Source organism: Gracilinanus agilis, chromosome 1, assembly GCF_016433145.1.
Source record: "Gracilinanus agilis isolate LMUSP501 chromosome 1, AgileGrace, whole genome shotgun sequence".
NCBI lineage: Eukaryota > Metazoa > Chordata > Mammalia > Didelphimorphia > Didelphidae > Gracilinanus > Gracilinanus agilis.
The window spans coordinates 559,032,796-559,149,711 of NC_058130.1; the positions used below are offsets into that span (position 1 = coordinate 559,032,796).

The following is a 116,916-nucleotide window of genomic DNA, read 5'->3' on the forward strand; positions in this document are numbered from 1 at the left end:
AGAGTCAGGCAGGAGAATTTTACCCATGTATTTTTTACTTAGGCTTTCTAATTTTGTTCTCTTATTTCTTCTACTTCAAGTGATTATTAATAAACTTTATCAAATATAATACTTGGAATTACTGGATATTAATTTAAATTTAACACTACTACTATGATTTCATAAAATTATTAAGCTACTAGCAGGCTTGTAATTTTAATTATTACACAAATAGCATACAAATTAAAGGAGGTGGAAGAAGATGCCTCATGACAGGGAAAAGGAAGTCCTAGGGAAGTTAGATTGATAAATATAATCAATTGATTAGCATTTATTAAGTACACACTATATGGCAAATACCAGGCAAGGCAGTTGGGATGCAAAAAGAAATAAAAGAACCCTGCCCTCAAGTTTACAGTCTAGTGGGAGAGAAAATATTCAAACAAATGTATTAAAAAGCAAGTCATATACAGAATAAGTCAGAAATTAACTAAGAGAAGGCACTAAAATTCAAAGGACTTGAAGAAGCTTCCTGTGGAAGGTAGGATTTTATTGAGTATTAAAGGATGCTAGGAAAGCCTGTAGGCAGAGTGGAGCAGGGAAAACATTCCAGGTATAGGGGTCAGCCAGATAGAATGACCACAGCTCAGAGATGGAAGATCTTATCTTTTTTAAATCCATTCTCTTCTGTCTTAGAATCAATATTAAGTATTAGTACCAAGGCAGAAGAGAGATAAGGGCTATGCAATTGCATTTAAGTGACTTGGGTTTAAGTGACTTGCTCAGGGCTACAAAGCTAGGAAGTATCTGAGGTCATATTTGAATCCAGGACCTCTTGTCTCCTAGCCTGGCTCTCTGTCCACTGAGCCACCTACTTTGCCTTCAGATGGACTGTCTTATTTGTGGAACAGACAGGAGGCCAACGTTACTGGACTATATTGGTGAGTAAGTAAAGTGTGAGAAGCCTAGAAATATAGAAGGGGGCTAGGTTACAAAGAGCTTTGGATGCTTTTGCTTTGATGCTTCTGACTATGGAAAGGAAGAGATGGAATCCCAAACAAGGATATCTATCAAGGCATGAGGGAAAGCAGTCATAATAAAGAACCCTTGGAGGAGGAGAATGAAGGCAAAGGCATTTCAGACAGTAAGGACCTATGTATAAAAGGAAGGAAGCTTTCTCTGCCCCCAAAGCATTATAGAACAGAGTAGTAAACATTTTCCCTCTAAAGCTATATATGTATAAGATGGAAAGGCTTAAGATTCATAATTGACAAGGATCAATCAGAAAAGTACCCAAGCATGCCTAGGCAATCTCTCTTTAAGCTTTGCTCTAAACGGAATCTTTATTTCAAATCAACATTATTCTAGTATTCATAAATTCCTTACTAGAAACATTCTTTTTTGAGGTAGATAGGTGGTATAGTATCTAGAGAACTAAACTTGCATTTGGAAGAGACTTGGAGTTCAGATCTGATCTCAGACCCTACAGATGTGTAACTCTGGACAAGTTAATCTGTCTACCTCAGTCTTCTCATCTGTAAAATGGGTTAATAATAGCAACTTGTGAGGATAAAATGGAATAATATTTGTAGATTGTATTGCAAGCCTTAAAGTGCTATGTAAATGTTAGCTATTTATTGGGATAGGAAAAACATAATTAATAGACCAGCTTTATTAGGAGGCATCTGGGTGGTAAAGTAGATGGAACTCTGGGGGGAGTCAAGAAGACTCATCTTCCTGAGTTCCAATCCAGCCTCAGACACCTACTTACTATGTGACCTTGGACAAGTTATTTAACCCTGTTTGCCTCAGGGATTTGAACTCAAAGTCTCTCTCAGTTACAAGTCTAGATCTCTAAACACTATGATTCCAGCTGCCTCAAAACTGAATGTTTCACAATACGGAAATGTGTTTTGCATGATAATACATGTATAACCTGGATGGAATTGTCTACTAGCACCAGAATGGGGAAGAGAAGGGAGGGAAAAAAGTTCATTCATATAACTTAGGCAAACTTCTGTAAATAACATGTAATTAGTAATAAATGAATAAATAAATATGTTTTAAAATGGAATATTTCTGGAAAGACCTCCATGAACTGATGCAGAGTGAAATAAGCAGAACCAAGCACAGAAACTGAAATATTGTGGGACAATCAAATGTAAGGACAAATACTGCAGCTGAAGCTTAAATTCTTTGGCCCCTATAATAAGAAGACAGGACTCCCTAGAAAAGACCCAGATGTTGGAAAAGATTGGAGACAAAAAAAGAAGGGGGCAACAGAGGAATGAGATGGATAGACAGTGTCATGGAAACGACTTCGGGAGATAATGGAGGACAGAAGAGCCTCATGTGCAATGGTCCATGGGGTCACTTGGACAGAGTTGGACGCGACTCAACAAATGGACGATCTCATTTTCTTAAATGCAAAAAGGGTTTTCCTCAGATATAAATATAAAGGAAGAACACTAGGGGGCAGCAAGTGTCCGTTAGGAAAACCCCCTGAAGCAAAATTCAAAGTCAAGAGCTGCCATAGTGATGAGGTTTTATTTTTGTCTCATGAACTTTAGCCCACTTCAAGCTGAGCCACACTTACATGGCTTGGGGGAAGGGCTGAAGAGCCTTAATCCTCTCTACACTTAGGAACTAAACTACGGAGAGAAAAATAGATGAATGGCTTCCCGAGAGGTAGCACCATTAAACCAGGAGACTTTTGCCCATTTCTCTTTGGAGCCTTTGCCCCTAGAGAAATTCCAAACAGTGGGGCATTTAGGATGGTCTGAAAGCCTTCTTATTTAAAACTGTGGGTAAAGAAAAAAGGCAGAGTCAGCCATAGTTCCCACAAAGGAGGACACGAAGTACCTTTGCGTACAACTTGGCTTTCTCTGTGTCCCCATGAAAATAACAGGGCGTCTGTTTTCTGCTCCCCCTTCCCTGTGATTTCCATCCCCTTCCTTTTTGGGGGGAACTCAGTACCTTCTTGAATTCTTTTAAACAATTTTAAGGTCGGCTCACGAAGGACAATTGAGTTCTGGGCTTACACTTTTCTTTATCCCACCCCCCTTCCATGAACCCCAAGGCTTGAAAATTTCAGAAATTCAAAGCTCATTTCCTCTCAGCTCTCTTTTCACCCCTCAGTTACCACTTCAGACCCAGGTCTACCTTCCTCTGACTCCAGTATGATGATTCTGTGGTCACCCACCCAGGCGAGGTAATTGTGTCTGCTTCTTGTTACAAGGAGGACACCTCACATCTGGAAGAGGGAGACAATAATAAGGAGAGGCTACAGAAGGACCCAGGAGTGTAGTTGGAAGGATTTTAAGAGAGGTATGAAAGAGTGGGAGAATGAGGAAGCTCAGCCCTGGACCCTGGGGGTAAGGAGGCTACCGGAAGACAGACAAAGCTATTGTGGAGTAAGCCCCTTTTCTCTGGGTGAATGTTTGTATCAACTCCTAATGAAGATGTTTAAATGAATGGTGGATAATATCAGGGAAAACTCCACAGCAATAACAAAGAAAGTGGGAAAAGTATATAGCACCTGACTTCCTCTCTTTCCCTGGATTCTCCTTGCAAATGGGGACCTCCGGAAAGTTAGCCGAGGTTCTCTTTGGTTTGAATTTACTAAACAAATTGTAGCTCACAAACCATGACCAATGTGTAGCCTTTTATAACAGTCAGAGGATAGAATTCATTCAAAATAGCTGTTGATAAACATTTATTCGGTATCCGATATCCTCTATGTGCCAAGCACTGTGCTAATCCTAGAGGATACAAAAAGAGTGAAGGTCCTCTACCGGGAAGGTAATAAATATAAACAAACAAGTCACATGAAGGATAAATAGGAAATAATTAACAGAAAAAATAGCATTCAAATTAAGAGGGACTGAGAAAAGCTTCAAGAAAAAGAATGAGATTTTGTTAGGAATTAAAGGAGACCAGGGAATCCAGTAAATACAGGGGAGAAGGCAAAACATTCTGGAATGGAAATAGGATATTTTGTTCAAGGAATAGCAAGGAAGGCAGGGTCAGTGGATCAAGAGTACTTGTTGGGGAGTAAGAGGTAAGAAAGTGCAACAAATATATTCAATGAATAAGCACAGTAAGAAATGTAGCAATAGAACACTTCCCTATCAGTGGGAAGAGTTGACACACAGAGCTCACATATAGAAGAACATACATGGGGGAATTCATGGCCAGGGTGAATGTGTGAAAGAACACATGTATGGAAGTCAGACAAGATTACATGCATAGAGGGGTAAACCTCTGACACTGCTGTGCCATTGGTAACTTCTATGAAATTTCTCATACTCCTATGGAACCTGTTCCCTTTTGGTCTCCTCTATAGTGTCCACCAGACAATTGCTGATAAGTGTTACTCAGCTGAGCATATGATTCTGGACATTCTCTATACTTGAGCTGAGGAGCTACCTTTTCCTCATAAAAGGAAAAATAGTCTCTGCCATATCTCTTTCATCTTAGATCCCAGAAGCTAAAACTTCAGTTCTTTCAGTAAGGATCATCAGACTAAGGAGAAATCTTTACCTTCTCTTTCTCTAAAAGTGGGATAAAAATGAGCCCCCAACCCACATAAATTAAAAAATCTTGAGTCAGAAAGCGAGAATAGAAGAGACAGAAGCTTGTTTCTTTTCCTCATGAGGAAGGCAAATGTCCTAGTGGCAAATGCATTGTCTGGGCACAAATACAAATATTAGATAGGTTTCTCTAGGGAGACTTCCCCACTTCCTCCTCTGTCCAACCTCCCTTGTCTGGGGCCCAGGACTTACAATCTAGGCTTGAAGTCTACCCCAATCAGAAAATAGAAAGATGCAAGACCTTATCACTTGGGAGGGTGTAAGGGTAAAAAGTATCACCTTAAATTTTCAAGGGTAAAGAGAGATAAGGAGGCAACTGGGCTGGCCTTGGATAAGGGGGCCTCTTATGGTCTCTCATCCTCCCAAGATGCCAGGCTTCTGCCCCCTAAATCTTCTAGGCAAAAACATCATAAAATCCTTGAAACTAAGAGAGACTGGTTTGACACATTCCATTCTTAATTGGGTATGTAAGCTGAGTGTTTTACATTGAGAATATTGGGGTGTAAGCTGGATGCTTTACTTTGAGAATAACACATTTTATTTTATTTCATTCATCTATAAGAAAAATAGTCTTTCAGTTCCAAGAGACTTAACTATATGTACTTTTTGCTCTGGGAGAATAGTCTTGACTCCAGGTACCAAGCTTTTTTGAAAACAGAATAACCTAAATAAAATTTAGAGGTATTTAATCAGTGTTTTAATCTATTTACAATTGCTCATCAGAAACAATGGGTCAGTCCCAAGCTTCTATCTGATTTAGGGTAAGAAAGTCTCCTCTGACTCCTCTCATTTCCTGATTACCAATCTAAAATAGTTTGGCTCATGGATTGCCAGAGCTAGCTGATCATTTGCCTGGCTCAGAAGGAAAGTGTGAGAAAGAAGAGATAAAGGGCTGCCTACCAAACTGAAGATCTACAGAGCCATTGATATATGTTTTCAAAACCTAGATAGTACATTCCATGCCAGAAAACTGAATTGCTTCCATTTGAATTGTCTTAGTAAGAGCTGAAGATCATCAGGCAAGATAAGGTACCAGAAACTGAGATTCTTTCTCAAAGTGAACTGCCAAACATTCAAAATCTTGCAGAGAACCCAATTATGTAGTTCAGATGCCAAGCACACATTGTTCAAATGCCAAACACACTTTTGCTATTTTACAGAGAACTCACACAAAGTAAGTGCTCACATGGAGGTCAAAAGAATTGAGAGAAGGACACTCTAAAGGTCTTTCTAAAAAACTTTGGTATTGATTGTGAGACATGAGAGACACTGGCACAGAAACATCCAGCATGGTATGCCCATATCAAAGGAAACAATGTGTTCTATGAGTAAAGCCAAATTGTATTAGCTCAGAAAATATGAGATGAACAAATCTAGAGACTTTTCCATCCCAAATATTCATATAGGTTTTCTGTGCCCAACCTGTGGCAAAACCTTCCAAGCTCTCATTGGTCTAATAAGTCACAGTGGGACATACTGTATGTTGACCCCAACATAGTGATGCCATTTTGGTCCTCTTTGAGTATGAAGGACAATAACCAAAAACCAACCTAAAAACATTTAAACATCATTTACAGCTTTTGATAGGTAGATGAGGAAAAGCTACCTTTCATCAAATTGCCAAAGACTGTCCAATTCTAAAACCCAATGGTTAATTCTCTCATCACACAATGCTCATGATCTTTTCATCTCCCATGCAAACAAAAAAGAGGGAGAAATGCATTTATTTTTTTTAAGTGATCAAGAAAATAGTGACCCTTTATGTTTATGCTTATGGATTTAGTTTCAAAAGTTAGAGAGCTAATCAGACTTTTGCCTGTTCCCTAGATCTTAACATTAAGTGGTTTCCAGAATGAAAAAATGAAAAACTTATGTGATAAATCTACCACTATATCATCAAAAAGGTAAAAGTAAAATCAAACACACAACTCATATTTATTCCTGGGGGAATTTGTTATAGGGTTTTAAAAAGAACTGTTTGAATATCTGACAAAAAGCAAGTACAGGAAAAAGAATGCTGCCACAAGCCCCCTTGGTAGGAATTTCATTTCCAGATGATGGAAATATTCCTCCAGCTATAGTTTCTGTTTCTCAGTCAGCCTTCTCCACACTGATATATGAACCAGTAGCTATGTTCATATCCCAGCCATCATCCCCATATTCCCTATCCCCACCAAAACCTTTGACTGCCCCTTGGAGATGCTAGGTTCCAATATATGTCACTTTATTTTGCTGCCAGCCAGCCCACCCTCCATACTACTTCTCATATATCTTCTTACCACATCACTTCCCTACAACCTTCTCTAGGTCTCCCTTTTATATGTTGTCTTTCTCATGTAGTATTTAAAATCATATAGCCATGTTTCATGGGGCAAGCTGGCAGTTCCTCAGTTAGAATATAGAACCTGGAATGAGACAGGGGCTTATGCCAGCCTAACAATTTGAAGGCAAGAGCTCTCAGACCCCTGACTTGGTCACTTTTCCTTCTACCCCTTTGGGTTTGGGACCTGGGTTGGAGGGAGGTAAAAAGTGGATTTAGCTTACTTAGGCAGGTAGACTTAAACTAACACTGCAGGCCAACTATTAACAACACATCTGGCAAATAAATCAGTCCATCCTTTAGAGAGAAGAATATTTATATATATCAACAAACAAGACACCATCATACTGACCCAGGGCCTACCAGCCCTGGGTCAGCAGAGAAGCACATTAGAGTTTAATCTGCTTAGGCAATTTATCCTCAGCTTCACAAGAATACTGTCAGCATCTCAAACCTAGTTTAGTGATGTTAGCTGTTTTAAAGTTCTTAGAATAACCTCACCCTCTTACCAAATCCCTTTCACCTAATATTTCATCACCAAATAAATTCATCAATCTTTTAAACCTAAGAACTTGTAGTCATTGCCTACCTTCATCTAGGGCCAAGTAAGGACATCTGTCTGGACATTCTAAAGGCTACAGCTATCAGCACCATTAACAGTTGGATCAGGAAGTGCCATGTTCCTTCCTGTTTGACTCCATCATTTATCCATTAGGAAATTACTTCCTTCTCAGGGCAGGGCTATAGAATCTTGAAATTAAAGGAGCTTGAGTATATTAGCAGGGAGAGTATTACAGCTATCTGGCAAGCTGGGTGAAGAATCCTTGGTGTTTCCACACCCATACCCTAGTTCTATAGCTTCAAGACTGGTCTGATTCCATCCTCCTTACTCCTCCCACTCGTATAGCCACTTCCCTTTTATTACACTCATTAGAACTGTAAGCTCCTTGAAGGCAGGCACTGATTTGCATGATTGTATTTGTAACTCCGCCAACACAGTGTCTAGCACCATGTAGGTGAACTTATGGCATGTGAGCTGGAGGGGGCTGCTCCCTTCCCCCTCTCTGCCTCACCAAAGGATGTTTTTTCAGATCACCCACTCCTCTACTTAGCAGCCCAATGGGAGTGCTTTCTCCCTCCCTTGTCTTGGGTAAGAGGGCAGCTCACATGTGTGAGGGTATAGTTTGGGCACTCAATCTCTAAAAAGTTTGCCATCACTGATTTAGTACATAGTAAACATTAAATGAGGGCTCTGCCTCTCTACCTGTTCATCTATCATAAGATTAGCCTAGATATCATCTGAGGTTGTATTATTCCTGTTTATGTAGAGAAAATGTTCTACATTTGACTTTGCTCGTCATCTGTTTTATTCAAGTATTCATGAAGATATACAAGTACTAACTGTCCAGGGCATATACCTAGTTGTGGATTGTCTTTTCTGCACTCACAGATGGTTGGGGTTGGGAAAATAGATTTGAAATAAATTTGATCCTCAGCATCCAGATCCCTATTGTCTAGGGGAAATTTTATTCTAGGCTGATTCCCATAATTAGCCTAAGGCTGATCTATAGACAATTATATTGGGAGTGGGGAGCATTATCTCTGGATGGGCAATCTCCTCCGTTTAAGGACTAATAAATATTCTAAGAATGACTTCAATGGAAGCTAATTTTAAAGTGTGCATTTAGGAATTCTTTGGCAAAAGTTAGAGAAAAATTGTAGTATTTTTGACGAGCAAATTTATAAAAAACAAACAAATAAGTGGCTGTGCTTCAAAGAAAACTATTCCAAGTATGTCTGCAAAAAGGATAGTTTCTTCTATTTTGGAGACAGTTTGGCATAGTACAATGATGACAGACTTAAATAGAAATATTAGAAAACCACATGTTCACATTATATTCTATAGTATTTTTCTTCATTTTCTTAAGTATTTTCCAATTAATCTGGTTCTGATCTCATGAGAAATGCCTCTCCAGAAAGTTTAGTGGAGAGAGACCTGAATTTGAAGTCAGAATGGCCTGAAGTCATATTCCACTTCAGACACTTACTAGTTGGATAATTCTGGGTAAATCATTTCATATCTCTCAGCTTCAGTTTCCCCATCTTTAAGTGGGGTAATAATAGTACCTACCTCACAGGAGTGTTAGGAGGTAAAAAATGAGATGATATGTGTAAAGTGCTTTGTAAATCTTAAAGTGGTATGCGAATGTTAGCTATTCCTATTATTTATACTCATTATAAATAATATTTGTATTATTAATTATCTTTATTATAAATAATATTCCTATTATTTATGAAAGAATTTCCCAAAATGAGAGCTATACATTCAGTTTGAATAGGCAACAATGACAATGATGATAGTAACATCGGTAATAATATTGACTTGATTTATCACTTCAGTTCTGCAGGTAGCCAGCCATAAATTAGTTACTCTTCAACAAAGGACCTTAATGAAAAGAGGCTACCCAGCATAATCCTCCTCCCAACTCATTTGGTCCAAATTCCTGCCTTTATTATAGATAGATAGATAGATAGATAGATAGATAGATAGATACATACATACATACATACATACATACATACATACATACATACATAGAGATATAAGCTTCCCAGACTATATAAAAATAATGAGAATTATACTTATATACATGAACTCCTTACCTAATTGATCATGCAACACAACAATGGTGAAATTTTTATTAATTTAATACACACATACCCCCAATACCTTTCATGTGCTCATTAGCTATATTGCCTTTCTTTGAGAAAAGTATTGCCTCTTTTCTGGTAGACTTCACTATGTTATGGCCTGTATTCACTTGGTGGGCAGTTTGAAACTTAATAAACCATTTATCTCTTTATTTTCTAGAATTTTCCAGTTTTTTCATTTTTTTTCCTAGCTGGTAACTAAATGAGTGGATATCAAATCAGCAGATATTGGGGCACAAATATAACTCAAATTTAAAACAGTTTCTCCAATATTGTCCTTGCTAGATTGTGTTCTCTTCTGTTGTATTTGGGAAGCTGTAAGATGAAAGAGGTCTATAGGATCAAATCTCTCTGATCCTTTGGCCTATGGAGAGACACACACACAGGCTTGACTGATGGGAGGGGCAGGATCTTTCTGAGAGCTCCTTCACTTCCCCCCTCCCACTAGGCAGTTGGGAAGTCTGTTACAATATGGAGGTTGATCTGTTATCTTCTGGGCTCAGTCAGTAGACTAGGAAAGACTAAACTTCTAAAGATGATAACTTTCTCTAAACTATTTCCCCATAGGATTGAATAGGAGAAAATAGGAGAAGCTTGATGTCTTTGAAGTTCACGGGCTTTACTTAAAGCAGGAGGAACTCAGCTTGAGGAGGTTGTGAGTATATCCCAAATATGTAACTAGGCACTGCTCCTAATTGATAACAGGTTTAATAACGAGGTGGGAATGGGAAGGAAAGGAGAAGGAAATAAGGATTGACAAGGTTTGGGAAGCCCTCAAACTGTTATGTCCAAGCAGCCCCTCCCCCCAAAGGGGAAAGGTAACTTGAATAGCTAATCTGCTCTCTATCCCTATAAATATTCTTCCTCTATATCTAAATAACTAAACAGAGGTAACCAGTGATGTAGATTGAATGTCAAATCAAGGTAAAGCAGGTTGGCAACTAGGAACTAAAATGGCTTTGCTCAGATTCAAGCCTCAAGCCCCAAGAGCAACCCAGGATCCAAGACCCAGCAAACAGTGAGTGGCTTGCTTACTCTAAATCCAGGACCCAACTGCCTTTAACTTCCCCCTCTCTCAGAGTTCTGGGGGGAGGGCCTATGGAATTCTGAGCTGTGCCCTGTGTTATAATTATAGGGAGTCTCTTGATCTATTTGAGATGGTAAATTGATGTACAGAGAGAAATAAGATGACCCTTCTCCCTTATAACAGTTGCCCAGGCAGGATCCTTCTGGTCTAAGAGGTATATCCCTTCAGGACCCACCTGGGGTTAATTGATATGTTCATTTGGGCTCTTTATCTAGGATAATGCCTTGTATTCTGACTTCGATTTCGCCCTTCCCAAAACAAGCTTGGAAACTGCTTTAGGAAGGTACTTTAAACTTTATATTAAACAAGTAGGATATGGGTAAAGGACTGTGGTATAGGAGACCCTATTCTAATGATTACTAATGAAATCTCAACTGCTAGCAGATGAAGAATCAATGTAGCTTTCCTCTGGTTCAGCCTGGCCAGGACTAAACCAGAGTAGGTAAACTGCTGGGATATCTTTGACTTCTTCTTCAATAGATCTTCAGCCTTACAGTTGAGTTATTTCCACCCTTTCCACCCTCTTCTTCATCTCCTGCCCACTTCCCGGATCCCTCCTGGGCCCTGGGAAACCTAGATATCTAGATGATGAAACTCCTAATATCTAGGGGCAGTAGACACCAAGGTGGTGGTTAGGTATAGGGTGGAATGGTATCTCCAGTACAGGAAGAATTTGCAGAGAGATGTTTGCACCCTCTCACTCCAAGACCAGGATCCACCTATCTCCAGCCTCAGCACAGGTCAAAAACCCAGAACTTCTGCTCAGGATTCTCAACTGCCCCTCCTCCTGCCTTTCGCATGACCTCCCTGGGAACATTCCATCCAACTGACTTATTTGTCAATCAAAGGTGATCTTCAAGCTCCCAGAGATTCAATATAACACCTGAACCCCTCTCTGCAGCTAGAATTCCACTCTGCAATATGAATCTCACACTTCTCGACTTTCTTCTATCTCCTGTTAAATTTTGATGATTTTTATGGTATTTTTTACTTTTTAAAAATATAATTATCATTACTTTCATTACTTCTCTTATCTTACCTTCCCCAAGAAAGAATAAGAAAAACTCTCCTTTGTAACAAATAGGTATAGTTATACAAAACCAACTCCCACACTGGTTATATCTAAAAATGTTTGTCTCATTTTACATCTCTAATTCATCATCTCTCTGCCATGAGATAGGTAGAATTATCTATCCATCAATCTTCTGGAGTTATTCAATATATCAATCATAGTTCTTGAATCTTTATAGGTTGTCTTCCTTCAGAAAAGAATAGTCATAGTATAAATTGTTCTTTTGGTTCTGTTCATTTCATTCTGTTTCAGCTCATATTAGTCTTCTCAAGCTTCTCTGAATCTGCTCCATTCATGATTTCTTATGGCATCATAATATTCTATTATATTCATATAACATAGTTTGTTTAGTCATTCCCAATTCATGAGCACCTGCTTTGTGTCTAGTTCTTTGCTAAAATGAAGCATTTATATACATATTTCTTTTTTTACATATGGGTCCCTTCTCTTTTTCTTAATCTTTTCATAATGGTATCATTGGGTCAAAGGTAGGCACAGTTTAGTGCTTTTGGAATATAGTTCCAATTGCTTTCCAGAATGGTTGGGTTACTTCACAACTCCACCAAAAGTGTATTTGTGTGCCTGTACTCCCACAGTCCCTCCAATAATTGTCATTTTCCATTTTTATGATCTTCACCAATTTGAAGGTTGTCAGGTAAAACCTCAGAGCCTTTTAAATACATAATTTTCTTATTATTAGTGATTTGGAGGAATTTTTTAAAATGTGGCTTTTGATCATTTGCTGATCTTTTGAGAACTTTGTATTCATATCCTTTGACCATTTATCTGATGGGGAATGGCTTTTGTTCTTTTATATTTGCAACAATTCCCAATATTTCTGCAATATCTGATATTTTAATATCAAAGGATATCAGAGAATCAGAGATGACCTGAGTATAAGTCCAGACTTGGACACATACTGTCTGCATGACCCTGAGCAAAATCACTGACTTCTCAGTGTTGTAGGTAACTCTCTAAGTGTAAATTGCAATGAAGGTACAGATCCACATTTGTAGAGGGAGTTCCCTTTACCAATTAAATCACAAGTCTGGTCCCTATCTTTCTCAGACCTCTCTCTGAGAAAATAACTATAAATACTTTATCAATTAACTACTTACCTTCTAATTCTAACTAAGTTAATTTTTTTTTGTGCAGGAAATTTTCAATTTGATATAACAAAAATTATCCATTTGCTTTATCTATATCTTGTTTGTATAAGATCTTTTTATCTACAGCTCTGAAAGCTATCTCCCTTCTACAGTCTTTAATTTGTTTATGATCTGACCTTTTATATTTGGGTCCTGTGTTTATTTGTGTGAACTTGGGCAAGTCATTTAACCTCTTTGCTTAATCAGCTGAAGAGAGAAATGGAAGACAACACCAGTCTCTTTGTAAAGAAAATCCCATAGGATATTAAATTCTTTGGCTATATTAAATACTATTCTACTATGTTTATTTGCTTCTAGTTCTTGTGAACCTAATCTCTTCTGCTGATGTTGTTTTCTTTTTATCAGCTGGAAAGTATTGATATGGAATTGTTTTAGAATAGTGATGGGCAACCTTTTGAGCTTTGTGTGTCAAAATTCGCAAAAAAACCAAGCATAACTTGAGTGGCATGTCACTTTGAGGAAAAAAAACCATAATTTCATGATATTTATAGTTTAAATAACATACTTCTCTGTATACAGCCACATGAGGCCACATGTCATCTGTAATGTAGAAAATAATACTGCCATATTTCTTGGGGCAACCTGTCAGTTGCCCTGGTTGGAATGTTGACCAAGGCATGAGCTATAGGGCAGATACTAACTGGCAGTTGGACCCAGAGTATATAAAGGCCTGGAGACCCAGGGCTGGGCTTCTTTTCCTACTTCACTCCTTCCCTTCCCTTCTACCCCTTGGGTGTAGAAACCAGATGGATTGAGGGAGGTAGAAAGTGGGATATCTTAGTTTCCTAGGCCATGCAGGGCTAAAGATCATTGTTGACCAGATAGGAACATCAATCTGATATACCAATTATTCCTTATCAAGAGAATACTTTATATTTACCATCAAAGAGACATTTTATTTCTGTTCCAGGGCTGGTCCCTTGGGTCAGCTGAAGATCATAGCAAGGAGTTTATCAGCATCCTGAATTTAGATCTAGAAGGCAGTAATGAACTAGTTTCATAGTTTTCCTAACCCACTCTCCAATCCCTTTTCCCAAACCAATTTATTAAAAAAAATCCTTAATTTAATTTAAGAACTAGTATGTCCTACCTTCATCTTAGATCTAAATAGTGATTGCTATTCAAGATTCTAAGTGAGAGACAGTGACTCCCTTACTGTTTAGACAGGAAGCACCATACTTCCCTTCCTGTCTAATCTCTCTACCAACCAATAGGAGTTACTTCCTCAGCCAGATCAGAGGCTGAAGGAAATCATCTTAAAGGGGTTTAGTCCTTACCAAGGGAAATTACACCAATCCCTTGGCTAAATTAGGCACTGGGTATTTGACATTCTTACATTCAATACCTCCAGTCTACAACTTGTGACTAGTACATATTAATTTCCTGACTGCTTTACAGCTTTACCAACCACCATCACAGATTTAGTTATAAAACCCTCATTATACATCAAAAATGGCTACATGTGTCAGTGCTGATACGCATGTCATAGGTTCGCCATTGGGGTTTTAGAATATAGTTGGAGATCTGATATTGCCTCCTTTTCCTACTATTATTTATTCTGAGGTTCTTGATTTTTTTCCTCCAGATGAATTTTATTATTTTTTTCCAGTTTGGCAATCTGGCAAGGCAAGGGATCTATAAATTTATTTGGTTGATATCATTTTCATTATATTGTCACATCTCAACCATGAGTTATTTTTCTCTAGTTATTTAAGTCTATATTTCTGTAGAGTACTTGTAGTTATATTCAAGTAATTCCTATGTGTGTCTTGTTAATTGGATTCTCAGCTATTTTATTCATTCTTTAATTATTTTTAACAGATTTTCTTTTTTCTGTCTTTTCCTCCTGGAATTGTTAGTAATATATAGCTAGACTGAATATTTGTGCCTTTATTTTATGTCCTGTTCTTTATAAAAGTTATTGTTTCAATTAATTTAGTTTACTCTCTAGAATAATTTTTTAAACTTTTACCTTTTCTTAGAATTACTACTAAGTATCAGTTCTAAGGCAGAAGAACAGTAAGGGCGAGGCAATGGGGGTTAAGTGACTTGCCCACGGTCACACAGTTAAGAAGTATCTGAGTTCATGTCTGAACCCAACCTCTGGTCTCTAAGCCTGGTTCTCTCTCCATCTAGCTCCTACTACTAGAATTCTTTAATAAAACATCATGTCATCTGCAAAGAAAAGTTAATTTTCTTTTCACCTTTACTTAGTCTCTCCAGTCTTTTTCTTGTCCTATTGCTATAGCTGGCATTTCTAGAACTATGTAAAATATTAGTGGTAATGCTGGATATCCTTGATTTACTCCTGATCATATTGGAAAGGCGTCTGGCATTTCTCTGTCACAAATAATGCTAGCTCTAAATCTTAGAGACATACTATTTACTACATTAAGGAATAAATCATTTCTTCCTACACTTTTAAAATTCATTGAACCAAAAAAGACCTTTTGGCTTTTTTTTCTTTTAGTCCATAACATTTTTATTTTTATATTTTTTGACTTTTACATTGAGCTGTTCTTTAAATTACCAAATTTTTTGAGTAACTTAAATTTTTGTTTCTTTTTTCCTTTTTGTTTTTGAGGCGACTTCAGGAAGGAGGTTTCCTTTTTATTTTAAAGATGTGTTTGAATGTATGCATTGAGTTCAGGCCAACAGAATTTCTTACTGAAGAAAATGTCATTTCTTCTTGGATTCTCAGTGATATAGACGAAAATCTATTTGTCAACGGTGTGTGAGATTTAGCACAAAGTTGATTTTTACTGAAATGTATTTATTAAGAGGCCATTCACCTCTTAATGGTTATTATTTTTTCTGTGATGAGGCACTGATATATATAGGTGTAAGTCACTCTTAAAGTCATCCTCTAAAAATCCTGAGGGGGTGGTAGTAGAGAGCCAAAAGACCTTCAGAAACTAGTCTTGCAAACCATAGCAATTACCATTAAGGTAGAAGTCCATAGGGCATCCTTTGGCTCTTCTCCCCATCTTAACTGCTACTGTTCATAGAAAAGCCAGGAATTACATAGCAACAGAGATTAGCATTTGTGCCAAAGGAATTATGGTCCCAGGCTCATTCGGTGATCCACTTGTATATACTAAAGTATGCTACGTTTGAATTCAGCCCACATATGTCACCTTGACATTTAATAACTCTGTAACATAAGACAAGTCATTTAACCTTAAGTCTCTGTTTCCATGTCTTAAAAAAAAATAAGAAAATTGTATTCACATACTTTAAGGTCCCTTCAGCTTTAAATCAATGATCCTGTGACTCTTTCCTTCCCTCAACTCCCTGATATTCATTCTGATAGAAATGGTCTACACCAACTCCCCTAGATAACAGATAAGGACATTGTAGTGATAGACCCTGGGACCAAGGTTCCCCCTCTGCCCAATCCCTGCTTGAGACCAAAGGCACCCTCCTTCCCTCTTCCCCCAGTACCTGCCTGAGCCTGGGACAGAAACTGCCACAACAGTAAAACCTGGTAGGACTCCAAGAATTCTCTGTCACGCCCAGACAAATGACTTCCTGCATCACTGACAATCAGGTCTAAGAACTTCCCACCCCCTCAGAGAGCAAGGTTCCACAGCCCCTTAGGGCCATTCAATCATCTGGACACAAGGTCCCCAATTTTGCCCAACGGAGACAATCCAGATTACCTCATCCCAGACCACCACTCTGTAAAAGATTGTCCCCTTCTCTACCCCAGTGGAGACCCCTAGCTTTCTATAGACTGTGGGCTCCTCCCATGCTCCCCTTTCCTCCTCCTTTCCCCACAATAAAGCCTTGCTGCATTACTCAATCTCTCTATTTCATTAGTCTTGGGTCAGACCCCATCAACCAGATATGACAGACATATCCTGTAGGAGAATTTAAATTCATGTTCCTAGAAAGTAGGGATTTTTTAAAAAATTCTTACTTTTTCATGTCATTGGCTTTTGAGAAGCTTCTTATATATAATTCTATATGGGCTGACCACAATATGATAATCAATAAATGCCATTTTTCACATTAGTGTCATTCTGAGTTTGCATCTCTTTTATTATTATATTTTAAAACATCTAATCTTCAATAGCAATTGAACTGTAAGAAATTATAGTTGTAAATCATATCATGGAATTTGGTAAGATGGTTGATGGTCACAGATCTGATTTCTTTCCCATAGTTAATATTTAATGTTAGTAATAATTTAAATATGGATTGTTAGAAATATTGATTATGTATTCACTAGTGCCAGGCTCTGTCCTAAATGTTTGGAATACAAATATAATTATAAAGAAAGATAGCCCTGCTCTCAGAGAGCTTATATTCTAATTCTGGAAGATAACCAGAAAGTTGACAAGGAAGTTGACAAGTGGAGTTGGGAGAGGGATGGTACCTAGAAGTGAGATGGTACCTAGAAGAGGGAGAGTCAGGAGTGTAGTTTGGAGAGGAATGAAGGCATTGCTGACTTGGACATCCTCCTTAAAATGGAAGTGCTGGGAGGAATTAACCAATTAGATATGTGGCTACAGGGGAAGATGGTACTTCCATTGAGGGAAGTCCAAGAGTAGAGTAAATTTCCAGGGTTAAGAGATTTATGTGGCATGGCAGAGAAAACCCAGAAAGTCAGGAATAAGGGGCCTAGAAAGTAATAAATTTTCTGGAATTTCCAAAGGTAACGTAGAAATTATAACTTAATAAGTCACAGATCTATATTTTAATCAGTATGGAAATCCCTCCCACCTCTTCTAACAAGAGAAGTGACTTACCCATGGCCACGAAGAAAATAAGGACTGTGCTGCCCCATCTAGAAATAATATTGGCCTGAATTTCTTTGGCCTTGGATATACAAGCTATATAGTGTAACTATATAGTTTAAAAGATGCAACACTTCTGGAACAAAAATATTTTATTTTATTTAATAATATTTAAACTCAAGAGGGAAACTAGGTTTATATCCAAAAGTGATTTTTTTTTTAATGGGAAAGGACCTACTTACACAAAAATATTTATAGCTGCTCTTTTTGTGGTGGTAAAGAATTCGAAACTAAAGAGATGTCCTTCAATTGGGGAATGGCTGAATAAACTGGTATATGATGGTGGTGGAATACTATTGTGCTGTAAGGAATTATGAGCAGAATGATTTCAGAAAGAGCTGGAAAGACCTATGTGAACTGATGCAGAGTGAAATTAGCAGAACCAGAATATTGTAAATAGTAACAATGGAAATATCGTAGAATGATCCACTGTGAAAGACTTAGCTACTCTCAGCAATACAATGATCCAGGACAATTATGAGGGGTTTATGACAAAGAATGATGTCCACCTCCAAGGAAAGAACTGCTGGAAGTAGGAATGCAGATGAAAGCATATGATTTTCATTTGCTTATTTGCACATATGTTTGGGGTTTGGGCTTTATAAGATTATTCACTTACGAAAATGTACAATATGGAAATATATTTTGCACGATAATATATGTATAACCCAGATTGGATTGTTTGCCAGCTCTGGGAGGGAGGAGGGAAGAAAGGAAATTTGTTAATAAGTGCAATTAGCAAAAATAAAAAATAAATTACTCGGTCGGCTCTCCCTCCTCCGGCTTCCCTGGCTGCCGCTTTGGCTTCTCCTGTTCCCTGGCTTTCTCTTCCTCCTCCCCTTTTTCTCTCCCCTCCCCCACCCTGCCGCCCAGGCTCTGGGGACCCTGAGATGCCTGTCCGCACCGAGTGCCCCTCACCCACGCCGGCTGGAGCTTCGACCGCCCCTACCCGGTCCCTTCTCCCGCCGCCCCCCATCAGCACCCAGCAGCCCGTCGTGACCACCAGCCTCCTCTACAGCGGCTCCAAGTTCCGCGGCCACCAGAAGAGTAAGGGGAACGCGAACGAGGAGGTGGTGCTGCCGCGTGTGGATATGGAGCACTATTCCCTTTGTGGATACTTGAAGATTAAAGGCCTTACTGAGGAATACCCAACTCTTACTACCTTCTTGGAAGGGGAAGTAATCAGCGAAAAGCATCCATTCTTTACCGGGAAGTGGGATGCCAATGAGGATGGTAAACACTGGGGCAAGTTCCAGACTTTTTATCAGTATGCAAAATCATTTAACTCATGACTTTGGTTATGAAGAACTGAAGAATGGGAATGATGTCTTCATGAGGCGGAAAGAACAGTCCCTAGTCCCAGCTCCCACAATCAAAGACATCAGGGGTGCTTCCTTTGCTGCGTTTGATTATATCTGCTTCCAGAAATCCGCAGCCTCTGTAAGGGCTATGACTACGGCAGGAGTTCAGAATGGTATCAGTCCTTAAATCTGACTCGTGTTCCTGAACACAGTGTCTCCATCTATGAATTCCGGTGGCCACTGACTGTGCAGAACAATAAACGAGGAAAACTGAACTTGGCAGAAAAGATTCCAGTCGATCGGGAGAATTGTATACCTGCCAGAAGCAGGAGATAATGTGTGAGGATGCACCAGTGGCAACCCATGGAACTCAAGAGATGCGGCTGACCAGGGAGGGGGCAGGGGAAGAAGCAAAAGGAATTCTTCCGGCTTCTGAGGGGCAATTTAATTTTAATCTGGTTTTAAAGCTACCTTTAAATGCACTTTTCCTTATTGCACAGCCATCTTCTGAATTATGGAAATGGCCCTTTCCTCCTTCTAAATCTGAACAGAGTTGATTGTTTCCAGGGTGAGACGTTAGCATTGGCTTGGTGTGCGGTGTATTGAACTAACTCTCATCACAGATTTATGGTTACACCCCCAGTCTTAATACCTTGGCTGGTAGCTCAGAAGGAACCACAGCCTTGATACATCTGTGTATCAGCAAAGCTTTGGGCAGGGATTGGAGAGCCACCACATCTGCTCATGAAGCACATGGCTGGGGCCGGACTGATTCTTGAAGGACCTACACAATCTTTAGTTCTGACTGGTTAATGGGGTCAACCCAAGCTGCAAAGTACTGGAATATTAACAACTCAATGCTAAGTAAACAGATGCTAGGTTCCCTCCACCTGCCATTGGGAATAACTAAATTCAAGACCCTCAGTTAGGAATGGATCAGAATTCTGCTTACTCAGTACATTTGCTCTGAATTTAACAGATTGGAAGGTAAAACCAAACTCAGTAAAAATGAGTTTTTTTAATTACAAAAAGTATTTTTATGATCCCTTTAACAAGGACGCTATGACAAATGCACAATTACTCAGGATTACATTTTAGTGATTTCACATTGAAAACAGCGAATGTTGACTTATTAATTTTTATACCATATATATGTATATTTAATCAACCAGCAGTTTTTGAAACTAGTCATCCTGGTACAAAAGTTTGTGACATTGCATAAATTAGTGCTAAATAAGAGAACTGTTTTTTTGGTCATTTTAACATTTGTACCTCCTTTTGCTACACAAAACAATGCTTGACAAACCTTTTTAACAGGCATAAAGAGCAATTGTTCTTCCATAACAATGACTTTGAGATGTTAGGAAATGAGGGGAAACATTAACCATGTTCAAAAAATAACTTGAGGCTCGCGTGCATGGCAAAAAATAAAAAAAAATTAAGTTAAAAAATAAATTTGAGAGGGGAGTATAATGAATAGAGTGCTAAATTTGGATTCAAAAAGTCCTAGGTCCAAATTCCTATGTGACACTAGCTGTGTGATCATTGACAAGCCCCTTAACCTACCTAGTTTCTTCATTTGTAAGATGAGAATAATAATATCTATAGTATCTACCTCACAAGATTCTTAGGAGGTCAAGTGAAGTGATGTATATAAAGCACTTAGCCAGCTGTTTTTGTTATGATCCTAAGGACATAAAAGCCAAATTCAGCTCCTTCACCATTCTAGTGGTTTATTCTGTCACCGAGCTGCTGGTTTGGTGTATATATTATAGTCAACTGACTATTCTGAATCATTTCATGTAGTTATAGGCAGTGTTTGCTGTGTGCTAAAAAATCTACATGGCTTCTTTGCATGTTATATCTACATAGAAGTCAGCAAAGATTAACCAATAAACATTTATAAAGGTCTACACCATGCCAAGCAACATCCTAATTACTGGGGATATAAAGACAAAAATAAAACTTCCTTTGCCCTCAAAGGTCTACCGGGGGGAAGACAGGTACATATATACAAGCATGTACAGATTATATACAAAATAAATACAAAGTAGTCCTGGGAAGGAGGGCACTAAGCAAGTCCTGATGGTCTCCTCCACTGGAAACTGTCCAAGGATCTAAGGACAATGATTTAAAGTCATGAATTAGATTTAGGTGGCTTGTCTGAACCACACTGCAATCAACTTGCTATTAGTATAATTGTTTCTAATGCCCCATGTGATGTTATTACTCTTAAAGTCTCCAGGAATTGCCCAAGCTTTATGATCTACATTTTCTAAACTCATAAAAACAAAATACTTCCCCTTTTACAAGGGACTGAAGAACCAGTGGTTTGGGGACATCATTTTTGTCAGAATTGCATCTTGTTTTGCTAACAACAAATTGTATTAGCACTGCTTTAGTTTTCATGTTTTCATCTGATAGCTAATTTCTTCCAGGAATCTGTAGCCCATTGTTCTTTGATCTCTTGGAAACAGAGCACATGACATTTACAGTGGGTGTATAGCCTAGCAAAGGTGACCCTTTTGATTTGACTGTATTTTATTATTAGCATATAGTAAATGGGGATTCGCATCTATTTTGATAAAGGACTCACACTGTCATTTTTAATGGTTAGTTGATTAGAGTTATTTTGGTATTGGGAGCTGGGTGCCTTTTGTAAATGTTTCTAAGTTCCTTAGACTTAGCTTAGTTTGTGATCTAATTATATCCAACTAAGTGAGGTGTGAAGAGCCAGTCATGTGACATCTGCAGTACAATGCTCCATTCTGGGAACCACATTTTAGGAGAAGAAATTGAAGTTATAAAGTATCTAAAGGAGAGAAGTTACGGGTTATGAGTATATACTATTTAATGATTACTTAAAGCAGGGGTTCTTAACATTATTTTTTAATTCATAGAGCCTGTTAGCAGTCTGGTGTCATATATTCCTTCTCATGATAATATTTTTAATCAGATATGTAGCTGGGTTTTCATGAATCCCCAGATCACCCAAGATGGGGGCATACATGTCAGAGATAGCAGTGAAATGCTTCTTGGAGAAGACATTCTATGTTCTCCTGCCACAAAAATGGAAGCAGCATCTTTCTATCTCCTACATAGCCAGGACAGGGTAGTGTTTCTTTAAAGCTAACAAACAGGGACAGTTTTTCTTTTTGGTAGCATCCAAGGGGTGAAAATCCTCTTCACCCAAACCATGGGCCCCAGATATTACTCTGGGTATATGGGGGAGGTCTACTTCCTTTTCCCCAAATTCTGTGGCCCCAAAAATTGAGTTTGGGGGGGGCAGCTTGGTAGCTGAGTGAATAAAGAGCCAAGCCAGGAGTCAGGTGGACCTGGATTCAAATCTGACCTTAGACATTTCCTGTGTGACCTAGGGCAAGTCATTTTAACCCCAACTGCCTAGCCTTTACTGCTCTTCTGTCTTCGAATTTATACTAAGACAGAAGGTAAAGGTTTAAAAAAAGTGAATTATGTTTTGTTTATCCATTTAATTTCTAGGTACAGGAGGTAGAGTTCCCAGAGTTCAATTCATAATGACCTCAGAGCCAAGATTTCTGGTCAGATGTGGCTGCCAGTTCAGCAAGAAAATCCTAAGAAACCAGTATGCCAGGATACAAATCCAGGAGGTGCTTTGGACTTGGAACTTGATGGCACTACACTATATAGAAACTGAGTTAAACTATGAGCACAATCTTCCCTCCCTTCCCAGAGACTGAGAAGATGAAGGGGAGATTATATCCTCTCAGGTGTAACAATTGAATTCTCAAGAATTTCTTAATTTTCAAGTTAGTTTATTAATCAAGAAAATCTAAACTAACCAATTTATTTTCTCCATAATCCAGTGTCAAGATATTAGAGGATGGAAGAATGTGAAACAGAAAAGGTGGAAGGACTTCTGAACATTTGGATCTATATAATGAACATTTTTTCTTGGAGGGGAAGAACTGGATTCTCCTAGGTTGAAGAATCTTTTTGTGTTCCATGGGATGATAACAAAGCAAACTATATACAGGATAACCAGGAAGTAATTAACAGCAGGAAGGCACTGGAATTAAGAGGGGTTGGCCAAGACTTCTTATAGAAGGTAGGATTTTAGTTAAGATTTAAAGGAAGCTAGAGACGTCAGTAGTCAGAGGAAGGGGTGTTCCAGGCTTGGGGGCCAGCCAGCCAGAGGACATCAATAAAATCTTTCATAAAGTAGTGGGTAGGTATTGGTGACTCCTAATTGAAGAGTAAAGAGGTAGCCATTTATCAAACTGACATAAACAACAGAAAAAGGAATTGTTGTTTTCCTAGGACACATATTTAGGACACAGAAAACCTCTTGAGAAATGTCATATCTGAATACTACTACCCACTGGTGATTTATTTGTGCACAAATGATAGCACCTTATAATAGTTGCCAGGAAAACAGAAATCCCAAGGTACAAGCTGAATGCCTTAAATATCCAGGCGACTTTCATCACTGCTGCCATTTGAAGTCTGGGCTTCAGAAGAAAATTGTTCCTAGGGAAGGGAATGTCTGACTAAGAAGATCATGTCCAAGAATAGAATTTGAGATTCAGGGCCATAGCTTAAAATGTAGAATTTTTTTTTCCTGGCCAAGGATGGAGTGCTGGTAAAATAGATGTCATGGGATTTTACTAAGAATTACCTGGAGAAAAGGGAAATATAGATAAGAAGTCTGGGGAAAAGATCACCAATCTGGCAAAACATATACATATATACATATATATATACATAATACAATATGTAATGGCAGGTGGGGTCTACTATTTTCTAATTAAAGAATGGCTAGAACTGCTGCTTTGTGTAAATGAAACTTTCAGTCAGATAATGGAGAGAAGGTAGCACTAATAAACTTATATGTTGTTTCTGTTCTCTCTGCCAAGGTTAGTGGTCTTTGGACCAGGGAACATAGAAAAAAAAATGCTTAAGAAGGATTTGAAGTCCAAGATAGATATTAAGTTGATAAAATCTTACCTAACTGCTTTCAGTGATTATAAATCAAAGGATCTAAATACAAACTGAGGAATGGAATGCTGAAGGTCACAGATAAAATTGCAGAGGTGCGGTCAGAGACTTTAAAAATTCATGTAGATAGATGAGATGATGCAGAAATGAACAAATGTTCTCATTTTCAAAAAGGGAAAGGAAATAGGAGTTTGAAAGTATAAATCAGTCAAACTTAGGTTTTCCCAAAATTCTGAAACATTTTATTTAAAGGCTAACTTGGGAACTTAGAAGTAGAAGGTGGGTTGACCAAAAATCAACATGATTTCATCAGGACAATGTCATGTCAGACTGACTTTATTACCTTTCTTTCTAGCCTGGAAGATCAGGGGGTACTATTATATATTTGATATTTACATGAATGGTTGGATGAAAAAGCATTTATTAAGTGCTGATTTTGGTCTAAGTCCTGTGCTATGCCCTGGGGATACAGATTCAAAGAAGCAAGATAGTACCTTTCCTCAAAAAAACTTACATTCTAATGGGGAAGACTGAACTCATACAAGGGAGCTAGAAGGTGTGCCGTGTAGACCTAGAAATATGATTTCCAATTGACTAAGAAGGAGCAGGAAGGCCTGGCTCTGAGCAAAATCAAACGAAAGTGTATCTATCAGAATCCAGGGTCCCAGGTGTTATGTTAAATGAATAAATAACTCAGTGGGTTAACTAAGAGAATAACAAAACCAGTGACAACTCCAGGGTGGTTTGGTAAGGAGAGGAATGGGAAAAGAGAGGGAAACCACCAGGAGAAGCTGCTAGGGTTACCTTAGAGGGTTCTTTTGTCAGATGCCAGGTTTGTTTGGGAAAGGAGAAGAACAAGGAAGGTCTGTATAAAAGGTTTTAATAACAAATTAGGATGGGGAGTGGAGGGACATAGGGACAACTGCCACTTAAGTCTAAAGGTAACTGTCAGGGAATGGAGGCATCGTGATGACTACTCTGTACACTAAATCTACCAGCAGATTGCCTATGGCAAGACTGGCTTGTCAGGGGTAAGGGTATCTCAAGAAGCTGTTCTTGGCTGTTCTCTAGATGTTTCTGGTCTCAGGAAACTCTGATTAAACAGCAAGAGATAATCCAAGTGGGAAGTCAGGGAGATGGGATTATCTGTGTGTGTCCACCAGTAACACAGATAAAATCCTGTCTCAACCTGCACTTCACAGTTCTTGATTGAAGATCTTGTATTCAGGTTCAAGGAACAACTCCAAAGTACTGAGATCCAAAACACCACACAGGCTCATCCAAGACAGCTGTTTACCAAGCCAACAACTGCCAACTCCAGAGTCACTGTGTGCAAGTCCCCTCTGTGGCAGGATTCCAAGTTTGGAATTCCAAGCTCTTGCCAGCTTGCCAGCCAAAACTACTGTCTGCTAACTAAATCTATAATCTATATTTTCTCTATAACACAGGAACAGAGCTGATGTTCCCATGTGAGAGAAATGAAGAGTATGGCCAGAGTTTAGCCCATTCTCTCATTCTAAATTGTAGTCAAAATGGAGCTGTTTGGGTTGAAAAATAATATAGATACCTGGACTAGGGTTTTTTTTTTTTTTAATTGAATGACTGAATGACTCAATTCAAAGAGGGTTTTTTTTTAAGATGATGCCAAGTTCCGAGGAAGTTTCCAGTGTACTATTCCAAGGATTTCTCTTTTCTATGTTATTCAACATTTTTTTCAAAGATTAGAACAAAAGTGTAGATAGCATATTTATGAAATTTTCAGACTACAAAAAGCTACAAGACACACATAGTTCATTCATAGTATAACTATTCTATTCAGAGTCCAGAGAGATCTTTTCAGGCTAGTTGAATATAATATGATGAAATTTAGATGGGATAATGGTGAAATACCAAATGGTTTCTAGAGCTCCAATGACCAAGAACCAAATGGAGAAAATGTAGGCTAAAAAACTGTACATGTGAAACTGATTTAGGGTTTTCAGTGAACTATGTTCTCAATATGGGTCAACAATGTGTCATAGAAGTTCAAAGAGTTCAAGTGATCTTGGCTTCCATGAGAGAAACTTGATGTCCTAAGTAAGGGAGGCAATAGTCCTGTTGGACTCCACCAACCATATCTGGATTCTTGTGCTCATGCTGTTCACCCTGTCTTAGAAAAGACATTAGTAAGATTGAGGTGACCCAGATGATGAAGTGACTAGAGTTATGTCCTGTAAGGATTAGTTGAGAGAACTCTCTATTGTGTTTAGTCTAAGTAAGAGCAGATCTAGAACAGACATGATAGTTATGTCCTCTAATATCTGAAAGACTATCAGGTGGGAAAGAGATTAAAATAATTCCGCATATCCCCAGAGGACAGAATTAAGAGGCTATGGGTGGAAGTGGCAAAGAGGCAGATTTAGATTTGATTTGTAGAACATTTCCCTACCAGTTGAGCAGTCCAAAAGTGGAATGGGAAGTAGAGAATTTTCTACCAGTGGCCATACATACAAACAGATGCTGGATGGAAATTTGGCCAAGATACTGTAGAGGGAATTCTTATTCAGATATTAATTAGATAAATGACCTCTCAAGGGCCTTTCAAAGAATGTCAAAATAAAACTGAAAGCTGGAAGGGATTTCAGCCCAATTGTTCATTCACACATTCATCTATTCATCCATAAAAGGAATCTTTGAATCTTGTGATTTTATGGCTATATATGTCTCTTATTACATATTGGATCTAGTTTGTTAGGTTTTATTTAATTAGATCATCAAATCTAATTCTTTGGAGATTGTCCAATTCTAGGACATTCCATTACATAGCTTTACTAGAGGAACATTGTTTCCAAAAAGGGCCTTCATTTCAGGGAGAAGTATAACACTAAACAATCTCCCAAAGGAAGCCCAGCCACTGATCTCCAACCTGGGCTCAGCTCATTGTTGATTCAAAATGACTGTCTAAGATATATGTCTTTAAAAAAACAACAAATCTTTACCTACTGTCTTAGAAGCAATACTAAGTTATTGAGGCCAAGACATAAGAGTGTTAAGGTCTGGCATTCTGTCCACTCTGCTACCCAGCAGTCCCTCAACATATGTCTTGATGTGCCGTCCATAACCGGTATATATCCTGATCTGGATAACAAGTATGTAGGACAGAATTCAGTGTGCTTTTCTCAGAATGAGTATTTAGCTCATAAAAGCTAGTTTGTTACCTTTTGATTGGTTGAGGACTCTGGGACAGACTTGGAAGGGAGTCTGATGAAGGACAGGAGGGGCAACGAACAGCTCCATTGCTTCCCTTGCCTCACTTGAGTTAGGTTGGAAGCACAGGTGTTGTGATTTGTAAGTCAACACCTGGTTGGGGTTGGGGGTTGGAGAACGCGCATGCCTAACAGACCGACACATACAGAAAAAGAGAACATTTTTCACCAATAGATTTGTAATGAGAGGAGAGTTGTTGATGCAATCTTCCACATGAAAGAAGCTAAAAAATCCAGATCTAGAAAGTCAAGATCATATAGAAAATACAAGCATATTGTTCCCCAGTTTGGAGCATTCATAAAGGTCCTTTAGTTATTTCTGGACTGCGAAACTGTGGTGAAATGGATTATTGACTGACTGCACGGCTAGAATGGAGGTACATTCAGAAGGCAGTAGTCATTCCACATTAATCTCTTGGCTCTGACTTTTTCCTGGCTGGCATGTTCAGGTGAGAAGGAAAGACAAGAATACAGTATTCATTACCTGAAGAATATAATAGCAGGATACCAGATAAGACGGGGCAGGACTATAAAGGACATAATGGCCCCTGAAAGTTTGCAGAGCATGACCTTAATGCAAAGTCCCAAAACTGGAAGTCAAGCTGGAAGAATGAGTAGACCAAAAAAAATTTTATATATAGAAATATGCATATATATGAAGAAATACTGTGATTCCAGGGATGCCAGTGCACCAACTCAAAAGAAAATCACTCCAAAACACCTACAAGCAAAGCTTCAAAGAAAAATACAACTTGGCCACAAGATCTTTTGGAATTGAAAGGAATAAAACAAGAGGGTTTTTTTTTTTAGAAGCACTCAAATGATACAAATAAAATGAGAGCATTAAAAGAAAAAAGTGGAAAATAAATGAATTTTGCATGAAAATTTTGGAAAAAGAATTAAGGGCTTAGTTCAGGAGTTACAAAACTTTTCCCAAGTAACAGACTCCTTGGAAAGTAGAATGGAAATGAACTTGGTGTGGTAAATGTTATGTAGAAACTGCATTATATGAGCTCATCCTCCCCAGGGTCCAAGGTAGAAAAGGGGAGAACATACCCTCAAGTATTGGGAGAAAATATTTGTATTCTCTTTCTTGTTTTATATATGAAGTAATTATCCCTTTTGTAAAAACTAACCAATGTCAATTGATTAACTGGAACTGGATCATTAATTACTGGCAGCTGAAGAGCAGAGGGAATATATAGGACTGGGAACACACCAGAATGGGAACTCAAGCCAATAGCATTAGAGAAAGATACCCTGTAATACCTTTGGAGTACATTAGAACCCTGAAGGGGAAAAGTAACTTTCCTTGCTCTTCAAGAGTGAATCCAAAGTCATTGCTACACATCAAAAATTGTAGATGAATTGAAATAATATTGGATGGAAGGGAGGGCAAAGGAAGAATGAAGGGGACATAATTTCTAAGATAACCTAAAAATGACAAAAGTCTTGAAAGATATCATCTAGAAAAATTTATTAGAAAAGGAAGAGGGATGTCCATGTAGAAAAATTAAGGGATAATAGATGATGAATTGTATCATAGTCAATTGGGAAAATAGAGACAATAATTTTATAGAATGAGAAAGTATGGGTGGATTATGTCTTCTGATGGAGAGAATTTCCATATTGATAAAACCACAGATTCATTCAAGTTTTTATTTTATCTATTTTAAAAATATTTTCTTCGTACTTTTGTTTTTATAGCACTTCCATTTCCAAATATGTCCATTTTACCCCTTCCAAAGACATGAAGCCTATCCAAGAGTAACCTGGAATAAAAAGGAAAGAGGAAGGAATTACACAAAATCAAGCAACATCACCTATAATTGAAAGCATGTTCCATGTTCTGCAAAGAAGAGAGGGAACTATATTTTCTCAATTCATCTCCAGGGTCAAACTTAGTTATTTTGATTATATAGAATTCAGGGATTTTTGTCTTTTAACATATATTGTTCTAGTGAAGGCATATATTTTGTTTTAGGTCTGCTTACTTCATTCCATACCAATTCATGTAAGTCTTTCCATGCTTTTCTGAATTCGTTGTTTGTGTGTTTTTTTGTTTACTCATTTCCCAAACCATGGGCATTTATCTTCATACCATTTCTTCACTACCACAAAAATATTTCTATAAATATTTTGGTGTGTATAGAACTTTTACCCCCTAGATTATATGTCAATACAATTTTCAATAATTGTTTTCTGACATTTTGTGATTCATGTTTTCTCTCTTTCTCCCACTTCTTTCCCCTCTACCAAGAGAGCAGGTAATATGAAATAGGTTTATATATACATGCATATATATACACATATATATGCACACATACATATATATTATCATATAATACACATTTCCATGTTCATTATGTAAGACACGTATCACTTAAACTAGAGAAAAATTCATGGAGGAAATAAAGTGAAGAATGCCATGCTTCAATTTGTGTTCAGACTCCATCAGTTCATTTCATAGTGGTGGGTAGTCCTTTCCATCATAAGTCCCTTGGAGCTGTCCTAGATCCTTGCATTGCTGATAACGGTTAAATCATCCACAATTGATCATTGTCCATTATTGCTTTACCAGGTACAATGTTCTCCTGGTTCTGTTTGCTTCACTTTGCATGACTTCATATAAGTCATTCCAGAATTTTTTGTGACTATCTTGTTCATTACTTCTTATGGTACAACAGTATTCCAATGCAATCATATACCACAATTTGTTTAGCCACTCCCTAATTAATGGACATCCCTCCAGTTTCCAGTTCTTGGCCACCACAAAAACAGCTACTATAAATGTTTTTTGTGTAAATAGGTCCTTTTTCTCTATCTTTGATCTCTTTGGGATACAGATCTGGTAATGGTATTGCTGAGTCAAAAGGTATGTCTAGTTTAAGGTCCTTTGGGCATGGTTCCAAATTGCTCTCCAGAATTATTGGGTAAGTTCACAGCTCCAACAAAAGTGTATTAGTGTTTTAATTTTTCTACATTCCCTCCAACATTGATCATATTCCCTTTTTGTCATATTGGCCAGTCTGATAGGTATGAGGTGTGAGATGTTTCAATTTAATTTCTCTAAACAATAGAGATTTGGAGCATTTTTTCATATGACTAAAGATAGTTCTAATTTCTTCATCTGAGAATTGTCAGTTCATATACTTTAACTGTTTATCAATAATGCTTTTGAGAAATGAGGTCTTTTTCAAAGACACTTGCTATAAAAATTTCCCCCCAGTTTGTTGTTTTCCTTCTAATCTTAGTTGCATTGGTTTTGTTTATGCAAAACCCTTTTAATTTAATATATGCTTATGGAACTTCTAACCTCTGCCTTAGACTTCCTTGAGGTCTAGTACTGGGATCTGTTATTCAAGTGAAATATTCATTTTGATCACTTTTTTAAAATTCCAAATACCTTTCCAGAATGGTTGGACTGATTCATGTCTCCAACAATGATGTTTTAATATACCTGCCTTCAGTCTTGCCATCTGAAGTGTCTTAAATGAAATATAATTCATTGTTTTTGAATGTTTAGTGGCTTAAACTGTGCTGAAAAATTACAATCTAGTAGAGATCCCTAAAGGATCTACATAAAAAGAAAACTATTTTTATCTGTGTGATCCTGGGCAACTCACTTAATCCCCATTGCCTAGCTCTTACCACTCTTCTGCCTTAGAACCAATACATAGTGTTGATTCCAGGACAGAAGGTAAGAGTTTAAAAAAAAAAAAAAAAAAAAGAAGAGGAAAATCATTTTGAGCAAGCTGGGTGGCTTAATGGATAGAGTACCAGGGGCATGGAGATGGGTTCAAATCTGACCTCATATACGTCTTGGCTGTGTGACCCTGGGCAAGTCACTTAACCTAATTGCTTAGCTCTTACTACTCTTCTGCTTTGGAACCAGTGCTTAGTATCAGTTCTAAAACAGAAGGTAAGAGTTTAAATAAAAGTAACTATTTGAAATTTAGGAGGCAGCTGGAGGGTGGCTCAGAGGATTGAGAGCCAGGCCTAGAGATGGGAGGTTTTAGGTTCAGATCTGGCCTCAGACACTTCCAAGCTGTGTGACCCTGAGCAAGTTACTTGACCCCCATTTCCTAGCCCTTACCTCTCTTCTGCCTTACAGCAAATACACAGTATTGGTTCCAAGACAGAAGGTAAGGGTTTAAAAAAAAATATACATATATATATATATATGCACATGTATTTCTAAAACATCTGTATATCTTACTATGTGCTATTAAAGTGCTTTATTTGTCTTTAAATTTTAAAGTAATTCTGGCAAAGTCTATAAAAGATAATAAAAGTCAATGCTAGCATATCTGTGGTTAAAAAACTGGCATGCTAACATAATGTTCTTGCAGATGCAAATTGGTTCATACTTTTGGAAAGCAATATAAAGTTATATGGAACAATCTTAAAATACATTCACCACTAAGATTATATTCCTTTTTATTTAAATTTTATTTTTTTAAATTGATGAAAATCTTTCTCTCCTTCCCATCTCCTGCCTCCCTACTGAGAAAGAAAGAAAAATAAAATCTTTGTGTAGTCAAGCAAAAAAAATTCCTGTATTGACCACATCCAAAAAATTGAGAATAAAAAATCTCAATCTGCAGTGTTCATCCATCACCTTTCTGTTGGAAAGTAGGTAATATGGGTTTATATTTTAAGGAGGTTATTTGTACAAAAAGAATTCTAGAAGCACTATTTAGTATAGCAAATAACCAGAAACAAACTAGAGATCCAATGACTGAAAAAATAATTGTGTAAAAGCATAATTGAATGTTATTGCATTGCAATTTTTAAAAAATTTATTTTAAAGTATTTTTCCATGATTACATGATTCATGTCTTTTCCCTTTCCTTTTTCCTCCTCCTTCCCATAGTCAGCAAGCAATTCTACTGGGTTATACATGTATTACTACTCAATATCTATTTCCATATCATTCATTTAAACTCCTACGTCCTATAGCCATATAAACAAATGATAAATCATATGGTTTTTCTTCTGCGTTTCTACTCCCACAGTTCTTTCTCTCAATGTGGATAGCATTGTTTCTCTTAAGTCCCTCAGGATTGTCCTGGATCATTGCATTGCTATTAGTAGCAAAGTCGATTATATTTGATCATTTCACAATGTTTCACTTTCAGTGTACTATGTTCTCCTGGTTCTGCTAATTTTCACTTCAAATCAGTTTGTGGGGGTCTTTCTAGTTCATATAGAAATCCCCTAGTTCATCATTCCTTACATCACAATAGTATTCCATCACTATCATATACCACAATTTGTTTAGCCATTCCCCAATTGAGAGACACCCCCTCATTTTCTAATTTTTCTGCCATCACAAAGAGTGCAGCTATAAATATTTTCACACAAACATTTTTCATTATTATCTCTTTGGGGTACAAACCCTGTAGTAGTATTGCTGGATCAAAAAGCCTGCATTCTTTTAAAGCCCTTTAGGTATAATTACAAATTACCTTCCAGAATGGTTGGATCAATTCACAACTCCACCAGTGATTCATTAGCTTCCTAATTTTGCCACATCCCCTCCAACACTTACTGTTTTCCTTTACTGTCATATTGGCCAATCTGCTAGGTGTGAGGTGGTACCTCAGAGTTGTTTTGATTTGCATTTCTCTAATCAGGAAGGATTTAGAACACTCTTTCATGTGGTTATTGGCAGTTTTGATTTCTACATCTGAAAACTGCTACATTGCAGTTTTAATTTATTTTATCTCATCTACTTAAGAAATATTTTATTTGTAACTTTTGCTTTTATATCACCTCCATTTCCAAATAAAACCATCCCACTTCCCAAGACATGAAGCTATCTCACATTGCTAGGAATAAAAAAGAAAGAAGAAGAAAGAAGTAATTACAGAAAAGGAAGCAGCACATCACCTAAATCTGAGACTATGCCTCCCACTCTGCAAAGAAGGGAGGGAATTGTATTTTCCCAACTTATCTCCAGGGTCAGACTTGGCCAAGATGACAGAATACAGGCATGAAGAGCTCAGACCTCTCTGAGAATCTTCTCCAACTAAAAAATAAAAAATCATCAAAATGGAGTGATAGAACCAACAAGGGAACATAGAGAAGCAATTTTCCTGCAGAAAACAACTTGGAAGGTAGGCAAAGAGAGTCTGTTTTACTTGGGTGAGAGGGTAGAACCACCTGCAGCAAGGCCCACCCTTACTGGTCAAAGTTGTAAACCTAGGCCCAAGTCAACAACAAGAACCTGAGACCCTGCCTAAGCTAAAAGCAGAGCAACCCCACACCCAAACCTGGAAGTTCCAAGCTCTAGTACAAGCCTGCAGTGAGGCACCAAGCCCTGGCAGAAGCAGTTCACTCTGTACTTGACCAGTGCAAGCCAAGGGAAGGTCCAGAGCCCCTGTCCAAGCCTGCAGTCAGGACCTGAACCCCAGTACGAGGCAGTCTTCAATGCACCTGACTAGTGTAAGCCCAGAGTTAAGATCAAGAGCCCCTATCTAAGCCTGAGGTGAGATCCTGGACCTCAGCCCAAGGAAGCTCACAGTGCTCAGAGCCCTTAGAGCCATCAGTGGACCTTTGTTATAAGGAAACTGAATCAGTAGTGGGAGGTGGCTTTCAGAGCTCCCATCCTACAGACCATCATACTACCTTGGAAGAAATTAAACTAGCAAAAACCCAGAACTAGAGCTGAGGATATTAGCAAGGAAAAACTGAAGTTTAAGAGACTATATTCTCTACTCTGAGAATAGAGCCCACCTTTAAGATAAAAATAAAGGTCTAGAAAAAGGCTAGGAAAATGAGCAAACATAAAAAATAAACATCTACCTACAGAAAATTATTATGGGGACAAATAATAATAAGGTATAAACTCAGAAGGAGACAGTGAGATCAAAGCAGCCACATGCAAAACTTCAAAGAATAGAAAATGGTCTCAGGTTCTGGAAGAGTTAAAAAAAAAAGATTTTGAAAATCAGATAATAGAAGCAGAGGAAAAAATGGGGAATAAGAAAATAACACCTCTAAAAGCAGAATTGGCCAAATGGAAAAAAGATGTCATCATAATTACATAGTTGAAGGATTTTTGTCCTTTCACAAGCATTATTCTAGTCAAGCATATATTTTGGGACAGCTAAGTGTCACAGAGGATAAAGTGCTGAGCCTGGAGTGCAGAAGAATCATCTCCCTGACTTCAAATCTGGCTTCAGATACTTATTAGCTGTGTGAACCTGGGCAAGTTTCTTAACCCTGTTTGCCTCAATTTCTTATCTGTAAAATGAGTTGGAAAAGGAAATGGCAAACCACTCTAGTATCTTTGCCAAGAAAACCCCAAATGGGGCTGCAAAGAGTCAGACACAACTAGAAAATGACTGAACAACAATGTTATTTCATCATAAAATGATAAATATGAAGAATTCAAAGATATATAAGAAAATGTATACAAAGACTCACAATGAAGATAGGAGAGAAAAAATATACAAGCAAAAACTATCGAGACAAAATACATATCTACTGCTGATACAATCAAAGAAAATAATAATAACAATAAGTCCATGGTGATTTTTCATACAAAATATCATGGAATCAAATAGAATGATGCTGTTAAAATCTTATTAGTCATCATATGCAGCTTTCACTGTGCTAATAACAAATTTATGAGCATATGCACAATCATTTTTTGCTTTTTATTTTGTTCATTTGTATTTCTTGATTGATTTTGTTTTTGCTTATGTAATTGAGTAATTGTACATATAAATGGAAATTAAATAAGCTTTTTCCTATTAAACATCTTAATTTCTCCTAAAATTATTTATATTGTTTATATAATATGCTAATTAATTTATATGAAAAAAGATTTTGCCAAGACAAGGAAAACCTCACCCTGGTCCCTGCCCAATTTGTCATGAATTGTAAATTAATGATGTCAGCAAAATTGCTAGGTGAATTCATTTTATTAATGATAAAACTGTTATCCAACTTTCTGAGTCGTCATATGGTTAAAAGATTTCAACTTTTAAAACTCTAAAGGTGTTATGGTCATTTCCTCCTCTTTTGACAGTCATGGGATATCTTGTTTTTCTCCAAACTATGAAAAGAGTATGAAGTAGTAGAAATAAAACTGAATTTGGAGCAGATGGGTGGGGTTCAAATCCCAGCTCTTGGAGCCTCAGTTTCTTTTTTAAGTAACATTGCTGTTGGAAAGGGTTTCATAAACTGTCAGGTGCTATATAAATGAGGACTGTCACTGTTATTTCATTTCTTATACTACTCAGAATACAGAACAGTCTCACTTCATTGCTACTACTGTCTTTTCTTTGCTAGTAAATTTTCCTATCACAACACCAATGTTTTCCATGGAGAACATTTTTGTACCTGAAAAGGAAGGAAAATTCCCTGAGTATGAGTAAGGGAATGATTAAGTTCATAAAGTATTGTATCCAGAATAATTGAAATCCTTCATGCTATTAAAAAAATAGTATCTGAATGAGGCTAAATGATCTTAAAAAAGCATTTGAGAGACTCATCATGGAAAAGGCAATCCACCATCATAAAAGGAATGGATGGGATCTGAATGCAAATGTGTTGAAGTATACCATTTTTCACTTTATGTTCTTTTTAAAATTTAAATTCTTGTGTCTTCTTTCTCAATATAACAAATATAGATCAATATTACATGATATCACATGTATAGCCTGTATCATATTTCCTGCCATCTGGGGGAGGAGAAAAGGGTAGGAAGTTAGGAGAGAAAATGGATTGCAAAATGTCAAAAATAATTATTAAAAAATTATATCTATGTGTAAAAAAAAGAAACATTAAAAGGTAGGGAGATATACTCCAGATATACGAAGACTTCCCCTGGTAAAATGAGTGGATGAGAACAATTTGTTTTAATGGCCATGAAGGCAACTGAAACAGGTTCTGGGGAGGGCTTAGCATTTAGTCAGACATCAAAGATGGCAAGGTCATCCATTACATCCCAGGCCATCACTAGTTATCCTTACTTTTATCTTGCCACTAGACTTCAATGACTGAAAGAGTAAGTCTGAAGATTTTATGCAACTATGCTCCATTTAAACTCAATTCACATGTAAGTCAAGACATCTCCCCATGATGCAATTGGTCCTCTTTGAAAATGAAGGGCAAACAACATGTATATATGTGTGCAAAGATGTAATTATTAACAGATATCAATATAACTCCTTGAGGATTAAGAACTCTGCCTTCATTTTAGCATATGTTCTCATCCATCTTATACTTTATGCACAGAAAAGTAATTTAATAACTATTTTTGATATTTATTATCTGAAACCAAAATAAAAATGGAAACATACATATATTATAATGAAAAATAGAGTTTGATTTCCTCTATGACCTCAGAATATACCCAGGGACACAATGTGGTAGACACTGATGAGGTAAGTTGATGTGAATGTGAAGTTTTGTGTTGGACTTTGTAAAAATAATATAAGACAAACCCACAAATAAAGGACAAAGAACTAGAAAATAAAGGTTCAAAATTGTTTCTAGATACTTTTGATAGATGTTATCAAAGTATCTTCAGTGGTAAGTGAAGTAAAGCTCAAAGATGAACTTCCCTTCAGGGCCAGGCACAAGGAACACTAAAGAGACTCTTGTTATAGAAAATAACTTTTTATTTAAAATATATAAGGGTAAAAGGATTTCTAATTCTAAGGGATTCTAACTCCACCCAAATAAACTCCCAGGTCCCACAAGGAACAGCTTTTTCTGTGGTTTATAGGCTACGATAATCCTCCCTGATCTAACTAATCAAATTTATACTATTCTAAATAAACCTAACCATTATAACTCTTAATTTTGCCTTTAAGTTATAAAGATAACCATGGCTAGTTGGTTGAGTCTCCATAAGAATCAAGTTAGGACTCTGAGCCTTAACAGACTCAGAGTCCAAACCAAAGATCAGGTTTTCTTTGGTCTTTTCACAGTTTAACCAATCTATAAACAGTAAGATAAATGAACAGTGTTTCCCAAGTTGGAATAGAAAACACTCCACTCCAAGTTTTTCCCTCAGACTGAGATGGAGAGAGGCAAAGATGTTACCTTCTCTAGCCCTGAGAGAGAAAACATCTGCGTGTGGCACTGTCAACTGCCAGAAGCCCCCTCCTGGAATGCCACACCCAGAGAGTGTAACTGTCATAGAAATAATGGTTATAATTGCCAACAGTTGGAATGAACACTCTCTCTCAGCTCTATTTGGAACTCCAATTCTTCCTTAAGCCAGGTTCTCTACTTCTTATCTTTAAACTAATAAAACAATACTTATTTTCTAATATCCTTATAACTTTTAATTGCATCTCCCTATAGCAGGGCATCTGGTACCTCCTGAAAGATGGGTTCCATGGCAGCTACACTCAAGATGAATATTTTGACTAGGACACTTGGGAGATAGATTGCACTGGAGAGAGATGCCCTTTTATGCTGGAATGGACAGATTTAGCACTCCCTTTTTTAAAGTATTTTATATGGAGAAATTACAGATTAGAAAGAAATGTAAAGGCCATTTAGTCTAATCCCAATTTTTTACAGAGCAGGAAATAGAGATTAAAACAAGTTAAGTGACTTGCCCAGTAAGCAAACAGCCAATTAACGCCAAAGATGGAATTTAAATCAGTACTCTATTCATAATACAACACTCAAGGACTGGAAAGAGAGGTAATTGGAAGCTGAGGGAATAAATGATACCCACATTATAATTTCATCATGTGTCACTCATTGTGGGACTTCCAATAGGAGGCATGGCTGCCCAGTGCACAGGCTCTTTTGTTTAGGGGGTGGGGTAAGAGGGAGAGAGAGACAAGTAAATACAATGTGGGGGAATAAAGAGAGTGCAAATGCCAGATAATTATTCTATAGGTGCTGACTGAGAAAGAACTCAGAACCCTCAGAATCACTCTGCTGAACATCTTAATAATAATCTTAATACTCATAATTTGTCTTCTCCAACACATAAAGTTTGAGTAACTGATTTACAGATTCAATATTAAGTACAGTATTTACAACATAAAAATAGTTTAATGTTATTACCTGATCAACACTTTAAAAAAATATAGCTATGCTGTTAGGGTTCACTAGGGTTCATACAAGCAATCGTAATAGCTTGCATTTATTATTTATTTATATGTTTTTATACTTATGGTTACAACAACCACATAAGGTAGGGAGAGTTAAATGTATAATTATTCCCAATTTACTGATGTGGAAACTGAGGCTCAGAGTGATTATTAGAATATTAGTTCCTTGAGGGCAGCAGGTACTGTGATTTTCCCCCTTCTTTGTGTCCCAGTGCCTAGAACAGTGCCTGACCCATAATAAATGATAAATACTTATTGACTGACTAAATAAACTAAGGAACTAATTAAGTGGCAGAGCTGAGATTTAAATCTAGGCTGACCATCTAGCTACACATCCAGTGTTCCTTTCAGGTTTCTTTTGGAAAGCAATACTGTTGTTTTCTCAAACTATGAAAACTAACACCATGGTATAATTTTTATGTGGCTCAGCATCTTTCATAAAAAAGGGCAGCTGATTAAATTAAAGTATTAGAGGCCATGAAGTCAGGTTCTCCAGGGGGGAAGGGCCTTGTGTTTATGCTTAGATAGTGGTAACAGCATTTACTAGTGTTAAAGAATTCAAGGTTGAAAAGGCCACTCACTGAATATGACAGAGTTCCAGCACATATTTTTAGGTTCCAAATTTGAGCTTGAGTGATTACATGTATAACCCTGATTAGATTGTTTGTCAGCTCCATGATGGGGGAGGGAACGGGAAGAAGACAATATGGGTCCTATGACTTTGGAAAAGTTATGTGGAAATTTATTAAAAATATTTAAAATTAATAAAGGAAAATCTGGGCTTGTTTTAAAAGTTAATACAGGCCAATATTGGCTCTTATCTTTATTTTAAGGTCACAAGGGGGGAAAGCGTCCCTTTTTTTGTTTAGATTTAAGCATCTAAACAAAAAAGGTGTTTTTGTCCCTACCCCACCCCACCCCACCCCCAACCTCTCTTCCTCAGCCGGAACATAGGAGCATTGTGCTGGCACTGTGGATGCCTGAGAAGCTAAAGGAAAAAAAACGATTGGACTGTTTGTATTGTTCAAATGGAGGGCTTCTAGAAAACAAATGGAATACACTGAGGAAAACAGATGAGATAAAGAATTTAATTGAAAAGAAAAGGGGCACAACATCAGGATTCGCTTCAAGATGAAACTCATTATTTTAACTGCTAACACCCATGCTAATTTTGTCTAGCAAAGCTGCAGCCAGCAGCTAGACTCCAACAAGTGGGGAGATGAAAGAATGTGTCCAGGCAGAAACGTGGGCCAGCCTCCCACCCTAGGCTCTTCTCCCCCCACCCCGCCCCCAGCCCCGGCCTTCTGCAGCCTGGAAGCTGCCAAAGAACGGTAGCAGCTAAGCAGGTATTGGACGAAGCAGAGAAAAGCAGCAATAAGTCAAGTTAGTCACTTCCCGCCGCCACGTCCGGTATCACTACCTGAGTCCTCTTTGCCTCTAAACCACTCAACAATTCTGGCTGTCGGACTGCCCACCCCAATCTCCCAAGAGCTGCAGCACTTAATAAGTAGAGAGTGTTGTGTGTGTCTGAGCTACGTGAGTTCCCCAGTTCTCCTTCGCCCTAAGAAGAGACTCTGGACAACCGCCGCCCCTCAGGCACCCTAGGACTTAATCAAGTTCCCTCCCACCCCGCCCCACTCCACCCCACCCCACCCCCTCTAGTTCTTTAAGCTGGAAGGCAGAAGCAGCTGTGGGCCGCCGAAGGGGAAAGGGGCTCCCCTTAGGGTGAGAGAGCGGCAAGAGGCGGGGCTTTGGGAGACGGGGGAGTCCCTCCCTGAGCTGTGCACCGAGGGGGAGGGAAGGAAGGAGGAGAGGTAGAGGAGTGGGAACTGGACGAGGCAGCAGCAGCCACAGCAGCTGCAGACACTCCTTCTCCAGCTGCGAACTGGGTAGCCCTGGTCCTGCTTCCCATACCTCCCCTCAGCACCAGCACCAGCACCAGCTGCACCGGCAAGCGAGGCCCAGATCTCCCGCCCGAGGAAAAAGAGAAGTTTCTGACTCTTCAGGGCAGTTAGAGACTGGAGCAAGCCGGGGTCTGTCGGCCCCCTCCCTCGTGGCTCTACTCTCCGCCCCCACGCCCGCGGGCTTCTTGGCTAGCCAAGCCGGGGCACCCAGGAGTAGGAGGAAGCCTGGAGGGAAGGATAGTTTGGGGCCAGGGAGGAACAGCAATCGATGAAACCCAGCAAAGAAGAGGAGGCTGTGGCGGCACAAGCCGCCGTGGAGGATGGCAGCGGTGGCGGCGCCGACCCCTGGAAGGAGTGTGCGGAGGTGGCGGTGCAGCTGGCGCTCCGGGCCGGACAGGTCAGCAGCCTTCTTGTTCCCCAGGCTCTCGCCGCGCGTGCGACCTCCCCTCCATCTCCCCCCCCCTCCCCAAGCGCGTTCACCTTCTTCCCCAGCCACGGAATTGACTGAGGCTCTGGTATTCAACCTCACCCCACTCCCATTCTCGAACCCCCCCCTCTCCCGTCCCCTCCCCCTCAGCTTTCGGAGCTGACCCGCGTGATACTCCCCAGGGCAGCCGGAGATGGAGCGAGCGAGGGAGGAGCTGGCCCGGTGAGTTCAGGCACCCAGGACACCTGGTTCCCAAACGCGGGAGTACACTTTTTCCCGATATCCTCTCTCCATGGAGCTGGAAACAGACTGGTTCAAACCAGATCACTAGAGTGCCTTTTAACTTTAAAAAAATAATTACGAAAACAAACAAACTTAAAACTGCATCTGTCGCTTAGCTTGGATCGAAAGGGGAAGATGTAGATTGTTTTAGGCTGGAGATGATGAAGTGCTTTGAGTGGCTAACACAGCTTGTGGGAAGGTGTTTGGGATAGGTTGGAGCCATCTGGTTTTACCTCCTATCTGGTGCTCTCATCGCTCCCTCCCCCACCTCGCGCCCTTGCGCACACCCCCCATTCCCTTCTCCCGTCCCTGCCACCCCCTCCCGTCCGAGCCTAGAGGTGACAGAATGCTTGTGTTCTTCTGGCCTGGTAATCTTTTGGATTGGTGGCGCTGTCAGATAAACTATCTCAGTGCCTAGTTCCTGCCTAGTTTCTCAACATTGCTAGGGTGAGATACTGTCAAAGAGGCCCTTTGTTTTTTGTTTCCTGTACGAACCTTTGCTTTCTTCATTTAGCAAGAAGGGGTGCACTTTTCTTTTGTCCTCTATGCATCACCCTCACTCTGCTGTCCCCCATGGTGCCCTAGTGAAGCATCATATGGAGTGACATAAGCTTTGATCTTTGACAGTGTTCTGGCTAACTATATTCTACATGGCTTCTTTTTTTGAAAGCTAAGTTCGAATTTCTTCGTCCTGGCAGTATGAGCTCAGGTTTCCAAGTCTAGGCCCCAAGAGGAAAGGGCACAAGGCAAGGATACAGAAACTATACAAGAGAGCAGAAACCCACGCACCAAGAACCTTGATAATATACTATCCAAACAGCTCTTTCTTTGAAGTCATCAGCAATTTGCAATGAATAAAGTATCCTTAGGACTGGACAAACCACTTTAAAGATTATTTAGTTCAACTCCACTTCATACATGAAGAAGCTGAAAAAAGAGGTAAACAGATTTGCCTAACTCACAAAGAGAATAATTAGCAGAGCTGGAACTTCTTATTTTTAAGTTTTTATTTAGGAGCCCAGAATTTAAAATTGCCATATTGTCATTGGATACAAAAATATAGTAGGTGCTTCCTAAATATTTATTGAATTAAACCTAGAGATCAAGCAGCAGGGCTAATAAAAACTAAATAGATTAAAATAAATGAAATACCATTTTTTTCTCTTTTAAGGACATTTTCGATTTGGTTTGGGGGAAGGGAGAGAATCTCTTTTCTGAGAAGTCCATCAAGTGAGAAGGATCATAGTTTAAGTATATTGGAAGTAGTGGAAGGATCATAGTTTAAGTTACTGGAAGTAGTGGAAGGTGATAGAATTAAATAGATTTCATTTTAGAAATGGGAATAGGTCTTTTTTTTTTTCAAACCTAACCATAATTTCTAAGGAAAATTACAAGTTTTTGGACAGGTATATTGGAGTAATTCTGGATTTGAAAGGTTAATACCTTTCAATAAAGAGAGAAATTGATAAACAATGCATTTCTCATTTCATCATTACCATCAATTGAATTAGCCACCTTGGGCAAGTAAATGACTTAATTCCTCTGAACCTCCTCAGTTTATTCATCTGTAAAATGAGTTAGGCTGGCTGATTTCTGATATCCATGTTAGCATTAACAGTTCTATGACCCTGAATATGAGTGGATATGTTGTACAGATAGATGGATTGATATGGTGTTTATAAAAACAATTACTATATCCCTGACACAGTATTGTTAAGGAAACAGCTGCAAGCAAGCCAGATCATCCCTGCCCTCAAGGAGCTTATATTCTTATGCAGGAAGACAATATATAAAGGAAAGCTGGAAAGGGATTTGGAGGCAACATGACATAGAGACTGGGTGATGGTAGCATAGAAGTTACTTTGGTTCTAATGATAACAACTATGAAGTTAAGATAACATGTTATATAATGAGTACTATAGAAATACTATCCTTTGGCTTGATCTCTATTACCTTCTCCTCTGTGGAAAAGGGAGGATCCCAAACCTTTCTATGTTGATGATTGTTATAACTATAGGGCAAACAATCCTACCTTTTCATCATTGTCTCTCTTAAACCTGAAAGGTAAAGGCCCTTCAAAACCTTGGGAGGAGGGTAAGGAAAGAAAAATTAGGTTGGCAGATATTCCTGGAAAGCATAGTTACCTCCAAGAATGCAACCTTCTGCCTTTCTTATCTCATCCTCTGTCTAAGCCTTCATTTATAAAAGTGTGTGTCACCATTGTATTTTTAAAGACTTATATAAATCTTTCATTTCTAAAATGCTTTTGGAAAAACTTTCCTCAAGGATTCAGAAGCTATTATTTGGACTCTGCTAGTTTAGGTGGGGAGAATAACAAGGAGAAAAACTTCCTAAATGGTTGAAGAAACAGAAGGCAAATTTATTTTTGTAACATACTTACAAGAAAAGCTGGGAAAAGAGGGGGAAGTTGGAGCAAAGATTCTGCAATTAGGAGTCTAGTCATGGAATCCCTGGTTTCTAGGAGCTCTCTCTCTTGAGCATTATGCTGATGCATCCTGCCTAGAGGGTGGGATGTAGCACAACTGACCATAGCTGTGGAAAACTAAAGCCACACAAGGTCAGTGTGACCCTGCTGGAAGAAGTACAAACTGTTTTCCTAAGTAATTTTATAATAATCATAAGGCTAATGAAAAATCTTAGTCTAGATACTTAGCCCACTTAGGGTTTAAAAATAATAGATTTTTAAAAATTGGGTTGACTTCAAAGTAGTTTTTACAAGTATAATGACCCCCACTAAGTTGAGCATGTTCCCCATGGCAAATGGAAAAATATAACCTGAGCACTATTGATTTTTGGAATATAGCTAAGAAGCATCATGAAAAGAGACCATAATAGGAGAGAGGACACTAGTTCTAGCCCCACTCTCTGCAACCAAGAGACAATGATAATTTGCTTTGGGTCCTCTGGGTTCTGATTTCCTAAACTGTAAAATGAATGGATTGGACTAAATTATTTCTAAGGTACTTTATAGCTCTACTTGCAGTGATTCCCAAGGTGGGCACTACCGCCCCCTGGTGGGTGCTGCAGCGATCCAGGGTAGCAGTGATGGCCACCGGTGCATTTATCTTTCCTATTAATTGCTATTGGGGGCAGCTGGGTGGCTCAGTGGATTGAGAGCCAGGCCTAGAGACTGGAGGTCCTAGGTTCAAGTCTGGCCTCGGACACTTCCAGCTGTGTGACCTTGGGCAAGTCACTTGACCCCTATCACCCACCCTTACCACTCCTGGGCTAAGGACGGTCCCTAGCCCGGATGAAAAAGGAGGAGGGTTGGGCGTGGGGCTAGCAACCCCACCCTGTAAAAACTACATCTGCTAAAGAAACTGCAACCTAAAGTAGGGGCAGCTGGGCTAGCTCAGTGGATTGAGAGCCAGGCCTAGAGACGAAAGGTCCTAGGTTCAAATCTGGGCTCAGACACTTCCCAGCTGGGTGACCCTGAGCGACCCATTGCCTACTGGTTGTGACCCTATGCTCCTAGAATGGAGTCCCAGGATAAAAAAAAAAATTGCTATTAAAATTTTAAAAAATTTAATTTCCAGGGGGCTAAGTAATATTTTTTCTGGAAAGGGGGCAGTAGGCCAAAAAAGTTTGAAAACCACTGCTACTGTTTTTACTCTTTTATCAGTTCCTGGAAAAGATCACTGAAGTGCCTCATTCTTTATAGCTTTAGCTGTTCCCTCTGCCCTCACTCCAACAAGCAACTGATGAGTTAAATTCTTCTTGTTTCCTCTGTTTCCATCATTAAAGAATTTAATTCAATTTAACACATTTATTAAGCACTACTAAATGCACAACACTCTGGAAGGTGCTGAGGAAGCAGAGACAAAAAATGATTTGGCAATACAGTCCTCCATAATATATTGTCAATCAATGAATTTATAAAGTGCTGTGGGAGGTGCTAGGAACACAAGCACACAAAAATGAAATAATCCCTGGTCTCAAAGAGTTTACTATCAAGGGAGTGAAAACATTAGCAGTTGGTGGGATTTAGGAAAGAATTCATGTAGAAAGTATTGTTTAAGCTGTCTTTTTTTTTAATTGAAAAATTTTATTTAATTAATTGATTTAGAATATTTTTCCATGGTTACATGATTCACATTCTTTCCATCCCCCCACCTCCCTCCCCATAGCTGACACACAATTCCACTTGGTTTTACATGTGTCATCCATCAAGACCTATTTCCATATTATTGATAGTTGCACTGGGGTGGTCCTTTAGTGTCTGCATCCCCATCATATCCCCATCAACCCATGTGTTCAAGCAGTTGTTTTTCTTCTGTGTTTCTACTCCCACAGTTCTTTCTCTGGATGTGGATAATGTTCTTTCTCACAAGTCCCTCAGAATTGTCCTGGATTATTGCATTGCTGCTAGTAGAGAAGTCCATTACATTCTATTGTGCCACAGTGTATCAGTCTCTCTGTATAATGTTCTCCTGATTCTTAAGCTAAATCTTGAAAGAAATTAGGGATTTTTTCCCAGGCATGGGGAAGAGCTGGTGCCAAAGAGTCAGAGAAAGGAAATGAAGTATTATATTGGGGAATGAGCAAGATCAATAGATTGTAAGAAGAGTGATATACAAAATGAGGCTAGAAAGAGAGGAGTCAATATATGAAAGGTTTTGAAAGCCAAACAGAGGAATTTGTATTTGATCCTAGAGGTAATAGGGAACCATTAGAGTATATTGAGCAGGGGACTGAAATGATCAGTAAAACGAACAGCTTCAGGAAAATTCCATGTTTTAGACATCATGAGTTAGAAGTGCCAGTGGTATATCCATATGGAAATGGCAGTCAATTGCAGCAGAGACACTAGAACTAGAGATATAGATTTGGAAGTTATTTGGATAGAGGTTGATTTTGAAACTGTGAAAAGGAATGGGATTGCTGAGAAAGAGGGGACAGAGAAATGAGGAAGAAAGAATGAAAGAAGGAAAGTTGGACATGGGGAGGAAAGAACGGAAGAGGTGGAGAGAGGAGAAAGAAGTGAGACAGAGGAAGAGAGAAGAAAAAAAGACCAAAAATAAAATCTTGAGGAACACTAATATTAAGTAGTCAGGTTAGGAACAAAGAACCAATGAAGAATACTAAAAAAAAAAAAAAAAAGATTAGAGAGATAGGAAGAAAACCAGGAGAATATGGTTTCTGAAGATGAATGAGGAGAAAGTGCCCTGTAGCCAGGGATGGTTAACATTATCAAAGACCACTGAGAGGTCTAAGATAAAGTGATTGGAAGATGATTGGTGACTTCTGAGAAGTGCATTAGAATGTTAATTCCAGAAACCCAATTGAGTTATAAGAAGTTTAGAGTGGGGAGTGAGGAAGTAGAAACATTCAATATAAACAACTTTTCTAAGTTTAGCAGTTAAGAGAAGAGGAGGGATAGAATGATAGTTAAGTGAGCTATACAGGGTCAAGGGGAAACTTTAGAAAAATAAAAGCATTGGAGAGATCTGAGCATGTTTGTAGGTATACAGGAAGGAGCTGATGGGGAAGGAGAAATTTAAGACATGAGAAGGAGGAAGTGATAATACTTAGAGCAAAACTCTGAAAGAAGCAATAAAATATCAGATCAAGGGTAGAATAGAGAGATTACTTTAGCCAGTAACACATTGAGTTCTTCCACTGTGATAGGTTAAAATAGAGGAGGTAAAGATGCTGAGGTTTTAATCATGGAGGAGTGAGGGTAAGAGAACTCATGTCAGATGGCTTGTCTTCTCAGCAAAGTATGACCCTAAGTTAGTTATCTGCTATATTTGTGAGGATATGACTGGGATTAATGGTGAGAAGAAAAGTTTTGAAATAATAATATGGCTCATGAGATAAGGATAAAGTTTGATTTCTGAGCAGCTGTGATGGCCCCGCTGGGACTATGTATGACAAATTGGTAATGAGTGAAATCAGCTAAATATTACATTTTTTTCCAGTGATGCTCCAGCCTTGAGGAGGAGAAGAAAAACAAAATTGTGATATCACCCAGAAATGGGTGGACTGGCACAATAGGATTAGCTGAGCTAATGGGAAGGCGTGGAAAGAGGAAACACGGATTCTAAGAAAGCAGCTAGTAAGACCTTAATGTGGCAAATTATCAAAGGATAAGTTTAAGTATAATGACAAATAAGAATGAGGGAGATAAACTAGAAGAGAAGGATTCAAGAGAATCACAGTAAGGGAGAAGAGTAGATTCCGGGTGAATCAAGGAGTATGAGAAGTAAAAAGAGAATGGTTTGGGCATAAATAAAATGGAATCATAACGTTCCCAAACTTGGAAGTCATTGCCTCCAGTTTTGAGACATATTGACATCTAAGGTTTGTGTTGTGAATTTGTTTTCAGTCATGTCCTAATTCTTTATGACCTCATTTGAGGTTTTCTTGGCAAAGATACTGGAGTAGTTTGCCATTTCCTTCTCCAGCTCATTTTATAGATGAAGAAACTGAGGCAAATAGGGTTACATGGCATGCCTAAGGTCACATAGCTATTAAGTATCTGAGGCCAAATTTGAACCAAGGACTTCTTGACACCAGATCCTGCACTCCATCCTGGGCACTTTTTTAATGAAGACAGTGACAAATTATAGAGTATTGATTCTAAGACAAGGTAAGAGTTGGGGGGAAAAAAGGAAATAAAGAGAAGGAGGTCAGTAGTTAGGAGGATGAGGAAAGGAGCAATGTCATGAAAACCTAGAGAAGACCGACCTCTCTTTCAAAAAAAAGTTGATCAGCAATGTCAGAAGCTGCAGAGGGGTTAAAAAGGATAAAGATTAAGAAAAGACCTTTAGATATGAAAATAAAGACATCATTGGTAGCTTTAGAAAGAGCAGTGTCAGTTGAATGATGACGGAGGGATGGGAGAAAGAAAGGGAATGAGCATTTATATAGCAATGACTATGTGCCAGGCACTGTGCTAAGTGCTTTACAAATATTTCACTTGATCAGGTTGAAAGCCAGACTGCCAACAGATTAGAAAAGAATGAGAGGAGAGGAAGTGGTAATATTAATTGTAGATGGCTTTCTTAAGGAGTTTAGCCATGAAAGGGCAAGGAAATATGGAATGGTACCTAGGGAGAATGGTCAGATCAAGTGAAGGTTTTTTAAACATGGTGGGAGACAGAGGTGTATTTGTAGGAAAAGGAAAATAGGTAGTTTGGGAGAGAATGAAGATTAGTCAGAGATTGAGAAGATAAATTAGAATGAGTACATGTTTGTGTAGGCAAAGAAAAGGGCCTCCTTTTCATGTGAAATTGGGGTATGGGTGGGAAAAGGTTTGGAATAGTAGTGAGCGGTATAATGAATCAATTAGAAAGGTGTATAAGGAATAACTTGCAAAGTGAGATTCCAGTTGAGATTATGTAACAAATTTATAGTATAGGAGAAAGGATTATAAAGAAAGAGATTTAGAAGTTTTGGAATTATGAAGAAGCCCAGAATTGGAAATCTGGGAGGTGTAATAGGGGATTTTTAGGGTGTAATATGGGACTGAAGCTAGGGGTAATAGCTGGTAGGAATAGGGAGGTGGTAGAGAAATAAGAGAATGTCTGAGTTTAGGGAATATAAACACTAAGGTACCAAGAGTTGCAAGGGAGAGGATGAGTTAATCTAAGGCAAGGAAATACAGCCTGGGACCCAGGTTAGAGACAAACACTGAAAGGAAACAGACTGAGCCCTTCAAGTAAAAGGGACACTTTACAGAGCAAGGTTAGAGCCAGCCAAGAACAGCTTGAAACTGACTTGAGGCTTCTAGTCAGTTTCACAGGAAGGGACTAAAAGGAAGTATTGAAGTTACACTTCCAAAATGGATACCTTCAGCTTCCCTCAAACTCCAGAGAGAATATTTTTCCTCTCTCTCCTCCTCCCTCTCTTATTAATCAACTAATGAAGTAGCCAAAAGGTTTTGATTAAAGACAAACGGGGTTTATTGTCTTCTAGGGTAGATTGGCAGGATAGAGGATACAAGGTAGCCCTAACAGTCACTTAGAGAAGGCTTCAGGTGGGGGAAGGGAGGCAGGAACGTGAAACTCAGTAGGAACCAGCCTACTTCAGCTGGAGAGGGTTTGTAGTCAAAAGGGGGGGGTAAGAAAGCTGAATACAATGATTCAATAAGGTAAATTTGTAACAAGGTAAGCCCTATTTGACTAAATTATCACAGATTTGAACTAACTCTCAGATCTACTCTCCTTTCAAAACTTCTCAGACATTCAGGTAGGGAAAATGAAGGTGGGAATAAGGTAAGGTAGGGAGATTCAAAGGAATTAGCTAAACTAACAATTTTTAAAAGAAAAGCTGCAAAATATAGGCCAGGTTTCAATCTAAAGAAGAAGCTCAGATGGACCATGGTTCTCTCCACAAGTTCCCAGGACCAACTGTCCTCTTTCCCAAGATTCTAAACTCCTTAACTGACAGAAGAACTCTGCAAAGTCGGCAGAACTATTATGCCCCCTCTCTACACCACATAAGGACCCAAAAAAGAAATAGGCAAAGTAGAAGGAAAAGAAGGATGAGAAAATTGGTAAGAAAAGGAAACAGAAGTTCAGAGGATCAGAGGATCATAAATATAGAATTGGAAGGAAGCTGAAATGTAATCTTATCTAAACTTCTTATTATATAATTGAGGAAATAGAGACCCAGAGAAGTTAAATGACTTACCCACAGATAGTTAATGACAAAGTCTGGATTATAACCCACGTCCTCTGATTCCAGATCTTGTCTATTTTCCAACTATAGCATTCTTGTTGGCCAAGTACAGTGTGCAAATAAGGAAGGAAAATAGATGAAGTGAGGAAGAACTTGACAGCTCAGAAGTTGAAGACCCCTGCAAGTGGTTGCCAGAATTTTTCAGGAGTTGGCCAGAAGAGCTACTAGTAAGAATGACAAAGGACCAAGTATCTTTTTCCTCTCTCCAAAAGTGGAGAGTGGGGAAAATTTTATAGTCATCTACATACAATGAGTAATATTTACTTTACTGTCATGACTAAGTAAATATTAACTGCCTTGAAAGTGTAGAATGGTCCCATCTAGCTAAAAATGGTAAATGGGCTCAAACTCAACACTGTACAGAACTGAAGTAATTTTATTTCCCCTATGCCTTCCTCTCTTTTTAAAGATGCTATTAGTATCAAAGGAATCAACACCCTCTCATTCACCCAGGAACCTAGATGTCATCCTCAGCTCTTCACTCTCCCTCACATTCTCTCTCCCTCTCCCTCTTTTTCTCTCCCTCCCTTCTCCATCTGTCCCTTCCTCCCTCTCCCCCATCTATCTCTCTTTCTCTCATAGCCAATGAGTTCCCAAGTCCTATCATTTCTACCTTATTCTATTGCATTAGCATGATGGTTGATCTCTCTACCTGTAGTTTCTTCCCACTCCAATCCATCCTCAACTCAGCTGCTGAATTAATCTTCCTCAAGCATAGATCTTATCTTGTCATCCTTGTCCTCCAAACCCTGGTGCAGGCCCTTGTCACCTCATCCCTGGACTACTGTAATAGCTTTTTGGTTGGTTTCCCTTCTTTGTCTCTCCCTCATTCCATACCACTCTCCACTCATTTGTTAAAATGATCTTTTTTTTTTTTTTTTTAACCTTTACCTTCTGTCTTGGAGTCAATGCTGTGTATTGATGCTAAGGCAGAAGAGTGGTAAGGGCTAGGCAGTGGGGGTTAAGTGACTTGCCCAGGGTCACACAGAAAGTGTCTGAGGTCAGATTTGAACTCAGGACCTCCCATCTCTAGGCCTGGCTCTCAATCCACTGAGTCATCCAGCTGCCCCCTTAAAACTATCTTCTTAAAAATCAATAAATTCCACTTGCTTCTTACTTATTACCTCCAGAATCAAATATAAAATCCTTCTTTGGCTTTTAAAACCCTCCATTACCTTTCTGGGATTCAGTGACAATCATCTGCCTCCTTGCTACTCGTAGCATACTACATTCCATCTCTTGCTCCTGAGCATATTCACTGGCTGTCTGCCATATCTAGAACTCCTTCAAGTTTGAGAAAGTAGTATCTTCTCAAGAAGCCTTTCAAAGTTCTCCTTAATCTTAGTTCCTTCCCTCTGAGGCTACCTTCAATTTATTCTTTGTCTAACTTATTGGTACCTAGTTGTTTGCATGTTGTCTTCCCCATGGAATGAGCTCATTGAGAGTAGGAATTCGTGCCTTTCTTTGAAAGCTTAGTACTTAGATAGTTCCTGGCTCACTGGAACTGCTTATTAAATACTTGTTAACTTGACTTAACTTCTTAGCTCTTCACATTACCAGAGAGAATAAAAATATCTTTTAAAATGAAATAAAAAACTCCTATTTTTTAAAAAATCTAGATGAAAGGGATGCTGATGTGTCAGGATGCTTGCAAATGATATTTGTAAAGGAAGAATGGAATTAGGAGGACCACTGGCTTTTTGGAGTTAAGTAATGAATGAGGCTCCTCATATAAGAGGAAGTTAGATGATCTAAAAGGAAGAAGTCTCTTTGGAATGATAGGTGGATTCACAGGTAACGTCATGTGAGAGATAATCCAGGAAAGGTCAGAAAAAACACTGAGTAATTGTGGTTGACTCTTCTGAGGGATTCTGAGGTGACTATTCACTTGACAATAACAATAGTGAGGTTTGTTGTATGTTGTCAAAGAATATACCAGAAAACTGCCCAAGACTTGTTAAACTTGATGACCATTTCAAACATCTGGTGACTCATGTGGACATAAATAATGCCTGCCAGAAAGAATATGGAAAACAAGAAGCTGGCAAGAAATTGAAGACATTAGCAGCAAAAATAGTGTTACCATTATTGCCATCAATTAAAGGCAGTGCCTCTAGGAGAGAGAGGCAAGATTGGGGATGTAAAGAAGTGGATAATTCATTTAAATTCTTGGATCTCAGTTTCCTTATCTGTATAAATGAATAGATTTAGACTAGATGGAAATGAATAGATTTAGACTAGATGGCCTCTGAGGTTCCTTCTAGTTCTAGATCTATTATCCTATAAACTGAAATTTATATATCTCTTTAAGTTTTGCAAATTCTGTGTATGCATTATTTCCTTTGATTCCTACAACAAACCTGTGAGATAAGTTTCCAGGCTACTCTTCTGACCTACTTTATTATGCTCCAGCTCTTCATCCTGAAACCTCACTCTAGTCCTAAATTCACCCTTTGGAAGTATCCTTTGCTTACTAAAGGGTTTTAAACCTCAAACAAACATTTGGTCCCAGAAGCAATATGGAGCCAGTGGAGATTATTGAGTAGGGGAGGGACATGGCCAGATTGGTATTTTAGGAGAATGTGGAAGGATGCTACTTTAAAAATTACAGGGTAAGAAAAGGATGAGTGGTGGTGGGAAGGAAGAGGAGTCAGAATAGCTCTTTATCCTGTATATATTGAATGGGTATGTGTCTATATCTATTTATAGGTTAATATATAATTATATAAAATATAGAAATAATATAGTTATTTATTACATAATGTATGATTATATATATGTATATAATTATACACATATTTTTTAATAACCCTTACCTTCTGTCTTGGAGTCAATACTTGGAGTCAATATTGGCTCCAAGGCAGAAAAGTGGTAAGGGTAGGCAATAGGGGTCAAGTGACTTGCCCAGAGTCACACAGCTGGAACGTGTCTGAAGCCAGACTTGAACCTTGGACCTCTTGTCTCTAGGCCTGGCTCTCAATCCACTGAGCTACCCAGCTGCCCCTATATAATTATATATTAATATATAGATATATATATACACATGCTTATATAATTATAAAATATAAATAGATACAGATATGGATAGATATATACATGTACCTCCTGGCTCACAGAAACTTCAATTATCTTGGCATCTATTGGAGCTCTCTCTGCCCAAAACAGAGCAGTTAATAATTTTTCAGTGTGTCTTAAGTATGATTTCATCTTTGTAGGAAGCATAGAAAAGACCTGCTGTTCTTGATTATTGCAATCAAATAAATTGCTAACAACAACAAAAAACTGGCTGCTACAAGGGAAATGATAGGAGTCTTGAGAGAATATGACAGCTCCATTTTATAATTTGTGATAAGAGGAGCAGACAGCCATATATAGTTTGACATGTACCCTAGATTTTTGGAGAGCAAATTTCAAAAAGGTTTCAGAGAAATGATAGAATTGCATGGACTTGTAACTGTGTGGGGGAAGTTAGCTGAGAGTGATGGAAATCTCAAGGTGAAATTCTGAAAAACAAAGCAAAACAATTGCAAATGAAGAGGAAAAGAGGGTAGTTTTTATAAAGAGACTCATCTAAATGCACATGAAACTAAATACCTTTAGATTTTTTTTTAACCCTTACTTTCCAAGTAACAACCTTGAAAGAAGGGCAAAGGAGGTTAAGTGACTTGCCCAGGGTCCCAGAGCTAGAAAGTGTCTGAGGCCAGATTTGAATCCAGGTTCTCCCCACTCTAGACCTGGCTCTCTCACTGCACCACTTAGGTGTGCTCCCCTTTAGTGGTTTTTTTTAAAGGGATGCAGAAAATATGAATAAAGGCAGGTAACAGAATGAATATAAAACCAGAGTCAGGAGAGTCCAGGCTGTGAATATGTCTCAGTGAATTAACAAGAACTTATTCATTGCCTAAGTGCTATATACACTGGGAAAACAAAGACAAAAATAAAACAATCCCTGTCCTCTTGGATGGGCCTTATATTCTATTAGAGGACACAGCTTCTAGATATAGACAGATATAGATATAAATATGGATAGAGATATAGATATCTGTCATATATACATATGCACTCAAAAAAAAGCACAAATAATTGGGGGGAGAAATATAGCATTAAGAGAGATCAGGAATGGCTTCCCATAAAAGGGGGGGGGTACTTTAGTTGAGCTTGGAAGAAAATGAGATTTTAAGAGGTGGCACTTATGAGGAAGTATATCCCAGCCACAGGGTACTGCCAATTAGTTCAAGGGAATGGAATCAAAATATGGACTTCCTTTGTGAGGAACAGCAAGGAAGAGAGTTCAGCTAGATCACAGAATTTATGAAGTAAGTTGAGGCTGGCTTGTAAAGGGCTTTAATTGCAAAGAGAAGACCCTGTATTTGACCCTAGAAGTAATAGGGAACTATTGGAGTTTATTGAGTAAAAGGGTAACAGAGAAGTCTATGCTTTAGGAAAAATAATTTTGTCAGCTCTGTGGCGGAAGGATTAGAGAGGGAGATTTGAGTCAGGGAGACTAATGAGAAGTGTGGCATAGTCATGTGAGACTAAATAATAGCTACCATTTCTATAACACTTTAAGATTTGCAAAGAACTTTACGTGTTAACTCATTTGATTGTCACAACAACTCTGTGAGGTAGGTGCAATTGTTATACCCATTTTACAGATGAGGAAACTGAGGCACTGAGAGGATATGTGACTTTCCAAAGGTCAAATAATTAGTAAGTCTCTGAAACAAGATTCAAACTCAAGTCCTCTTGACTGCAAGTTTCATACTTTATCCACTGTACAGCCTTGCTGCCTGCGTAAATCTGAGAGTGACTTGAAACTGAGACACAGGTGGCATGCTTAGCAAATCACTTTTAAAGGTATTTTTAAAGATATATTTTTAAAAAGAAGACCAAAATAGGGATACACCTCTCTTAGAGTAGAAGGAAAGACAATAGAGAATAGAATTAGAACTTTTCAACTCTGACTTTCCTTCAGCAAGAAGAATGTTTTTTTAACTAGAAAAATTTAAAAGTACAAAAATGAGACTGATACCCAATTGAAAAAGGAGTTGATAAGAGAGCTGTCCTGGTATAAACTGGATACTTTTGGGGAAGGGCAAATCCTGCTTGATGTGATTACTAGAACACTGTCAACAATCTTGGAAATACTGGAGCAAGGCAAATGTTGCCCCCATTTTGAACAAAAGGGAAGGCAGAGAATGCAAAATCTGAGCCAAAGAGTTTGGCTTTAATTCCTGGCAAAATTATAGAGTGTATTTTTGAAGGGATAATTAGTGAACAATCTAGAAAAGGAAGCATTGATCACAACAACACAGTATACTTTCATCAAGAACAAGCTATACCAAGAACAGTTATACTCATTTACTTTTTTAACATGGTTACTAAACTGCTTTGTTGTAAATACAATTTACCAAGATTTTAATAAAGCTCTTGACAAAATATTCCTTGTTTTTCTTATGGAATGGATAAAAAAACATGTGAGTTAAATATATGGGGCGATCTTTGGAGTTCTTACCAGTTTTTGTGACATGGACCCCTTTGGCAGTCCAAAGAAATCTGGACCCTTTCTAGGAATAATGTTTTTAAATGCACAAAATAAATAGGATTACAAAGGAAATCATTTCAATTAAAATGTTTATCAAGATATTTGTTTTAGAGAAACAAGTTCATGGATCCCAAGAAGTCATAGCAGGATGACAGGAATTTGGTAGATTTAGAATGGATATTAGCTAGCATATAGTAATTTGGTAGAGTTGAATGAAGGTAGGTAGGTGGCCAGTGGATTGAGTGCTGGGCCTGGGATCAGAAAGACTCCTCTTCCTGAGTTCACTTAGTAGCTGTATGACCTAGGGAAGTCATTTAACCCTGTTTGCTTCAGTTTCCTCATCTGTAAAATGGGCTGGAGAAGGAAATGGCAAATCACTCCAGTATTTTTACCAAGAGAATGCCAAATGGGGTCATGAAGAGTTGGACACAAATGAAACAACTGAACAATGGAGTTGAATGGTAGAACTAAATCATCATCATCATCATCATCATAGACATTTACATGGCACTTCAAGGTTTAAAAAGTGCTTTATAGACATCATCCTATTTGATCCTCACAATAGCTCTGAAAGGTAGGTGCTTATCATTATCCCCCATTTTACAGATGAGGAAATTAAGTGTGAGAAAGGTGCTAAGTGCCTTAGTTTGGTAAGTGTCTGAAGAATTAACAATCAAGTCTGTTCCCTATGCCTCCTAGCATTTAGTCATAAGTAGTGCTTTATCAAATTAGCCAGAAGTCTGTAGTGAAGCGCCCCAAGGATCTCTTCTTGGCCCCAAACTGTTTCACATTTTTTTTTAAAACCCTTAACTTCTGTGTATTGGTTCCTAGGCAGAAGAGTAGTAAGGGTAGACAATGGGGGTCAAGTGACTTGCCCAGGGTCACACAGCTGGGAGGTGTCCGAGGCTGGATTTGAACCTAGGACCTCCCATCTCTAGGCCTGGCTCTCAATCCACTGAGCTGCCCAGCTGCCCCGTTTCACATTTTTAAAGGTAATTTAGATAAAGGCAGAGGTGGCATGCTTATCAAATCTGTAGATGACATAGGACTGTGTTGGCAAATCTATGGCACGTGTGCCAGAGAGGGCTGCTCCCCTTCCCCTCTCCATGTGCGCCTGAGGCATTTCTCTCATCACCCAGCCCTCTGCCCAGCAGCCCAATGGGAGCTCATCCTCCTTCCCCTGACTGGAGTAAGGCGGGGGTTCACATGGGTGTGAGGGTACAGTTTGGGTACTCAATCTCTAAAAGGTTCACTATCACTGACATAGGATAGGAGGGGTCACTACCACTTTAGATGACAGTCAGGATCCAAAAATACCCTGATAAGCTAGATAAAATCCTGGCCCAAATTCAATAAGATGAATTTTTAAAAAATTGTTGCAACTTAGTAGCTAACTGTCTAAGAATAAAAACCAAATATCAGTTAGTTGCAAGACAGAAGAGAGGTAAGGATTAGGCAGTTAGGGTAAGTGACTCACCCAGGGTCATGCAGTTAGGAAGTACCGTTATACTTCTGTTTTCATTGACATCGGTTATTGTCGGTTTTAGTTTTCGTGTCTGAGGTTCATCTCCAGGCCTGGTGCTCTATCCATTGAGCCACCTAGTTATCCCATCTTATTTCCTTCTGTATCACTTCACAATGAGCTTAGCAGCTTTCTTTATATGCCTTAGGAGGTTATTGAGTCTCTCTTCCCAGGAGTCTTCAAGGAAAGTCTTCATTGACCATTCCTTGGGTTGTATGTCTTTAGGGACAAACTAGATGAGACGGTCTCCAAGGTTCTTTTTAGACTGATTCTGGGACTTTGGTTTCTCACATGCAGGCCCAAATACTTTCCTTATAGTATTTGCCTCAGAAGACAAGTGATTATTCAAAGTCCAGGCTCTGGAGTGTCCATACATGGAGTAGTTGAAAGTGGTGGCAATTTAATAGCATGAAAGGGAACAATAATACACAATCAGGAATTTTCTAGTGTGGCTCACTGGTTGGGCAAGAATAAATTTCCAAGGCATTGGAAGAGAAACTTTTGAAACATATCTTTAGGAGTACTTTGGCTTCCCAGGTCTACACTAAAGTAGGAAATTGTTAGTATTCTTCTTTTTGGAACTGATTGTATTAGTTCTAAGACAGAGGTAAGACCTTACTAAATATCATATCCGAGACAAAAGAGCAGTAAGGGCTACATAATTGGAGTTAAGTGACTTGCCCAGGGTCACAAAGGTAGGAAGTGTTCTTATTCAGATTTGAATCAGGACCTCCCATCTCCAGACCTGGTGCTTTAACCACTGAACCACCTACCTGCCAATATAGTATTTTTTCTTTCAAATCCAGATTTTGATGACTTGGGTCAACGTACCAAATATAACTCATTAAACATTTACAGAATACTAATTAGAGGGAAAGACCCTGTGCAGGAGGTCTGTGAACTTGCATGCATACTTAGTAACTGAGTAGCTTAGTAATGTTAATAAAGTAGGACATACACTAGCCTAATGGAATGTTTAGAATCCTTAAGTAGACTAAGAGGAAATAACTGTGGGAACAAATACCAGTAGATGGATTTTTCTGGCCATCTTACCTGTGGATATAAATCGATCCAAAAAGCAAATTTGCTTGAACCTAATAGCTACTGTGTAAATAAAATACTTGGCTCATATTTAAAACATTCCATAATCATTTTAGCCTGCCAATATAGAATTCCCATGCCTTAAAAATTTTGGAAATTAATAGTTTTTAAAATATTAAGTAATTAAGGTTCTATGGGAACAATATGATTTATTCTGGGTTTTAAACTTTTTTAATCTTCAAAAATCATTCATTGTGTGTAACTTATACTTACATATAAATAATTATTAGGACATCCAAGATCAATATTGGGAACCCTTTTGAATTGGACACATGGTGAAACTAGGAATTATGGTCTGCTGGTAAAGGGACTTTTCAGTTACATTATTTTATATGGTCCTGTAGTTTCTACAAAGTTTTCTAGAGTTGCTATCATGATACTTTTGTCACCTAGAGAGAAGCTTATTTGTATATTTCTTTGCATATGTGGAAAACTGCAAGCAGGATTCAATAATTATCTTTACAATGTTCTAGATTATGATACCATTGATACCTTGCTACTTTTGGTCATCCTTAGAGGATTGGGATAGGAAAACTAAAACTAAGAGCACCCCTCTTACCATTCAAGAACAACACATTTTTTACATAGGTGAAGATAGCTTTAAAAGGGTCAAGAACAAAATTTTAGCAAAGTAGCAGGATATGAAATAAATCATCAGCAAAAAAGTCTTGCAAGAAGAGGTAACCCATTTAAAATAACTGGAGGCAGAGTAAAATACCTAAGAGTATACCCGCCAAACCATGGACTACATGAAGATAATTATAAAACATTTTTATACAAATAAAGTCAGATTTAAATAGATAAATATTCATTAGTGATGAACGGGAAGAGCCAATATAATTAAAATGACAATCCTACTGAAACTAATCTACTTATTCAATGACATCCCAATTAAATTACCAAAAAGTTAACATTGTATAGAGCTAGAGAAATATTGTTTGAAGAATAACTTGTTTGTGTCCATCTCCAGGGAAAGAACCGACAAATAGAAACAAGCAAGACATAATTTTATGCATACATATATCTTTTTGTCAAATGATGCTTTTTCTAGTGCAACCAAGAAGTTTAAGGAAACAAAGAAAAAAATTTTTTTTACTAAAATAAAAGGGATAAGAAGGCAGCCTCAGGGTTGTAGATAGAAGTAGCAAGAGGCAATCTATCTGATGTGCTTTTACATTTGGGGAAAGAGGAAATTAATAATGTATGTGATACTTGGGCCTTCTATTACTTGTTTGTTACTCTTTTTCTAGCCTTGCCTGCCCTGGGGAGACTTTATATCCCCTGCACCAAGTATAGGTGAAACTCATTTATTACCCAGATAATCAGTGGTCAATCCGTAGATTATAGTCACATCTCTTACCAAGTAAGGTTGGATTTGGAGACCAGAGGAAGAATTACCATATAACTCTTTTAAGAAAAGAGACCCAGGTCTTAACTTTGCTTCCTTGGAAATAAACAAATCCACACATTGGTCATGCCTGAAAATGTATGTCTCATTCTGTACTTTCTCTATTGTCACTTTGCCAAGATTCATCCATCAATCAGTATAAGTGGTCATAACATTAAATAGTTCTTAAGTCTTTTGAAGTTGTTTTCCTTTAAAGAATCATTGTCATTATTGAAAGTGTTCTCTTGGTTCAGCTCATTTCACTCTGCATCAGTGCATTTAAGTCCTCCCAGGTTTCTATGAATCTGTCCTTCTCATCATTTCTCATATATATCTTACGAATCCATTAGGAGCCCATATGAAAAGCTTTCATATTTTTTAACCAATCCCATATAATCTTCAGTAGCTTTGTAGTATAGTTTAAGATCTGATACTGCTAATTTCCCTTCCTTCCTGATTGTTTTTTCATTATTTCTCTTGACATGCTTTAAGCTTTTTGCTCTCTTAGATATATCCTGTTATATTTCTAGTTCTAGAAAATAAGTACTTAGTAATTTGGTGTGACATGGAATCTATAGCTTAATTTGGTTAGTATCATCATTTTAATTATTTCATCATGGCTCAAACATGATCAATTAATACCTCTCCAATTATTTGTCTTTATTTCTCAAAGTGTGCTTTATAGTTGTATTCGTATAATTCATATATGTATATTGATAGGTGAATTCCTATATATGTAATAAATAATAAATATGTTCTATAAAAATATAGTAGTATGCTTCCCCATCTTGATTCCAAAGATGACACTCAGCAAAGGGAGGAATATTTTTTAATATATGATGAGAATGAATTTAATTTGTCATCTACATTTTGTTTTAGATTATCAAAAAAGCCCTTACTGAGGAAAAACGTGTGTCCACAAAAACATCAGCTGCAGATCTTGTGACAGAAACAGATCATCTTGTGGAAGATTTAATTATTTCTGAACTAAGGAAGAAGTTCCCTTCCCATAGGTAAGGGTATTCTGGGAGGGGAGGTGGGGGGATAATACTGTTAGGCAGAAGCAGAGTTCCATGGCCTCCTGTTTTGCTGTCATAGACATGTTTTCTCAAGAAAAACCTGGCCCAAAATGGAGCCAATAGCTCTATCCATGGGTGTACCATCATGTATTTCTTTACTAGTAGCTATCATTCCATTCTTTCTGTTCACTTTAAAGTTATACTTCAAGGAATGATTGTAAGAAAATGTCTGAGAGAGAAATTCTTTCCACTGTGTCCAGAAGGATATTTGCTAGGAAACCATTTTCCTCTTTTTCTTTTTCCACCTAATGGAGATAATGACTCTTATTCAGTGTAAGTGTTAAACTGTGGTTTTATTTTTAAATGTAAAATTAATAATGATTCTAGAAAACCATTACCCCAGAATTTGAGAGTGAGGAGGTGGGAAGAAACATTACTTGAGTGAAAAGAAATTCTTTTAAAAAGAACTTGGGGATATGACAATCACTGATAACCTGAGATGTGGGAAACTAGATTAGTAATTTAAATTATTCTATAAATGAACTGAGATCAATTGGTCCTCAAAGTGACTCAAAAAGAAATGTGAATTTAAAATATATATATATATACATACATGTAAATATATTTATTACCAATTACATGTTACAACAAATTTCCACAAAAGTTTTTTTAAGTTATATGTATAAATATAAATAAATATAAGTATATATAAATATACTTATCTATTTCCCTCCCTTCCCTTCCCCCTCCCTGTGTCAACAGGCAATTCGATCTGGGTTATATGTGCATTATCATTCAGAACATATTTCCATATTGTTCATTTTTGTAAGTGACTAATCTTATGAAACTAAACCCCCAAACATAAATCCAAATAAACAACTGAAAAATCATAGCCTTTCATTTGCATTCTGACAACAACAATTCTTTCTCTGAAGGTGGACAGCATTCTTTTTCATAAGTTCCTCAGAATTGTCCTAGGTCATTATATTGCCACAAATAGCTATGTCTATTACAGTTGATGATTCCACAATATTGCTGTTACTGTATACAATGTTTTCCTGGTTCTATTTCTTTTTTTTTTATTCAACCCTTAACTTCTATGTATTGGCTCCTAGGTGGAAGAGTGATAAGGGTGGGCAATGGGGGTCAAGTGACTTGGCCACGGTCACACAGCTGGGAAGTATCTGAGGCCAGATTTGAACCTAGGACCTCCTGTCTGTAGGCCTGACTCTCAATCCACTGAGCTACCCAGCTGCCCTATTTATTTCATTCTGTATCAGTTCATGTAGTTCTTTCCAGCTCTAAGAAATGTGAATTTTGAAATAGGTAGTAATAAGGACTATGGCCATCAGAGAGAACTGATTCAATGCAGAAGTACTAAGTTGATTATACAAGCCATATAGCCTCGTAATAGTTAGATGACATGGTGAATCGAGCTATGAACCTGGAGTTAAAAAAGACCAAGTTCAAAACTAGCCTCAACACTTACAAACTTGGTGACTCTGGACAGGTCACTTAAACTCTGTTTGCTTCAGTTTTCTTATATGTAAAGTGTATATAATAATAGCACCTACTTCCAGGGTTGTTGTGAAGATTAGATGAAGTAAAGTGCTTTTTTAAAAACTAAAGTACTATATAAATCCTAGCTGTGATTATTATTATTATTACTGTTACTGTTATTTCCATTTATTAGCTTAAACACATAGGTCAGGTGATTTGGGGGGGGTCTATGAATTTGTATTTTGATAACTATTTCAATATAATTGCTTTTCTTTGTAATTATACACATTCATGTGTAAATATTATATATGTATATGTACACACACATATATATACATATATTTAAAGAGAGAATCAGAGAGAGAGAGGGAGAGGGAGAGAGAGAGGGAGACAGATAGAGAGAAGGAGACAGAGAGGGAGAGAGAGACAGAGAGAGGAAGAGAGACAGAAACACAGAGAGACAGGGAGAGAGAGAGACAAAGAGGGGGAGAGGGAGAGAGCTTTTAAAACATTATGAGAAAGGAATAATAAACTGGAGGAATTCCATGTGAACTGGAAAGACCTCCAGGAATTGATGCAGAGTGAAAGGAGAAGAACCAGGAGAACATTGTACACAGAGACTGATACACTGTGGTAAAATCGAATGTAATGGACATCTGTGCTAGCAGCAATGCAATGACCCANTTATTCAATGACATCCCAATTAAATTACCAAAAAGTTAACATTGTATAGAGCTAGAGAAATATTGTTTGAAGAATAACTTGTTTGTGTCCATCTCCAGGGAAAGAACTGACTTGTTTGCAAGACATAATTTTATGCATACATATATCTTTTTGTCAAATGATGCTTTTTCTAGTGCAACCAAGAAGTTTAAGGAAACAAAGAAAAAATTTTTTTTTACTAAAATAAAAGGGATAAGAAGGCAGCCTCAGGGTTGTAGATAGAAGTAGCAAGAGGCAATCTATCTGATGTGCTTTTACATATGGGGAAAGAGGAAATTAATAATGTATGTGATACTTGGGCCTTCTATTACTTGTTTGTTATCTTTTTCTAGCCTTGCCTGCCCTGGGGAGACTTTATATCCCCTGCACCAAGTATAGGTGAAACTCATTTATTACCCAGATAATCAGTGGTCAATCCATAGATTATAGTCACATCTCTTACCAAGTAAGGTTGGATTTGGAGACCAGAGGAAGAATTACCATATAACTCTCTTTTAAGAAAAGAGACCCAGGTCTTAACTTTGCTTCCTTGGAAATAAACAAATCCACACATTGGTCATGCCTGAAAATGTATGTCTCATTCTGTACTTTCTCTATTGTCACTTTGCCAAGATTCATCCATCAATCAGTATAAGTGGTCATAACATTAAATAGTTCTTAAGTCTTTTGAAGTTGTTTTCCTTTAAAGAATCATTGTCATTATTGAAAGTGTTCTCTTGGTTCAGCTCATTTCACTCTGCATCAGTGCATTTAAGTCCTCCCAGGTTTCTATGAATCTGTCCTTCTCATCATTTCTCATATATATCTTACGAATCCATTAGGAGCCCATATGAAAAGCTTTCATATTTTTTAACCAATCCCATATAATCTTCAGTAGCTTTGTAGTATAGTTTAAGATCTGATACTGCTAATTTCCCTTCCTTCCTGATTGTTTTTTCATTATTTCTCTTGACATGCTTTAAGCTTTTTGCTCTCTTAGATATATCCTGTTATATTTCTAGTTCTAGAAAATAAGTACTTAGTAATTTGGTGTGACATGGAATCTATAGCTTAATTTGGTTAGTATCATCATTTTAATTATTTCATCATGGCTCAAACATGATCAATTAATACCTCTCCAATTATTTGTCTTTATTTCTCAAAGTGTGCTTTATAGTTGTATTCGTATAATTCATATATGTATATTGATAGGTGAATTCCTATATATGTAATAAATAATAAATATGTTCTATAAAAATATAGTACTATGCTTCCCCATCTTGATTCCAAAGATGACACTCAGCAAAGGGAGGAATATTTTTTAATATATGATGAGAATGAATTTAATTTGTCATCTACATTTTGTTTTAGATTATCAAAAAAGCCCTTACTGAGGAAAAACGTGTGTCCACAAAAACATCAGCTGCAGATCTTGTGACAGAAACAGATCATCTTGTGGAAGATTTAATTATTTCTGAACTAAGGAAGAAGTTCCCTTCCCATAGGTAAGGGTATTCTGGGAGGGGAGGTGGGGGGATAATACTGTTAGGCAGAAGCAGAGTTCCATGGCCTCCTGTTTTGCTGTCATAGACATGTTTTCTCAAGAAAAACCTGGCCCAAAATGGAGCCAATAGCTCTATCCATGGGTGTACCATCATGTATTTCTTTACTAGTAGCTATCATTCCATTCTTTCTGTTCACTTTAAAGTTATACTTCAAGGAATGATTGTAAGAAAATGTCTGAGAGAGAAATTCTTTCCACTGTGTCCAGAAGGATATTTGCTAGGAAACCATTTTCCTCTTTTTCTTTTTCCACCTAATGGAGATAATGACTCTTATTCAGTGTAAGTGTTAAACTGTGGTTTTATTTTTAAATGTAAAATTAATAATGATTCTAGAAAACCATTACCCCAGAATTTGAGAGTGAGGAGGTGGGAAGAAACATTACTTGAGTGAAAAGAAATTCTTTTAAAAAGAACTTGGGGATATGACAATCACTGATAACCTGAGATGTGGGAAACTAGATTAGTAATTTAAATTATTCTATAAATGAACTGAGATCAATTGGTCCTCAAAGTGACTCAAAAAGAAATGTGAATTTAAAATATATATATATATACATACATGTAAATATATTTATTACCAATTACATGTTACAACAAATTTCCACAAAAGTTTTTTTAAGTTATATGTATAAATATAAATAAATATAAGTATATATAAATATACTTATCTATTTCCCTCCCTTCCCTTCCCCCTCCCTGTGTCAACAGGCAATTCGATCTGGGTTATATGTGCATTATCATTCAGAACATATTTCCATATTGTTCATTTTTGTAAGTGACTAATCTTATGAAACTAAACCCCCAAACATAAATCCAAATAAACAACTGAAAAATCATAGCCTTTCATTTGCATTCTGACAACAACAATTCTTTCTCTGAAGGTGGACAGCATTCTTTTTCATAAGTTCCTCAGAATTGTCCTAGGTCATTATATTGCCACAAATAGCTATGTCTATTACAGTTGATGATTCCACAATATTGCTGTTACTGTATACAATGTTTTCCTGGTTCTATTTCTTTTTTTTTTATTCAACCCTTAACTTCTATGTATTGGCTCCTAGGTGGAAGAGTGATAAGGGTGGGCAATGGGGGTCAAGTGACTTGGCCACGGTCACACAGCTGGGAAGTATCTGAGGCCAGATTTGAACCTAGGACCTCCTGTCTGTAGGCCTGACTCTCAATCCACTGAGCTACCCAGCTGCCCTATTTATTTCATTCTGTATCAGTTCATGTAGTTCTTTCCAGCTCTAAGAAATGTGAATTTTGAAATAGGTAGTAATAAGGACTATGGCCATCAGAGAGAACTGATTCAATGCAGAAGTACTAAGTTGATTATACAAGCCATATAGCCTCGTAATAGTTAGATGACATGGTGAATCGAGCTATGAACCTGGAGTTAAAAAAGACCAAGTTCAAAACTAGCCTCAACACTTACAAACTTGGTGACTCTGGACAGGTCACTTAAACTCTGTTTGCTTCAGTTTTCTTATATGTAAAGTGTATATAATAATAGCACCTACTTCCAGGGTTGTTGTGAAGATTAGATGAAGTAAAGTGCTTTTTTAAAAACTAAAGTACTATATAAATCCTAGCTGTGATTATTATTATTATTACTGTTACTGTTATTTCCATTTATTAGCTTAAACACATAGGTCAGGTGATTTGGGGGGGGTCTATGAATTTGTATTTTGATAACTATTTCAATATAATTGCTTTTCTTTGTAATTATACACATTCATGTGTAAATATTATATATGTATATGTACACACACATATATATACATATATTTAAAGAGAGAATCAGAGAGAGAGAGGGAGAGGGAGAGAGAGAGGGAGACAGATAGAGAGAAGGAGACAGAGAGGGAGAGAGAGACAGAGAGAGGAAGAGAGACAGAAACACAGAGAGACAGGGAGAGAGAGAGACAAAGAGGGGGAGAGGGAGAGAGCTTTTAAAACATTATGAGAAAGGAATAATAAACTGGAGGAATTCCATGTGAACTGGAAAGACCTCCAGGAATTGATGCAGAGTGAAAGGAGAAGAACCAGGAGAACATTGTACACAGAGACTGATATACTATGGTAAAATCGAATGTAATGGACATCTGTGCTAGCAGCAATGCAATGACCCAGGACAATTCTGAGGGATTTATGGAAAAGAACATTACCCACATTCAGAGGAAGAACTACAGGAGAGGAAACACAGAAGAAAAACAACTGCTTGAATACATGGGTTGAGGCAGACATGATTGGGGATGTAGACCCAAAAAGACCACTCCAATGTAACTATCAATAATTTGGAAATAGGTCTTGATCAATGACACATGTTAAAACCAGGGGAAATGCTCATTGGCTATAGGGGGAGGTGGGGGGGAGGTGAAGAGGAAAGTAAGAGCATGAATCATGTACCCATGTTAACTTTTCTAAAAAATAAATATTATTAAATGTTAAAAAAAAAAAAACATTATGAGAGGGGGCAGCTGGGCAGCTCAGCAGATTGAGAGCCAGGCCTAGAGATGAGAGGTCCAAATCTGGCCTCAGACACTTCCTAGCTGTGTGACCCTGGGCAAGTCACTTAACCCCCATTGTCTAGCCCTTACTGCTCTTCTGCCTTGGAACAATACACAGTATTGTTTCTAAGATGGAAGGTTAGGGTTTAAAAAAAAACATTATGAGAATAGATTCCCTAGGCTTTACCTGACTACCAAAGGTGTCCACAATACAAAAATGGTTAAGAACTCCCTGCCATAAATGGAAGAAGCTCAAGTTGCCGAAGGATAGAACTCATCCATACAACCAACAAGTGAATATTCATAGGCCAGAAAGAAAGGAGTCTCAGGAAGCTAGAGCTAGAGAAACCTTCTGGAGAAGCAGAGAGCAAGGCCTGAAAGACTCGTTCTGGATACCTTTAAGCCAAGATGAGCTAATACTTCCTTATCCAAGGAGCCAGGGACCTTGTAGGAACTTTGAAGACCCAAAGCAACAGCAGAGTAATCAGGAGCCAGGCTAGGGCCACACCTTTTGATGAGACCAAGGATCTTCCAGAATCCTGTAGTTACAATTCCCAAATTTCTTAAATAGGTAAGAATTATAACAGATTTTTTAATATTTTCCCTTACAGTTAGAAATGTAAAGAAAGATTTCTCACAGATCCTTACACATAACTAGTTTTCATTAGCCATTCCATCATGAAATGAATGATCAGACCTTTTTTTTTTTTTTGGTGTGGAAACATCAGTTTCTCAACTGTCTTTCTTCCTGACTTTCCCCTGTATTCATTTTCTCTTGGATTCCTTAGGGTTATCTTAGGGATTGCCAACTTCTCTTCGTGAAATATGCTCTTCCTCAGTGGGTATGTTGGTGGCATTTTTTTGGTGAGTGAAGTTCTGTTATGACTCCCATTAGTGTGACTCTGAGATGAGACTGAAAGAGTTAGCTTAAAGGTGAAATGACAAACATTTTTCAACCTCATTCTTAAATATGCCTATGCCTCTCCCTCTGGTGGTCAGAAAGCATGCAGCAAGCAGAAATACTGTACAAATGCAAAGTAATAACCATGTTCTGGATATATTTTTTTCTTATAGCTCCTATTACTCCTTGAAAAGGCACCGTGTTCTTGGCTCCATCCTTTATGTGCTAACTCCAATCTTGCTTCGCCTGCCTTTCCTATTTATTATTAAACTGGGATGCCCACCATCTCTTAAAAAAATTCATAAGCTTTTAAAAATGGTTATGTTGTTTTGGGTCGTTTGGCAAGGGCAACCATCTTAAATCATCTCAAATGCTTTTATTCTTGATGTAGTAAGTCAACCAGATGCTATTTTGGATTACTTTTGTATCTATCCTACTACTTGAGGTTTCTGTAGAGATATGGGAAAGAAATGATTCATGAAGCCTGGGTGTAATTAAAATGGGACATTGCCAAGCTATTTAGAATACCAGTCTAAGATTCTGAGGTCACTGTGAGGCTGGGTGTGATTAAATTAGCGTTGCTTCTGGATTTTCAAAACTCAATTTACTCTGATAAATCTGACTTCGAAATTGCATGGCCTCGTAGGTGTTTTGGCAACAGATAATATAAGCATTCTTTTGTTTGAGCCTCTATGTAAATCTACAATAAGTCCGTAGTCTGCTCTGGCAAGTATCTATTATTGTATAATATCAGATTTAATGTTTTAGATAGGAAGATATTTCATCTGTGGGAGCTAAGCAGAGCTACAGAATAAGTTAAAACACTTCGGTCTGCTAATGATAAGCAGCTAAGTGGAATAGTTGGTATAATGTGGGATTTGGAGACGGGAAGACTTGAGTGCAAATCCTAACTCGGACACTGAGTAGCTCTCATACTCTGGACAATTCATCTAAATTTTTTTTTTTTTTAAATTTTAAAACCCTTACCTTCCATCTTGGAGTCAATACTGTGTATTGGCTCCAAGGCAGAAGGAGTGGTAAGGGTAGGCAATGGGGGTCAAGAGACTTGCACAGGGTCACACAGCTGGGAAGTGTTTGAGGCCAGATTTGAACCCAGGACCTCCCATCTCTAGGCCTGGCTCTCAATCTTCTGAGCTACCCAGCTGCCCCCATCTAATTTCTTTTTGCTTCATCTATCCTCATCTGTAAAAGGAGGATAATAATAGTACCTACCTCCACAGGGATCAAGTGAAATACTTTGCAAGTTTGCAAGTGCTTTGTAAATGCTAGCTCTTATTCTTGTTCTTATTGCTTATTGTTATTCATCCACTAACCACTACCTTTGGACTAGTCTTTACCCTTCTGAGCCTCTGTTTTTACAACTGAGATTCTATGATCTATTATAAAAATGGGCAGATCCAGAATGGGATAATAATAATTTTTTTTAAGTAGTCATTACAATAATAGGAAAACACTGTTCTTTAGCAGATGGTATTGACACTCCTCTGTTTGTCATTTAGAGTCTTTCACAACCTGACCCCAACTTAACTTTTTTTTTTTTTTTTTAAACCCTTACCTTCCTTCTTGGAGTCAATACTGTGTATTGGCGCCAAGGCAGAAGAGTGGTAAGGGCTAAGAAATGGGGGTCAAGTGACTTGCCCAGGGTCACACAGCTGGGAAGTGTCCCAACTTAACTTTTAAAACTTTATGTTTTCCAGCTTTATCATTATTCCTCTTCTAGTAATCTGTCCTAGTCAACTGGCCTTTTTGTTATCTTCACACTGTTTGTTTAAAATTCAGGGAAGTGTCTAGCAGACACCTATGGACATATGGGGGACTTTGAAACTACATTTCCCATGATTCCTCATGGCAAACAGGAAGTATGATGATGTAAGAGAGGGGATAAATCTCCTGGGTGAGGAGGAAGTCGCTCTCTTAGCTACCAGGCACGGGGAGATACGAAAGGTAAAAAAAATGGCTGAGGCAATGTGAATTCTTAGTGGCTCGTGGTCTAATGATTTTATCTCTATCAGCATGGCTTTAATTAAAATACTAATTTCTATTATTATATCAGTCTTTATCATTTTTAATCGTAACAACACTTAGTACTCCAACTCCCTTCTCTATGTTTGTTCCTCATGCCTGGAATGCTTTTCCTCCTCATACCCACTTCATGGATTCACTTCTGTCAAGATTTAGTTCAAGTTCAATCTTCTACCAAAAAACCTTTCCTAATCTCCCCAACTGCTAGTGCCTTCTCTTCCTAAACCACCATATATTTATTTATTTTATATTTATTCTGCATCTACTTAAAAATTTAGGTGTTGTCTCTCCTAATAGAACATAAGCTTTTTGAGAGCAAGGACTGTTCCAGTTTTGTTTTTGTAGCCAGCAAATTTAGAGCCCTGGCACATTTTACCAAGTTTGGAAGGTGTAGAGCAGTGATTCTCAAAGTGGGCACCACTGCTTCCCTAGTGGGTGTTGCAGTGATTCAGGGAGGGGTGGTGATGGCCACAGGTGCATTTATCTTTCCTATTAATTGCTATTAAAATTTAAAAAAATTAATTTCCAGGGGACTAAGTAATATTTTTTCTGGAAAGGGGGCAGTAGGCCAAAAAAGTTTGGGAACCACTGTACACTGTAGATTATGGTCCTGGTGATAAACTGGAACTGTGCCAGTGCTCTTGAGCTAAGTAAAGAGAAGCTTATCACTGATAGGCTTCCACTAAATGCTGAAGCCTGAGACAACATATGAAATGAATAAAAATATGAAATGACCCTCAGTCTTGTACATCCCCCTTATGTGTGCTCCTCACAGATAGTGATCATGGAACAATGACTGGAAATGAAGGAGGCAGAGGATTCTAACAATCAGAGTTTGTTTGTGGTTTTTTTAAATGGCCACAGTCAGCAACTTTTCATTCTCTAAATGTGATGTCTTTATCCAGAGACTAAGAAATAGTACTAAAAGATCTGAATGATTTTTCTTTGACTTCCCCATTACAAATGAAACTTGAAGGCATAAATAAGTGGCAGTTAAGTGGAAGGCGATCTATCAGGTCCTCCTATGGTGGATTTTTTTAAAAAGCTGGTAATTAGTTTTACTGTGGTCACAAAGGAAATAAGAGATAATATTTCTTATTTCTCATGCTTTACCATGCTTATGATGAACTTAAGCAAAATGATTTTTAAAAATCATGGCAGTTCCTAGAGATGGGAGGGCCTGGGTTCAAATCTGGCCTCAGATACTTCCCAGCTTTGGGAACTAGAGCAAGTCACTTAACCCCCATTGCTTAGCTCCATGTTGGCAAACCTATGGCATGCATGCCAGAGGAGACTGTTCCCCTCCCCTCTTCACTATGCCTGATTTTTCCCATCACTCTCCCCTCTGCCCAACAGCCCAATGGGAGTGCTTTCTTCCTCCCCTGTCTGGGGTAAGGGGTCAGCTCAAATGCAGTGTGAGGGTTGCAGTTTGGGTACTGAGTTTCTAAAAGGTTAGCCATCACTGACCTATACCTTACTTCTGCCTTGGAACCAATCTATGATATTGATTCTAAGAAGGAATGTGAGGTGTTTTTTTTTTAATCGTTGCATTTTTAAGATTTTTTTTCTGTTACGAACTAATAATGAGAAACATGCACTTTGATACTTGACAGTAGATGAAAAGAGGCACAAGGAGAATGACAAAAAAAAAATTAAGAAAACACCACACCATGCATATGTTTCAAGACAAAGAAATTAATTATTATTTAATTAGTATTATCTATGTCTACTTTCTTGGCAGTAGGCATGCCAAGCATTTTTTCAAAAGCTTCCTGGATAGGAAGTGACCAATTAATGGCCTCAGTCTTTTTGGAAGACTTTTTGTATTCATTTCCTCAGTTAATTAGAGCAAAAGATAAACATGTACAATACATTAGAAGAAAGGATAAATGAACAGGTGAGTGAAAATGCATTTGTTAAACAATTATTACATGCCAAGCACCATGCTATTCTAGGATACAGATACAAAAATAATACAATCTGTTCTCAAGGAAGTTGAACAGAACAGAATAGAATAGAATAGAATTATAAAAGAAGGAAACAGCATAAATAGGGGAGTTGGTGAACATGTCCTTAACAAAAGCAGTTGAAGTATTGATTTGGTTGGGATAAGGGAGAAGAGAAAACACACGTAGTGTTGAGTCACAAGTCAAGAAGGTAGTTGAGGGGAAATGTGGAGTATGATCAAGAGTGACTTTGTAGTGGGCTGTGTAATTCAATCATTAATCAATTGATAAGCATTTATTAAGTACCTACTATGTGTGAGGTACTCTGCTAAGTACTAGAAATACAGAGAAAGACAAAAAGCAGTTCCTGCCTTCAAGGAACATGCTTTCTATTTGAGGAGGCAAGGTATAAATTATTAGGTGCATACCCGACACTTAAACATATATAATGTAGAATAAATGTATATACATTCGCTTTCCCTGGCTTCCATACGGATATGGTTCTGATGGAAACTGGGGAAATCAAAAGGTATAGGTGAGGGAGCAGAGCATTCGAGGATCGAGAGACAGCCAATGCAAAAACATAGAAAGATGTTTGAGGACCTTCAAGTAGGCTAGTGTACCTGGCATGGAAGGGAGTAAAGTGTGGGGTGATGAGACAGGTAGGAAGGATCCAGGTTATAAAGACTTGAATGACAAACAGAGGACTTTATATTTGATCCTAGAGCTCATGTCTTGGGGCATGGTCTTAGGAGGTCTGGTTTTCCTATGCCAGACTATAGCAGGCAGAACATATTATAAGAAGATGGCTAGGATAGAAATATGAGGAGAAAAAGCAGGAGGAAACATTTTGGTTGTCCACCTAGGCGTGGAGTGCTCATATCTGCCTGTTGACCTCCCTGCCTTCCTTTAAGTCCCAACAAAAATCCCATCTTCTACTAGAAGCCTTTCACACCATTTCTTAATTCTAGTGCCTTCCCTCTGTTGATTATTTTCTCTATTTATTGTACATATAGCTTGTTTGTATAATTTGTTTGTTTATTGTCCTCTCCTTTAGGCTGTGAACTCCTTGAGGACAAGGACTGTCTTTTATGTCTCTTTGTATCCCCAGGACTTAGCATATTGACTATCATAATAAATGCTTAATAAATCTTTGATTGATAAAACATATCAACCTGATTTGAACAAGCTGTTGTTTTAGAAAAATGGAAAATGGATAAAAAGATATTACCTGCAATTACCATTTATTTTTTTTTAACCTTTGCCTTCTGCTTTAGAATCAATATTGTTTATTGGTTTCAAGGCAGAAGAGTGGTGTTGTAAGATAAATTAATAAGATGTTTAAGATTAGTTAGTTGGGAGGCTTATCAAGCAGGGCTGGAGAATTCTAAATGGAATAGGGAGGCAGGAAGTTTTGCTTCTCTTTCTGAGATGGATTCCATGGTGGCTGGGGACAAGTTGTAACTGAACCCCTGGGAGACCTCAGAGGAAGTGGAGTTTGTATCCTAATATCCTGGTATCCAGAAGGAAGAAAGTCATCTGCCTGTGGGAGGTTTGGTTGAGACTATAAAACCTAACCTGGGTTGCTGGTCAGCTCAGGTTGTTTTAGCCCCCTGATTTACCCAACTGAAGGAGTACTGGCTGAAAACCTGGGAAAGCTGAATCATTTCTGCTGAATCATTTTACAGGACTCAGCAGTGAGACCCCACTTTCATTCCTGATCTTCATTGTACCCTGCCCTGCTGTAGTTTCTAGCTTAGTGTAGATAAGTCCATTCCCTAACCCTGAGGCTTGCCCATAGACTGGTAGAATAGAACCCACTTTCCCTTCTTTCAAACCATAGTTCATTGAATTAAACCCTGTTTATAAAACCTATTGTCAGTCTACTCACTTGTTAGTTTCACAGACTCCCTGGCTAGGAGTTGGGCCTCCAAATGCCAAACCCATTCTAAATTGTATTTCCCCAATTTGTTAATCCCAGCCTATTGTCTTGTCTCTTAATCTTCCTCAGAACCCAGATAATATTTAATTTAATCTCTAGTTTTCCCCCTATAAGAGTGATAAGATGTAGGCAAAGGTCTAGTCCCCTGGATTAAGTGATTTGCCTAGGATCACACATTTAGGAAGTGTCAGAGGTCAGATTTGAACACAGGACCTTTCATATCTAGGCCTGGCTCTCAATTCATTGAGCCACGTACCTGCCCCCTAATCATCACTATTTCTTTCTTTCTTTCTTTTTTTTTTTTTTTAACCCTTGTACTTCGGTGTATCGTCTCATAGGTGGAAGATTGGTAAGGGTGGGCAATGGGGGTCAAGTGGCTTGTCCAGGGTCACACAGCTGGGAAGTGGCTGAGGCCGGGTTTGAACCTAGGACCTCCTGTCTCTAGGCCTGACTCTCACTCCACTGAGCTACCCAGCTGCCCTCATCACTATTTCTTAAAGAAGTTTAACCAACACAAAACAGTTATCAAAGTAAGGAGACCAAAAGACCCAGGAAAACACTTCAGACAGTATTATTCTCAAATTATTTTCAAAAAGAAAGAAAGAAGCCATTCTAACTCCTTTTTTTAATTTTTATTTTTTAAAAACATTTTGCCATGTTTCCATTATTCATTTTCTTTACCTCCCCTCTTCTTTCCTGCCTCCCAGAGCCAGCAAGCAATTCCATTGGGTTGTACAAATGTTATCACTTGATACCTATTTCCACATTATTCATTTTTGCGATAGTCTAACTCCTTTTATCAGACAAAAATAACCCTAAAACCTAAAATATGGTAGGATAAAGAAAAATGTAAATCAATATCAACAGTTAATGTGAATATAAAAATTATAAGTAAAATTATAGCAAAAAGGTAATAGCGATATACCCAAAAAGACATTCACACCGACTAATTTAGATTCATAACAGGGATGCATTGGTGACTCAAGACTGGCAAAGCAAAATAATCATACTAAAAACAATAACATTTTAAAATCATATGATTACATCAATAGACAAAAAAATGCTAAGTACAAGACCTATTTATGTTAAAAATTTTACAAATCAGAGGCACCAAAGGACCACTTTTAATATGACAACAGATTGTGAATGTGAATGAGTAAGACTAAGGAGTCAAGGATGACACTAAGTTTAAATGCCTGGGTGACTTTCCTCGATAAGAAAAGTAAATTTGAGAAGAAAGGAGTGTTTAGGAAGAAAGAAAGATAATGAATTCCAGCTTAGACATGCTGAGTGTAGATGCCTACAGCATATCTAATTGGTGATATCTAAAAAGGCAGGTAGTTAAACATGACTGGAATTCTCAGTAGGGAGATTAGAACTAGATATGCAATCTTGGTAATGCAGTTGATAAGAGTATCTGGCCTTATCTTCCTGAGTTCAATTCTGGCACCAGACACTTATTGTATAACCCTGGGCAAGTCATTTAATTCTGTTTTCCCTCAGTTTCCTCATCTCTAAAATGAATTGGAAAAGGAAATGGCAAACCACTCTAGTATCTTTGCCAAGAAAACCTCGAATGGGGCAATGAAGTGTCAAACAAGTGTGAACAACAGAGTCAAATGGTAGAACATAATAATAATTATTATTTACATGGTACTTTAAGATTTACTTAATAGACCAGCTTAATTCGAAAAGCACCTAAGTAGCACTGTGGATATAGAGTGCCAGATATGGAATCAGGAAGACTCATTCAAATCTGGTCTCAGATACTAATTAGCTGTGTGACTCCAAGCAAGACACTTATCTCCCATTTGCCTTAGTATCTTCATCTGCAAAATGAGTCGAAGAAGGAAATAGTGAACCAACTCAGTATCTTTGCCAAGAAAAGCACAAATATAGTCACAAAGAGCCAGAAAAACTGAACGACAGCAACATGGAACCTTGGAATCATCTTTGTAGACATAATCGAATCATGAAGCTGGTGAGATTACCAAGCAAGATAATATATAAAGAGAAGAGAAAAGTGCCCATGGCAGAGCCTGAAATGATATCCATCTATTTGGTGGGTATGACCTGAATGAAGATCTAGGAAAAAAAACTGAAAAGTGGTCAGGAAGTAGGAGAACCAAGAGAGAATAGTGTCAAAAAAAACAACCTAGAGAGAAGGGGGAAGATGCTGATGACTGATAACATCCAAGGTCAAGAATGATGAGGACTGAGAAAAAGTCATTAGATTTGTCCATTCAGAGGTCATTGATAAAAGAGAGAGCAATTTCAGTGGAATGCTGAGGTCAAAAGTCAAATTGCAGAGAAGTTGTAATCAAATGAGAGGAGAGATTATAGAAGCACTGGTGTAGGTAGCTTTCACAAAGAATTTAGCCAAAAAGGAGAGGACATATAGGATGATAGGAAGGATCAGATTAGAGAGCATTTATTATCTCTGACTTTTCCCTCTCCCTCACTTCTCCTATAGAATCATTTACCAAGTCCTCTTCAATCTCTGTCCACAGTATCTCTCTTCCATTATTCACCCTGGCCCTCACTACCACCTACTTGGACTATTACAATACATTTTTCTATCTTTACTCTCCTTTCCTCCAATATATTTCTCATGTTGCTGCCAACCTAATCCTCTTTATTCATAGGTCTAGATCTATCTCTTTTCTGTTCAGAAATTTCCAGTACCTTTCTATTATCAGCTTGATACAATTCAGAATTATTTGGCATTCAAAGCTTTCCACAGTTTGGTGACACTCTACCTCTCCAGCCTTATCCTATATTGTTCTTCATGTTCTGCATCTTGTAACCAAAACTCTTTTCTATCTCCAGAAAAATAATGACCAATGCTATTTCCTAGGACAGGGATATTCTCTTACCCCTTTTCAACTGTTGGAATCTCAACCCATTCTTTTGTTCCTCCTTTTTCTTTTTTTTAAGAATAATTTTATTGATGGCTCTTGTCTTTGCATCATAATCATTTCTAAGAAGACTTCTTTCTCCTTCTCCATTTAACTTTTCCTTGTAACAAAGAAAAGTCACTAAGCAAAAATGCCTAACAGTGTGTGATCATGGGACACATGTGATAATATGTATATAACATTCTGCCACAGGAGCCTCCAGCTCTCTGAGTCCATTGTTTAAAGGACAACTTGGATGCTACCTTTTCTGTGAAGACTTCTCTGATTCTGCTTGTCTCAATTCCTCCTGGGTCTTCCTTCAGGATTTTACTTGTATTTATCATGTAATATTCCATATTATGCATGTGTGTATAGGGATTGCACCTTTTCATCACTCCTTGCTGATGGCACAGCACTCTCCATGTAGGAGGTACTTTATAAATGATGGAAACGGCAAATCACATTAGCATCTTTGCCAAGAAATCCCTAAATGGAGTTGGACCAAGAGTCAGGAACAACTGAACAACAATATGGAATCTTAACATTATCTTTGGAGATGAAGAGATGTTGGGCTTAGAATCCTAGGTTTTAGAGCAAAAAGGACATTAGAGATCATCTACTTCAGTATCCTTGCTTTATAGGTGGGGAAATTGAAACATAGATAAGTCAAATTATTTGACTAAAGACATATGAATAAAAGTAAAGCCAAGATTCCAACCCTGAATCCAGATCTACTGGCTCTTTCCATTTGTATAGGGCAGGGATGGTGTACCTATGGCACATGTGCCAGAAATGGCACACAGAGTGCTCTCTGGGCACATGCACCATCCTCCTCACAATCCCCACCAGAATTCATTACTAGAAAGGCAGAGAGACTTGGGTGGAACTGCTTCCCTTCCCCCTCTCTCCACTGTGCCTGATGACATTTTTTAACAACACCCACCACCCAGCAGCCCAGTGGGAGTGCTTTCTCCCTCCCCTATGTTGGGTAAGGAGGGTAGGAGGTGTGCTTGGCACTAATTGGGGGGGCTAATATGGCATGTGGTCTCAAAAGACTCGCCATCACCAGTATAGGGCATACCCAGGACTGCAGGCTACATTCTGTGTAGCTTCAGAGGTCAACACTAAAACTAGGTAAGTGTTTTCAGTAAGCAGCTTTTGAATCAATAGATATAAAAATTTTCTGACACTTGGAGCATTCCAAAAATGAAGTGGGACTTCTTTGTAAGTGAGATAGGGACTTTTTGATCCTTGGATGTGTTCAAACAGGAACTATTTGACCAGGTTTAAGAAATGGAGTAAAAAAAAAAAAAGTTCCCAATAGAAGGAAGAGAGATTGGGTGAAAATCTCTAAAAGTCTAGGATTGTGTGTCTAAAGAATTTTTTAATTGCCTTCAACTCTTACCTTGCTTTTTGGTATGCAGTAAATGCTCAGTAAATATCAGTTGATTGATTAAATGTGACTCTTCAGTTGCAAGGGTCCAAAGGGCAGGGACCCTGTCATTCATATTGGTGTCTCTAACATACAATAATAGTTGGGATTATTTATATGGAGCTTTAAAATGTTAAAAGATAAGTGCTAATATTATCTCCATTTTATGAATGAGGAAACTGGAGCAGACAGTGTAAGCAGTTTGTCTAGGGTCACATAGCTAGTAAGAGTTGGAGGATGGATTTGAATTCAGATCTTCCTTCCTCTAGCCCTCTATCCATGGCACCACCTAGCTGCCTCTAGATAGTATCTAACATAGTGCTTTGCAGATGGGAATTTTCTTAACGAATTTTTAAAAAACCTTACATTATGTCTGAGTATCCATTTTAAGACCAAAGAGTGGCAAGAGCTAGGTAATCAAGGTTAAATGACTTGCCCAGGATCACAGTGCTAGAAGTATCTTGAGGTCAGATTCAAACCCAGGTCCTAGAGTCAGGTGCTTTCTCTACTGTGCTACCTAGCTTCTTCCCCCTCTTTTAAAAAAAATTTTTTTTTTTAGAATTTTTTCCATGGTTACATGATTCATGTTTTTTCCATTCCATGGAATGAATAGCTTAGTAGTATCTATCATGCAAGTGACTTGTTAAACTTATCACCTTAACTAAACTCTTTTTATTTTTTTATTATTATTACTTTTTAAAATTTAAACCCATGACTCCTTCCTGGAGTCAATACTGTGTATTGGCTCCAAGGCAGAAGAGTGGGAAGGGTAGGCAATGGGCGTAAAGTGACTTGCCCAGGGTCATACAGCTGGGAAGTATCTGACGTCAAATTTGAACCCAGGACCTCCCCTCTCAGTCCACTGAGTTACCCAGCTGCCCCCAATTAAGCTCTTTTCTGTTGTATACTCTTTATTTTATAGACTTAGAGTGTTGCTGGCCTATAGGAAATTAGCTGCATATGTTACTTCTTACTTTGCATAGATCTCACTTAATTTTATGAAACTTTTAAATATGTCATTTCCCCCAAGCATATTTATATGGCCTTATTAATATCTTAAGGGAGAATGCCTGAGAATTTTATTGGGATCTTTCCCCTGTTTGCCTTATAGACATTGGCTTCCTAAATGGAAAAGAGTAAGTTTCAGAACCATCATCTCTCCCTTATTACCTGGGGTGTCACCTTAGATGCAGTGAGTCATTGCTCTTCCCTTCATAATCCTACTTGATTTGGTTTCAAAGCATTATATGCTTTGACTTTGACTTGTTTCTTAAAGACAAACAGCATTTATCTTACCAGTTAGTAGTTAATCTGCTTCTTTTGTATATTTATGTACATTTTCCCCCTTAGGGAGAGGACCTTTTTTCTTTTAAAATATAATAGCAAAGCATATAAGACAAGGAAAACTTAAGTACTTACAGAATTAAGCTTTCAAACTTAGACTGTTATAGGGGTGAAAAATGGTGAACCCCTAGGTTCGAGAAGGAAACCATTCTCAAGAATGACAGGACTCCAAATTTAGCTTAAAAGTAAAAAGAAAGATTTATTAGTAAGATAGGATTAATGGCCAGCAAGACAGCATGAGTGGAGCAGCCATGGGAGGCTCTCCCGGGTCCCCCAGTTTTGTATCCTTTCCCATAGTGTGTACCTGACTCCCTGCACTCAGGCACTCAGTTGGTGCAGGGTCTGTCTGAGACACTCAGGGTCTAGACTGTTCAGGTGTGTTCTGGATGTGTATCTCTTTGTCTATCTCAACTCAAAGGAATTCCAAGGACAATGGTCCTTGCCTTGGGGGTCTCGAGGGCATGTAGAGGGAAGGGAATTTCTCTGCTCACAGCCTGCCAGAGTCAAGGGATACAGGGTCCCTGCCATCTCTGCACAGTGCCCATGTCAAGACCATGCCTTGAGCTGTCCTATTGGTTCCAGGATCAAATATAATTTTCTGACATTTAAATCTCTTTATAACTTGGATTCTTCTTAGCTTTCTCATCTTCCCCTTCTTTATTCCCCTCTATACCAGATAGACTGGCCTATTTGGAATTCCTCAAATGTGATGTTCCATCTTTCTATGCCTTTGCATTGGCCATCCTTCAATCCTTGAATGCCCTGCTCCCTTACCTTTGACAGTTGACCAAAACTTATCTACGTGGAAGCCAGGGAATCTAGTAAGCATAAGTAGGGGCATTCATAATACACACACACACACATTTATACACATTTGTGTGTGTGTGTGTGTGTGTGTGTGTATTGCATGACCTAATAATTTATACTTTGTCTCTTCTGCAAAGAATGGAAGAGGATACAGTTTTTAGTGGAATTATTTTGAAACACTACTTGCTTCACAGCAATGCAATGAAACACGACAATTCTGAGGGACTTATGAGAAAGAATGCTATCCACATCCAAAGAAAGAACAGTGGGAGCAGAAACACAGAAGAAAAACATCTGCTTCATCACAGTTTTTGATGGAGATATGATTGGTGATGTAGACTCTAAACGACTACCCTACTACAAATATTAATAATATAGAAATAGGTCTTGATCAGTGATACATGTAAAACCCAGTGGAATTGCTCATTGGCTACAGGAAGGGGAGGGAAATAACATGAATCATGTAATTATGGAAAAATATTCTAAATTAATTAAGTAAATAAATTTAAAAAACTACTTGCTTCAGGGAAGTTTGAGAGGAGAAAAAGAAGGCACATTTAAATCCCACTTGGCTATTTTTTGAGAAATTTAAGCTCTCCAAATTATTCTTCAAAGGACCTCCTAAATTCCAAGAAGCAAACAAAATTAGTGTTTGCTAAATCATTAAAGTCTATTACTGACATCACAAAATGAGCCAAATTTATGACATCTCATAGTTGTACTTTTATGTGTTTTATGTATACTTTATAGTGTGCTGAGGCCCTTGTATAATGTTTATAATAGATTTATGCTCATTTAAGAGAACTTTATAGTTTTTCCTTGTATTATGTCCTTATATGTTCTATCTCCCAGGAGAATAGAAGGTCTTGGAGGTCAGGGAACATTTGGTTTTTGTAACTTCAGCCTTTATATACAACTGGTACTTAGTAAGCATTTGGTTGTTAAACTGAATAAGAACATTAGGCTGGGATCCTGATGACCTGGGCTCTATTTTTCTTTCTCCAACTAACTAGTCATGTGAATTTGAACAAGTCACATCATCTCTTTGGATTCTTTGCCTTCATTCCTTCAATTATTCCTACCACTGAGCATTGTGCATAACCTTTAAGGGGAACTTAATAAATATTTATTGATTAACTGTAGATTGATTAATCTAGGTATACTCTTATATTTTACATAAGTAGAGGTAGAGGTAGAGGTATGTTAACTTAGAAAAAACACAGAAGTATTAAATAGTCACAAAAGCCTTTTTTGTACATATTTTCTTTCTTTCTTGTCTCCCATGTTATATTTGGAACTTCTTAAGAGTAGGAACTACCTTTTGCCTCTTAAATCTCCAGTATTCAGCATAGTAGGCATTCAATAAATGTTTATTGTTTGACTGAATGAAGTAGCTGTAGGCCATCTAGTTGGAGATGTCTGAAGTTCAGAAGATAGTTTGGAGATCAATATATACATTGGGGATTCATCTGTGTAGAGCTGATGGGAGCTAAGATTTGGGAGTGGGGAAGGGAGAAGAGAGAAAAAAGAGAGTAGAGAAAAGAACTCGGGACAGAGAACAGAAAGTGTGACACAAAGATGATTACCCAGCAAAGAAGACCAAGAAGGAAAGGACAGACAAATAGGAAGAGAATCAAGAGAGAGCACCATAGTAAAAACTGAGGAGGGAGAGAGTATCTAAGAATTGTCAGCAGATCAGAATGCTACAGAAAAGGCAAGTCAGAGAAAAGATTTATTTCCGATAATAATTCATTTCTAACCTCGAGGAAAGTAGTTTATGTTAAGTGATGAGGTTGGAAGAAGTGAATGTGGTATGAGCAAATGAAGGCAATTAATTTTTTAGGGTTTTTTTGTTAGTTTTTTTTGTTGTTGAAATTTGTTAGTTTTTTTGTTTGTTAAAGAAAGTGAGAATTGAGGAAGTGTTGTGTGAAAGTTGTTTTTTTTTTTAAAGATGGGGAGATTTAGACATAAAAATATCATAATATCTCAAAACCTCAAGAGTTAGAAGGCATCTCAGAGGACATCTAGTCCAACCCAAATTGGAACAAGAATCCTCACTAATAACATACCAAAGAGCTCCTGAGGAGAACCCACTATAATTCCACTTATAGATAGCTCTGTTAGGAAGTTTTTCCTTAATCAGTCCATTTGCCTCCTTTTATCTTCCAACACTGCTTCTAGATCTGTTGTCTAGGGATATACATAGCAAGTCTAATCCTTCTTTCAGACCATAGTTTTTTTCAGATATTTAGAAGACTGTTCTCCTGTTCCCCTCTTAGTCTTCCCTTCTCCACATTACACACCCTAAAATCCTAAATTATGAACAATTATATCCCTTTTAAAATTAGGGCCCAAAGCAATTTGGAACAATTATTATACAGTGTTGAAGAATATAAGTCATTTGGACAAATTCCTAACTGCTAAAAATTAGTGCAACTCTAATGAAGGTTGGCCATTAATCTCAAGTTTTATATCTCCTGTAAAATGAGCATTTTGGATTCGGTTATGAGTGGTTCCTTCTAAGATCCTATTATTGCATCAGTTAAGAAAATGAAGTGGGGAATTTTCTGAATAGTGATGGTTTCCTTTTAAGTCATAGGCCATTCCATTTTAATTACAGGTTCATTGCAGAAGAATCTACTGCTGCTGGAGAAAAGTGTGTCCTCACAGACAGCCCCACCTGGATCATTGACCCTATTGATGGTACTTGCAACTTTGTACACAGGTATGCATAAGTTCATAAGGAATCTCAAATTTTGGTTTATAATTCCTTTGTACAATGGGGGTTTTATTCTTCTGGAAATAGCATTTTTTTTTAGATTGAAGTACACGTATAAAAATTAATAAATGTTAGTCTGAATGTTATTGATGTAATATACTTAGAGGAGCATTTGTTATTATGTGTGACCCTCTTAGTGGTATGAGGGAAATGCTATGCATGATTGTTTAAAACCCATTGTGTTAAGAAGGTATTTAAAAGAAAAGCAATCATTATAATAAATCACCCATTTTAATGTTTGCATTCATGATTAATGGTGATGATGATGATGATGATGAATTTCATATCAAAGATGTTTAAATAAAAAAGAGGAAAAAACAGCAACAATGTTGAAAAACGAAAATGTCATTGACATTGAGTGTATAATATCTGGTTAGAGAAATAAATATTAAATGTAAAAAGTGGGTAATTTGAAAAAAGTATAATTTAAATGACATTTGTAACTTTTCATATACATGTGTGTTAAATGTAGTTATTTGGCTCAAATTTAAAAGCACAGTAGATGCTGTGGCCAAGAAGACCTACATGGAACCCTACCTCTGATGTATACTGGCTGTGTGAAACTAGGCAGACCACTTAACTTTTCAGGATCCTAGGCTATTCCCTAAGACTAGAATTCTACTCTGCTCCTTCTGAAGTTTTCATAAAGTGTCACATATCAAATTCTGAGCATTTTCATTAAAGTGGGTCAAGTATCATCAAATGGTTCAGCTATCCTTTAACCCACAGGCATCTTTGCAATTTACATAAGGAGCTGGGTTGTAGCAAATAATCACAATTCAAATCAATTTAGCAAACATTTATTGAGCTCTTTCTGTGTTCAAGGCATCATTTTCGCTGCCATGAAAAAGATGCTGCCTCCAAGTAGTTTACATTTATATTCAACATACAGGGCTGAAGACTGAAGATACATTTAGAGGTCTTTGTATTCCATTCCCCAGGCTTTTAGATCGAGATTTGTGACTAAAGAACTAACTTGGAGGAGTATAGAGCTTAAAAAATCCAAGCATAAACAGAATTTAGGGATTTGCAGAGAACTAAAAGACAATTAAAGCAAAGGCTACATGAATTATACAGGTCTAAAGGCTTTTCAGAGACTTTTGATGATTCATATGCAAGATTTCCATCCTTTTTAATGGGCATTGAGATTGAGACATGGATAGGCATGTTTCTGAGGATTGGCATCGAAATAAAGGTTTTAGTTTTAACGTTCTTTTGGGAAGATATACTGCCTTTTTATTGGCAAAGGGTTCATAATTCCCAAATAAGGGTTTTGTTTTTTTCATTTAATTGAATTACTCACAACCTTTCCCCAACCTTCCAGCCCTAAATTAGACACAAATTAAGTTTTGAATTCCTAAGGCCCAATAAGAAGTGAAAAATAGGTAATATCAATTTTAATTTGTGAAATTCATGCATGTTGATCATTATTCAAAAATCTTAAAAACAAAAAGCCACAATCTACAATAAGGGGTTAATAACAACACAAATCTTTGCTGATATTAAGACCACATATGAGACATAGCTCAGGTTTCTGGCCTCCTAGGATCCTGGCACAGTTTTAAATATGGTAGAGCTGATAACCATTGACTCATCTCAAGGAAGTTCTTGTTGACAGGAAGAGGCAGGCTGGCATTTTATCACCATTGTTGTGGTTGGGTAGTGACTGACACACAGCAGGTTTCTTCTCCTACCTGGCCCTCCTCACCCAGAAAACTTCTTCCTTCACTTTCCCATCCACTTAAAGAATTTGGAGAGTATGTCTTTTTTGGGGGTTGAGAATCTGTTCTGGCATTTTACTAGGTAGGACATGATCCAAGACTGGGAGATTTAAATGAATAATTTCTAATTTTATATTTTATTACATTATATATATATATATATATATATATTTACTATTTGTGGTCTTTTGGTTCTTGTGACAAACACTAGCCCACATGGGATCAGTCAGATGGTTAAGAGTATTTATTATAGACTCACTATGTGCCAAACAGTGTACTAGGCGTTAGGGGTACAAAGGAAGTTATGAGAGAATATGTTGTCTCAAGGAGCTTATTGTCTATGGTTTAGAGCAAGAAGAAATATTAACGGTCACTGAATTTGACTCCCTTCATGAGAAAACTAAAACCTGAAATGGTGACTTGCCCAAGATCATACAGATTCTCAGCAGCAAAACTGAAATTTGAACCCAGGGCCAATCTTTACATCCTGTTTTATAACCTCCTAAAGTTTGAGTAGTTTGATAATGATAGCTGACATATAATGTTTGTAAAGCCCTTTACATAAATTATTCTATTTGATCCTTAAAATAACTCAGTAAGGTAAGTATTGTCAGTATTAAAGATGAGAAGGCAGAGACTTTGGAGGTTAAGTGTTCATCCATAGTTACACATAATCGAGAATGGAAATGGAACTAGGTCTTCCTTGATTCCAAGTACTGACTCCATACTCCCACTGCCCTGCTCAGGTGACTTGTTTTCTTTCATATTATTAGCAGATTATAACATGGGGAGCTGAGCATGTTTGTTATGGAGGTAGTTTCCAAGATTCTAGAAGGGGGGGGAGTTGGTAACAGGAAAGTGCTTGGATTCCTTTCCCACAACCCTGTAGCAGCTGTTAGGGGTCTGTACTTTTATAAAGATCTTTAGGTTTGTCTGTATAAAAAAAAATTATTGTGTTTGATTTTCTTTACAGATTTCCAACAGTGGCAGTTAGCATTGGATTTGCTGTTAACAAAGAGGTATATATTATGTGTGTGATATATGTGTCTATAGAATGTATTCTATAAGTGGTTCACCTAGAGGTGGCTCAGAATGATCCAAGAGTATAAAAGACAGAGGTAGTTATGTCTGAATCTTTTGGGGTGAAGAGCCCTCTGGTCCTTCATGAATAATCACCAAACTCTCACCTATGGATCCCAGAAGGATGCTCAGCGGCTGTTCCTTGGGAAAACTGTCTCAGCAGATGGGCTAAACCAAGAATGATGGTAGCTGACGAGCCTCCAAGCTGTTGGTGAGTCAAGGAGGATGTCTACCTCAAGCACACGAAGACTTCCCCGGAAGGCATAGGCAGAAGAGAACAGTCTGTTCCAGCAGCTGTAAAGGCAGCCGAAGCAGGCACTGGGGAGCACTTAGAGCTTGGTCAGATAGTAAAGATGCTATGGTCATCCACTGCCTCCTAGGCCACTGCTAGTCATCTCTACTTTTATCCTACCACTGAACTTTGTTGCCTTTGGAAGAAGACCCATGACTTCTTGCAGCTCTGCCTCACTGAAATCTAATTCATGCTCAAGGCAAGACATCTCCCTGGGATACAAATGACCCTTTTCAAAAACAGAGGATGAACAATATCTGATAGTTGAATCTTCCTTCCTTGAAAGCTTTGTGTATTCACAACCTCTGGACCTTGGCTTCAGTCTTCCCATAGTGATGTTCTATGCTGACCACTGAATCCGAGCATGTGTGTCTCTAGGCTTGCAAATTAAATCCAGCACAGCAAATGAATCTAAACCAGTTGGAGGCAGGGTGGGAAAGGATGAGAGAAAGGGGAGAATAGGTGTGGTTTTTCCCTTTGCCTTTTATTCCTACTTGCTAGGGAGTGGCTAGCTTCTGTTTTTATTTGGGTTATATAGTAGCACTGTTGGGAAAATAATATTTATGAAACCAGTAAAAAGAAACAGTTGCCAAGAATTTAAGTGTGAATTATGTGCTGGGCACTGTACTAGGCAATGGAAATTACAAAGACATATGAAATAGTTGCTGTCATCAAGGACCTTACATTCTATTGGAAAAGATGTGTATGCATGAACACAAACATGTAGACACATAAATATATGCATATATGATAATATGTTAAGATTATACTTGTAATTTGGAAGAATAAGTTACTAGTAGCTAGGAAAATCAGAAAAGGTTTTATGTAGAAAATAGATTTGCATTTCTAGATAGTATTTTTTTTTTTAATTTTAAACCCTTAACTTCTGTGTATTGACTTATAGGTGGAAGATTGGTAAGGGTAGGCAATGGAGGTCAAGTGACTTGCCCAGGGTCACACAGCTGGGAAGTGTCTGAGGCCGGATTTGAACCTAGGACCTTCTAGATAGTATTTTATATATGTCCTCTGATAACAAATTTATGAAAGGTAGAGAGAGAGTGTAAAAACTGTAGTCTTTTGCATTTCTAGATAGTAATTTATATAGTATTTTATATATGTCCTCTGATAACAAATTTATGAAAGGTAGAGAGAGAGTGTAAAAACTGTAGTCTGGGTTTCCTATATATTTAATAAGCAAACTGAATCAGTAGAGATCTAGGTGGCATAGTAGATAAAATATTGAAAATGGAGTGAGGAAGACCTGAGTTTAAATCCAGCCACAGAATTTACTAGCTCTATGATCCTGAGCAAGATCTCTGTCTGCTTCAGTTGCCTCATCTTTAAAATAGGAATAGGAATAGCTTCTCCCCAATAGGGTTATTGTGAGGATAAAATGAGAGATCAATAAAGCACTTTGCAAAACTTGGCATTCCATATAAATACTAGCTTTACCACCATTATTATAGCTATAGATTTCCCCCTTGCTGGCTTCATTTGTCTTATCATATACAATTTTATTACCCCTGTATTAAGGATAAGGAAACCAAAGCTTTGAAAATATAAATAACTTGGCCAATATCACACTGTAAATAATAATAATAAAATCCCTACAAATATAAGCCAAATACTTGTTTATGAATGTTACACAGTGCATCCTGTAATTTAAGAAATCTATAAACTAAGAATTTATAATTATATATCACAATTAATATATTTTATTAACCAAAGAACAAAAAAACTGTGCCATAAAGTCCCAGAACTGTAAAGAACAATTTATAATTGATCTAGTAATTATTGAACAAGCTACCTGAAAGCACCATAACATTTATTCTTCATAGGTTATTATAAAGCCTTTGACTTAGTTTTACACTCATGGTTTATTCCTGCATTGAAAAAATATAGAATAGACCTAACTATAGTGAGGATGTTTGTTGTCCCCATAAAAAACTCTTGTTCATTTAAACACAACACTAACACAATAATTTTGAGAATAAACGCTATAAAAATGGCATCTTTCAGAGAGACAGTTAAATCTCTTGTGGTTATAACTAATCTTAAACCGAACATTAATACTGCTATTCCCAAATGGAAATGAGTATGGCTTACAATTTAAAGACAGTCATTCATTCCAAAATATCTGGTTTTTGAATTTTTTTTTAATTTTATGGAGAGAGACAGCCTGGTGTATTAGATAGAGAGCTCATCTCAGAAATAAGAAGACCTAAGGTCCAGTCTTATTTCTGGCATGTATTGTCAGTATGATTTTGGACAAGTCACTTAACCTCTCAGTGTAACTCCTTAAGACAATAAATTGCAGAAAATGTGCTGACCTGCATTGGGAGAGGAAGTTTCATCATCCTGGACTTTCCTATATCAGTGAAACCACAGGTGCAGTCCTTATCCTTGCTTTTGTTTTTGCATCACCTACATTTCCCAGGATAAGAAATTCTATCCTCTTTTCCCTCTCAGAATGCTATGCCTTAAAACAAAGGAAAAAGAAAAAAAAAAAAGAGGAGTGGGACAGGGAAAGAAACCAGTTCAACAAAATTAACCAACCCATAAAACAAGACTGACATTATCTTGAGTGTTCCACATCCATGGTCCTAAAAGGAGACCCTGGCAAAGAATAAAGGAGATTGATTGCCTTCTCATATCTCTTCTTTGGCACCACGCCTGGTCACCATAATTTTACAGCATTCAGTATCAGTTGTTTTGTTGTTCTTGTTCTTTCTGTCTATACTGTAGTTACATGTATTATTTTGCTGATCCTGCTTGCTTCCCTCTGCATAAATTTATGTCTTCCCCTATGTTTCTGTATATATTATATTTGTTTTTTTTTTTGACAGCACAATAATATTCCATTAAAGTCATGTAGTACAACTTATTTAGCCAGTCCTCTGTCAGTGGGAATCTTCTTTGTTTCTAGTTCTTTTTTACAACAAAAATAGCTATAAAAGTTTTGGTATATTTAAAACCTTTCTTTTTGTGTTGACCTACTTGGGATATGTGCCTAACAGTGGAATCTCTGAATCAAAGGGCGTGGAAATCTGTCACTTTCTTTGCATAACTCCAAATTGCTTTTCAGAATAGTTGTGCCAATTCACAGAGTAACCTTCGGTACATTAGTATTTCCCCATTGACTGTTCCTTTAATTTGTCATCTTTGCCAATTTCCTGAGTGAATGAATGAATCCTCAGAGTCGTTTTGATTTGCATTTCTCTCATTATTAGTGATTCAGAGCATTCTTTTATATAGTTGTTAATCATCACATCACATCAAAACATCTTATTAGTCACTTGCTGTACTTAGATGTCCTAAATTTATATGGCTCTACTGAAAAATAATTTTCTCCATTTTGTGAAAGCTTTCTCCACGGACATAAAATGTGTTTTGACTTGGCAAGTATAAAATTCTTAATGTGCACTAACATAGATTCTGAATTCACTGAGCTTGAATCTAAAGGTTAAGTTGAACCAAAGGATGAAGGTGACACCTTGGACTCCTACAGGTAAGACAAATACGTCATCTCTTCGTCAAAGAAAAAGCAGTGCTATATGTGAAGAGACTTACTCCCAGCATAAAATCAAAACTTAATGGAAAGAACATATTTAAAGTAGATTAACATTTATATGATTCTATTTTAGGTATACATTTTTGGAGCTTCAAAATAGACTATAAAAGACTTAGAAAGTATAGTATTAAGATCCAATACATTTTGGGATTTTAATATATTTTTTATTTAATTTTTAAATTTTTATGTTTTTTGTTTTAATTTTTATATTTTAAATTTTTTTAAATTTAATTTTAAATTTAAGTTAAATAAAATTTAAAATAAAAACATTTAAATTTTTAATATTTTATACACACACACACACACACACACACACACACACACACACACCCTTACCTTCTATCTTAGAATCAATATTGTGTATTGGTTCCAAGGCAGAAGAACAGTAAGAGCTAGGCAAAATAGAGGTTAAGTGACTTGTCCAGGGTCACACAGCTAGGAAGTGTCAGGCCAGATTTGAATCCCATTTCTAAGCTTGGCTCTCAATCCACCAAACCACCTAGCTGCCCCCAGTCCCATACAATATTAACANTTTATAGGAGAGTGGGAAGGGTTTATAAAGCCTTAAATATATATATAAATAAAATAAAATAAATGTAGCGCCACTACTTTACAGAATTTCACCTTATTGTGGGGGTCTCTGGAATATAACACCCATGATAGGTGAGGGATCACTGTACTAGAGTTGTTGGCCACAGTCAATCAGATATAACATTAATACATAAAAATGTAAGAGCATCATTTTCAACTGATAGTATATTAAGTATTCACAATCTTCAGGGTATATAATCAGGCCAGAAAGGGAAGGATGACCAAAAAGCTAGGGATGAAATTCAGTCTTTAAAAAACAGAACTCAACAACTAGAAGCAAATGACTTCACAAGGCAGCAAGAATATATTAAACAAAATTTAAAAAAAGAAAAATTTGAGGAGAATATGAAACACCCATTGATTCAACCAAAAGATCTGGAGAACAGAGCTAGAAGAGACAACTTAAGAATTATTGGTTTACCAGAACATCATGATAAAAGAAAAAGTTTAGATAGCATTTTACAAGAAATTATCAGAGAAAATTGCCCAGAAATTCTTGAACAAGAGGGAAAAGTGGAAATTGACAGAATCCATAGATCACCTCCTACATTTAATCCACAACTGACAACTTCCAGGAATATTATAGCCAAATTCAAAAACTACCAGACCAAGGAGAAAATATTACAAGCTGCTAAAAAGAAGTCATTCAGGTATCAGGGAACCACAGTTAGGATAACACAGGATCTGGCTGCTTCTACATTGAAGGACCGGAAGGCATGGAACACAATATTCCGGAAAGCAAGAGAACTGGGTCTACAACCAAGAATCAACTATCCAGCAAAACTAACTATATTATTGCAAGGGAAAAGTGTGGTCATTCAATAAAATCAAGGACTTCCAAACATTCATCAAGAAAAAACCGGACTTAAACAGAGAGTTTGTTGCCCAAACCCAGAACTCAAGAGAATCAACATAAGGTAATTAAGAGAATGGGGGGAGGAGATATATTATTTCTGTTAAATTGGCTTTATAATGGTGGCAAAGTTTTATTATATATATAGCCACTGCTTTCTCCTTGATGAGGTGATGCTTTATTTGTCTTATTTGGAAGAGACCAAGGAATTTTCAAGAATCATCTTCATCTTTTGGTTCAATTTAATCTCAAAATTAAGAACTATCTTAGCTCAAGAAGTTCAGAATTTTCAAATTAAAAAAAAATATGTTAAACTTACATGCCACAGGATATCAAGTGCCAAGGAACTATAGGCAGGATCATATAAGTTTTAGCAGCAATTATCATAGAAGGCAATATAAGGAGTTAAGATAAGGAGGTAGAGTAGAATTTATTATGCTTCAGGTAAAACCAAAAAATATAGGTGGCAACTATGTAATAATAAAAAAAGAAAAACACTATGAAGAATAATATTCTTCCATTGTAAAACTGAGTATAATTCTACAAGAGAAAATGCATATTTAATAGAATAAAGAATTTTCAAAGCATTTTTGTTGAGAAAGCATAGCTGGGTGGAGTCTTTGAATTGCAAATACAACAGACAAGAGAAGCCTGGGTCAGTTTGTTGTGACTAAATAATGATCAAGTTCTTAAGCACCCCAGGTGCCTAGCCCTTATTGCTCTTTTGCCTTAGAACCAATACTTAGTATCAATTCTAATTCAGAAGGTATGGGTTTTACAAATTTTTATTTAAAAATTTTTTTTAAATATGGGGGAAAGGTTAAGACCTAGGAACATAAGTCTGAGCTGGGTGGAATGAAGAATGAAAAAGGTATAGGATCAGATCACTCTAATTGTAGGAAACTAATGTTGATCCCAGTTCCTTTCTTTTACCTCTGTTTTCTTGGTAAAAGGAGAAATGTGAGGAGTAAATAGAAAAAGATATTATGATGGTATATTGTGGAAGGAAAAACATGTCATAATCATATTTTCTGAAATTAAATTATTCACCCATGAAATGGAAGAAGCAGAGTCTTTGCGTTTGCATGATAGGTTTATGCGTAATATGTTAGGAATATTAAATCTCCCCTTAGATAAGCCTAAATCTACCTCTCTGTAATATGGGTTTGCAAAAATATACCTGAAACATAAAGGTTCATATGAAGTCAAGACAAAGAGCCAGAGCAAAAATCTATTACACTTTGTAATATCTTTACAAAAATATCCCTGAAACATAAAGATTCATTTGGAGTTAAGATAAGGAGGTAGAGTAGAATTTATTATGCTTCAGGTAAAACCAAAAAATATAGGTGGCAACATTGTAATAATAAAACAGATGTGGTTAAAAGAGATAAGCAGGTAAATATGATGTTTGAAGGCACCCAAAAATAGATGAAATCATATCAATATTGACTACATGTGTACAAAATGGTTAATATCTAAATATCTAAATGAAAAGTTAGCTGAACTACAAGGAGAAATATACAGGAGGAAAAAAATAACTGCAGAGGATCCTAATATGCCCCTTTCAGATTTAGATGAATGTAAGAAAAAAATAATAAAGAAGTTAAAGATCTGAATAAAATTTTAGAAAAGTTACATGTGATAGACTTCTGATCACTTCTGAATAAGAAACAAAGTATATACATTTTCTAAACTTTACATAGTACAATTGTAAAAATCAACCATGTACAAGGTTATTTGAAAATTCATGAATAATTGTAGAAAAATAGAAATTCTTTACTGACCACAATGCAACAAAAACTGAACAAAAATGGTAATTTGAAGAAAGGTTTCAGATTTATGCAAACTAAGTAATATAATCCTAAATAACTCTAGTGTGCTGAAAGAACAATGATTTCTAAGCCATATGGAAGAGAGATTACATTTGATCTTTTTTGCTTTAGTGGGTGGATTGAAAAACTATGGTTAGCAGTCACAGAGGTGGATTTAAGCCTAATCTAAGGGGAGATTCAACAGTCCTAAAGTGGAATTAGTCTGGCACAGGAGGTGGTGTTTCCCTCCTTTACTTGAGGTCTTTTTAGTAAAAGCACAATAACCTTTGGAAGAAACATGTGCTAAAGCCATATTTCTTTTTTTTTAAACATTTATTAATATTCATTTTTAACATGGTTACATGATTCATACTCCTACTTTCCCCTTCACCCCCCACACTCCCCCCACCCATGGCCGATGCACATTTCCACTGGTGTTTTAACATGTCATTGATCAAGACCTATTTCCAAATTGTTGATAGTTGCATTGGTGTGGTAGTTTTCGAGTCCACATCCCCAATCATGTCCACCTCATCCCATGCGTTCAAGCAATTGTTTTTCTTATGTTTCTTCTCCTGCAGTCCTTCCTCTGAATGTGGGTAGCGTTCTTTACCATAAATCCCTCAGAGCTGTCCTGTGTCATTACATTGCTGCTGGTTCTGGGTGAGGCTATCCCTGTACCTTTGCAAGGATTCCATGCTTTGCATCTCCACACAACATACAGAAGTCTATTGCGTTTGATTTTACCACAGTATATCAGTCTCTGTGTACAATGTTCTTCTGGCTCTGCTCCTTTCGCTCTGCATCAATTCCTGGAGGTCTTTCCAGTTCGCCTGGAACTCCTCCAGTTTATTATTCCTTTTAGCACAATAGTATTCCATCACCCGCATATACCACAATTTATTCAGCCATTCCCCAATTGAAGGACATACCCTCCTTTTCCAGTTCTTTGCCACCACAAAAAGCGTAGCTATAAATATTTTCGTACAAGTCTGTTTATCTATGATCTCTTTGGGGTACAAACCCAACAATGCTATGGCTGGATCAAAGGGCAGGCATTCTTTTATAGCCCTTTGAGCATAGCTCCAAATTGCCAGCCAGAATGGTTGAATCAGTTCACAGCTCCACCAGCAATGCATTAATGTCCCAATTTTGCCACGTCCCCTCCAACATTCATTACTCTCTCCTTCTTTCATTTTAGCTAATCTGCTAGGTGTGAGGTGATACCTCAGACTTGTTTTGATTTGCATTTCTCTAATTATTAGAGATTTAGAACACTTTCTCATGTGCTTATTGATACTTTTGATTTCTTTACCTGAAAATTGCCTATTCATGTCTCTTGCCCATTTATCATTTGGGGAATGTAATGCCATATTTCTTAATTTGGGATCCATGAAGTTATTTTTTAAAATTTTGATAACTATATTTCAACATAATTGGTTTCCTTCATAATCTTAAGGATTTTATCTTGTTAATTTAAAAACATTTCTGAGAAGGGGTTTTTAGGCTTAATTATACTGGTTAAGAGATCAGTGACACAGAACAGGTTACAAACCACTATTGTCTGTAGTAGAGAGGTATTCAGGTATGGGTTAGACTAAATGGTCTCTGTTATCCCTTCTAATTTTAAGTGTCTGTGAATTGGACACAGGAGAAATGTCAGAGGTAGGAGGATAATCAGGAGGCAAACATGTCATGAAACCAGAGAGTAGATAGTATCCAGAGTTTCAAAAAATAGGTCAAGGAAAATGAGGATAGAGGGAAAAGCAACAAACTAAAAATGTGAAGTTCTTACAAGGAGTATGTCTCAGAGGGAAGCCTTTCTGGTCTCCCATCTAAGGTTGGCTCTCTGTTCACTATGCCATGCTGTCAAGAAAAGAAAGAATGTCAATATTGAAAAGGAAAAATAGAATCAATTATTGGCATTTTAAATATCCTACTTGAGACTAAACAGCATAGTGTGCAATTTCAATAAGCAAAATGTAGGACGTACTAAATACTCATAGTAAAGACAAGGGGTCAGCCAGGTCTCACCATTTATTAAAAAGTATTTTGTCATAATACAATTTAAGTGTTATAGGAGCAGTGAAAATATCCCAGACTTGAAAGTTTTGCAGGATAGATGACTTTCACAACTGTTTCTCCAAAAAGATTGCTACTTTTTTTAATATTCTCAAAGACTTTGAAAGCAGTTGTTACTGATTTCCACAAAAAGCCCCACATCAAGCATTGTAAAGTATTGAGATATTTAATTGAACTTTTGTTTCCCATAAAAATATATCTGGTTCAGGCTTGACTGCAGATAAATAAGACTAAGCCATCTCCTCAGATTGAGAGGAGCCATGGAATCGGAGCCAAGTGCCAGTGATCTCCCAAGAAGCCAAATCAATTCTAGGCTTAATCTGTGCATGGGAGTCTGCTGTGGTGCAAAACTAAGTGACAGCTAACATTTAGCACCCCTGGGATCAGGTCAGACCGACTCTAGATTGAACACCAGGGATCAACTGGAGCATAAAAGTGATTCCCTGTGGGGATCCCAGACCAAGACTTGGACTGAAGAAGTGTTTGTTCTCATGGATTCGTGCCAAACTGGGCAAAAGCCAGAAAGACTTCTAGGGTCTGTTGGCCTCTCACCAGGCATTAGACTTAGACATACATTTCCTTGTTTCCCTTTAGGGTGTGACAAACTTTCTTGCCTTCCCTTTCACCTGCCTTACCAATGCCTCCACTTTGAAAACAAAGGGAGAAAACATGTCCAAAAAGCATGAAGACTATAAAGCAACTCTTATTCATTTTCTGTTTCTTTTCAGATCATAAGCAGGTTTTTTCTCATTGGTACAGTTTTAATGAAAATGTGACTTGATTTTTAGCCTTTTGACTAGATGAGCCATTCTTCTTCTTGCTTCTCCCTCTTTGCCCTTACTCTCACCCCACCCTCAACACCTTCATAAAGCTGCCTTTGTACTTCTGTGACTTTCTTTGTTGGCATTTCAATAATATTTTCTATGTTATGGTTGGCCATTGGGGTACATTCTTCACACTTCAGCAATTCTAAGGGCATCTAGTCAGCTATTTTCTTTTTAACATAAAAAATATTGAGACCTTTATGAAGAATGAAAACTTTGCAAGGAAATTTATTTACCAATTATTAGTTATTTTGGCAATTGGAAGTAAGGAAATATTTTTTAAGTGCCTACTGTGTGACAGGCACTGTGTTAAACACTGGGGATAAAAAGAAAGGCAAATAATAGACCTTACTCTCAGTCTAATAGAGGATTCAGCCAGAAGTGGTCTAATTTTGTCTTTACAAAGCATTTTTAAAAAACCCTTACCTTCCATCTTAGAATCAATACTGAGTATCAGTTTCAAGGCAGAAGAGTGGTAAGAGCTAGGCAATGGAGGTTAAGTGACTTGTCCAGGCTCACACAACTAGGAAGTGTCTGAGGTTGTATTTGAATATGAAACATTTTAAATGTGAACTTTATGCTTTTGAGAGCCCTATAAACTTTTTTGTCTCCATGACTGTCCTCTTAATTTTTGAGTCCCACTGGCATCTATGAAAGCTACAGATTGTATTTTATTTATCACAGCATTATTTCCAACCCTATTTTATAGGGTTTATAACACCATCGTTCTTTTTCCACTTATTCTAATAAGATATAATTTGACTAACCTTACCTTTTTTTTTCCTTTTAAAAAATCACAGCTTGAATTTGGAGTGATTTACCACTGCACTGAAGAACGATTATACACAGGCAGACGGGGTCAGGGAGCCTTTTGTAATGAACAAAGGCTTCGAGTATCCAAAGAGACAGGTAGGTCTGGGCTTTGTTCATTGAATTTATATTTTGATAGAGAAAATGGGAAAGAACATGTTTAATTTGAAAGCTCCCATAGAAAATGGACTTCATTACAGTATCTGAAATCTCTCTTGTGGCTTGATGGTTCAGCTATTTTGTGAACTGGCTTTTCTCTGATAAGCTGGTGAACAAGCCAGTTCTATATTTTCAATAGAATTTTGCCAACCGGCTTTACGTGGGTTTAACCTGCTTTGCTTTCTTTCTGACTCCTCCCCTCCAGTTCTCTCCTTGAAATAGAAGCTTTTTGTTGCTGAGTCATTTTTTAATCATGTCCAACTCTTCAGGACAGGGTTTTCTTGGCAAAAATACTGGCGTAGTTTGCCACTTCCTTTTCCAGCTCATTTTACAGCTGAGGAAACTGAGGCAAACAGGATTAAGTGACTTGCCCAGGGTCATACAACTAGTAAGTGTCTGAGGCTGAATTTGACCTCAGGAAGATGAGTGTTCCTGACTCAAAGCTCAGCACTTGATTATCCACTTCATCACCTAGCTGCAAGTAGAAACCTTCTCCTATAACAAAAAAAATCTAGTCAAGGGAAACAATTTAGTAAAGTGTGGGGTATTATTCCACATTGTTTTCCAGAATGGTTGATTCAGTTTAACACTCCAAAAGCTGTACACTATTGTGGGGGAGTAAACATTTATTAAGTGCCTACTATGTGCCAGGTATACACACTTTACAAATACTATCTCATTTGATCCTCACAACAAAACACTGGCCATATCTAAGAATACACACCTATTTTTCTATCTCATCTCTATGAAACACAAGATGTATTTAATCATCATTCCTCTGAAATCATGACTATTAACTGGCTGCTTTAGGTAAGGGAGGGAAGGAACAACTGTTCATTATATTTGATCCAAATTCTGAAATCTTTCAGAGTAATTTCCCTTTATATTGTTAAGGTTTTCCTGTAATCAATTCTGCTTCTGTTCACTTTACTCTGCATTCATTCATACACATTTTTCTCATTTCTCTGAATCTGTCACATTCCTCATTTCTTATGCAGCATAAAATTCAATTTGTGAAAAGACTACAAGAGCTAAAAAATCTTAATCAGATTCTCTAGATTGAGGGAGGTGCCCACCCCTAACTCCCACTATGTGAAAGAGATGCCTCTACTTATTTAAAAGGAAAGGTTACCTTTAAACCTCAAAGTACTATATACATGTATAAGAACAGAGAGAACTACTATTATGACTCAGAAAGACTGGAATACCCATTCTCTCTCCAGCAGGTCTCCCAGTCTGGACTTGGGGACATGGGCTATGTTTAATCTGAGGAAGCTTGGTCTCTAAAGAGAAAGACTGAGCTCTCTTCTATCTATCTTCTGGTTCTTTATGTTCCACACCCCAAACTCTGGAGAGAATCACTTAAAAAGCTCAGGTTTGAATCATGAAGATAAGTCTCCCAAAAAAGGGACTGGAGGTGCTCACCTAATAATATTAATCAGGTCTAGTGTAATATAGAGAGTGGGGGTCATATACTTTTTTACACTAGGGAAGATTTTATTTCCTCCAAACAAAAGAAATGCTAAACACACAATAAACTTTCAAACTCACAATAACAAAACTATGAAGTAGTAACATAACTATGTTATGCTTTGCAAGGGAAATGACTGAAACTTCAAAGCATGAAATATTTTGTGGGAACTCATAAAGTTGTGCTCTCACCCTCTTTAACTTAGAATTTCACAGAAGAAAAACAACTGCTTGATCACATGTGTCAATGGGGACATGTCAATTGGGGATGTAGACTCTAAGCCAGTGATGGGCAAACTTTTTAAAGAGGGGGCCAAAGGAAAGGAAATGCTCATCTGTCAGTCTATTTCTAAGGCAACTCTTTTGAAGTTTCATTGTATTGTATCCTACTCATTGTATTCGTCAGATTAGGAATAATGTCACAAGGCTGGATAGAACATTTCAGGGGGCCTCATCTGGGCTGCAGGCTATAGTTTGCCCATCACTAGTCTAAGTGATCACCCTAATACAAATATTAATAATATGGAAATAGGTCTTGATCAATGACACATGTAAAACCTAGTGGAATTGCTTGTTGGCTATGGGAGGAGAAGAGGGGAGGGAAAGAACATGAATCATGTAACCATGGAAAAATATTCTAAATTAATTAAATAAAAATTTTCAAATAAAAAAATAACTATAGAGAACTCTGAAACAGGGAAGGTGATTTCTAAATTTTTCTTTGAAAATAAATTCATTTTCATCTACAAAAAAAAATAACTCAGAGGGTTTCCTATAAGGCTAGAAATGTCCACTTAGGGTTGCTGTTCAATCCCCTATGTTTAGGAAAGAAATACAAAGTAGTAGAATCAGGGCTAGGAGATCCAGTTTCAGGCTCACTTCCAACATTAGATATGCTAGCCATCAGGAGTGATCAGTTTGTCATTCCTGCTAGAGTTTGGGAAGGTTCCCACCCTCTCCAAGGAGAGACCTGAAGAGTCCTAACATGTTCTGCAAATAGGAAGAGAGAAATGTCTAGAGCAGTGGTGGCGAAACTTTTAGAGACTGAGTGCCCAAACTGTAACCCTCATGCTCCATGCAAGCGGTCCACCTTACCCCAGACAGGGGGAGGAGGAAGTGCTCCCCTTGGGCTGCTAGGCAGAAAACTGGGTGATGAGAGAAATGTCCTTAGGTGTGTGTGGAGATGGAAGGGGGCATTCCCCCTCTGGCACACGTGTCATAGGTTCACCATCACAGTTCTAGAGGATGGGTATATGATCAAGTGTATGGGTGGTTCTTCCTAGCTTAGTGACCAATTCTCTGGAGCAGCTACCTCTACTAGATGCCCTCATCAGGGACCAGAGAACCATGCAGGGTTTACTATACCATCCTAAAGCACCATATCTTTCAGCTTTGATCCAGCTTTGATCCATGGAGCTACTCTCCCAGGGTTCTTTTTTTTTTAAACCCTTACCTTCTTTAGAATCCATAATAAGTATCTATTCTAAGGCAGAAGAGCAGTAAAGGCTAGGCAGTTGGGGTTAAGTGACTTGATCAGGGTCATATAGCCAAAGAAATATTTGAAGTCAGGACCTCCTCTCCCCAGGCCTCTTCACTCAGCTAATTAGCAGCCCCTCTCCCAAGGGGTCCATGAACTTTTTTTTAATTGCTTTTTTGCTAACTATATTTCAATATAATTGGTTTCCTTTGTTGCAGCTATTGTTTTTGAGATTGGGTCTCTCTGTCTTGCCTCAGCTGAGAGTACAGTAACCGTGTGCAGACCCACTCCCAATACTGATTGGCATGGAAGTTTTAACCTGCTCTGTTTTCCTAGCCTGGGCTGGTTTGCCCATCCTTGGGCAGCATGATATTGCCATCAGTTCCAGAGGTCTCACCATATTGATTCTGGACTGAGTGCAGACACCTGTTGGTCATGTTTGACTCTGCTGCAGGTCTGATTGCTGAACTTGAGCAAGCCACCAGCCTCTGCCTCCCCAGCAGTAGGAGACCATAGGATGTGCCATAATCCTAATCGGTTTCCTTTGTAATCTTATGGTTTTTTGCAGGCATTTAAAAACATTATTTGGAAAAGGGCTCTGTAGACTTCATCCAAAGTGCAAAGGGGTCGTAGACACTCTGCTTTCCTGGAACCCTTAAAGGGGCTAGCTAGGGCTTATCCTTATTATAGACTTTATACACAGAAATAAGCACTCTCCCTTTCAAGATTTCCATTTCCATTTCCATACCTCTTTGTTCATTCCTATTGTTTTCCTCATTCCTTCTGCCCCAGGCAGAAATGCCTACCAGAACTTTCAGCACCCACCTTCCCAAGGAGACTGTGTCCTGAGACTTAGGTGTTTGGTTGCTCCACCTGACCCCCTGCTCTGATATTGGGTGGGAGGGGTGGATTCAGAAGCTTCCATTCTGCTGCAGCCCCCTAGGTACATTAAGGCAAATGCAACTCCCCAATCTCTTGGGAACACAGACTTATGGTGTATTGCTTTCCATTTTTCCCAGTGATTTTTTCCAAATTATGAATTTTCATCCCCAGAGCTTGGATCTTGGCTTTTGTCAAACACAAGGTTACTAGAATCTTTTGCTGTTTATTTTAGGTCTATTCTGTTCAACTGATCTACTTTTCTGTTTCTTAGCTAGTCCCAAATAGCTTTGATAATTAATGTTCTGTTCTCTTTAAACCACCAGCAGCAGACTACCATTGCTGATGCAGTGAACAAATACTTGTGTAATTTTCATTTCCTGCAGGGCAGAATTTCCTACCTTTCATGCCAGGTAGTAGCACTACTCCTTCCCTTTCCCATACTTCCCTGGGATATGATTCACATTCTCCTTATGGACCTATTCCTTTTCTTCATTCCTTCCCACCCTGTTTTTTTAGGGATCCACCCCTCCCTACCTTTCCAGACTTCCTTTCTATTCCTTACACACAGGACTCCACCCCTGACTGCAAGCATTTTCCCTGGCTGTCCCCCAAACTTTGGAACTCTACTTCCTCGTCTTCTCACCTCTTGGCTTCCTTCAAGTCTCAGCAAAAGTCCCACCTTCCTCAAGAAGTCTTTCCCAAGCCTCTTTAAATCTTAGGGCTCTCTCTCTGAGAATGCCCCCAGTTTTTCTTGCATGTTGAATCTTGTTTGTACATATTTGTTTACATGTTTTCTCTCCCATTCGACTGTAAGATCCTTGAGAGTAGGGATTGATTTTGCCTTTCCTGGATTTCCCAGAGCTTACCACAGTGTAGAAACTTCATAAAGGCTAGTTGAATGCCTGATTAACCTCTCCTGCTTCATATCTTCTTTTCTTCCCCCTTAGACACACAGGACTCTCATACCTGTTGTCTAGCCTGGTTGTATAAAAGCATCCACTACATCAGCCCCTCAAATCTGACATCTCTTGTAGATGCTTAGCAACAAACATTGTCTTGCTTTCCCCTTTACTCTAACCACATTAAAACTCCTCTTCCCTCAGGCATCTCAGCTAAATGTCACTGAAATAAAATTATTGAGTTAATTCACACTAAAGGAAAAATGATGGATCTCTTATAGATGACACAGATAGAAAATTTATAGTATTTAATGTAATAGTAGGAGAAATTTTAAGCAAGAAACATTCCCTCAAATCATATCACTTAGCTTATTTCCCTGTGTAAGTCTGGCTGGGGGAGAAGGGAGAGTTTTCCATCCCCATCTCTAAGAGTAACTCCGCAAGCATCCTTCACTACTAGAGGAAAGAGGGAGAAACTAATTTATTCTTCTTTCTTGTCTCTCATTAGCTTCCTTTCAAATGATGTCCTGGTAAATGTTTAACAACCAGCTCACTCAAAAAAAAAAGTATTCAGGGCAAATTTGAAAGTTTAACTTGCATTATTAATATTTCCTCCATCACTTTCTTAAGTCCAGACAATCAATAAAACAAAAAAATTAAGCCCTGATTTATAGCATTTGCCTATTTTTGAGATGCTTATTGACTCCAGCACACCTCTGTTCTGATTAGTCTTGATTTCTCAGGAAAGTGGAGAGATGACTCCTGCTATAGAAAGGAAGGAGCTTCCAATGTTGATACTGTGTTAGACCCCAACCCCTTTTTTATCCTAGGTCTCAATCCTTAGAAAAAGAGGTAGGTGTCTTCTTCTTGACCTTATTCTTCTCTTTCCTTATTACACTTGATATTATACTATCAAGGACAGCTAGGTGACATGATGGATAGAGCTCTGGGATTAGTCAGGAAGACTCTTCCTGAGTTCAAATCTTGCCCTAGATACCAGCTTCCAGACCCTGGGCAAGTCATTTAGCCCTGTTTACCTAAGTTTCTTCGTCTATAAAATGAACTGGAGAAGAAAATGACATTGTTCTAGTAGCTTTGCCAAGAAATTTCCAAATGGGGCCACAAAGAATCAGATATGTCTGAAACTACCGAATGACAACATTGTACTGTCATGCTTCTCCTTCCACCTCTCTCCCCACTCACTCTCTGTCTGTCTCTGTGTCTCTGTCTTCCTCTGTCTGTCTGTCTGTCTGTCTGTCTGTCTCTGTCCTCCTCTCTTTCTCCGTCACTGTCTGTCTGACCCTCTCTGTTTCAGCTGTTACAACCATTTCTCCAGGCTTCTCTGACAACTCGCTATTCTTCCATCCCCAGGCACTAGAGATCATTCTCTCCTCAAATTTCTTATGCTACTTTTGCTTATACCTCTCCTTTATACTCATCTGCCTCTCCCATGAATCATATTAAGTTGCATTCCTCCCCATTTGATTATAAACACATTAAGATCTGGATTTGGGTTATATCTATCATATTCCCAGCACTTAGTGAGTGTAGTATCTCATACATACTTGGTGCCTAATAAATATTTGTTTAATTCAATTGGAAGAGGTATGAAGGGATGGAAAAAGGAACAAGCATTTATTCATTGCCTACTATGTGCCAGGCACTGTGTTAAGCTCTTTTTAAATATCTCATTTGAAACTCCCATCAACCCTGAGAGGTGGGTATTATCCTCTTTTTACAATTTAAGAAACTGAGGCAGAGATTAAGTAAATTGTCTAGGATCACACAGCTATTACGCATCTTCAGACTAGATTTGAATTCAGGGTTTCTTGACTCAAGGTATGAAATTAGTTTTACTTGGCATAAGGAGTCAAGACAAGAATGGGAGCAAGAGATAGCTACGACAGAGAGATAGAATCCAACAATAAATTTCTAATAATTAGAAGTGTTTAAAAGTAGAACTAGCTGCCAACTCTGGAGACTTTCAAGAAGAATTTGGATGACTATGAGGGATATTGTAGACAATTTCTGATTGAGTACACACTAGTCTAGATGACCTCTGTAGTCTCTTCTAGCTCTGAGAATTTAGAATATTATATTAAACCTTTAATAGCTTAAAACTGCACTAAGACTTTGGGGACATCCTTTTCTTTAATGTATAATTTAACTTCAAAATATGTGCCTGGGGAAGAGCTAGGTGGACATTTCCTAGCTATGTGACCCTGGACAGGTCACTTAACCCCAGTTGCCAATCCCTTACCACTTTTCTGCCTTGAAATCGATACTAAGGTCACAAATGGAATGGGGAAAGATAGAGAAGAGAAAAATAGGTTTTCCTGACATAACTGACCAAGAACTAAAATGGATAAAGGGAAAAAGGGGGGAAAGGTTTGTGTATATCTGAAAGAGAACCTGAAGAACTGACTGATTGACTGAGGATGAATTAACTAAGCCAAATTCATTAAAGAGGAAAAAGGGAGGATCATGGTAAATGCAGTTTCCCTCAGGAAGAAGGAGATAGTATGTAAGGTGGGGTAGGCCCCCAGAATGTGAATATACTACAGTTCCCAGGTTGTGTTATATGCCCAAGGCATCTTGGCTATTATCAGAAGTGATTTAGAAATGGTTGGGAAAGATACCAAGGGTTCTCTCAGCGGGATGGAGGAAGAAGAGGGAAGCCACATACATCCAGATATATGAGTGAGGCTTTTGCAAATTGGGCATAAATTGGAGAGGACTTATTTGTAGAACCATGATATTTCAACCAAGCATTGCACCTGTCCTCTATGTCCAGTATGGCCCTGGTGTTCTTTTTACAGACCCAAATGGTTTTTCAATGCCCATCCCTCTCTTTCCCCATCTTCCCTTCCATCATTCTCCTGCCAAGGCATGAACTAAGTCTTGTGGGTTAAAGATCATATAGAATAGTTAGAGAAATGGGTCTAGCTGGTTTACAAGCTTTAGACTAAAAACATTACCAAAAGATGGGCTTAGTACCATGGCCTGGAGGGGTAGGGGTAACAATGAACTGAACAGGACCACAGGAAAAAAGAGAAATGAGATTTGAAAGGAGGCCTTTTTCTAAGAAAATGTCAACATAGCTTCATGCCATGTGAGTGTAGGGTGAGGTGGCTATAAATTAAACTGAGATTTAATCTTTGGAGATTAAAATCAGCTCCTAGAACTAGTCTTTTCCATTGTGTGTTGTTGCATTGGCAGATTGAGCTACCAGGTTTCCTGGAGCTGGATTTTTACAGAATATGGATCTCAGAAAATTCTGGGTGTGCCTGGCATTAAATAACTCAGAGCCCCTGAAGGCAGCTGGCATCTCGGGCAGAAGTAAGCATTTTATAGAAAGGCTTGAGAAAACAGAAGTCCCTGAAATTCCAGGGGGAGCAAAATCCCAGGGTGGGCTACATTCTGAGAGGAAACCATTTTCTTAGGCTTGTCTGCTCCCTTGTTGAGTTACCTTGTAATGCTGAAATATAATTGAGTTCATCAAATTAAACATAATTGCATTCATTTTTCATGGAGCAGCAAGTCAATTTTATTATAATCTAAGCACACACCTGGTTAGGCTACATTGTGCCTGAGTAATTAGGCATGATGGAACATGCAGCGTATGCTCAATTCTCTTGCTTTTGGGTGTAGGTTTGAGAAAAGCCAGGGACAAACTGCTTTTTGATCTGTGGCGAAAATTTATCACACCAATACAGTCTCCAAGCTGAATAATAGGTTTATTGAGAAGGTGGCTAGTCTCACAATAAAGCCAGACCCTGATCAAAATCAGAACCAGAGACCCCAAGCATTAGGAGATTGCCTTTTTTTATGCCAAGAAATCTGGTGACTTAGTGACAGAAAATAAAATCAAAACTAAAAGAGAATGGATGCAAAATCTTTCACATGGGCAGTTCTTAATGGCACAGGCGCTGATTAAACTAAAAAGCGTAAAAAAGATCACTATGGGTGGCAACTTATGTCTGTTATTATAGCTGACCTTTCCAAGGCCTTTGCAATACTCAGTCAGGGTCTTGGTGTTTTTACTGATGATTATGATGTGATATTAGGAGTCAGCAGCTGGATACCTGATGTGTGCAAACTAGAGTAACCCTCCACCTCCTGTTGGTCATCTTGTCATACACATGAGACCAGCCTTCCTCTTCTTGACTGACCATCTTGTCATACACCCAAGAAGAATGTGGCAGGATTAATGGAAACTCCTGAGTTATAGGCTTAAGGTCAAGATGTAAACAAGATTTTATACCACCCTAACCTGTATTTTTCTTAGCTAATGTTTATAATTTTCATAAAGCAAACTAGATTATTTGACTATTAACTCAAAACTAATGCTTGTGTTATAAAAAAATAATCATAAAAGCTAATACTGTTATAATCATAAAAGGGAGTAGAGGGTCTCACGTTCACAGATCACTGCAGAACCATATCAAGCAATGCCTTTGGTGCCATCCACCTACAATCTCTTCTATCAGTCCAGCTCTCTAACCTTGATGGCATCTGTCACTTCTATTAAAGAGAGTGAATGCACTTAATCTGATTGGCTGTAGTCATTCCCTGATCTGAAGGACAAATCTTGAATATAAACCTTCAAAAACATCCTCTTTCCAAAAAATGGTCCTTTGCATTTAATTATATTGAATAAACATATAAGCCTTGAGATATTTTAAATTTAGATATAAATATGTAAGCCTTGAGATATTTTAGATTAGGACACTGACTTAAAAAGTGACTGCAAAAAAAAAAAAAAGTGACTGTTCAAGAAGAAAGAAAGGCGCATTCTCAATGAGAAACAACATTTCTGGGGGCAGTTAGGTGGCTCAGTGAATTGAAAGCCACACCTAAAGATGGGAGGTCCTGGATTCAAAACTGGCCTCATCCACTTTCTAGCTATGTGACCCTGGGCAAGAAACTAAACCCCCATTGCCTAGCCCTTACCTTCTTCTGCCTTGGAACTAATACACAGTATGGATTCTAAGATGGAATGTAATGGTTTAAAAAAAAAAAGAAAGAAAGAAAAAGGAAAAAAAAGACATATCCACTTCCAGGATCATTGCAAATAGGATTTAGGATTTGTTCAAACATTGTTCAGTGTAACAGTTAAGATTCTCAAGTGGCAGGTTTTTTTTTTTATTTTAAATTTATTAATTGATTGGTCAAGAAGTCTTAATTGGGTCAGTTGTCTCTTTCCACCATCCAAAAAGAAAAGAGGCACTCACTCCTTTGGCGCAGGTCTATATATACAACTTGTGAGCTCATCATTCAGTCTTTCCCCTGGGCATCCCAAGACATCTCTGACTGGTGGATAGCCACTATGGAGGTGGATTTAGAGACCTCAACTTTTCCCTCATTACTTAATCATATAGCCAGACTACATTGTACCTTAAGTGAGTTTAACAACATAATTGCTTAGCCAACTCTTAGTCTTTCTGCTGACTCAGGGTTCACCATGGTTGACCATTAATCATTTTATCCTTAACCTAAAGATCCCAACCTGTTTTCATAGCCTGGGGGAGAAATTGGGTGTAGCCTTAGCTTAGAAGCAGACTGTTTTAGCCTTCTTTGGGGGTGGGTCAGAGGGGAGACTAAGAGGAAAAATTATTTCAGAAAAATATCACAATTTAATATTAATTTTTCTACACCAATTTGGAATCATTTTTCTTCTAGATGCCACAAGTTCCATTAAAAGAAAGAGGAAAGGGTATCTAGAAGAAGGAACATAGATTTCAAGCTAGAAGGAAATTAAATTTAGAGGTCCCCACGTCCAAACTTTTCATTTTTTGCCTATGAGGAAATTAAGGCTCAGAGAGGAGAACCAACTTGTCCAGAGTTTCACAAGATGGGAAGTTTAGTTATTTTTTAGTTCGATGCCAAAGTTTGCAGGCTTTTTGTTCATTATCTGTTAAATGAAGTAATAATAAGAATAATAAGAAGCTAATGTTTTATAGCACTTACTATGTAACAGGCACTTTGCAATTGTTATGTCATTTAATCCTGACAACTCAGGGAGGTAGGTGCTATTATTATCCCTTGAAAAGAATGCAGTAAAACAATTCCCCTTGCAATCTAAAAAAAGAAAGCAGCTTTTGAAATTATTAATAATAATGAAGGCAATAACTAAACTGACAATGCAGCTTTTTCTCTTATCTCATTTATTCTTACCATATCTCAGGTTTTTTTTAAAGATGCTCATTTGATTTTATGTATATGACTAGTTATTGAAAGCATTGTTTAAAAGTTTTCTTACTTTGGTGAACTATTTGTTTTGTTTTTTTATTTGCAAATTTTATTTATTTAATTAATTAAGAGTGTTTTTCCATGGTTACATGATTCATGTTCTTTCCCTCCTCTCCTCCCACCCCCCTCTCATAGCCAATGAGTAATTCAACTGGGTTTTACATGTGTCATTGATCAAGACCTATTTCCATATTATTATTTGCACGAGGGTGATCGCTTAGAGTCTACATCCCCAATCATATCCCCATTGACCCATGTGATCAAGCAGTTGTTTTTCTTCTGTGTTTCTACTCCATATCTCTGATCTTAAGCAAGGCAATTAAGTATATAGATGCTTGGAGAAAGTGAGTTCCTGGTTCTAAGTTTCTCATTCTAGAATGAGTAAGAATAACAGGCTGAACATTTTGAGACCCTAGTTAAGTTTGAGAAAGAAGAGAGAAAAAATGGCATTTGGGAGAAGAAATTGTCATGGTTCTCATGATTTTTCTAATTATTTGGTTGGGCTTTTAAAAAAATAAGTGTTATTGATGCCATTTGTGAATATACCCTACTCATAATCTAAAACTGAAACCTCTCATGTAATCATAATATCAACAAAACCTGATACAGTAATTACATCTGACAAAGTATGCAATCTCCAGACTTTCTAGTCCCCAACCTCTGGCTAGAAGAGAAATATATGGTTTCATTTTCTACTCTGTGGGACCATTATTGGTTTTTCAATTACTCAAAAGTTCTGCTTCCTTTTTATGTTGTAATTATTGTGTTTTTTTTTTATTTTTAGTACTTTTTACATTTTATTTTAAACTTCTGAATCAGTCCATTTTATTCTACATTAGCTTGTCTAAATCTAGATATGACTTTTTTTTATTATTATTACAGATCTCTCAAAGGCTTTGGTTTTAACAGAAATTGGCCCAAAGCGTGATCCTGATACTCTGAAATTGTTCTTCAGTAACATGGAGAGGTTACTTCATGCCAAAGCTCATGGGTATGAATTTTCAGTTCTAGGGCTGAACTTTTTAATTCCTAGAATGCCTTGTGTGATCTAGCAGAAGTACTAGTTGTCCAATCTTGCTAAACTCCCTGGGGTTTCCATTAGGAAAACTACAAAAGGGATGTACCAGAATAATGCAGACATGGCAGAAGCATTGGGGCATGGGTGATTTCTCCCTGAAGATCCATAAATAAGGTCAGGGATTACCTTTCTGCCTGGTGTCAGAAAGAAGATACATTTGATGATTTCTCTTCCTTTTTGGTCTGGTTTCCATAATTTTGTGAAATTAGGTGACTATCAATAGTCATGGGATTTATTGCTAAATCTAAACTTTAATCAGACCATTAACCTCATGATCACTTAGGAAAAATAGTTTGAAGGCTGATGGAGTTCTCCTTCTCCACAGATGCCATTCTGATTTTAAACCCCAAACTTTTAATAATAGTAGCTGATATGTATATTTAGCATTTAAAGATTTCCAAACCACTTTACATGTATTATCCTATTTTTAGCCTGTGAAATAGACACTATGGGTATTATTAGTCCCATTTTACAGATGGAGAAATTGGCTTTAAAAGGGTAAAGTAACTTACCGCCTGGATTGTACAGCTCAGAAGTGCCAAAGGAATAAGATGTTAATTATTCAATAATAATAAGAAGAAGAAGCATTCATAAGTGCCTACAGTGTGCCAACTTCCTATTTAAAAAAAAAAAAAAGAAAATGAAACAATCTCTACTCTCAAGGAGCCCAGACATGTATACAGAGAAGCCTAATACAAAAAAATACCTAAATCAAATCCAAGCTAATTTGGCAGGCTGCCAATAGTAGTACCGAAGCTGGCACTTCCTGATTCCAGACCCAGTGCATTATGATCTAGGGCTTGTTAATAGATATATTATGACTCATTCTTAACTATTGGGTACATATTGCAGGAAAACAGATGGCGTCTAATGACAGTAGAACACAAACTAGTTGAGAAAAAATCCAGTTTGAACCTTATCATTTACTGATGAGGTTTTTCTCTGTGTGTGTGTTTTCCCAGAATTGGAAATAATTCTGTATCTCTTCTCATGATGATTCAGGGTGCGTGTGATTGGAAGCTCTACATTGGCTTTGTGCCACCTCGCCTCTGGTGCAGCAGATGCGTATTATCAATTTGGCTTGCATTGCTGGGACTTAGCGGCAGCCACTGTCATAATTAGGGAAGCAGGTGGTATTGTGATAGACACTTCAGGTGAGTGACTGGCCCCTTTTGGTGTTTTTTGTTCATGTTTTAATTTTTTTTTTTTGCCTGTACTTTCTATCTGGAATCTATGCTAAGTATCATTTCTTTTTTTTTTTTAATTAAATTAAATTTTTTCATTTTTATTGTCATGCAAAACACTTCCATATTGGCCATTGTTGTAAAAGCAAAATCATATATAACCAAATCCCCCAAATAAAACCAAAAATGCAGTGATGCGAAAGACAACTCCAACAGTTCTTTCTCAGGAGGTGGATAGCATTCCCCATCATAAGTCTTTCAGGATTGTCCCAGATCATGGCATTGCTGAGAGTAGCCAAGTTTTCACAGATAAACATTGTACAATATTGCTGTTATTGTGTACAATGTTCTCCCAGTTCTGCTTACTTTGCTCTGCATCATTTCCTGTAGATCTTTACAGCTCTTTCTGAAATCATTTTGCTTATCATTCCTTATAGCACAATATTCCATCACCAACATGTTCCACAATTTATTCAGCCATTCCCCAATGGATGAGCATACCCTCAATTTCTAATTCTTTGCCACTGCAAAAAGAGCTGCTATAAATATTTTTGTACAAGTGGGTCTTTCCCCCTTTTTCTGTTATCTCTTTGGGATACAGACTCAGTAGTGGTATTACTGGATCAAAGGGTATGAACAGTTTTTTAGCCCTTTGGATAGAGTTCCAAATTGCCCTCCATAGTGGGTTGGATCAGTTCCTAATTATCAGTTCTGAGGCAGAAGAGCAGAAAGAGCTAGGCAAGTGGAGTTAAGTGACTTGCCCAGAGTCACACAGCTAGGAAGTGTCTGAAGGCAGATTTAAACCCTGGACCTCCCGTCTCTAGGTCTAGCTCTCAATCCTAGCCAAGAAAAGATACCCTATCAAGATAAACAGTCATGTGCCTCTGCTACACACCAGTCTTACTTGCACCAATCAATATCTCCCAACCAGGATATAAATGCTTAAAAAACAAAGTCTCCAAACTCCCCCCTCCACTGCACAGGGCATGCTGGCTCTTCTCTGCCAATAAATAGCCATCGCTGCTGACTTCCTCTCCAGGATTCAGCTGCCTGGTCTCTCCCTGTGTACTAACAAAATGGACTATGAGATCAGAATCCTGTTAGCTAAATGCCTTCAGGTCACTGGTTAGGATTAATCTCAGGACTTGGGTAAGCTGTCTTCTCAGGGGTTGGTGGGAGGTAAAGAGAAAAAGGAGGGTCTCCATTCTGGATAGAGAGTAATCAATAAGCAAAGGCTGGGGTTTATCCTGACCCACACAGCCACCTTGTATACTTGTGCATGGTCATCCTTCTCCCTCTACTGCACCCCCATACTAACTTCTCTGAGTAAAAACTTGAACTTCAGAATTGTGAATTTTTGTCTCTTGTCCAAAAAAACATTATCCCAGGTCAGATACTATACAAGTAACTTGAAGACAGGGCTCATTTTAGGGACATGCTGGAGTAAGATGATTATTAAATTTTTCAGTGTGTATTTACATCTCAGAAATTAGCAAGTAGTATAAATCAGAGCTTGATTTATTATTTAGGCTTAAGAAGACAATACAGAGGGATGGCTAGGTGGCTCAGTGGATAAAAAATCAGGTCTAGAGCGGGGAGGTCCTGGGTTTAAATTTGGTCCAGTACTTCTGGGCTGTGTGACCCTGGGAAAATCATTTAATAATCCCAATTGCTTAGCCCTTACTGCTCTTCTGCCTTGGAAGGGATATTTAATATTTATTTCAAGACAGGGAAGATAAGGTTTAAAAAAGGAAGGAAGGAAGGAAGACAGAAAGGGAGAAAGTCAGAAAGGAAGGAATGGTGTGTTCTCCCATTGTTCCAACATGACTGAGTGACCCCCGGCAGCTTCAGTCTCTTTCTTCCCTTCTTCTTTCTTCAGGGGGACCTCTTGATCTCATGTCATGCAGAGTGGTTGCTGCTGGTACCAGAGAAATGGCTATGCTCATAGCTCAGGCAATACAGACTATTAACTATGGACGTGATGACGAGAAGTGACCAAAGGAAGAAGGGAAGGAAGGAAGTGCTGCTGCTGTGGACAGTCACCAGCCTGCCTTTCTGGAAATATTGTACTTCAAGATGGGTTTCTGGGAGGATAGAAGACCTTTAACAGCTTGCTTTCAGTGTCCCATGTTTATTGTTCCTAACTCCCCTCAGGGTGGGACCTGGGGGGTGTTTCAACTTAAGTGTGTGCCCTCCCCCACTTTAATCCACATTTCTTTCACCAGGTTGGGTGTTTACTTTGTCTACTGGTTGGTTTCTTTCTAAAATACAATCACAGTTCAAAAGAAGGTCTGAATGTTGGGGGAGGTGGGGAGTAGGGGGAGCTGACACCTAATTCTCCTGTGACATATGCAACAATAATTAAATTTCTATTTTTTTTAATAATGCAGATCTCAGGTAATAAAGCATAGAACTGCAGATAAATCAGTTACGTTTTGTGCCTACAGTTCTCTGTTACATGGTACTTGAGAAGATAATAAAACAAAATAATGGGACTCTTTCTCTGTGTCACTATCTTAAAAGCATTTTAGGGGGGTCTCTCAGAAGGACTGACAAAACAACAGACATTCAACAATCCTTTAGAAAGGTTTGCAGAGCAGGCAGCTGGGCAGCTCAGTGGACTGGTAGCAGGACTTGGAAAAGGGAGGTCCTAGGTTCAAATCTGGCTTCTGACACTTCCCAGCTGTGTGGCCTTAGACAAGTCACTTACCCTTCATTGCCTATCCCTTTCTGCCTTCTTCCTTGGAACCAATACACAGTATTGATTATAAGACACAAAGTAAATTTAAAAAAGAGAAAGAAAAAGGGTTTCATAATAAACTTTTTAATATAAAATTTTAAACATTAAATTAATTAAGCATTAAACATATTAAAACTTTTCCTTGTATGTGGCATATTAAGATACTTTTCCCTCCCATGCCTTTGGACCTCTTTTTTAAAATCACAAATTAAGGAATCCCGACTAGAGCAAGGCTTCTTAACCTTTCTTGTGTCCTCAATGGCTTTGGCATTCTAGGGAAGCCTATAAACCTATTCTCTGAATAATATTTTTAATTACATAAACTAAAACTCATAACATAGCAAAGGAAGCCAGATATGAAACACAATGATCAAAATATTTTAAAGAAAAGCAAAACAAAAGCTACCTTCACAGATCCCAGGTTAAGAACCCCTGGGCTAGAGGATCCCTAAAAGTTCCTTCCTGCCTAAAGTGTGATGATATAGGATATTGTTTTGACTACTGTGAAAACTTCCTTGATGGAGAATAAGGCTGGCACTTTAAAATACAAGTACTATACATATGGGAACATTATGTGACTCAAAATTAATCCGTGGAAAATGAATTTAGGGGAGAGAAGAAATTTGGGGGAGGGAGGGTTGTCACCACAATCTCTTTGGGCCTTAGGGGAAAAAAATTGGCAGGGTATTAGGAGGGAAAGTAATCTTTAAGAAAGCAGATTAAGCCAAATTAGGATATTAAAGCAAATTTTGGCACTGGATGTCCAGGTGCCTTGACTTTTGAAATGTAAGAATTATGGGGGGAAATGAGCATCTGGAAGATTACCATACACCTCTTAAACTTTCCTTTGAGGTTCCTTTTAGAATTTCAAATTTTGAGCTTCAGCTTCCAAAATATAAATAGCCTCAGTGCTTGAAGTTTCTCTTATAGTCTGTTAGTAGCTACACCTTTTTAAAAATAGTATTTCCTGCCTCCTTTTCCCGTAACCCATAATAGGAAAGCATTATTTTACCTTCTTACCATAAACACTTCCACTTTTTCTCAGTTTCCCTTGTAGCTTTTTACATATCCTTAGTGGTGGACCCAAGAACTAAAGCCAGATGTACTCACTTGACTCCAGTTTTAAGGTCAATCAGCCATTTGGTGCCAACGTCCAGCTGAGTACGGGGAAAAGGAGAGGGCCAGGGCTCTATTTGATGCCCTCTTTCTACAAGCACATTTAGATTACTTACGTGACTAACTGACTCCAACAGAGAAGCTGACCCTGGAAAGCTGGGTTTACACAGGCAAAATGAAGTGTGAAATTGGTGCAATTATCTGGATAATAGCATTACACAGAACAAAAGTATGTTATTAAATCAAAAAAGGAGCTTTTTATTTAAGATTTCCAGTCAATCAATAGAGATCGAGTAGCCTTACTTCAAAACACTGTTCTGTGGTCCTGTGGAAGGAAGGAACAGGAGTATCACATGAGATTCAGTCCCTACCCTCAGGGAACTTAAGATCTAGATCCTCAGAGGCAAGAGAAAACTTCGCTGAAGTCAGGATTTCTAGGGTAAAAATTTCTAGGGTAAAAATAGAGAGGAGGGTAACTATGAAGAAATGCTCCTTGGAAGTAGATAAGTTTCCAAAGGAAGCCCTAAAAGTCTTCATTAAGAGAGGATGATGGAGTGATTAGTGGGATGGGATTCTTGACATGTGGATACATCTATATATAGAGATGAGGAGGGACAGAAATTATTCCTGAATCTCAGGAGTATTTCTTAGGAGAGTGTTCCAGGGTAGGATAAACATTCCAGTGGTTTCCTAAATTCCTATAAACTTCACTTCCTTTTTTTTTTCCATCATGGCTTTACTTCTTCCTTGACCATGTTTTCCCATCTATTTTATTTATTACAAATTATGTTAACAAATTTCCACATAAGTTTTCCAAAGTTATATGATCCAAATTGTTTCCCTTCCTTCTTCTCTCCCCCTTCCCAGAGATGGCAATCAATTCAATCTAAGTTATACTTGTATTATCACCCAAAATATTTACATATTCATATTTGTAAGTGGATAATCTTATAAAACCAAAATCCCAAAAGAAAAACCCAAACAAACAAATGATAAATCATATTTGTCCATCTGTATTCCTACTCCCAACAATTCTTCCTCTGGAGGCAGACAGTATTCTTTTTCTTGATCATTGCATTGCTGTTAGAAGCTAAGTCTATCACAGTTGATCATTCCACAGTACTGCTGTTACTATGTACAATGTTTTCCTGGTTCTGCTTATTTCACTTTGCATCAGCTCATATAGTGTTTTGCAGTTCTTTCTGAAATCATCCTGCTTATCATTCCTTAAAACACAATAGTATTCCATCATCATCATCTACCATAACTTGTTCAGCTCATTCCCCAGCTGAGGGACATCTCTTTAGTTTCCAATTCTTTGCCACCACAAAGAGCAGCTATAAATATTTTGGTACAAGCAGGTTCTTTCCCATTTTGAAAAAATCTCTTTGGGATACAGACCTAATAGTGGTATTACTGGATCAAAAGATATGCACTGTTTTATAGCCCTTTGGGCATAATCCCAGATTGCCCTCCAGAATTTGACCTTCATGTTTTTGACACTATTAACCACTCCCACCGCCTATCTTTCCTTGGCTCCCCTGATACTACACTCTCTTGGTTCTCTTCTCACCTAATTGCTCCTTTTCTGTCTCCTTTGCTGAGTCATCATCATCCTATCCAATCCCTACATGGGCATCCACTAAGACCTGATCAGGTTTAGGGTAACTGACAGTTAATGGGGTTATGTCTGCCTGAAGCATGTGAAGATTTTTCCCAGCAGAATGGATAAATGAGAATAATTTATTCCAACAGTCATGAAGACAGCTCAAGCAGGTACTGTGGAATTCCTCAAACTTGTGATCAGACATAAAAAGATGCCAAGGTCATGCACTGCAACCCAGGCCATCACCAGGTGTTCTGACTTTTTCTTGCCACTGAACTTGTATGATTCTGGAACAGAATGTGGCTAAAGACTTTGTGTAACTGCATCACTTATAGGCAATTCATTCCCAAGTCAAGACATCATCTTTCATTGGTCCTCTTCAAAACAAAGGACAAGCATGAACATTTTTCTGGATCTACTTCTCTATATATATGCATCCAGTGATCTTGTTTATTCCCATAGACTACCAGATATCTACAGTTTTTCCTAATCTCATTAATTCTAGCCTCATAGCGATAAGAGCCAACCGGACACCTTCATGGATGTACTATGGACAACTCAGCATAGCCAAAATGGAATTCCTCTTTTTCCTAGATCCATTCCTTATCACAACTTATTTTCTTTCAGTAGTAACAGCCATCCTTCCACTTTCCTGAGTTAGTAACCTAGGAATCCTAATCTCTTCTTCAGTCTCTCGTCCCCCAGGGTTCCATCCATGGCCAAGGCCTGTCCAATCTACTTCCACATTGGGGCAGAGTCAAGATGGTGGCTTAGTAGCAGCAAGAACTGGATCAGTTCTGAGAATCCTCTCAAACCATCCTACCTCTACAATGTCTCTAACATTTATCCTTTTTTCTCCTATCATATAGTAAACATGTTAGTTCAGGCACTCTTTACTTCTCACCTGGACTAGTAATCCTAGCCTCCCTAATCCTTCTAATTCCAATCTCTTCCCCTTTCTAATTCAGACTTCACATACTGGCAAAAAATATTCTTCCTAAAGCACAGGGATGCCCATATTGCTGCATTCTTCAAAAGCCTTCCATAGCTCCCAAATGCCTCTAGGATAGTATACAAACACTTCAGATTAACACAATTTGTGCTATGCCCTTCCCCCTACTTAAAAATTTTCGGTGGATTCCTATTGCTTGGCATTTAAGGTCTTCCAGCATGTAGCTTTCAAGACTTCTCAAATACTTGACACTACTTTCCTTAGAAACTGGACTACTAGCTGTTACCTGAACATGGGGGTGACTCGGTGACCCAGTGCATAGAGTGCCAGGACTAGAGTCAGGAAGACTTCTCTTCTGGAGTTAAATCTGGCCTCAGACATTTACTAGCTGTGTGACCCTTTTGCCTCAGTTTCCTCATCTGTAAAATGAGCTGGAGAAGGAAATGGCAAACCACTTCAAGAAAACTCCAAATGGGGTCACAAAGAGTTGGACATGATTAATCAACAACAAACACCTGAATAGAGCATAGCCTACTTCATTGTTTTGGGATAAACTAGTCCTTCCTCTCCCCACCAGCTGGAACACACTGACTCTTTCTCATCTCCTCTGGAAATCTTTATTTTCTGTTGAAGTTAAGCTCAGGTGCCAGGTTCTCCATAGAGCTTTCCCTGATCCTCATTCCTCACCCATCTCTCTCCTCAAATTATCTTGCATCTAAGGATCTTCAAGTAAAATATAAGTGCTATAGGGGGGCAGCTGGGTAGCTCAGTGGAGTGAGAGTCAGGCCTAGAGACAGGAGGTCCTAGGTTCAAACCCGGCCTCAGCCACTTCCCAGCTGTGTGACCCTGGGCA

At 37.9% G+C, this 116,916-nt stretch overlaps 1 protein-coding gene and 1 pseudogene across 1 annotated transcript; both read left to right on the forward strand.

Annotated features, from left to right (window-relative positions):
* The first annotated feature begins 18,617 nt into the window (after positions 1-18,617).
* LOC123254120 lies at positions 18,618-19,370 on the forward strand (annotated as a pseudogene).
* A 20,721-nt stretch (positions 19,371-40,091) lies between these two features.
* Positions 40,092-112,144, forward strand: IMPA2 (inositol monophosphatase 2). The gene is made up of 8 exons (XM_044666922.1): positions 40,092-40,653; positions 60,106-60,239; positions 82,452-82,556; positions 85,305-85,350; positions 96,239-96,347; positions 108,270-108,378; positions 109,468-109,619; positions 111,529-112,144. The coding sequence occupies exons 1-8, from the start codon at positions 40,525-40,527 to the stop codon at positions 111,642-111,644; spliced, it is 900 nt and encodes a 299-aa protein (XP_044522857.1). The 5' UTR covers positions 40,092-40,524; the 3' UTR covers positions 111,645-112,144.
* Positions 112,145-116,916: the final 4,772 nt, after the last annotated feature.

Bases quoted from the DNA above. Each gene is read 5' to 3' on its own strand.
- IMPA2 (XM_044666922.1), top strand. From the start codon at position 40,525: ATGAAACCCAGCAAAGAAGAGGAGGCTGTGGCGGCACAAGCCGCCGTG. The intron at 85,351-96,238 runs GTATATATTATG...AAAAAATCACAG, and splicing joins GATTTGCTGTTAACAAAGAG to CTTGAATTTGGAGTGATTTA. The intron at 109,620-111,528 runs GTGAGTGACTGG...TTCTTTCTTCAG, and splicing joins TATTGTGATAGACACTTCAG to GGGGACCTCTTGATCTCATG.